This window comes from Myotis lucifugus, unplaced genomic scaffold, assembly GCF_000147115.1.
Source record: "Myotis lucifugus unplaced genomic scaffold, Myoluc2.0 scaffold_211, whole genome shotgun sequence".
Classification (NCBI taxonomy): Eukaryota; Metazoa; Chordata; class Mammalia; order Chiroptera; family Vespertilionidae; genus Myotis; species Myotis lucifugus.
In genome coordinates, this window is record NW_005871259.1 from 216,639 (window position 1) to 335,802 (window position 119,164).

Consider the following 119,164-nt stretch of genomic DNA (forward strand, 5'->3'; position numbering starts at 1 on the left):
ACATGTGGTCCCACGTTAGTTGTCTCAGTCAGACCCCAGCGGAGGCCCAGACAGCATGGCACGGAGCTTAGTCAACCCTGATCTCTGCTGCGCTGCCCACATCCCTAACTCACAGAATTGAGAGTAAAGAAAAAAGAGGTTGCTTTAAGACCCAACATTTTGGGGTGGTTTGTTACAAAGTACTTGATAACAGAAACCACTGGAAGGTGCTACTTGGAAAGGGTTCTGGCCATGTTTAAATATGCTAGAGAACCTTGAAGGGGGTCACATGGTGAGATTTTATTTATTTTGGGTAGAAGCAACCAAACTTTTAGTTGAGATGGAAACCAATTTACAGTTAAAGTGCTTTCTCTCTTCCTCCTTGCTCTGTGCTATTTTTGTCTGCCTACGTTTCCTTTCCTTCGTCTTCTGGGCAGAAAAGGTCCCACTACTCAATCCACATAGTTTTGGTGAGAATGCGTCTGACAAAAGAGAATAGAGCTTTATCTTAGCCTGGGCCCCATAGAAATTATAATTGGTGGTAATGGCTGACATGCCAGTAGTTTATTTGGATAATGATCCCATGGAACAGGAATGAGCAGCCAGGGGAATAATAAGGTAAAAAGGGAAAACCAACACAAGGAGGTGTTATCAAGGTGGACACCACTGCTATGGGGACTGTAGTTGTGTGCCTATAGATCAGTGGTTCTCAACCTTCCTAATGCCGCGACCCTTTAATACAGTTCCTCATGTTGTGGTGACCCCTAATTTCATTGTTACAAATTGAACATAATTAAAGCATAGTGATTAATCACAAAACAATATGTAATTATATATGTGTTTTCCGATGGTCTTAGGCGACCCCTGTGAAAGGGTCGTTCAACCCCCAAAGGGGTCGAGACCCACAGGTTGAGAACCGCTGCTATACATGGACGTGGGTAGCATTTATCCATTGGTTCATTGAGGTTTTGTTTGCAAGGCTGATGGAAATAGCCTGGGGACTGAGTGCTACAGTAGCGCTACAGTAGTGACTAGAACTTGAGGTGGCGACAAGAGGAGCTGCACTGATGCACCGTGGTGCCTGATGCAGGCAGGAAGCCCTCCTCCGGGCTCAGTACACCTCCACCCCCAGGGCACAGTGCTTGGGTCATGGGTGTGCACCAACCAAGCCAGGATGCTAGAGTTCTCTCCCAGCATTTCTATAACAGGACATTGTTCCTCAGATCTTTCTTCCAAAGCTGAATGGATGTCAGTCTGCATCTGCATCTGCACTTCCCCTCCTACATGGAGAAAACCTGCTTGCAGATGTGAGAGACAGAGAGTTCTGTGGTGTCAAATCTCAACTCCAGCCCTTGAGGTTCTAGAGCTTCCATGATTCCTATAGCTCCTCCTTTCATTCTATGACCTACTCCCATCCATCTAATAAATCCCCTAATTAAACCATCTCAACCTAATTTGAATTGGGTTTCTGCCAGTTGCAATTGAAATGTTCCTGGCAGTATAGAAACTGATGGGTAAAAGTGGAGTGTTATTTATCAATGGCCTTCTATCTCTGTCCTTGGTTCCAGGCCCAACTTTCATATCTTCACTTATTCGATATTTATATTTCGGTTTTCAAATTCAATGATACATCTAAACCTGCAATTGTCATCTCCTGTTTTTGTTGATTTTTGTCAGTGAGTCATTCTCCTACTCCCCAGGTTCGAAACCAGTGTTGCCTTGGACTCTATTCTCTTTTTCTTGCCATGAAGTCTTACTGATTCTTTCTTTGCAAGATGTTTCCAATTCATCTTTTTGTTGTTTTGTTGTTTTGGTGTGTGTGTCCCCTCTATGTTCTTCTGCTTCTAGGTCCTGTTCTAATCTAATTTGTCTTCATTTTTTACCACAATAATTCTGCTGAAAAAATTTTTGCCTGACTTTTTTCTGCTTAATAATTTTCAATGGGTCTCTATAGCCTGAGGAAAAGTCCAAACTCCTTTGACACACAGTACCTGCAAGATGAAGGCTCTACCTCAGTTTCCAGTGTTTTCTTTCACTCTGCTTCAAAATTAGCTCTTCATCCCATTAGCCATGGTCCCCGAACACAAATTCCCCATTCCTGTATCTCTGCCTTCATCCCACTTCACCTTCCCACTTGAAAGGCCACCCGCTCCTCTTCTCCTGCCCAAATCCTGGCTGATGAAACTCAGGTCCCTGTGCTGCTCCAGCCCATAGTGCTTTCTTTCTCCCTCTTCTTCCCTGCTGTCTGTGTTATGTGTTTAATACATTTATTGTCTTGAACTGTGGCATACACTTTGTTCTTGCCAGAGTTGCCCTTTATTCAGACTTTAATTTGTATGAAAACAGAACCCATGTCTCCTAATTTGGGTTTTCTATTCCTCCACTTCCACACACCCAACACTAGGCATAATAGGTGCTTAAGAAATTTTACTTTGTTATTTCTTTACTCTAAAATAAAAGGCTATGCTTTGTCTGAAGTCTGTTTTGTCATGTGATATCGGTATTGTGGATGATAAAGATGTGGGTGGAAAAATAGCTAAACACTCCTGAGTTTCTCTCTATACTTCCCTGCTGTACTAATAAATGTGCCCTGTTCTTCCCACCATTGCCTTTGCTTTTTAGGAACAATAGGCTATTTTCCTTTTTAGGAAATAATCTCACACTCTGACAAAAAGTTCTCTTGTTTATAAATCTCTCTTCCATTCACTCTTCTCCAAATGTAATTTTAGACAGGCAGATCTGTTTTTGAAGTTCAAAGAGAAAAGAATCAGCAGACTCAACGGCACATAACAAAAGACGATGCGTGGTATCCTTGTTTCTTTTTATTGGAAAGGAATCATTTCTATTCTAGCGCAAACAATGTATATTTTACATCATAAAGCAAGATATAATTTACATATTACATTTCTTACGAGATCTTTATACCCTAAATGTCATTCCCTTTTTTATTCGGTCACCTCTTCTGGTTCCATTTACCGTGCCACATACCCCATAAATCAGCACCTTGTTTCCAAGGGATTGGGGACACAGACAGAGAGTTTGTAAGTATTCATCTGTATCTGAGGATAATGATGGTGAGGAGCAGGGGTATGCCTTTGAACTCTGGCTCTGAGGCCCTCTCTTGACGCCTGGCTCAGGAGCCGGAAGGCTACTCCTCCAAATCACATATGAACTCCTACTTATGTCAAGTCAATAATAAATGAACAACACCGAGTGCTTATACCATGGGTATACTTCTTGATCAAGTGCTTAGATAATAGATGCTTGTGGTATGCATTCACCAACAATGCCAGTTCCTATGGCTGACCAGTACTGGTTCTTCCATGATATTCCCAGACATCTCTTGCTCGGGGAATATTGCAATAATGGGTAAAACTGCCCAGTTTCACCTCACATTAGGGTTATGGGTTCAGACTTGTCTGTTCACCACTGAAAATGGATGTCAAGATAGAAGCTTCAAGTGACTTTACATGACCCTCTGTCTCTTGGCTGCCTCTTCTAAGATTTCATCCCTCTTAGCAAATTTTTTTAAATGTATGATTTCTGTTCCCTGCACTGTAATCCAAATCCTCTTTCAGCCATTCTTCCCAAACCTCCAACTCCAAAAGTTTACCAATATCTTGGGTTGCACTGATTTCACAAAGAATGTTTTAATCTGTTAGGATGCACTGTTCCTTTGAAACTCAATAATCCACAGCAGCTAATGGGACAAAAGAATCCAGGGACTCTTTGGGAAGCAAGTAATATGTGTTGTTAGCCAGCTTATGTGAACCATTTGGTAAGAAATGTTTGAATAGTAGGTGAAAAGAAACACACACAGGAAATTGGTTGATGAGAGCAAAATGCATCAGATGGGCTTCCTTCTTGTTATAGAGAAAAGTACAGAATCAACATTCAAAATACATTTTCAGATTGGGGGATATTTGACTGAAAAAATAACACCATGAGCTCAATCTGGTAGGCCAAAGCAAGAAACAAATATGTTCTCAAAGTGCATCTTAAACCCCAATTCCTTGCCTGTCACTGAAAGTTGACATATTTGGCCAAAATCTATCTGGAGCTTTTAAATCACTGATAACTAAAGTTATTACAACCAAGCTGGCCAGGATGAAAATGTAAATTGAAAATGTGTTTGTTCTGTGTATCTTAGATTACTTTGGTCAAATGATGTGAATTCTGAGAGGTCTATAAATATAAACCTATTTCTCATTTCCAAATGCAAAATTATAAGCATTAAAAGCAAGGTAGCATTTCCTTGCTAGAAAACAAGGTACTGTATCCTTCCATTAGCCTTGAAAACTTTTATAGTCCCCTTCCTTTCATGGCTACAAAGTGCTGGAAATACAGAGAATATGGGAAAGAATGAAGGAGCAAATGAATAGGGCCTCACAACACCCCTGTGAGGTAGGTAAGTATTGTTAAACCCATTTTACAAAAAGGTAAACTGAGGTACCACTTGGTAATGGGGTTTGGTCAAGTCCACCTGACAAGTCACAAAAGCACAGCTGGAAACAAAGAGAAAGAAACAAAGAAAGGTCAGTCCTGGCTCCCAGCCCTAGCCACTAACCTTTATTTCAAAATATTAGAAAATAAAATAATTGCCTTTTTTGAAGTTTAGACAAACCTTTAAGTATTCCAATAAACATGTGTCTTTCAGATTCCTGTTGAGTAGAAAAAGGGCAGATGGCCAAATGGCTTTTTCTCCGCTCTCTAAGTGTAATTCCCATGATAGATCAGGACAGACCAGCATTCCACCAGAGCTCAGCCTCTAAACTCAAGGACATTCTTAAAGCTTCACATAGTTTCTCATTTATTTAAAGCCCTCCTGTGAAAACAAGACCTGTTCTCCAACAGCTGCTCTATAAGTTGCTCTGTGGACCTTAATGAGAATTTTGTGGAGAGCAAGAAAGGAAACAAAATCCCCAATAAAAAGTCTCATCACTGTAGAGAGAAGGACAGTGGTGATGGCGTGAAATTTGCTTTCTGTTGTGTTTGAGAAACTGCAAACTTGAGCTTGCAAGAATATTTTATATATATATATAAAATATATAAATATATACAGTATATATATAAGTGTGCATCTGATGACCCTTAAGGCACCAATGAGACATAGGCTATGCCTTTCACAACTCAGTCTTTGTTTTCCAAGAGAAATTTCTCTCCCTCATTCAAATGAAAAATAGTTTGTCTACCAAATAGTCCATGACAGCAAATCCTTCAAAAACAACAAACATCTTTAACTTAAGATGGCTGATTATTAAGATAGGGATGATGGTGATATCAGCTATAGCTTAGAGCTTAAATCTAGAGCTTAGGTCTAGAGCTTATTGCTTAGAATGAGCCAGGCACAGCCAATCAAACTGGAACTGACAGGCCAGCGACCAGATGTTGCACATGACTGTTTCTCTCCCCCCTACTCCCCAGTAGCTGATGGGAAAACCTTTCCATGACCAACAGAGATGGAGACAGGGAGAAAGAAAATCTTGTCTGGCACAGATTCTTTAGAAAGACTGGCTTTTCAGAGGTTCCTAGAGCTTCTGTGCAGAGAACTGGGAAGAAGGACGGGGCAAGGCACTGAGGTTTCAACTCATCGACGAGGAGACTATAGGCAATTATTCTGATATTTATATATAGATGGCTTCTTTGGCTATCATAGACTTTTTAAAACCCATATAATCATAGGGAGGGGTGGGGGGCTGAACCCAACGGAAGAAGCTCGGAGTATATGAAGCAAAGCATGGAAAGAAGGGAAAACAAAATGAACACACCCAGAAACAAGTGTTGCTGGTGTCCCAGAGGGAGGAGGAGTGTTTGGTAACTAATTTTCATTTGGCTCCTCTCCTGTGCTTCTCTGCCATGGTCCCAATAGTTTAGTTCTGTTTTTTTTTGGTTTGTTTATTTTTATTATTTTTTTTCCAGCAGATGAAGAAATGACAGAACAGGATAGGTGTCTTATGGTTTTTTTTTGGATTTCTTCTTAGGCCTGTTTAATTATTTTTTTCCTCAGTTGACTGTTGGCACCTGGTTCCTCTGTAAACTATATTCCTTGGCCTTCAGTCTCAGGTTGGCAATGCTGTTGGCCATGTTGATGCCCTGTGCAGGGCTATTGTTGGCACATGTGGCAGAATAAGTAGCCATGGCACTGTAGGGACAAAGGAGAGAGCAGGGAGAATAACAGGCATTAGTTTCACAAAGCTGTACGTCTGTGCCCCAGATGGGTGTGACTCTCAGAACGGGGGCAGGCAGGGGCAGGAGGGTTGGACGAGATGACCTCTGAGGTCCCTTACAGCCCCAGATGTCCATTAGTCTAAGGCACTTGGCGAAGGGTGGCAGTGCTTGAAAGGGCAGGGCAGAGCAGTGGAGAGTGGACCAAGGGATGGGGGAGAGAGGCATTCGCTGTGTTGGACTCAGTGAGTCATGATTTATTTCTGGGGTGAGAGAAGAAAGCTGCTTGTGCTGAATAACAGGTGTGTGACCAGCTATCCAATTGAAACCTGTTCAAAGCCCTCTTCCTGCCTACATCCCTGGCATATGGGAGCAACGAGAAAGAAACGGAGGCATTTGAAGAGAAAATTTTTGCCTTCCTCACTCTAGGACGCCGACGTTCACTCTAACACATTTTAGATGATCAATAGATACCATGCTAAATACTATTTTTGGAGAATCAGTTAAACAACCCAAGATAACTTTTGTGCCGTTCCCTGCACAAAAGCATTGCCCAATCAAGAGGGACCCATTGTGTTTGGCCTTGATTTGATAACTTTTCAAAAGGATTTGAATAGCTCCAGACACTGCTTTTGGGTCAGTCATTTTGGAGATGTTTAAATCTCCTAGATGAGCTAGCAAAGGCTTCAGTTTTAAGATTCCCAACCTGTTTCTCACTGTTCATATTCCTGAGAAAAACCTGAAGTTTTGTTTTTTGTTGTCAGAGATTGTAATTAAGACCTAGGAATACCACTGGGAAGAAATTTGTAATTGGTGGTTTTGTTACTTGTACCCATGAATTTCTTTTAAAGGAAAGAGTAATGATTTCTTTGACTTGGATGCAAATTATCCATTACTTTATATAAACAGTTAAAAGGGTACTCGTTTTAATGAAATGAAAATGTTTCTAGTTGTTTCTAAGATTAACAAAATCCCTTTCTACTGAGATAGACTTACAAATAGAAAGATGTGTACTGCATTCCAGTGCAATTTTGTCAGCCACACAGGAGTTTGTGGTTCTGGGGATCAAGTGATAGACCAGAAAGAGAGAAAACTAAAGCTACTTGCACAGATAGAGCGACTGTGTCATTAATACTTATTTGGGACACCGCATTGTCAAGGCTTATAGTCAAGATCCACAATAGCCTATTTCAGCTCAGATACTAGCAATTAACCCAGGAAGACTAGGTTGAAGAAATATAATTAGTCCCCGGTCACTAGGTCTTTCCAAAAATACACATCCTTAATGTAAAATCCTTATAGCACTGGGGTGTGTGTGTGTGTGTGTGTGTGTGTGTGTGTGTGTGTGCGCGCGATGGCAGAAGGAAGAAGATTTAGAAGGGTTATAAAAGATCCTTATGTTCTTGTATTTCATATTAGCCTGCTTTGCTCTTACTCATTTCTGGATTGATGATTTTAACCATCTTTACAAAATTAGGTTCTCCTATAGCTCCCTGGACTTTTCCTCTTAGCACTTATTTTAATTCCTCGACTGTAAGTTCCACAGATGAGACACCATATCTGCCTTGTTCACCTCTGTCTCCCCAGGTAGAGTTAACATCCTATCTACCACACATTTGGCATTCAAGAACGTATTTAATGAATAGATAAGTAAGACTAAACTGATTCCAGCTCAATGTCACTTTTCTCTGTCATCCTGCTGTGAGTAATGATTCTAAAAATATTTCACCAATATGCTTTTATTCTTAGGAACTTATTCCTCCCTGTTAATTTTGCTATCTTAATAGAATGTACAAAATCAGAAAGGACATGACAAAACAGGAGCTGGTGGTTGCATATCCTTAAATCCATAACAATATCTTTTAAGAGAAAAAACATGAACAAATATTAATACAGGTTAGACTAATAGAATAGACTCTCACTTCTACCACTGTCTACCAAAGGCAGAGGCAGAAAGAGTCCCAGTTAAAGGTTTCAATTAGGAGTGAGATAAGTGACCAGAACAACCCATTAAAATTGAACAAGTTTTTTTGTCTTTCCAGTATACCAAGAAATTTCATTTATTTTCCAACCCCACATACATATGATCATTTAATTTCTATATGAATTGCCTGCTTCCATTCAAGAACCTGCCAGAAATACATGTGCATCTATAAATTCTCTATTCAAGGGTGTTCAAGGATACACTGAAATCTAAGATTTCAAAGAAATCAAAGATCTACTAGTAAATTGGTAAGAAAAGAAACACTTGGATTGGGGACATGTACCTGAGTCATAGACCACAAAATCAATCAAACAGGCTTTCTCAACCAGGTTTTTGCAAGAGAAGAAAGCCCTGGAGATGGTACATAGAACCATTTTAAATGCATAGGAGAGGCGCTGGAATTGTGAGTTATCTGTGATATCCGTTAAGTACTGAGAATGGATTTGGATGGCTTCCTAAAACAGAAGACTAAAACTTCTTGAGAGAACACTTATAAAACTGAAATTGCTATAGTTGTGATTTCAATGTTATCTATTATAGAACCATGCTTGCTGTATTTTCTGCAGCCTTTACTAGTGTCATCTGATAGTCTAGTCTGAAGACTGACTGTGGTAACAGATGTCTTGGAAATACTGAGATTCTCTCACTAATGCAGGCCAGATATTTGTATCCCAAAGGAGGTGAATATTGATCCACTTTCCATCTCAATACCAAGTTAGTGTAAATTAGGGTTCGGTCTTGCACAGGAGACGGGATTTTCACTGAGATATTTCCCCTTAAATGGCAACCTGTTATTAGAGTTGAAAATAGCTTCCTGTCCGACTCTACTGTGGGCTGTTACAAGGACATCGCTGTACCAGTGAGGCCTCAAGCTAGTGGTTGATATTCATGAGTAAGTCTTGAACTTTCCTAGGAACAAAGCAAGTAATAGCATTTGCACTTGATAAGTGTTCAGGAAAGTTAGAAACTTTCAAAAATTGATCTAAAATAGGCCAGCATTGCATAGCCATAAGAAGTAAACTAAGAGTGAGTCTTAATTCAGAGCCTCTTAACAAATGTTTAGACCATCTAACTGTACAAATAGAGACTACAGTGAGGGTTTTGTGCACATACGGAAGGATTGTGAATCTGTGTTCCCTGAGTACTTGGACATGGGTTTAGATTCTCAACTTGAATTAAAAGTGCCATGTCGACAAGTAGGGAGCAGTCCTTTTACGTGCCAGTGAGGCCTCAAGACTTGTTACAAGTCAGAAAAGACAGAATTAGTGAGTGGGTACTCCCAGAGCAGTTTCGTCATGCTTTTAAAACGGCATTAGGAGATGGAGAGGACCCACTTGCAAAAATGACAACAGGTGCAAGAGAGCCTTGAGTGGCTGCCAGTCAGAATGTTCATGACCACCTGTTTTCCATGTCATCAAAACTTATAATGCTCTGTGTTAGGCAAAGAAAGAGAACCCTGGAATGTTTTCTCACAAGACAGACACCAAAGGCAATGAGCTGTTTTCAACTAAACTTACAGGACCATTGGAACCATGTAAAGCTTCTACTCCTTCCTATACAGGAGTAAGCTTCCTGGGACAAAAAGATGAGATGGAAGCAAAGTGACTTATAGAGAGTAAGCACATGGACCACACCAAGAGCCTGCTGACCAACACCCAGAGATCCTGCCCCTTGGTCTCGATTTATGAGTAAGAAACATGTACTTTTTCTAACATGATAATGCCGACATGACCCTGGGACTGGGGGTTCATGGAGGTTGGCTCAAGCAACATTTTATTTCGTTTCAATGAATGTCAAGTTTGTTATGTCCACGACCAAGAAACTAGGTTGATGAATAAAGTGCACTGAAGAATTAAAGATGAAAAGGAAATTCCCATATCCCATCTGTCAACTCAGCAAGTCTACCCTGAGGCTCACACAGAGTGGACCCATGAACGTGAACTTGAACATTTTCCATCTCCTTATTTGGAGATGCCTAACAGATGGTGCTCAGCCATACAATGCAGCATGCTAACCACCAGCAGGGACGGAGTTCTGTTTTCACTGGAGACAAATAATTTTTGATGACTTCAACCTACCCTGAGAGGTTATTGTGAGGAAAAATGTGTTACAATGGCTGCCAAACACCAAGAAGTCCGGGAGATACTATACATAATATGATTTTAAAGCCAGGAAACTGGCAGGCATCTGCCTCTCTACTTCCTCAGCAGCCAGAGTGTAAGTCCCATAAGTCACAAAACTATTGAGGACAGTAGGGTGGGGGTGGGGAGGGACAATAATAACTGACTTAGTTTTCAACTCTAACTTTGTTTTTCTGTTTGGCCCTTTTGGACAAATGATGACAAGCTGTTGAGAATTCCATCCCAAAGACAGATCCGTTAGCCCAAGACATCTATGTGCTTCCTGAGATCCTAGGGTTTCCCAGCTCAGGAGTTTTCCAAAGGCTGTGGAGCTGGAGGTTTGCCCCGACTCTGTCTGTAATGTGTAGAGGTTGGAGACTGTCTCTTAGGTTTGTTCATTTGTCAGTGTAAGAACACGGAGGTATACTTGCTTCATCTAAGAAAACTTAGTATGAGTTTTTCTAGGGAAGTTTATCTTAGGAAACTAAAGTTCCCTTTTGGAAGTGATCTTTTGTGATTTAAATAATCATTTCTAATTTCTGTTTTCAAAATCCAGAAGTTAATTTTTGAAATTCAGCTTTTTAAGTGAATACACTTGGACCCTATTTCATTGATAAGCCTTCAGTTTGCACTGTGTGCTCAGGGATCCTTCTGCCATTTTTAACTCTTTTTTCTACAGATGTGTTACATTGGAAGCCTTGCATCCCTCCTTTGTCTCAACAATTTGTGTACTTCCTTTTTGAAATGCACATTGCTTATCTACAGATTCCAAACGCCCCGGAGAAGTAGGTAATAGGAAAACTGTAACGAGCTCATCTTAGATGCAAGGTTACACGAGAGATAGATGATCCAACTGGCCTGAGAAGCACAGGATCCAGGACAAGAACATAGTTCTTCCGACCTCTGCCCCACTCCCTACGGTCATTTAAAGCCACACTATTCCAATTATGTCCCAAGTGTCAACAGTGTGGCATGACATGAATGCCTGTTAGCACTGCAGAAGCTGAGTCTGCATTGTAACACTGTGCCTGGCAATCCCTATACCCAGTCATTTTTGAGGAGCCCTGCTCTAGGCTACAGACTTTACAGACCCATTTTCTTGCAGCTCCGGTTGGTTTCCAATGGTATCCCCCACTTAAGGACCTCTCTGCTTTCATTTCTAGGACCGCAAGTCCCGCTTTCTTAAACTCTTATTTCCCACTTATACCCTACCCCCAGCAGCCACCCTCTTCCCCCTGACAAGTTACCTTTTCAGTGTCTTCCGTTAGAATCCGTTATGAAGTCCCTCGTGTAAACAACATCTTGGGAGGGACGAGGATCTATTTTTGAAAGTGTGAAAGGGAGACATGAGCCAAATGCGTTCAGCAGATGTCAGGCAGCACCGTGACCACGACCAAAGGAGGGGAGGAGGAGGAGGAGAAGGTTAGAGGAGAGAAACTGTGGACAAGGATAGCTGGCCTCCCTTTTACTTGTCATAGGTTCTCTTGGAAGCCCAGCCCTCCCTCTGGAAATGCCCTCCAGACCGATACTGCAGAGCCTGGCCACTCTCTAGCTCTTATAGAAAAAGGCATCTCTGGGGAAAGACTTCTCTACTATTCCATCTAAAACAGCAGCCCAAAGTCCAGGACTTGGTTAATTAGTGCTACCCAGAGGCAAAGCACTACAAGATAGGGAGTCTTAATAGCTCTGGTGCTGGTATGATTTTCACAAAGGAAAACAGTTCTGAGCTAAGCAGTGGGCGTGTGTGCCAAAAACAAGCTCTCTTCCTCGGGCTGCGGGTAGGTAAAGAAGACACCTACCGGGCTAGTAGTGTCCGCGTGAGGGAATGCTTTGCTCTTTCTGGTAACTCGATTGCCTGCCTGACATCACCACCTCTAGCACGCTCACGGGAATGAATGAGGTCATGACGTGCTAAAAATATAGTATGAACCATATGTCCCAGTTTGCCAGGGACAATCCCAGTTGAATGCCTGTTGTTCTGGTGTTATTATTAATAGCACGCCCCTTTCACTCTCAGAAGTGTCCCAGTTTGGACGATAAATTATACAGCTACTACTCTAGATATGGAAGACACCCAGAAATAAAATGTGTTGGCTATTTCCTATCCCATAATCCTGAACATATGCACACAGTTGCTTTGAGTCTTATTATTTTCCTGTCTTCTCTGTGGGAGTCAGCACACTGTCCTGTCTGACAAAACTGCCCTCTCGCTGTCCCTGGGTTACATGGCCAAGCCCCATCAGTCATCCCAAGGGGATGTCCACACACCTCGGTGTCTTGTTAGACCCTGAACCAAAGAGCATGTTTACATAGTTTCCCAGTCTTCCACTGTTACTATTTTCGATATCATGTCCGGTTTAATTTAAATGAAAATATGGCCACGTGTCCTACAATTTTGGACAGAAACGGGGATCATGCACACTGGGTCTAATTCTGCTTGCTGGAAGCTTAAGCTTGGGCGAATGTTTAGTTTCTGCTTTGGAACCAGAGCAAGGACAGAACTACCACACTAGAGCATTCCAAGGGTTGACCAAGAGAAATGCCTTTTAATCAACATCACATGGGAGATAACTAACTTGACATAATAGTACCAACAGAAAGAGCGAGTTAATTTTCCATAACACAAAAGGTCTATCATTTGCTTTGCTTTTCATCACTTGTTTTTTTTAATCATCCCTTAACAAAACTTCTATTTCAAAATGCAAAATCATAAAGTATTTTGTGTCTACTAAACATAGCAGAAAGATCTCCAAGAAACAGAATAGCTTTTTACCACTTTTAGAAATTAATCAAAAATAGAAACACTTCAGTCAATAGTGGGTCAAACAACATTATTATTGATTAAATTACTGCTTTAAAACATTGTTTTTTCTACTTATAGCTGGAGATTAACTTATTCTTCATACAGAATATGAACAATCAGAGTCTATAAATTTTAATGAATTATATTTTACAAACTCTGTAGCTAAGAGAGAAATGATATAAAAGTATACCATGAAACGAGTAAAAAGTACTAGGTTATATAATTTTAAGTGAAAAAAGCAGAATACAAAATACTATGTACACTAAGTCTACACTATATAAAATACTGAACTCTAATTGCAAAAGTAAACTAGTTATGTCAAGATGGTGGATTTATGAGTATTTTTTAATGTTCCAATATTTCTACATAATCTTTCAAATTAAAATAGAACATTTCCCAAAAAGGCACACATAAATTGTGTGTTAATAATTTCAGTTAGATGCCCATATATATAATATATATGATGCTGGCCCCGGGGTTTGAACTTCTGCTGAGGTCCGGTAACCTAACCCAGTATAAATTCAGGAAGGCTTTCATCCCCATTCCTGTAGGGGACTGCCCTCCGTCTCTCACTGGTAAGGACCACATAGAGCCATCTGGATTGCTTACAGCTGGTATGAAAAGTTCCTAGGAGGACCCAGGCAGAAAAGGGAGCAGGACTTCCTGGCTGTGACCAAATTCAAAACAGAAACCTTGAAACATCAAGCTTGGAACCACATCCATTTCCCAAGACATTTAATGAGCCTATGAGCTATCAATATTTATCAGAGAAACACAGCAGTCTTCCGGGTATTTAAAAATATTAAAGACTAGGTGATTTCACAATGGTCTTCAAAATGGGTCTTCAGTAAATTCTATGGGAGAGGAGTCTGAATTTTAAATGGGACCCAAAGATATGACTAATCTTTTGAAATCAACAAGGTGTACCATGTCTGAGAGCAAGAAGAGTTTCCAGTTTCCTATGGGGTGTGTGTGTGTGGGGTGGGGTGGGGGTGGGGGTGTTCTCTGTACTAAGACCAAAGTAATTCAGGCTAATTTCAACAATTCGGGGTGCGGGGTGTTCAAAAGAGATTTGCAAATGCATTTCTGGTGTTTCTTTCAAGAAACTGACTTGGAAGAGAAAGAACATTTAGGTGAGGCCTTTTGCTTTGATTAGAGTAATCAAAGTTTGAAACATATTTGGATTTCACAATGTGGCATTTTACATCAAGAGTTCAGCTTCCACTGGGGGATAATCTATAATTAATTTAAAGCATCTCCTTAACCCATTAGTGAACTTTAACAACAAAAAGGTAACCAAAGCACAATAAATGAATTTGGAAATAGTTCTTTCTCCACCGCAATCAGCCAGAGATAATCTTGATCTGGTTTCTAAGAGTACCCAGGTTTAGGTTCAAAGAAAGGCACTTATATGATGACAGTGTGTTAGGCACTTGTATTATATCTCAGCTTCCCTCTGGCATTAACCTATAATTCTGAACAGCATAACAAATGGAGGTTAAAGGCCTCTCCAAGACATTGAAATAGTACTCTGTTATTTGCTTCTTTAAAAATATTCACCTTTTTAATATAAAAGTTTAGTGTAAATTATACATTGCTTTTATACTTTAAAAACCCCACACAAACAAACTGACCCCCAAAGAACTTCAGATAGTAGATAAGATTTAGCAATTGAATAGGAAGGCATTTTGGACCATAAGGCATCCCCTACTAACAAAGAACTGTGACCATGAAACTGATCAAAATGATTTTGGATTTTCTTTCCTTCTCTCTCTGTGCCTCTCTCTTTCCTTCCTCCCTCCCTCCCTCCCTCCCTTCCTTCCTTCCTTCCTTCCTTCCTTCCTTCCTTCCTTCCTTCCTTCCTTCCTTCAATTCAAAATTAGTTTTACTGTGAATTACAGCCTTACAAGTTCAATTCTTACTTCAACATAGAAAAATAGATCTATCTTAAATTTGGAAATGGAGCAAAGTTTTGTTTCAGAACGGTTGCAAGGGGGACTCTGAGCATAGCTTAGTGATCTTTTCTTTTAGATTCTTCCCCATCTTTGAAACCTTTGCAAGAGTTCCTGAGTTCAAGAGGAGATTGCTGATGGCCTGCCCCTCTCTCTTCTGCCCCAAACCCTGCTCCTGGGGCAACTAGTAATCTGTGAAATCTGGGGATGTCAGCAAGTTGAGTGTCTCTGAAGAGGTTAACCCAGTAAGAAATGTCAGCCAGCTGCACAAGCAACTTTGAACGTGACGGAGCGCTGAGAAACATTGGAAGTAGAGCAAGGGAGAGTGGGCCAATCATTCACCTGTACGGAGAGGCCGTCCCCCAGGAGAAATAATCGGTGGGTCTTGGAGCAGGACGAGGTACGATGGGCTGCTCCACAGCAGTCACGTCTCCTGAGTAGGATTTGAGGAGGGAAGCGTTTTTATTGGCCAGCATGGCTCTCTCGTTCCTGCGGAATTTGGCTCTTCGGTTCTGAAACCACACCTGGAAGATGGTTGGGAGGAGAGGAGGGCATAGGAGGGGAAGGAAGAAAAAGAAGAGGAGGTTACACCAATGAAGTCCTGGTTGATTCTACTAGACTATGCCTTCCAAAGGAAGATGCAGGGGAGGTATGGACTTCTCCCGAGAACAATAGAAACATGCCGTAATCTTCCCGAGGTGAGCCATGTCACAGAGCTCTTAAGGGTGAAGACTTATAATGGGACCCTGAGGTACTTCCACTAATCAAGACTCCAGAAGTGAGAGCATGACTAACCCATGAGATAGCAAAATATGGTTATAATCCCTGTTGTAATTATAATGAAGAGAAAAAGGAAAATCTCATTAGACGTCTGCCAGAGACAATGATATTTTTTAAGTTCCTTCAAAACGTAAAAACTTCCTCGGCTTTCATAATGTATTGGCTACGTAAAGAAAATTCACCTTCCCCCAAAGTGGGCCCTGCAACACACTTTAAGAAGGAAATGGTTTATTTGGGAAATGCAGGGAACAGCAGTTGAAGAGTGAAGATATAGCAGAGAAGAACAGCCATGGAACAGTGTGTCCAGCCCCGTGGGACAGAAGGGACAAACCCAGGACACAGACTCCCACTGAGGGACACAGACTGCCACTGAGGGGTGAGGGAGCTGAAGATTCCTACACTGTCATTATTGATTATTAATGTTCCAGCGCCTCTGACATGCTGAACACAGGCAGGGCAGCTTCCTGAACTTCTAGAGAGAAACTTGTAAACGGAAATGAAGGTACTGAAGTTTGGAAGTTGAATGGAGTACATTCAATTGTAGGGTTAGAGGGAGGTGGCTGGTGCTGACAGCATCATAATCAACCCATCATTTATTAAGTGCTACCAGGGCTAGGAACTTATAGAAGCACATTGCATACATCGTTTCTAGTTATCATGACAATTCCATATATTAGGCCTCATTATTTCTATTTCAGAGTTGAGGAAATAGGTTCAATGAGATGAAGCCATCTGTCGAAGTTCACACAAATAATAAATGGCTGAATTTTTTAACTCAAGGACATCTGACTCATGATGACCCTACAACTCTCCGGATGGCCATGGGATTTTATTCATTCATTTACTCATTCAAGAGATCTTTATGGAGTGCCTGTTGTGTTGCAGACTCTGTGCTTAATGCTGGGAACAGAGATGAGGCTTCAGCAGCACACAGTCTATTAAAAGAAGGCAGACATGGAAATTTGAAATACTACAGAATAAGAGTTTTCGATGCAATTATAGAAATGCATGACAAGGTATGGGAGAAAGAAATTCTATGGTGTAGAGTGGAACATTTGCAAAACTCTAGGGAGCAACCTTCACAGAAACTACTGTGGGACGGGTGCCCGGTGGAAGGCCTGGGTGGAAGTCAAGGCAGAATCTGGACACATCGTTCCTGGCTCCGCAGACTCCTAGCTCTTGTGCTTCAATGTGCTCTTCACATTGCTAATAGAGCGATCATTTTAAATGCACATATAATTGTACTAATGCCCTGCTGTGTACCACCCACTGGTTCCCCATCACTTGAGGAATCAAATCAAAATGTCATAGCATAGAACAAAGACTGTTCGGGAATGACCTCTTTGTCCACCAATCTGACTGCACCTTACATAGCTTGGATCATATGCACTGGCCCCCTATTTTTCCAACTCCTTGCCCAGACTCAAGTCTATTGACATATTCAGTTATTTCCCACCTATGTCTATTCACACCCAATGCTCCCTCTGCCTGTGACATTCTTCCCCTTTGTCCAGGTGTCAAAAGACATCTTTCAAGATTCGACTTTCACATCACCTCCTTTGTGAAATGTCATGGAAAGTATATGACTTTAATGTCTTACAGAGTTGGATAAAATATTGGCTACAAAATGTTAAAGATCAGTCCTTGGATATTTATTTAATTTCTCTGATCCTTTGTCACTCAATCAAATGAGCATCATGATACCTACTCAGAGGGTCATTGTGACTGTTGGCACAGTTTCAGTGCTGAATATATGTGAATTCTCCTTTTTTTCCCTGGTAGATTTGATCATTCCTTCCTCTGTTCTATCATTAATTCTTTTGTTTTGTTGCTTTTTTAATCACGATTTTAAAAATATATATTTATTGATTTTTTAGAGGCAGGGAGGAAGGGAGAAGGAGAGAGAGAAACATTGATGTGAGAGCGGAACATTGATTACCTCCTACATGCCCCCTACTGGGAATCCAGCCTGCAACCTGGGCATGTGCCCTGACTGGGAATCAAACCAGCAATCTTTCGATGCATAGGATGATGCTCAACCAACTGAGCCACATAGCTAGGGCTTAATCCCTAATTCTTGACCATTTCTTTAGTATGGGGATTATCTTACGACATCATAACAGCATGGTATACACATCTGTTTTGTCTGCCCCCAGTTCGTGATATCCTGAAGGGAGGCCATTGTCTTAGTCATTCCCGGAAACCCAAGAACAGTTCCAAGAGCATAATAGGTGTTTGATAAATGTTTGAGGGGAGGAAAAAGTAGAAGAAAAAAAGATGAATTGTGCAAAGATGATAAGATATGGCTTCCATCCAAGAAAACTTCACAGTCTAGTGGGGGAAGTTGGCTCACATACAACTCAATATAATACATGTCATGTTGTGATACATGCTGTACTTATAAAGAAGACCAGAGTCAGAAGGGCGTGGTTCAGAGGGAAGGGGTAAGACTTCCTGGAGGAAGAATAAAGTCGTGGAGGGAGAATTCTGGCCTGCTGGCACAGGGAATGTTCACAGCTCCAAAAGCCATTAGAATATAGTCGGGTGAGAGAGGAAGAAGATAAGGTAGTTTCTACATAGAAGAAAGACATTTAATTATGGTTTTGATGGGGCAACAGAGCTCTCAACCCAAAAATTGTCTTTTCACTTTTCCCCCCTCCTATTTCCAGCATTGCTCTGACCAGGTTTCTTTATGTAAAATTGAGATCAGCACCATAAAAGGGGCACTTTCCGATACTGTGGGTTAAGCAGTCTTCACGGACGTGCTCTGAGAGGGGAGGACTGGGCTCACCTGCACTCTGGCTTCAGTGAGGTTCACCCGGCGGGCGAGGTCTTCTCGCACAAAAGCATCGGGGTAGTGGGTCCGCTCAAAGACACGCTCCAGAGCCTGCAGCTGGCTGCTGTTGAAGGTGGTCCGGTTCCTCCGCTGCTTTCTCTTTTTCTTTTCCTCTGAGTTCAGCTGATCATCTGGAATGGAAGACATTGATGATAAGAAGCGAAAGTCATGTTGAGGAGGGATGGGGTTCCCCCTTTATACTTCTTCTCTGTGTATCTACAGTGAGATATTGTTTCCTTTGCTCACTGCTTTACCAGGGTGCTGGAGCCAAATGCCACCCATAGGTGCTCATTAAAATCCTGTGCCCAGAACCCCAGCAGGTCTGATGCTTGGTTGCTGCTTTGAAATCTGAGACCAGACCTGAGCTGTCACAGGGATACTTCTTGCATGTTCCGTGAAGCCTGTTTGTCAAAGAGGCTAAAGGAAAATTTTACGGTTGTCCATGTTCTCTAGACTTCTCTAGAGCTGGGGGAGGAAGAGTACATGGCTTTGGACCTTATTTATATTAGACAATATTATGTTCATTCAGATAGTTTCACAACCAAGGAGACCAACTATCTCCTTGGTGTCTCTCCTCAACATACCCACCTAATCACACATGCAGTAAACTGATTAGAGAGGTTTCTGTTTTACCGTATGTTCTCCTAGAAACAGCCAGTGATTCCTAATTGCATTTGCTCAAGGCTCTGTGTCGTTGCTAAGGCCTCAGCCTAGAGCAGAACTAATGCTCACAGCACCGTCCACCTAAGCTGACAGTGGCCCAGGACTTGCCCTGTCACCCTGTGATAACTCAAGAACAGGGAACAGCATGAAAAGATCTCTTACAGTTTCACCCCCAAATTGAGGTCTAGGGTCTGAAGACCTTACGGTCCTTTGGAGAAACATGACCCCAAGTTTTCACTGTCCAATTCCCTCCTTGGTTTCCTCTGAGTTCCCCCAAAAGTATACTGGCAAGCTGATCACCCAGCCGTCTACAGTAGGCAGAGAGTCGTGTGCTCCTGTCTTGCCGCCACTGCTCAGCCCAGGAATGATGGATGTGTGTACTGAGTGGAAAACCAGCTGTGCTAACACCCCATCGAGCCGTCACCCGAGGCCCACGCCACTGCCAAGTCTGTGTAGCAGAGACCTACAGCATGAGCTGTTGAGGTCGAAGTCCCATGCCTGGCCTGATGAACTGGACATCCACATCCAAAAGCTCTCTGTCCCCAAAGAGATTGGCCCAAAGAGAATTATGAGGGTAAAAGAGGATGGAGAGAGAGGAGAGCTTGGCTACTTGCTTCACATTCCACAGGAAGGAGCTCTTAACTATTTTTCCAACATGTAAAGTCTCCTGATCTTCTCTGACCGTATGTATACAACACACTCAAGAAGACTACTAGCTCCAATTATCATGTCCTAATGACACCTACCTGAGCTCTAATATTATCCTTATTACAAATCTAGGGAATGTTCTAGATGTGGGTGCACATTCAAAGTGTAGCTCAAATCCAGGAGCTCCTCGCCCAGGTCTCTCAGTGCCTAACAACTGAAGCTTCTAAGTCCTTCTAATCAGAGACCACTTCCTCATGCAGGCTGCCTTATCAGCAATGCCCTTGGAACTTAGAAGAGAGAAGGCACATTTCTTAAAGTATCTAGATAAAGCTTGTTGGTTTGTTTTCAGGGAAATGTCAGACTTTTCTTTACACACTGTTCTGTAGAAAAAACAGCCACCTGTATGATCTCAACCACTTTCCTCCGGGTAGGAAGCCCTGGTAGTCATTCTCTCGACTTCATGGTTGGTCAGGCCCACCACCTCTCTGGTATTGTTTTTTAAAAAAATATATATTTTTATTGACTTTAGAGAGGAAGTGAGAGTGATAGAAACATCAATGAGAGAATCATTGATTGGCTGTCTCCTGCACACCCCCTACTGGGGATCAAGCCTGCAACCTGGGCATGTGCCCTGACCGGAAATCAAACCCATGACCTCTTGGTTCATAGATTGATACTCAACCACTGAGCCACACCGGCTGGGCGTCTGGTATTGTTGAACCTTGACCAGGAGCTCTGCTTCCAAGTCACCGCTGTGACACTCAATAGCAGATCAGTGGCATCTTGAGAATGGAACCAATTAAAGGGTCATGATTTCTGGGATCTCTCAAGGTCTGGAATACTCTAACCAACATCCCAGTTATACCGCTGTTTAGTTATGAGCAAAATTCATTTACGACAATGTCAACACTAGAATGCAAGCACCTAGGATCAAACAGCTGTGAGCAGTTGATTGCATTGCATTTGTATTCTTCTTCCTATTTGCATATATTGTGTCATTCCTAGTGTTCCCATTCTCTTTCCCAAATTCCTTTGTCTAAAGTTCTATATGTCCTATACTTCAAGTCTTTCTGGGTCATCCGGCCTTTACGACAACACCACAACCTGCATTTTATGTTCCCATAAAACAGAAGTCTGCAAAAAATCCTTAGCCTCCATACCTACCCCAGACGGAGACCAACCAGACCAGAGGCTATTTTTTTAATCATATAGAGGAAATCCTTTATTAAGTCAATGACATGATTTGTTTTCTTTCCTCAGAAAAAAAAATGCTTCTCTGATATAACCACAAAGTCTCAACCCTTTGTGCTGTTGTGTAAGCTTGTTTCTTCTTGGACTGCCAAACTGTGATCGCTAACAAGAGTATTTTATGTTTTGTTCTTAGTTCTACAACCTGCTACAGAATCCTTGGTAGTTCTTTGTCATCTTCCACTGTTCACTCAAATCCCACTGACTGTCCATCGTCAACCACCAGCTCCCCTGGCGTGGGAGCCAGGGAAATGGAGAATTAGAGTTTCTGACAGAGAGTAAATAGCTATGATGACCTGAGACCATTCCAGCAAAAGTTTCCCAGCGAACATTCTTGTTGTTTTTAACAAATGAAAACACCAGTCCAGATCATGTCGAAGGTGAGAAAAGACACACGAATGACAGGGGTCCAGGGAGTCTGGGTCTGGCCAATGTCCTTCGAAGTGCGTGGATAATAGAAAGAGACAGTGAGGGGGCAACAGGGACCGTTTGAGCGGCAGCCCTTGGCTCGTCTGTCTTTGCTCACCAATCACCAAGTGCGAGTCCCCATTTTCCCCCCATGGACGCGCAAGCACAGGGTCCAGCACAGTCTCTGCAGCAGTATGAGAGGAAATGTAAACACTGTAGAGGTTTAAGAATGAGGGCATTGGCTCAGCTGGTGTGGCTCGGTGGTTGAGTGTCGACCCAGCAATCAGGTCACTGGTTTGATTCCTGGTTATCAGGGCACATGCCTGGGTTGCCAGCTCGATCTCCAGTAGGGGGAGTGCAGGAGGCAGCCAATCGATTAGGTCCTCTCTCATCAGTGTTTCTGTCTTTCTATCCCTCTCCCTTCCCCTCTCTCTAAAAATCAATAAAAGCATATTAAAAAGAAAAGAAAATAAAGAATGGGGGCATTGGAAGGACCTGTAATAAGTTCATCAGTTTCTAGACTGAACATAAGGGAGAGAAAGCAATGTGTTTTTATCATTGCCGGAAGATCATCTTGCTTGTGCAAACAGCTACAGTGAAGGTTGATTTTGAAATATGTATTCAAGGATACTGACATCTAATCAGGAAGCATCTCATTCCTTGGAATTTGGAAGTGAGTGGGATTCACCGAGCTGCAGAATGACCAAAGGGGACATGGATGCATATTTACCAAAATCATAATGCTTCAAGGTGTTTACAGGTTTTATGGATGATTATGTATGTTATGGATGACAACTAATTGCAAGCATGAAGTTATCAACAAACTTTCAAATAAAAACAAGCCAAAATGACCTCATTAACTAGGTGCAATCATAAAATATTAGCACCAAATGAAACCGGAGAAATTGTCTAATTCAGCCCTAATATTTGACAGATGAGGTGAATAACACCTAGAAGAATAATGTGACTTGCCCCAAATAACAATACCAGCTGTGGCAGAGCCAGGACCCCTAATGCTACTCCATTCTCCAGAGCAGGGAACTTTAGGGATGTAAATAAAAAAACAACACTACTCTGGGAAAACTTTATGGGGAAGACAGGTTCTCCATCATCTATGATAATAAAAGCATAATATGCTAATTAGACCAGACAGCCGAACAACCTTCCGGACGACCTTCCAGATGACCTTCTGGACGAAGCCTGGGCTTCAAGGGCCAAGCCTTTCATGCATCGGGTCTCTAGTAGTTATATAAAGAGGGTCTAAGAAAGAGGGTCCATGTGCATCACATGATGTCATTCCGATCAGAATAGCCATTAAAAAATGCAACCATTCTCTTTCTTCCCCCATTGAAAACATAGGACACATCCGTAATACTTTCAACAACAAAGATACACTTAAAAAAAATAAAAGCCCTGACCCAACTAAAAATTAAAATTAAAGCTAAAAAATGCAACCATTCTCATCTAGAATAGCTACTTTGATCCAGATGTTCTTGAATTTTCCTTTTCAGTGGCCTCCATAGGTCCTTGCTTCATCAATTAAATATGTGCAAGGTTATTTCATCACAGTAGTACACCCCATCTTCTCCACACACCCACATTTGCACTTTTTTTCACTTTAGGACCCAGTTCAAAATCTGTTTGCTATGACACATCTGAATTCTTACCTCCTCTATAAAACTTCACTGATAAGTCCATTCTCTAAATTCATATATATTTATATATTAGTATAGAATCAAATACTTGGTTAAAATTATGGTTCAGTTCTTTGTAAATGTTTTGTCACCTCAGGTATTCCTATAGAAAAGAAATAGGGTGTCTAGCTAAGTTAAATGACAATAAAATGTGAAGGAGTTATGACAGTATTGTGGTATAGAAGCCGTTCCAGAAAATCAGAATCTTGGTGATTCATCTGAATGATTTCTGAATTCCAGTTATCCTTTTGAAACAATGCATAGCAAATAATTGGGCTAACATTATCTTTTCTCTGTGGATAGTTATACCTGGGGGATGGGGGACACCTCTTACCGTGTTTCTTTTTCAAATAGGTTAGTCATCAGATCTAGAGATGGGTGAAATTGTGGTGGTTCGGATCCCTTTGCAAATGCAGGAATTGGCCCTTCATTTTTATTCCTCAATAGAAAAGCAGTCCTCAGTCAAGGATGGATTGAAGCAAATAGGAACACACATAGAAAGAGTTATTTTTCAGTGGGTCGGGATGTTAGCATATGTGCCAAGCACTTCCCCAGGAAAGAAGCCCTAGGTCCCAGGTAGGATGCCCCTGGTGCATTCGATTACAAGTTCAAGAGAGCACTAGCTCTGACCTTGGTTCTAGCATGAAATTCACTCTGGACTCCACATGGGGCTGCCAGAGTCAGTGGAGAAGACGGTGGGAAGTGCCATCCTCAGGACTGAGGACCAGGCAGCAGGCCATGATTCCCTCCTCACAAAGGCCTTGCTCTCACCACCGGGCTTGGGTTCACTCCCCCAGACCCTGACCCTCTTCTGCTCTCTGTTGTGTGGGAGGAGCCTTGGAGGGTCCAAATTGGGATGCCCAGTGTAATTTCAAGGTACAGCAAAAACATATTTTAAGATTAAAATCCGAAGAGAAATGTGTTGTGTGTGCCCAAGTCCCATCAATTTGGGAAGCATTCTGATGCAAGAAGGTAAAATGCCAGCTTCAGTAGCAGAAACCAACAGCCACATCAAAGCCCATCTCCTGCCTTTTGGTTGAAAACATGACAGGCGAGCGGATCTAAAGAGCAGCCCGCTGATCATTTTATGGGCATGGAAGAATGTTTTCAAAGGACCTACATTGCACAACAACTACTTACTTTAATGGGATTTGTGTGGTTCAGGCCCTGTAACCTTAAGAAAATTGAAGGGAGGTATAATTGCAAAAGCCACTAAGAACTGTTTTAGCTTTTATTGCAAGGCCTATGAAAAGCAGCGCGATAGAGCTGCGGCATCCACTTGGCGTTTCTTTGGTTACACTGAGTTCCAGTTGCAATTAGGACAGCATCCTTTTAATATGGGCCCCGGTAAGTGGCACATGGGTCGCCAAACGGGGCTGACTGCTGCACTGTAGACCGAGGTTAGTGCATCACAATGACCAAAGCCAACATCAGCAGCACATCCATGCCTTCTCAACAGCATCGTCTACCCATGAGTCCTAGCATCTGTCAAAGGGGGGCAGGCCTCTGCCTATACGGATGCCTAGCTGTGCGGCTATTGTCACCCCAGGGGATATTATCACCTTATAGCTGCCAGACCCTGAATGTTACCTGGTAGTCTTTGATATGCATTTTTTTCTTCTTACTGTCAACTTGGCCTAGACATGGTTTATTTTTAGTCAAGTATTGGTCCTAAACCTTATAAAATAGCATTAAAACACCTTAAATGTAATTTGGGTAACATTTTCTTTGGAGAATAGCATGCTCTAAAAGTGTAAAATAACAGTATTTTAAATGGTTTTGACCAAAAAGATAAGTCAGTGGCTCCAGCTACTGATGTAGATACAGCTCACAGTTGAGCTCTCTCAGTATAGCCAGCCTTCCTCTAAAACAGGTAACACTGGAGAATGTGAGAGATAGCATATTGCAATTGGTACTGTGTTTGACTTTTTCACCTCACATTTCCTCCCACCTCTCTAGGACCAATAAGTTCCACAGAGCCAAAATGTTAACACAGTTCATATCACATTTTCCGCTTTAACTCTCTTAAGACATTTTTCTGAAAGGATTCAGAAACCTCCAGGACACCCAACCACATAAAACAAGCCTTTCCTGCAATCCTCTATTGGAGCCCTAACTTCCTTCTGGGGCTACATTGATCATTTCCCTCGTGCTGGCTTGTTCCATATGACTCTGAATCTATTTTAGACTGAGAGTACAAAGTTGATGTTTGTATTTAATCAAAGCTCTTAGCAATGCTCAGTAAATATAAACGAATAATCAGATATAAAATATTCATATATTGAGATTATTATTATAGGAGTTGAGTTACTGAACAGAATACCTTCCCTTTTTGATAATAATCAAATTCTGGCTTTAGACATGTAACCTACTCCCAATTTCTCAATAGATGAATCACTTATTGACACACTTTTCAATTCATTTCTGGAGGTCAAAAAAAGTGAAAAATGAGAATGTTCTAATCAGACCCAACTAAACTGTAATGGGGGGGGGGGGGGGCCAGGGCGCAGAGGAATAGAGCGGAAAGTTAACTGGTTTGGAAATCAGAAAACCTGTGTTTTCCTATAGACACTAGCTGTGTGCTCTTGGGTAAGATACTGCACTTCTCTGAGCCTCAGTTTTTGAAACAATAAAATGGAACTAGGGTCATTTGCAACTTCGATGAACACATAGCGGGCAGATAGTCTGACTCGTCATAGGCATTTGGTCAGATGTGCTGCAATTTCCCCTGGGACAGGGACTCGTCAACGTCCGTCGCTCCTTGTCTTTCTGTTCCCTCTGCTGGTGTTTAACTATTCACTAAGCTTTCTATCACAGCATAACTGGGGAGAAAGTACAACAACCTTTCAAATATGTTGAGATGACAGCTTGGATGGAGAGCATAATTGATATCTAGGGAGTTTGAACAATGAAAAAAAGCTTTAAAAATCAAGAACTGAAACATGGAAAATTGCACATGGAAATTATGCCTAGAAGTTTGTCTAAAAAGCCCCATTTGGGACACTTCTGCTGCTAGTCAATTCCTGGCTTTCTGACAAGCCAATTTTTTCTTTCTCAATTTAGGTTTTGAAAAGAAACATTCAGAAAGCATGCAGATCCTAGCACTCAAGAACAGGTAAGCAATTGGTGCCTTTAACAAGTAACCTCATGAGAAATAAGTTTTTTTTAAAAAAGGCAGGAAAGAGAAAGAAGGCCAAAGGCTAAAACCAGGCCATGAAAATTCAATGGTTTCCCTGCCTATTTGCATTGGGTTGACTGATTTGGTTGCCACATGTCTGAAAACACAAAAGGTGGGTCATATTACTCAATATTTGCTCAATGAGGGGTTTTTTCTAAATGTCGGAGTGCTTTAATAAATTCTAACGGGATACAAAGAAACCCAGGAAGGCAAAGTTCTGGGGAAAAGAGTGCCTTCTGACCGAGATTTTAAAACCTCTCTAAACTTGTCGTATTCCAGGTGTGTGGTCCCCTGGCAAGTGCCTGGGGTTTGACTAAGATTACAAACAGAGCTCTGGATGAGCCGTGCGTTGCTGCCTTCTTCTGGTAGCGGGTTCCCTTTGTAGTGAGGCTGTTGTCATTTCATAGGAGACATAACATCAATCTTGACATCAGCAGTAGAGATTGGTGTCTTCATGGGAGGTGACCGCCCTAAGCCATTTTGTTTTAATGATTCCTTTTTAAGTAATAAATGTTAATGTTCTAAAGACAAATCTGATAAAGAACAGATTTTTTAAACAAAAAAACCCACAAAACTGAAAGCAGATAGCAACAAAGGAGAATGTGCGTAATGAATGAGTAAGCTCAGCTTTTGGAAGGCCAGTGGTGACAGAACAGGACTCTCTTACTTGCCTATAAGGACAAGTATGAGGCATTTGACCACTTGAGAATGGAAGCATGACTTGTGCTTCCTTGTATGTCTTCATCTCAACGTAAAAGGACAAGATGCCTATAGCAGAGAAAGCCACAGGGAACAGAAAGTTAGCTTTTCATCACAGGAAGAGGTGGAGCCCAGGGAAATTCTGTATGGAGTAGATGAAGAGGGCTGGAGAGGAAATGAAAGCCCCTTCGATCTTCTACAGCAAACTAATGAGGACAGAAAAGTGCTAAAATGGTCAATGTAAGAAGCTTGGTAATTTGTAAATAATGTTTAAGTGACAGGAAATTGAAATTCTCTTTCAAGAATAAGAAAAGCCAAAGCGTCAACTGTGGTTGAAAGCCAGACATTTTTTTGAGGAATATACTACCCTGGAACATCTCTGGGTTTCAACTTCTGGTCTGTCAAATGGTTTGCTTTAAGAGAGAAAAGACACATGGTTTTAAAAGTGTAATGACGGGGTATAAGCATTTTCTTAAGTTTTGCTCTAAATTCTATTGTGAAACAAATGTGGAAAGAAGTTTGGATTGGCAATCAGGAGGCTCAGGTTCTCATTCAGAAGGATCACGGACCAAATCTGCAATGTTAGGCCACAGTGGCCTTACAGGCAAAAATTATAGGTTGGGCTAGGGCACTAAGATCTCTTTCAAATCCAGCATCTGGGTTTTTAGGATTGTTTTTATGTTTTCAGCAGAAGACTTTCAATAATTATTTGTTTAACAAAATGACTGAATCATGCCCTTCTGTTGCTATGTTTTTGGTTTTGCTTTGTTTTGTTTTTGTCTTTGTTCTAGAAAACCTTTGGCTAGAAAATATATCAGATGAGAACTGTACTCTAATTATACATGCCTGGAGAAAGCTTAAGTGACTGACCTATTCCCCTGTGCCCCAGAGCACTCTGCACAGATAAGTCTCCAAATTGAAATTAATATGAATCTTTATTTTAAATTAGTTTACCTAAAAGCACAATTGAGAGCAGGAGGAAACCAGAGAGGTTTCTAAGAGACAGATTTCCAAGAGAAAAGTTATTCTAACCTTTAAATTGACTAAATAGAAATAGAAATAACTGCTCTTTCTTTGCTTTCTTCTACCAGCCTTGATCTTCTTTTACTTTGTCTCTTTTTGCCAAACAACACACTGTAGGCCTCACCCTATCCACTGACTCATTATATTGATGGCTCCTTCTCCTGCCCCAACTCTCAGTTTACTGATCAGCTCTTCACAGGGACCTTCTCTGATCAACAACCAAAAGTATCCTTTCCCTCATTATTCTCCTTCCATCAGCGGAACCATCTGCTTTGTAACACGTGTGAATTGGTAATTATTGATATTGTCTCACACTACAATATGCATGTCATGAGGGCAGGAGCCTTTTCTGACTTGTTAATGGCGGTATCCAGCATCTAACATTAGTGGCTGGCCGCCTTCAGGTACCTTTCTGTGAATGGCGGAATAAACATGTTAACTGTGCTTGGTGAAATGCCTATTGCCCACACCAGGGGTCCTCAAACTTTTTAAACAGGGGGCCAGTTCACTGTCCCTCAGACCGTTGGAGAGCCGGACTATAGTTTAAAAAAAAAAACTATGAACAAATTCCTATGCACACTGCACATATCTTATTTTGAAGTAAAAAAACAAAACGGGAACAAATACAATATTTGTATTTGCATGTGGCCCGGGGGCTTGGTGAAAATGCCTATTGCCCACACCCTGCTCAATTCATGCTCAACCAAACCCGGCAGTCCTTTCAGGGATGCATTCCTGTAAATTCTTGGCACACAAGTGTCCCTGTTATAAAGACCAACTGCATTCTCTCTAAGGCATGTAAGTTCCAGAAGCATGTGTTACCCAGGTCTTTCATGCACCTTCCTTGTGCATGATTTTGCATCAGTAATTATCTCCCCAATGAAAAGGTAAGCCTGAGGGCAGGTGAGCAAAGTATGTGGAAGAGAACCCCATCATCTTAGTAGCACTCAGTACATCCTTGACTTGGATAATGATGACACATTTGGAATTACTGACCACGTAGAGATGACCCAGTACAGTTATTTCTGTTCCAAAAAAATATATGTTTAGCTTTAGGTTGTATCCTCTTCTATTAGTCATTTCAAATCACTGTGTCTTCTATCCCCTTTCACCAGCAAAGGAGCATGGGTAAAAATGCCTGGCTAATTCTTTCTCCAACATACAGGAACATTACTGCCTGTCAACCACACCTAAACCTAATTATATGGTGATTTCCTCTCCAGGGATATATGACTGTTTAAACTAGTAAGGAAGATGATGCACTAAAATCACATGAGAAAAAAAGTTTTTGGGCAAAACACCCCACAATCCATGTGGAATAATCTTATTCCACTGAATCATGTCCCCTGTTGCTGAACAGCCCTAAAGACCTCCTTGTTAGGTGGTTCTGTCTGCTTGGAGTGGAAACCTATGAGTAATCTATGTGTCACTGTGACTCATGTCATGACCACCACTTCCAACTCCCCATCATCTGCAAGCTGGCACGAAGAATTCATACTGCTCAACTCATAACAGGAAGAAGTCAGGATGGAGGAAAAGTTTGGTTAACTGTTCTAGTTAAATCTTCATTAAAAAGAAGATTTAATTAGAAAAGTTAACCAAAGCTAAGAACAATGACTTTTTAGTCACCACCTAAATCATTCTTTTCCTTGGCATCTGTTTCTATCATGCCTTCAATGTCAGTACAGGTGTTCTTCCTTCCACATTCTTGCATCTTTGTTCAGATGTCCACTACTTTAAATTGTTTCCAACTTTTAAAATTACTTTCAAAAAAGGACTCTGATGATAGTATATCAAACCAAGAGAAAGAACAAACTGGGACAAGCTAGTGTGTAATTCCACTATCCAACCATTCCCCAACCATCAATAGGACTTTCATTTGCCAGCCTTCTTCTCATTTCTTCTCTGTTCCTCTGTAACTCCAATTAAAATGACACAACATTTGATGGCATGGTTAACCTACTGGAAGTCAGCACCTTTAAAACAAAGTATCTTAGGAATACTCAGCGGTTCTCAACCTGTGGGTCGTGACCCCTTTGGGGGTCGAACGACCCTTTCACAGGGGTCGCCTAAGACCATCGGAAAACACATATATAATTACATATTGTTTTCGTGTTTAATCACTATGCTTTAATTATGTTCAATTTGTAACAATGAAATTGAGTGTCACCACAACATGAGGAACTGTATTAAAGGGTCGCGGCATTAGGAAGGTTGAGAACCACTGCTCTAGAAGATTTTATAAACTCAGAGACTCATAAGAATCGTCTATGGATTAGGTATATAGATGGAAGAAGATATTTTAGAAATCAAATTTTATAATAACAATGTTGCCATACATTGGTTAAAGTAAGTGTGTGTAGTGGTAACTGATTTGGACAAAAGTGGGGGCATAGTAAGCTGCAGTTTAAAAAATTTTATTTCACCAAAGAGGGAGTTACCTAGAAGGAAAGCTGCCCCCTTGTAACTATTCAGATGTATTTCAAAGACCCTTACTGGGTTCCTTCACTTTGTTCTATGTGGTTATTTCCATACTAAGGTTTTCTAGGGGTAGCGGTCAAACCACCCTTTATAGCATTATTAAACATCTTTCTCTACTACAGATCTATTAGTTTGGGGTAAATCTTCTTGGCTAGAGGATTATTATGATTTTATTTCCTGGAGACTTCCAGTTTTAGCACCATTTCCAGCTCTTCTCAAAGCCAACAGGGCACTAGCGTTGGTGGCCACAGAGCCTGGGTGCTCACCAACTGATGTGATGTCAGTATGGTTTACGTCTTGACTTGAGAAAACGCATTTTTTATATCAAAGATTATTTCTAATTAGTCATAGGCCACAGATCAGATTTACATAATAGTGATTTTATGCCCTTTCCTATGTTTTCAGCAATCCAGTGTTTATAAACCAGTGGATTAGAAGTCAGACAGCCTGGGTTCTCACTCTGTCTGGCCCTAAAAAGTCATGTGATTTTTTCTTTCTTTCCCAGTCATGTGATTTTAAGAATATAACTTTGCCAGTCTGGATTTCTATTTCTATGGCTGTCAAATTGGGCATGGTATTAAACTGTTTTTAGTATCTCTTTCTGATTTTCAATTATAAATTCCTCTTCAAATACTTACCAATTAATAAATCTGTGCACTCTTAAGAGGGATATAGTAAAAAATATAATAATCTATTTACTAATTATCTCTGATTTTGGAATATATCAATTTAACAGTGGATTAACTAGCTATTATATAATTTCATCGATGCACATGCATGGATGCTTATATTCTTTGAGATATTTTTAAAGAAAATGTTCAGATTTAGCAGGTGTTCAAACAATGGAGAAACATTGCATGGATGCTTATATTCTTTGAGATATTTTTAAAGAAAATGTTCAGATTTAGCAGGTGTTCAAACAATGGAGAAGAGAGGTCTGTGTGCGTGTGTGTGTGGGTGGGTGCGGATGTGTGTCTCTGTGGGTGTACGCGTAACTCAGCTCAGAGAATCCTGGGTTGAACTGTAACAATGCTATAAACATGAGAACCAGAAGCAGACCCGACTGCCCACAGTGGAAAAGACCAACCTGTGGCATTGGGAGACATTTCACTTGTTTGGGCTTTCTGTGTAGCCCACTAAAAGTGCTAGGACATATCATCGTTACCTAGTCTCATGCCAACTCTCTCTGGTAACTCACTTTGACATATCAGTTTCTAGGCAGGAACTCCCAGTCAAAAACCCATGTGATATCAGTGCCAGTTGGCCTCAGCTGTAAACAACAAAAAAAGAGAAGCATTTTAAAAAGATATTTCAGATGTTTAAAATTTAAATGAACTAAGGCAGAAAGTGTAATGTTCCAAGTGAAGCCAATCCCCAAGCGATGTTGGTTGGTACAAACAAGTACTCTATCAGTGGGGTCTTAAATTGCAGCATAATGCAGACATGGAGGAGGAAAAGTGGCAAAGAGAAGAAAAAAAAAGAAGCAGGACGTTAAAGATGAATCACTAAGAATGATCTTCATTTAAACTCTGAGAGTTCATACATCCCACTAGGACCCAAGTAATATGTGAGACTTTGGAACCATTGCAGTATATGTTTCAAAGTCCAGGGCAAAGCCACTAGGTAAGTTTTATGACTCCCTCTACAAAAGCAGCTTCTTGTCGGAGCTGGAAAAATAATGTTACCGAGGATCCAGTAACAACAGAATCTAGGCCTGTTTGTTAGATTCCAAGTTGCTGCCTCCTGCAAAAGGAGAGCATCCAGAAAAACAATTTATTTCCCAGAGCAAGAGAGAACGTCTAGTATTAAGGATTAGGAAAAGTTCGGTGTATATCTACTAGACACAGGCTGCAGATCTGTTGGGGCAAATCTGTCTGCCATTTGTTTCAACAAAGACATCACGAAGGTGAGTTTCTCCAAGATCATTCCTTCTGGGGGCTCTGGACAGGAGACAGGAAGATATATGCCACCATCTTTCCAAAGTCTCTCTTGCTTCTTGAGGTTCCTTTAAGGATATAGCACAGCGGAGAAGGCAAGTTAGCATCCAGTCCTATACAATGACTGCAGTGACCAATGGCCAATAAATCAGTTCCATCTTGTGTACCCTACTTAACCTTTGGACATGATGAATATGTGGACTGTGTTTTTTGTGGTTTCAAGCCAAAAGTTAACCACAGCCTACAGATTTTTGAACCTCGGGGAAAGAACTAGAAACCTATGTTCTCTACTTTTATTCTCAGGGCAGTTGAAGGGAACTGAATTCCATTAGCCAGAGACAATGTAATTGAGTTCATAACTTCTGAGGGTTGTGAGGTTGCATTTCTATGGTGCCTTTTTCCCAAGGTCATAAAACACCTCACATATGCTATTTCATTTATATTCCAAATGTCTATGGCATAAGGAAAAAGCACTCACTGCAATTTTAACCCAAAAAAGGTATTAATGATTTAATACGGATTAGCAAAACTAAGGAAAGCAACATTTATCTAATTCAATGTACAGGGAATTCAATGTTTAGTAACATTTTATTTTTAATTAAAATTTTATTTTACTTTTCCCAACTTCTCTATATCACATTAATTATTCTAATTAATTAATAACTGTAATTGTCCCAGGTGCTTGATTTATGTAATTTAGCGCATTGTTATACACGGCCATATTGTTGTCTTTGTTTTCTATATATTTCAGTCTTAATAGCTATCCAGAGGGAGAGACTGCATGTATCGGGAATGACACTAGGTAATAGACAGAGCCCTGAGACTGTCCCATCTCTGTCACTCACTGTCAGCAAACTCACATATCCTTCCTAAGCTCCAGTTTCTTTACTAACAAATGAATAAACAAACTCCTAAATGTCTTATAGCAGTGGTTCTCAACCTTCCTAATACCGTGATCCTTTAATACAGTTCCTCATGTTGTGCTGACCCCCAACCATAAAATTATTTTCGTTGCTACTTCATAACCATAATTTTGCTACTGTTATGAATCATAATGTAAATATCTGATATGCAGGATGTATTTTCATTGTTACAAATTGATCATAATTAAAGCATAGTGATTAATCACAAAAACAATATGTAATTATATATGTGTTTTCCGATGGTCTTAGGTGACCCCTGTGAAAGGGTCATTCGACCCACAGGTTGGCGACCCACAGGTTGAGAACCGCTGTCTTATAGGATTGTTATGAGGCACAAATAAGATGATTTTCTAAAAGCATTATGCATAGAAATAAGACATTATTAGATAATTATTATAGAATTTTATTATATAATCTAAATTATATGATTATACAGTGGCCCAGTGCATGGATTCATGAACATTGAAAGGAAGGTAATTAGAAGAAATATTTTAATATTGCTATTTGCCCTTTCTCTGAATGGAAGTGTCAGCACCGCCCCCTCACCTCACCATCCCGCCTACGGGGTGATCGATTGGGGCCGGGCCCCCTGCCTGGCTCCCTCAGCACCTGGGAGTTGGGTGGCAGGCCTGGTGCCCACGGCTCACCTGCTCCACCATCCCGCCGCAGCCCACTCTTGTCAGGGCCCATTGGGGCCTGCAGTGCCTCCACTACCGCCTGCTACCAGCACTGTGTCACCAAAGCCCGCCATGTTCCGTGCCACCCCCTGGTGGTCAGCGCACGTCATAGCGAGGAGTCAAACTCCTGGTTGAGACAATTTGCATATTAGGCTTTTATTATATAGGATAATTATCATATAATGCCATCACTCTGTGAAGGCAGAGGTAATATTTTGTACCTTTCTTGCATACTTTCCAGCTAACATGATGTTAGGTCGACATGATTTCCCAAGGAAGTACTTAATACATATTTCTTAATAAAACAGTTTCAGAGTATGTACTATTTGCCAGGAACCACTGTAGGCATTTATTTCATATTTCACTATCCTAAGAGGTCATGTTATTATCATGCCCATAATGCAGATGAAGAAACCAAGGCTGAGAGAGGTTGAGCAGCAGGACCAAAGGCGCACAACTAAAATGCGTGACTCCTGGTCAATTGGCTACAGAGGCCAAGTTCTGAAAAGCTTCACTCTACTTGCCTTTTATAGAACCAGAGATCCTGAGGAAATGCAGAGATCATGAAATTTCCTTCCTAAAACTATTAAAAAATGAAAGAACTCTTAAGAAGTGGATAGGGATTTGTGAGAGTGTGCTTGGTATAATTTTAATGCAGAAATTGAAATAGATAAATAGACCAACTTCTTGATATGATTGGGTTGAAATCATGTGATTTTCACGAGGAGTGTTTAGTTTGGAGAAATGCTTCTGAGCATTTGATTAGCAAAAAAATTGAGACTTGAACTTATAGCCTGCAAGCTATTTCTATTCTTCTCCTGATCAACTAGTTTTAAAAAACCCTCCCAGAATGGTGGGAGCATAAATCTGCTTATGCATGAGGCCAATGGGAACGAGATAACTGTGTAGATCTAGGACCCATCTGATACACTCAGCATCATCAATCACTGAGCTGCTACAGCCTCAGCTTTCTGGAATCCCCAAGTTGTTTAGAATATTTTACTATTGCCATTTATGGAAAAGCCACATTATACCGTCTTTAAGAGCTATAAAAATAAATAAAATTTGAGTGTTATCCTTCAGAGGGTGCTCATGTGACAAAACAGTAGGAAACATGAGAAAACAAATCAAAAGTTGATATCTTCTGACATGAACATGGGCAAGCACCTCAACGTAAAGAACTGGTTAGCTCCGTTCAGAAATTAAGTTGGGTAGTTCTCTTTTTAATCCTTTTGTGATGGAAATTACATTTGTTAGCAGAAACGTGAGTCTGTTTTACACACACACACAAACCAACTCCATGGGGGGAGTCTGACATATGTATAAATCTTGAACGAAACCAGCAAAGCATTTGGCCTGAGTAGAGATGGAAGAGTCAGACGCCCACAAATAAACTGACTTCATGCTCAGAGCTTATTATGAGCCTTTAAACCAGGGGTGGAGAATGTCCGGCCCTTGGGCCATGTAAGGCCCATGAAATCTTTTGATCTGGCACTGCCAGGGCATGAGGGGTGAGTTAATTAAGTGTTTGACTAAATATAGCAGGCTAATGTTTAACTTGATAATTTGGTATGACCTGTGAATGGTGTTATAAATATTCAAATGGTCCTTGGCAGAAAAAAGGGTTCCCTACCCCTACTTTAAACCATGGGATTCAAATTAAGTCCCAATGATGAATCAATTCAGATCTCCTGTCTTGTGTATCCTCTCTATTCCTATAACATATGTTTATTGAACACCTACTGGCTGGTGTATATAGAAGGTCAATGGCCTCCACCTTCCCAAGGAGTTCACCATTTAGTGAGAAAACCAGGTATATAAACAAGTCATTTCAGGAAAAAAAAAAAACGAGCTAGGTGAAATAATGGAGGGCACACACTCTAAAGGGTAGCACGAAGGAAGATCAATTGTATTTTAATACGTGAGAAAAAAGTTACAGAAAAGGAAGGCCTAATTGCACTGGATTTGGAAGGAAAAATATACATTTTGACCAGGGGAAAAAGACTGTTTGTAATGGATGGAGTAGAGAGATAGAAAGCAGAATTACTCGTTGCTCAGAGGGGATTTTCACCTCATTTATTCCTCACTGCAGCCCCACGAAGGAGCATGAGCTCATTTGAAAGGTCAGTGTCTCAAGAACACAGGGCAGGCAAGTGACACGATCTTGACCCTCCTGTGTTGTCACAGTCCAGTATTTGGGAGCGTTGAGAAAAGAAAGACCAAGCCATGGGGAAGGCAGGGCCAGGTGGTGAGGGTCCTCCAGCAACACGCACTTGGACTTCAACCTTTTCGCGCGGGGGAGTCAGGAAAGGCGTTTTTCAGCGGGAGAGTGGGCGACTGGAGCAGTTTTGCCTTTCAGATAGCATCCCGGTAATTGCATGGAGGTTGGTTTTGGCTGGGCATGAGACAAACGATGCTCTATAGATTCAGAAGGTCCATGCTAATAATGTGGCCCTGCCTGCTCCTTTCCATGGTCAGATGCTGGGGCTGCTCTGATTCTTAAACTTCCACCCTGATATTACTCTGTCCATCATCTCCCACTTTCTCCCCTGTCTGTTCCTCTTTTTAACTCTCCTGTTCATCAATCTATGAAGTCTGTGTGCATCCAAGTTACTAAAGATACAAAGTGCAAATTCAGAACATGAAAAAGTATGATTTTTTGAGTGTTTGGGGGACCTCTGAAGGACTTTCCAAATGGGCCAAATATACACCCGAGAAGTCCAGGCAGCCCTCTGTTGGGAACCTGCAGTAACTCAGCCCACCAAAGGCTCTCTCTGAACTTCCCAGGCTCCTAAGGAGCCTCACTTTAAACAACCTGATGCGTAAAAAAAAAGGCAAGTTTCCAAAAACATAATACCAGATAGGACCCAAAAAACTGAACTTAGGATATTTTTTAAATTGCTAACTCCACTGGGACATTTAACATATAATTACATATACAAAACTCCCAGAAATACGTTCATTTGTACTTTGAGGCAAAATGGTATTTCCCATCGTATTTCTGTGTCGCTCTGTTTCATTTTTAAAGGCAGTCATCCCAATCAAAATCCAAGCCAGCCTGCGCCCTTTGGAGCTCCCAGGAACCTTGTTTCTCTCCTGTTGGCCACTCTCCAGCCCCTTTCACTAAAACTTTCCCTTCCCTCTTGAAGTGGGCAGAACCCTCCTGACCCCCTTCCCCAATCTTATTGCTCATCATAGAGTTTTCTTCCCAATGATGAGGGCCCCCTTCTGGCGGTGTCCCTGGAGGAGCTGTGTGCAGACCAGAGCTCCAGGATGGAACAGAGAAAGAATTGAGACATTTAAAAACTCAAAGAATTGTCCAGGAATCAAACAATCACCTCTCTGAAAGAATTTTATAAAAGAATAAAAATTTAAAACACAGCTTTTTAAAAAACCTTCTTAATGTTTGATGGTGAAACAGGAAAGCTTTTTTCCACCAGAAAAGTTCTTTCTGTACTAAGTTTGGCAGCCAGACGGCCTGAGCATTTATCTCCTGCACAGAAAGTGCTCTGTCAGGCAGGCTGTGACTAACAATAAGCTGAAAAACACGCCACAGACTTCCACTGTATTTTATTTGGCACGGAGGAATTATTCCTCAGCACAAACTATTTGCAACTGGCATCGGTTAAACAAGAAATTACAACCTTTAAAAGGCCTATTTATCATTAGCTGCAAAAGTGCAGACTTCACCGTCAATTACTCTGACAAAGGATTATAGACCGTCAACACCGCACACAGGATAACAACAGTCTTGGCGGCCAGCAGGCCCCTCTGAAGGGAGGATTAGAAAGTTAACAGCCTGGAGCCCCTTCTCCAGAGACCCCCTCCATCCTTTCTCGCCCACCCCCTTCCCCGCTACAGGCCGACTCTTCCATCTCTAGTACTCTCTCTCTGTTACCTCGGCTAGCAGAGGCTGGTAGACCAGCAGGCTTTCAACAGAAAGTAGTCATTGTTGTGGATGTTGTTGCTTAAGAATCATTGGTCAAATCAAATCGGCAGCAATGTTGCCCCAATTCTGCTCTGAATGTGTTCTGTTGATAAAATGGAAATGACAAGATTGATCTCTGAAAGCTAAAGAAATAACACAGTGTTATTTCTCCCTGCTGCTTCATTTAGAGGCTAAATGGTCAGAAAAATTGTGATTTTTAATAAGCCAAAGGCCTCTACTGTGATTGTAAAACACCCACCCAAACCCTGAATGGTGCCTGTGTGTACTGGAAGAAGCCTTTTCTCATTTCACTGGGCATTTCACTGGGCATAACCCATCTTTAAATGATTGCATTTCTCAGGAATACAAAAACCGATACTCTGTTTCCCAGACATTAAAATAAAATTTTAAAAGTATTTTCAAGTGCTTATATAAGTGATAACGCGCACACACACACACACACACACACACACATTCTTATTCTGCTTTAACTTTTCAGAGAAGTATGAGGTCATTACCCATGTTACTGTCACCTTGTTGCCAGTTAAATTAGTTTAAATGGTCCTGGAGTTTCTCTCAGAGGCTTACTGATTAATATTATCAGTCTCTTCATTCAATGTTTTGGTTTTATTGGCTGTATTCATCTCATTATACAAACATCTTTCATGAGAATGAAATAAAATAACATAAATCTATGTACACCACTTACCCTAGTATACATGGTTCATAGTGTTCAATTATTGCCGATGATAACATTGACTGTAATGTTGATAAAGATGATGGGGGAATGTGTGTTACTTAAAGTCATGTTTTATAGAGGGTTTCTAATGATATGAAAGAACACTCGTGAATATACTAGTATATGTTCATATATATGAATGCAAGTTATACATATGGCATATTATGAACAATATTGAGCAAAAAAAAAGACTTGAAGGAAATGAATTGAAATGTTAAGTGTCCACCTCTGAGTGATGCAATGATGGGTTATTTCCCCTTATTGTTTTGTGGAGACTCTTCTCTAATTCTCTATGATGGGCTTGTCTTACATTATTCTGAGAAAAAAATAGAAAAGGTACAAGCGAGGAAAAAGCAAGATTATAATATTATACGTGTAAAGTGATTGTGGGTGTATAAACTGTTCACATCCAATATGGTAACCCGTCAAGGGAGACAATCATTTTCCATTTCCAATAAAGTAACCGAGGTTCAGAGAGGTTAAGTGATTGGAATGGAAATGTGTTAGGTGCAGGACGCAAACCAAGACACCGCTTATTTTACTTCTAGGCCTCTGTGCTTTTCCTTCGTGCTTGCCGCTTCCTGGACTGGTGTGTGTGTGTGTGTGTGTGTGTGTGTGTGAGATGTGTGTGAGAGAGAGAGAGGGGGGGGGGAGAGATTAATGCATGCTTAAGAAGTGGTTCTGTTCATACCTACCCTCTTCCTGGTTAATGTGTGTTTAAGAAGTGGGTCTATTCATATATGAGGCTCCTGATCTCCCCAAATCAGGGGATGTTCCTTCACACTGGGGCTGCTGGGTTCACAAAAACTAGCACCAGGGCTATCGCTGGTGGGTGACCTCCAGAAACTACAGGAGTTTGCATCGCTTTATTTAGCTCTATTAGGTTCAAAGAATGTGCCAGGCAGATTCTCAGTCCAAAAATAATCTCCTTTTATCGGTGCTCCAAATGCACTCACGGAGGAGTGAGCTGAGCTAAATGAAAGCCTTCGTGCCGCCAGGCGCAGGGACTTTTACGGAGTGGTGAACGTTTTCCCCTCTGTGAGAACTTTACTGTTTCCTTCCTCTGAGAGAGCGTGTGCTTAGATGCAAAGAAAGCGGCTCGGAGCAGATCTTCCAGAAGTCATTTTATTTGACAGAGACTCTCAGTTTAAGCCCCCGGTGTGGAACGTTTAAAATTTTTATAGGTTTTTCCTAGCTTTTTAGAGTAATTTGCATTTAACTAAAGAGATACTGATCTCTGGCGCAAATGCCAAAATGTGTTCTTTGCCCTCTTTTTCACTGGAAAATTTGGATTCATAGTTTGTCACTGGGTGAGGTAATTTTCCCTATAAAGTACTTCTAATAGCTCGACAAATCTTAACCATATGCCTTCTGGACCAGGAGCTACACCTTACGTTATCTTTTCCTGACTATTGCAACGCTGTGGTACATTCTCTCGGAGAGCTGCACACTAGGAAATAGGCAACGTAAGACATAAGAACTGGAGATTCAAAGCGGCCCCTTTGTCTCTAACATGTCACCGCCGGTCGTGGCTAATGATACATTTGCCATCCTTCCTGCCGTGTGGGAGGAACCCCCGCTGAATTTTCCAAATGCCATCGATGCAGTGAGCGTGTCTTACTGCCGGAGACCTAGGATTTCATGTCTCTCCCTCCTTTGCTCCTGCCCGCCTTGCGCCTGGATAAGGGACCAGTGCAGGTGTGAGGTGTCGGTCCTCTCTGTCTCTCTTTCGGACTGGATTTTGGACGCCACTACAGAGGCAGGAACCCAAGCGCCCAAGTCTAGCGGCAAGCGTGTGTATATTTTATTTCCCCACACTAAGCACCTAGAACAGTGGTTCTCAACCTTCCTAATGCCGCAACACTTTAATACAGTTTCTCATGTTGTGGTGACCCCCAATTTCATTGTTACAAATTGAACATAATTAAAGCATAGTGATTAATCACAAAAACAATATGTAATTATATATGTTTTCCGATGGTCTTAGGTGACCCCTGTGAAAGGGTCGCTTGACCCCCAAAGGGGTCGCGACCCACAGGTTGAGAACCGCTGACCTAGAAGGTCCCAGAAAAATCCTCCTAAGTGGCTCTAAGCTGTGTTTCTACTTCAATGGAGGTTCCTACAAAGGTCCCAGAGAACAGAGCCTACGAAAAGTACCTCAGAAAAAAAGAGTGAAAAGAGAAGATGGGGTCAGGATAGTTGGGGGGAAAGATGTTGTCCCTACCTTTTATAGATTTCTTGTTGGCTGGGAAATGTAAGTGACTGGGAGTTGGTCTGTCCATGTGAAAAGAACTCATGTGCAGCTGGCAGAATAGGGGGGCTTTTGGTCCTGACTCTGAGGAGGAAAATACTCGCCTCTAACGGTGTCTGAGAATCTCATATGTGTACATTGTCCCAGCGTGAGAGAATGACCTCTCCCCCCAAGGACATGTGAACAGACAGAGGACACTAGCATCAAGTATATTCCATAAAGGTTTTGCTTTAAAAAAGGGAGGGGAGAACAAATGACGGTAGAACTTACACAGCATCTTCATTTGAGTGGTGACAACCATAATGCAGGTGTGGGAAAGCCGTTGGTGGGAAGTGATGGCATAAAACAGGAGCTCGCGTCCTACACACAGTTGTGCAACTAGTGAGCCGGTCTTATGCAAATCACCTTAGTTTACTCATTTGCAAAGAAGAGGTTCCGAAGGACACCCTCTCTAGCCACTTCCAGCTCTAATTGTCCAACGGGCGCACCTATCACACCGAGCCATTCTAAGGTCAGAGTTTAGAATCAGACCTCTGGAGACATCCCCGTGGGTGAACTGGACCCTTCCATTGCAATTTCTTACAACTGTACGCAGGGTCAGAGTGTCTCAGTAGCTCCCCCAATCATGGGATTTTTGGGTTCTGCCCGTTTCCCAATTTATTGCATGAAGAGACTGAATGATAAATTAGAAGAACTGATGCCTTTAGCTACCTCTTAGTTCCTACAGTCATTGTTATTCTAACAGCAAAAAATTCTTAGATGCTATCACACTTTAATTGGTATCTATAGAAACGCTTCAAGTACAGCTGTTACTCATTAGACTCCAATACTACGGGAAAAGGGGAAACATGAGTAAACTTTTATTTACAGTCAGCTTTCATAGTAGAAGTCCCTGAATCAATAAAAAGATGTGCTTGGTACTAAAAGCAAAAAATAAAAATAAAAAATAAATGCTTTCTTAATACAGTGGTAAAGATGGTGGGCACATTTCCCAGATTGTAAGTACCATTCCAGTTTTCTTATTTTCCTCATAAGTATGCTCACCCTTCTTAGCCCACGTGACTGAGTTTTGAATAACAAAATGCAGTTACACAGGGACCAGGCCTCTCCTAATTGGGCATGTGTACTATACAGGCACATAAGCATACACACGCATTCCTGTACATTAAAGATAATTTCCACCTGCAAAAGAAGCAGCTGTCCTGTGAGACAGTGCACTCTCTAGCTGTGAAAATCTCAAAGCAAGCCTGTATTCCGCCTGCCAGGAACACCGGAGGAGGAATTCCAGATCCCAGAAAAGGTTTGATGCCATCACTTAGAAGCTCTCTTTCAACTCTGAATCCAGCGATGGTGTGCGTTACCGTTTTTCCTCCCTAAATTCATTTAAAAGATTGACTCGACATTTCTACTGTGTTTCAGGTGTTGGCAGGCACTTTAACGAACACAAGAGAGAAACCGAACGACACGTTAGAAGGTTTGCGGTGCTGACATTTGGATACATTTGCACCTGGGATGTTGGACGCGCTTGCACCTGGAAACCAAAGTCTATGGTAATAAAATCCTTCGTGGCAGCGACCGTTCTCCGAGAAAACTGCACAGGCTTTGGAAAACTAAAACTCGGTTTGCCTCATGGAACCTCTGTGTGGTGAACAGTCCTGTTCCCAGGTTTCACAGGCAGAACACATGAAAATTAGCGATCAAGTATTTTGTAAATAAGATGGAATTATTGCTCCCAACCATTTGACATTAGGGACAAGAACCCACCTGAGTTTTATACTCTGTAGACTCATCACTTAGTTCAGTGATGGCGAACCTATGACACGCGAGTCAGAGGTGACACGCGAACTCATTTTTTGGGTTGGTTTTTCTTTGTTAAATGGCATTTAAATATATAAAATAAATATCAAAAATATAAGTCTTTGTTTTACTATGGTTGCAAATACCAAAAAATTTCTGTATGTGACACGGCACCAGAGTTAAGTGAGGGTTTTTCAAAATGCTGACACGCCGAGCTCAAAAGGTTCGCCATCACTGACTTAGTTACTGACGCCGGCCTTCCTCCAGGAAGATCCGATTTCTGAGAGAAACGATTTCCCTTGATCCCTTGTCTCATCTCAACACTTAGTTCAATTTAAGACTTGAGTTCCTCGCCATTTTTATTTCATCCCCAAGAAACAGCAAGGAATAAATTGCCTTGTCAACCCCACTGCTCATCCTACATCATACTGTGCTTAGGATCGGACTTCTTCTTCCTAAAAGTTTTCCCTTTAAGAGCCTGGCTGAGCAGGTTTTACCGGGCAACACGAAATTTCAAAACTGTTTACGATGGTGAATGTGGAGTTTAGTTGAGGGTAGGAGATAGGGGAAGAGGTGATTGCAGCCCAGCAAGAAAGTCCCCTGTTGTTCTTTCCCAGGCCCCTTCCCAGGGAAGGCAGTTCTGCCGTATTGAATATCCTGTTTCCTGAAAGCCAGCCTCCGAGATCAGTATGCTCAGGAAATTACATCATCGCAGAACTCACTCACACTGACCCTAGGTGCACCCATATTCCAGCATTTGCCCTCTAACCCCATCTCCTTAATCACATTTGCATGCTGTCTCCACTCTTTTTAGTTATATTTAGAACCTTTCTACAGCATATTCTATTTTGCAAGTCATTTATCAATGCTAATTCATCTCTTCTCACCTTTTTATTCCTTTGGGGTAGAGCCCTATGATTAGTAATAATAACAAAACCCTGGTATTTGGCTTTTCTATAGCTTCTGTCTCCTGAGAACGCTACAGATATTAACAGCACATAGTGGTGTCCCAGCACGGCTTAGGTCACAGAAGGAGTGGGGAAGAAGGCAGTGACTCGCCCAAGTAGGGTAAATGAAAGGTTGGGTTGGACCTGAATCAGGATGCCGGTGTTAATACCCCTGTCTACTCTGGAGAAGTTCCAGGGTTGCTTAATGATGAAAAGCAATAAGGCTGTCAAAATTCGCCCTGAATATATATGGGATTAGGCCAGCTCCTACAATTCTCCAAGGTGCCTTGGGGTCAAGGGCTTTCGGCAGAAGGTAAGCCTTTTTGATGATATAAAAATTCCAATAGCCCCAGATGCAGAAAATGCAAGATTGGTAGGGGTGTGTGTGTGGGGGGGGGACAGGAAGGGGGGGGAGAAATCAATCCATGAAGGTTTTCTATTACACCCATTTCAATCCTCAATACTTGTAGATTGTAATTTGTTATCTCGAGAGAAAAAAAAGATTCTACAACTAAGACAAATCTGACTCTTATAATGCTAATGGCCTGATAAAAAACAGCTTCAATTTTTCATCAAACAGTTGTAATACAGCAACTTAATCATAAGGAAAGGTTATGATGGTTATGAAAATGTAAGGTTATGCTTAATAACAGTGTAAGGATATCCTTTAACTGCATTCTAGAAAAACAGCTACACTCTGACATATAATTCAATAGTGAAGCAAGGAAGGATTACCGACAGGTTCACGAACTCCATGTATAGAAATTTTTAAGGCTCTTCTTTTGAGTGAAACCTTTCAAATTAAGAATTTAATCAAAAATAAGAAATAGATTCTTAATCCATAAGGATTAATGTTAGTTATTAGGAAGAACTTCCTGATCTTGAACGATCGTTCATATAAATGCATACTCTTTCCTGGAAATGTGAACCTGAGTAGATCCTACTCCCATGTGGACTGCCAAGATAAAAATAACTCCTGCATCATATACTTTGTTCCTCTGTCATGGTATCACTTTCCACTTGATATTATATTTATTAGTGTGTATATCTAATTTAGAGTCTAGGTTCTAGACCCATCAGTCAAGTTCAAGTTTCTTAAAGGACAGGGAACTTTGTACCCTTCAGAGTACTTAACACAGAACCATGCATATTGAGTAAATGTTGCAATAAAGCAGCCTTGCGTGCCCCTCACCCCCAACAGAAGGTGCCAGAGTCTCCAAAACTTACTGTTGGAATTCTGATTGCCACCCAGAGAACAAGGGTTATAGTTTTCCCACTTTACATTAACCCCTTGGGATTATGTTTGTCACTCAAACAAAAGTAGGGGAGGAAAAAGAGGGGAAGAGAGGAGGAGGAGGAAATAGAGGGGGAAGAAGAGACACGGGGAGAAAGGAGAGGAAAAGAATGGAACAGAGGAAAACATCACGATTCAATATTCCTGAAATAAAAACAAATGCATACAAAAGAAGGAAAAGAAGGAAAGGAAGAAGGGAGAGAGGAAGGGAGGGAGGGAAGGAAGGATGGATGGAAGGAAGGAAGGAAGGAAGGAAGGAAGGAAGGAAGGAAGGAAGGAAGGAAGGGAGGGAGGGAGGGAGGGAGGGAGGGAGGGAGGGAGGAAATTTCTTCTCAATGATGCCAGAATCCACTTGAGTAACTCTATAAAAACTAGTTGGTTCTCAGGACTTAGTTAAGTTTGGCCTGATTAAATCCATCAGCAGTCTCTAAAAGACATTACATTATATATCATTCCTAGATTGGTTAATAAACATTTTTTACCCAGGTTTTGCTTGCTGGCTGGCACCCAACCCATCTACTTTATTTCATTTATTCATTCAACAAATACTTTTTGAGCACTGACTTTCCAGATTTGTGATTGACACTAGAAAGACAGTGCTCAACAAAACACATCTTACCCTATTCTCTCTACAGTCACCTGAACCCCCAGTTAGTGTTATCATCCATCCCCAAATGGACTTGTCAAGCAAGTCCCTATTCTTTCTTTTATAAAAATATTTGTATTGATTTTGAGAGAGAGAGAGAGGGAGAGAAACATCAATGTGAGAGCATAATATTGATCAGCTGCTTAACCTAGTCATATGCTCTGACCAGGAATAGAACTGGCAACCCTTTGGTGCACGGGTCGACACCCAACCAACTGAGCCACACTGGCCAGAGCAAGCAAGCACCTTTTCATTATCTTCTGTTGCCTAAACAAAACCATCAGTACCGTCTCCCTGACACCCAGCCTTTTCTAATGGACAATTCTGATCCACTCACGCATCCTTCGTTCTGATGCTGATGGCAGTGCCTACATCTAGCCAACCTTCCATCTTGCTAAATAGTTTCTAAAATTTTATTCCATTCATACTCTTCCCAGAATCACACTTCCAGGACCTCTTTGGAACATGATCCAGGTGGCCCATATCTAATCTTGACCCAATAAAAACATTTGAATATTTAAAGTCCAATATATATTATAATTACTCTTATCACATAAATTCTTATATATAAGGAGTGGTGAGGAAGTCAAGTTTTGCCAAATGTATATCTCTCACATTTTCACATTTAAACACTAGGCTACTAATGGTAACTCCTGATTGTGTTTTGGATGTTTGACTATAAATCAAAGCTAAGACCCAGCCCACCTTTCTCATCCACACCACACACTTGAACTGTTCTTAGTGGCAAAATTGACTATGAGAATAATTCCCCTTCCCCAATCTATTCGCTATTCAGCTCAGAGTTCATGGCTTCCTTTGGCGTGGCAACTTCATCCTTTGTAACTCTTCTTTATCTTGCCCTGATCATGACTCTATTCTGGAACCCATAATACCTTGCTGATTTAGGGTTCACATGCCTGCTTCTTCTAAACTTTGAGCTCCTAGCGGGCAGGGACCAGACCTTATATGACAGTATTTCTAGTGCCTAGAACACTAGGTTCTCTGCAAATGTTGAATTAATGGAAGGGATGAGAGGAGGAAGAATGAAATACTAACCAAAAATGGCTAGCAGGAGCTAGAGATCTCCTGATAGCTCTTGAATTTTCCAAGTGAAGTATTGTCCGGAATCTGGTGAGAAAGGTGTTTCACTCTGGTGATGAATGCCAACATGGTCTTTCTCAGCCAAATGTAACCACAGCTTCCCCTTTTTGAATCTCTCTCTCTCTCTCTCTCTCTCTCTCTCTCTCTCTCTCTCTCTCACACACACACACACACACACACACACACACACACACAGTATTAAATATGATCACTTTGCTCTCCAGCTCTCCACATGCTTCCTCTTTTGCTAGGACAGGATCTAACCTCAGTGCCCCAAGCTCCCCACGCCTCACCCCATATCGCCACCTGGTGTCTAAAAGCAAGAAAAATACCTAATAAGTGAAAATTATTTTTTTTTATTTTTTAAAATTTTCAATTATAGTTGACATACAATATTTTATTCATTTCAGGTGTACCACATAGTGATTAGACATTTCTATACTTTATGAAGTGATCAATAAGTCTAGTACCCACCTGGCACTGTACATATTACAATATTGACTATGTTCCCTATGCTGTACTGTACATCCCCATGACTATTTTATAACTGCCAATTCATACTTCTTAATCCCCTCACCTGATTAAAACAATAAATATCAGAACCCTGGAATCATATACTGAAAGTTTTAATTATATCAGTCTGCAGTATCTTTTAGCCTCGGATAGCCAGGAATAGCATCATTCATTCATTCTGCTCGTTAATGAGCTCCTCCTGTGTTCTAAGAGCTTTAGACTTACCCTAAATTAATATCAATCCAATCAAAGTACCTTAAAATTTTTTGTCTACATATATATATAGTAAATATATATTTTCATTAGGCTTTTGAGATAACAGAAAATAGTAAAGGTTCCCTTTACTGTTTCTGAGAAGCTAAGGAATCTGAGATTTGGTTACCAATGGACTAGGGGGAAAGTCTCCTGATGGATTCAGTACAACTTCAAGTAAAATATTCCTGGAGAGAAAAAAAAGCTTTCAAATGACTACATTTATCTCAGATTATAATTCATCTGATTTTAAATGTGCACTGATGATAATTTCATTGTCACACAACTAAGAACCCAAAGATGCAAAGCTAAAGAATAATATGGATTTTGCTTGAACTTGAGTCACCACAAAATCATCAGAATAGTTTGAATAATAAAATCAGAAATTATACAGTGAAGTTATAGGAGGCAAAACAAAACAATAACACCTCAATCAGAGATTCCCAATCAATAGTCCTCAAAACAAAGAGAGTTTTCAGGGTTCTAAAATAAAATGGGTGGGGGGGGGAGAAAAAGTACAACACAATGAGGTTTTCATAAGTTAAACGCACCCATTGGCTTAATTTGAGATTACAGTCATTATATTATCTTGGTGTTCTACTGTCCTTTCTTTTATGAAACAATACAGTCAGAAAATGGTAGGAGGTTTCTTCAAATGAACTTACTTGGCTAAATAAATAAGGGTACCGGATTTTTTAAAAAAATAAAATTTTACTAGCAAATACATTTTTAAAGTCTGGATAACCCTGAGCAAGACTCTGACATTCATGTTGAAGAGCTAAAGTTGGAAACCTTTGAAACATACCTGACTTTATATTATCTTGAATATCACATTTAAAAATCCAATTGCTCTTTCAAATGGATCAGTGAAATCAAAGCAATTTTTAAGAAAAATAGAAAAAAAAACCAGACACCTTAAATTTGCCACAAGTATAGCCTGATACCAGAGATATCTACCAGCACCAGGTAACATAACATTTTTCTGGCCCACATTTTACTTTGACTTTTATTGTTTCCTTTAATTCTTAGTTTATACTGCTCTCTGGATCCAAAGTCAATAGGGGCTTGTAGGTTTTTATCTCCCAAGATCTCTAGGTTCATAAATTTAATACCAATAATTATAATTAATTTTTAGAGAGGTATCGCAATGCATCTAGAGGTCATTCTACAAATCAATGCCTGTAGAGCCTAGATGCTTTGGCTACTAAAGCAAAGAGTAAGCAACGTGTTGCTTCTCAAACAATATATACTTCAGCTTGAAGCAAAATCTATTTCTGTCTCGCCCCTTCTCTTTTTCCCCTCTTTGTTTTTTCCCCATTCTCTCACCACAAAGCTTTCTGGATTGAGTAGAAGTATTTGGTCACTTGCTCTTTGACCCCAGAGTCTCCTGAGACTATATATTCATTTTAAGAATGAGTCCCTTTAGTTACCTAAAGTGTCCTCAGACTAAATCGTTTCCAGATGCTTACAAATATTTCAAGGACACAGCCACACAGTTTTTATGGCTGAGTGATAAAGGACTCCACGGTGTCTGGTCCATTGTAAAAAAAAAAAAGGATCAAGTACTTATTAAAAAATAACTTCCATTTGGTATTTGCTATATGCCAGGCCCAGTGCCAACCATGCTGGATACATTATCTCATTGAACGCTCACGACAACCCTAGGTGGGCGGTGGTGTGACCTTCATTTCTGAGAGAAGGAGGGTGAGGCTTTCCACGGGACAAGCAAGTGAGGGAAGGGGCGGCTATGCCAAGTCTGAATTCTTAGTCCCTGGTTTCTGCTGCTGTCTCAGAGCAAAACTCTTCTACTGTTGGCTTAGAACAGCCAAGAAAGGAAAGAACTCACCCGAGTCATGGGGTAACCCTGGGCATCCAAAGAAATTTCCTTTGAGAGACGAGGGAGGGAAGTCTGTAGTCTCACCCAGTACCTCCAAAGGACTCACTCGTCGAATGTGACTTCCACAGATGGGAAATATCCGACGCCAAACTTTTCCCATTACTTAAAACCAGCTTTCGCATTTGGCATTTCAAATTTGCCTATTTAGCGCTTGTACTGCTCCTTACACTATTCTAAATGATTGAGGTGACCTTTAAAAAAAAGGAAACACCCTCCGTGTCATAGAAATTTTTTGTGTAGCTCTGTGTTACTCTGAGAAGAAGCTACTGTAAATAAGAAAACTTACATGGCTTGCACTGGGGGTGGGGATGGGGAAAGGTCCAACCAATTCCTGATTTTTCTGACTAATGGAGAGAAGCAAGCCATAACCGTTCACAAGGTACTCAAGCAGTGTTAGTTCCATTCCCCCAAACACAAGGTAGTCAGAAAGCCTTCTGTATCTATGCTTGGGAAATATTCTACAGTTTCCCTGTTTCCATGTAGCCAGGAGACAGACATTTCTCACGTGCTTCAGCTGGGCTTACTTTCCAGGGGAGTCCCTCTGATAATGAAGTGAAGGGACTCGAGTGTGCGAGTTAGAGATACAGATTTTAAAAGAATCCACCATGTGGGAACTCCATGTGCAGGCAATTAAGGGGTGACTGTTTGTCCTGGACATGTCTCCCCGGAGTGGACTGAGCGAGCCACCGCCGCCGCCGCCGTCCCCTACCGATGTTAAATGTCATCTACCCATGCCACCTCTTCCTCTGTTCTCATCACACAGCTACCCCCCTCAGGCTAGAATCTGAATGAGTGTCAGACATCGCTGACCTTGGAAAGTTATATTTTCTTTAGTCCCCTCCCCAAGGCACCACAAAACTCTCAGACATTTGACCTTGCTGAAAACCATGGGATTGTTTGAATGAGAAATTCTCTTGCCCACTTCTCTTCCTTCCCCTTCTGCTCCCTCTACCTCCTCCCCCCCCCCGCCCCCCACCAGTCCCCCACTATGGCCCTTTTTAAAGAAAAGCTGGTTATAAAACACAGAGCAGCCTGCTTTCGCCCTCCTGGTCCTCTAAGCCAGCGTTTTTTCCAAGTTGCCATTCTCCACTCACCATACCATATTTTTAAAAAATGCCTGGAACACAAACAGCAACTTGTTTTTTGTACCCTTGACTGAAAATCGACCGGGTATTTTTTTTCTTTTTTGAATACGTCATGTTGTTTCAAATCATTTTTAAGTGGGTTTAACACTGGTGAAAGGTGCCAGATTGACAGCCTGGAGGCGGAGGTCCGTGTTTTTAACTGTAACCGAGTGAAGCAGCTCCGGCCAAGGAAACTCACAGGCCTCCCCTCCTGCTTGGAAGGGCTCTTCTGGGATTGAGCAGGTACATTTGACATTTGCTTGCTTACTGTTTGTATTGTTATTAACTCACACTGTTCTGATTTGTAAAAAAAAAAAAAAAAAAAAGAGAGAGAGAGAGAGAGAAAAAAAAGTTCAGGTCTTGTTCAAATGCGGCCTCTTCCCTGAAGCTTTTACTCGTGTATTCCTGCTCAGTATGAAAACTCCACCCTCCAAATCCCTACTATTTTATTAGCCTCTTGTAGAGTTTTACAGTTGTGGTGATCAGGCCTCAAACCATACACATCCATTTTCCATACTGTGCCCCCTCCAGCCTCCATGGTTAAAAAAAGATCACCATTCCACTCTACAGACAGTAACAGAGGCCCAGCGTGGTGCACGTAGGCAGACATGCAGGCCGAAAGCAAATCTATGATTTTCTGATTCCACATTCTTTTATTCTCCACCCATGAAAGCAAGTATTTTCTAAACTTCCTCATCTGGTCCAAGCACTGTAATTCCCCAATCCCCTTCCCTCTACAGGTCTTGCAGGCCACCTTCACAGCTCCCCAGGCCTGGAGTCTGCCTACTGAGGGCTGCTGAGCTGTGCCCTAGTCCACTGCTGGTCCAGATATGAATCACCCTTGCACAGGACTTCCCAAGCCCGAGCCGACCATGACCGGCCTTACCCACCACCCCTCAGTCCCTGGCATCAGGACATGTGCTGGGCTGGTGGTTCCAGCCACAGTCAGTGTAAGCTGGTTTATCCTGACCCAATTTCCTCTGCTCTGTTTTTCAGATTCTTCACGAAGACTTTAGAAGAAGCTCAGAAGAAGAGGTAAGCCTAATACAACCTCAAGTAAAGTTCTGTGGTAGAGCCAATATTTCAGGAGAAAATGCCGATTAAATTCCCTGTGCTAAGAAATTAAGACGCTGATTGTCTCCGAGTTGGCGTCTGGAAGTCAGGGGACTGTCATCTTGTTCCAAGATTCATTTTCTATGAAGTCCAATTTTTCCTGTCGAATACTGAAACTTTCTGCATGATCTGCATAATCAATTGCATAATTATACGCTTATGCTGACTCTAACCTATCATTTGCCAAATTACTTGAAATATCATGAAAAATGTTGGAGTATTTAGAATGCTGAGAAAGATGAGCTAGGAAGGAATTTCTTAACGCTCATGGTGCTGCAGGCGTCAAGAATTGGGGGTTCGAAATCTTCTTTAAAAGCAAGAGGTATCTATTCAGAGTTTCTTCTGATAGTTTTCCAACTAGTGGTTTCTAACAGGTTAGGAATTCTTGCAGAAGCCTGGAATCAAAAGTTCCATCTGTAAGGAAGTACAGGGAAGGGCCAAGCCCCTATGAGATAACATGCCCTAGAAGCAGGGGTGCAGAATGAAAGACGGGAGGGATTGGGGGTCGCTGTTACAATTTTGAGCTGGTTCCACCCGGTACCTTGAGGTACCGTTGAATGACTGGTTTGGAGGGTCGATGATGTCAGGATTGAACATGATAAAATTACACTGATGGTGAGCTATGTGGGGGCTGGTATTCATCTCCCCAATTCGGTGATTGGCTCTTTTGGCAAGAGCCCGTACTTCACAATGTTTGGCACATGCTGATCACAATATTTGTTAATCCAATGGCCGGTGTAGGTAAAATGTTCTGATTTCAGCTCATGAGGTATGCTGACTGTTTCATTGTTCGGAGAGAAGATCCTTGAGCTGTGTCCCGAAGACACACATATGGGGAGGCACTGTGACCTAGGAAATACCCAAATCACTTTTCGAGGCCTTTCCGTTACCCGTGTCAAGTCTGCACAGAGCTGAATTGTAGTCGTTAGCAAAGCTGCCTTCCGATGTTTTGCTAAATTACAAAGAGGCCACTTTTGCAGAACTTAAAACAGAACCCTTCCTTTCTGGGCAAATTATAGGCAGTACCTGAATTACAGGCTCTATCTTTTCAAATAACAAACTCAAGACAGAATTGCTTCCATTTCACACCCTACTACATCCACCCGACTCCTCCTTTGGCAGCTGCTTCTAGGGACCCAGCCAGGGAACAGCTGCAAGTTTGAGCGAAAACCTGGGTGCTGAAACAAAGAAAAGATGAGGCTAGGAAAGTAAGTGTCCGGGGTCAGTCCTCCAGGCACCTCCCAGTGCAGTGGGCTCCTGTCCACTGCTGTCACGCTGAGAATATAAGCCTAGCTCCTCACTGTGACCTACATGGTCCCCATCACCTGACCTCTCCATATCTCTCTGAACTCATCTCCCAAACTGCCATCCCTTGTAACCTTCCAGTCACACAGACCTTCTTTCCTGGACATATCAAGTTTGTTCCTGCCTCAGGGCCTTTGCACGTGCTGTTCATGCTGCTGCCTGAGAGGCTCTTCACCCTGATCTCCTTTTCATTCCTATCCCTGCTCAAATAAGCCCATTTCATTTCTTTTATGGAACTCGTCATTATTTACAATAGAATTATTTACTTAGTTGCTTGTATGTTTTCTTGTTTATGGCCTCTCTGTCCCAGGAGAATGTATGGTTTATGAGAAAAAGCAGTTTGTGTTTTTCACAGAAGCGCAGGACTCAGTCTGTATTTGTCAGACAGATGAGCCAATGGGTGAGAGAAAGGGAATGGAATATGAGTCTGTCCTGCAGTCATAACAGACGTAAAACAAAGTTTCCAACTGTGTTTTATCAGCAAATCCCAGAAAATGGGGCCTTCGGATGCCCAGGACTTATTGAATGTTCGTCCCAATGATGACAAGTCAGTACATTGTTTTCCATTCAGCTATTGTTCTAAGTGTTTATCTTCCTCCCTGGGACCTCTAGGAAGAGGGCTGAGTGGGATGCTCAAGGCACCAAAACTTTATTGGCATCTTTAAGAAACCATGCAACATGATCATGATACAAAGGGAGACGTGAGAGCATATGGGAGGAGGGGTGGCTTCGGACATTGGTGGCCCTGGATGGGTGTTGAAGAAGGTTACCCAGAGATTAAGTTCATCTAGTTCTAAATTTTTCCCAGCACAGGTCCTATACCAGTGATGGCGAACCTTTTGAGCTCGGCGTGTCAGCATTTTGAAAAACCCTAACTTAACTCTGGTGCCGTGTCACATATAGAAATTTTTTGATCTTTGCAACCATAGTAAAACAAAGACTTATATTTTTGATATTTATTTTATATATTTTAAATGCCATTTAACAAAGAAAAATCAACCAAAAAAATGAGTTTGCGTGTCACCTCTGACACGCGTGTCATAGGTTCGCCATCACTGTCCTATACCAATAAAGAGGAAAAGACATCCCTCACGATTGAGCCGCTTCTAGGATTCAACACTCTGGCTGCTTCCATTGTCACGAGAGTTCTTCTGTATCATATGTTGACTTGTCTTTTGGAGGCGTCCTGGGAACCTAATCACCACTTATAACATTGCATTTGGAAAAATTAATTTCCAGACAACCAAATCAGACTATCTGGTTGAATCTTCAACCGACTTGTCAAAAATATGTTGCTGTTTTTCCAATTTCATAGGACTATTGAGTAGGGCGCGGGGTGACATGTTCAAGGCCAGAGCCATAATCAGCATTAACTGCTGATCTTCAGGAAAGCTTTCTGGCTTACCTAGTTTCTGCTCTAGGACTACCTTCCAACTCACTCTTTCATTCAAGTTCACTGAGCCCCATAATTAACCTCAATTTTGCCGCTTAGCCGTCACTGAAGTACCCAGTGCCATCAGGGCTTTTCTTGGCAAAGGTATAATTTTCTGAAGGATTATTTGCATTCTTTTCATTTGCAATCCCAATACTACAGTTGCAGGAGTTCCGTGTTCCACGGAATAAGCATCACAGAAAGGCCATTTAACTCAATCACCTCCTTCCAGTTTTCTAGCCACTAGAGCAGTGATGGCGAACCTTTTGAGCTCGGCGTGTCAGCATTTTGAAAAACCCTAACTTAACTCTGGTGCCGTGTCACATATAGAAATTTTTTGATCTTTGCAACCATAGTAAAACAAAGACTTCTATTTTTGATATTTATTTTATATATTTAAATGCCATTTAACAAAGAAAAATCAACCAAAAAAATGAGCTCACGTGTCACCTCTGACACGCGTGTCATAGGTTCGCCATCACTGCACTAGAGGTTAAATGAGAGGATAATGGAATATGGGGTAACAGCGTAGTGAAGACAACTTCTAGTCTTGTCAGGAATAACTTTGAGGCTTCAGGCAAGTTGCTAAGCCTCCTCTGAATCTCAAAGCCCAATTTGTAAATGGGGCAGAGGGCATAGTACCCACCACTGAGCATTACTGTGAACATTTAAAGAACGTAGGTAGTATAAATCACCCAGCACAGTACCTGGTCAGGACAGGTGCTCCATACATCGGAATTTCTTTCTTTTGCTCTTTCCCCATTGGAAGACCCAAGGGCACTAGATAAGTAGGGTCATCTCTGAGCTTCAGGGCCAAACACAAAAAAAATATATAGAAACCAATATCGGTTCCCTTTGCTAACCCAGAAACCTCCTTTGTTATCTGATATCATTTAGACATTCTTCTGGGTTAACAGGAATAGAACCACACGTTCACAGTCACATTACAGAAGTCAAAACCACATGGGGAATGATCTTTCTCTGGATTCATTATGCTTAGTACTCAGAACACTGTATTAAAACTAGGAAGCCCTGCTGTCTTTGATAACTGTTGCCCCACCATCACCAACCACCAAGGCCAGCATCTGCAGGGATGTTATGACACTTGGTGAATTACTTCTGATGTACTCAATTTTGCAACAACAGGATTTGCGGGAGCATAACCCACAAAGCTCCCCTGGGTACGCTGCCAGTGCGCTCCACGAATGATGAAATACAAAATAAACAACAGCTAGCTGGGAATTTTGCAGTTGTAATTCCACCAAGGGGGTTCCCATGATGTCATAAACCACCCAAGCAAAGATCACGTCACAGAAGGATCCCAGGAGGCCCTGGAGGCCCGTAACTGCCGTGGTCTCTGCCACAGACGTGGCCCCAGGGCAGCCTTTCCCCATGGGTTTGGCGCCTCTCCTCTCTGTGAGGGCCCTCCTTTCTCGTTCTCCCCCTCGGGGCTTTCCAAAATCACCGTCTCCCTGCTTCCTTAAATGAAGTTCCATTCTAATTAGTAACATGGTCTGTTATTGAAGAGGCCCAAGCACTCTTTGGACAGCAATCTAGGAATTGCATGTACTTCATCCAAAGAAACACACACCAAAGCCTGATATTTAATAGAAAATCCATTTAGGACAAAAACCCTGGAACATACCTTAAAAGGAGATATTTTCGGTGGAACGTTCGTGTGAGCCAAACCTAGTACCCCTCTCATGGAATAAATGTGCCTTTAAACATGGCCAACTTGGAAAGGTTAGGTTGAGGTTTCAAATACAACCTTCCCGTAGTCAGTGTCTGAACAGGGGGGAAATGAAAACTTGGCTTTCTCAGATCACATAGAAGAGAAATCAACCAAATTGCGGACATATAAGAAAAAATGCTTTATCAGCCATCAGAAAGGAAGGAAGGACTCTGTTTAAAAAGATGACACCAAATACTGAACTTTAACTTCCTAAATATGGCGCACTTTCATCTGAAAGCTTACTTAAAACTAAAGGTCAATTGCAAATATTCGTACCTGTGTGATGATTGCCCCTTCATTGATGCGTGCTTTTTCTTCTAGAATAAGGGCTGAGATCATGATTACCTAAAATTAGCCATAGGGTTTTTACAGTCCCCAATCATTGCCTCCATCCTCTTTTCTTTGTTTTATGTGAAAAACTTAAAACAGGGCCCGGCACCTAGTAAGTGCTTTGTGCAGGCTCTGGTTTTATCTCCCACGGGTTTGTTCCCTCATTCATTTATCCAACAACTGCTTATTGAGCTGTCCGCAATATTAAAAGCACCAGGATCAGTGCTCTGAAGTATCAAATGTCTGCCTCTTTGCCCTTGTCTTCACAACCTTATGTATCTGGTGGAAGAGAAAAGACGAACACTTGTGGGGGTTGACAATGGACCGCAGGAGGCACAGTGGAGGGCATGAGGAAATACATCCTTCAGTACCAATTACTATGTGAGAACATGGTCTAAGAGAATGTTTTCAAACTTTTCAGCATGTAAAAATCATCTGGGATATTTTAAATGCACGTGGTTTAGGAGATTCCGATTCACTGGGTATGGGCCGGGCCCTGGAATTTGCAGGGGAACTAGGCATCACACTGTAAGATATATAAGATCAGATTGTAGGCACATCAGAGAAAGAGTCAGCTGATCTGTCATTTCTTTTATCCATTGTTTCTCAATAGTTAGAAATGAACCATATGTGGGAGAGACATAGAGAGAAATAAAGGCCAAGGAAAAGTTTTCCTAGATGAGGAAGGACTCTATGCTCTCTAATGAAGAGTCTATACCCCCAATTTAGAAACTTTACAGAATCCCCTAAAACACAGACAGCATTTTTAGCAAGCATACGCTTTCCCATACGTCAGACTTCATCTTCCCAACAGAGCTGTGCTCCTGGTTTCTAATATCCACTGACTTTCTCTTGCATAAGGCACATGAAACACATGGTAAACTGCTTCTCTAGACACAGGCACTCTAGACACAGGCACACTAGTTGTGCAATAAACCGGTGTCTAACTGCTCCACCCACGGTGATCCATTTCCTTCACATGTACCACAAGTGTTAGGCATGCTGACGTATTACCGAAGAACACCGGGGAGATTTAATTGTTAATTGCTTGACAAAATAATAATAAAGAGTCCTAGATGCTTCATGATATAGAAATGCAGTCTGTATGTCTCCCAGGTTTATCAGATTTCAAAGCCATCCATATGAAAGCAGGTCACATGTCAGACTGAGGACAGAATGTTTATCTTACTCAACTGGTTAGGAAATCTAAGTTGGCAAAACAATGGCAACTCTATGTATAATCACAGTTAACATGGTGAGTATTATTCATATACAAAAATTTAAGTAAACCACACAAAAATCTCAGAGGAGTGGTCAGACAGTGCTATGTTAGAGACATTCTACTCATGGAGGAAATTGAACATGGTTGGTCTCCTGGAAACTTGCTGGCTGTGGTAGGTGTGGGATAAGAAGTCTTGACACCTGGTGTCCTAAGCACAGGCCATATATCCTCCACTAAATTCAGTGACTAAATTGGGGGAGGGCATTTATCTTCAGTCACTACAAAGTCCATGGTGATGGGTAAAGCAAATGGAAATATGAAAGGTTGGTGCCATCTCAAAGTTTAAAAAGACGTGCATCACTTTCATGCTCAAGAGGGGAAGGGGGACCTGAAAGAGAGGACCATGGCCAGGAACTCCTGGGCCAGACTCCTGGCTCTGCCGGGCACTTCTGTGTGGCCTTATGAGCGTCACTAAAAATTCACAAGGCATCAGTTTCTAACTGTAGATCAAAAATGGATGTCTACCGAGTCACTCAGTGGGTGACATGCTATAAGAGTGTGAGTTTTGGAGTAGGGGAATATTTCCAATTTTAGTGACATTAAGTGGCATTAAACATTGGTTGGGAAACCACATTGAATATGTATCTGAGCCTGGAATAACTGATTCTTGTCAGAGATGTTGTGGCAGTGGGGGCAGGAAAGGGGAAAGCATCTAGATGATGCCTTCAATGGGAGCAAAAGTAGAGTATTGAGGTCTTTGTTTACATTATCTCATTATTCCAAACAACAGATTTGTCTAAAGTCAACCAGCAAGTACAGTATCCCCCTCCCCCCTTATCCACAGGGGATATGTCCCAAGACCCCCAGTGAATGCCTGAAACCATGGATAGTTCTGAACCCTATATAAACCATGTTTTCCCCTACACATACCTTCCTTTTCACTTAAAGGAAGCACTTCCTAGCTTCTGGTTGGCATGTCCAAATAGCCAGCATCACTACTCCTGTGCTTGTGGGCCATTAGTAAGTAAAATAAGGGAGACTTGAACACCAGTGCTGCAATACCAAGGCAGTGGATCTGACCACTTGTAAAGCTGCTAGGTGACTAACAGTAACATCAACAGTGTGGATGGATGCTGGGTAAAGGGATGATCACATCCCAGGGGCATAGAGCACAACCAGTGAGATGTCATCCCACTACTCAGAATGGCATGCGATTTAAAATATATGTGAATCATTTATTTCTGGAATTTTCCATTTAACATTTTTGGACCACAGTTGACCATGGTGAACTGAAACTAAAAAGTGAGACAGTAGATAAGGGGGTCTACTGTGTATTGTGCAACCATAAATTCACACGGGATTCTCTGAATAGAAAGTGCAGTGCTTTGAAACTCCTGATGTCCTTAAATCTAAAGATTCTTGCCTTATGAGGTCTGGGTATATATTTATTAAATTGTATTCTTGGGTTTTGATCTTTATATGATAATTTAGAAAAATCTTCATTTGGTTCCTGTGGTAGAATAACATACACAAATTCAGTCCTTTATTTCTCAAATATTTTCACAGATGCACTATCTTTTTGGCCTCCTCCATTCCCATGAGGAAGCTAGACAGAGCAGTGACATGCCCACTTTATAACCAACAATATGAGCAAGAGGCATAAAAAGAGATTGTGTAGCACGGCCATGTGTTGTGAAGTGGCAGGCTGGTCTCCCTCTTCTTAACTCTGTATTGTTTCACTGGACTATAAGGCATCTCATAGAACTGAGCTGACGTCCAAGATGGTGGGATATAATGAAAAGAGTTACAGTGGGGTCAGGAAAGAAAGATGCAAGTCACCTATCGGCCACAGACTTCTTATCTGTCAAGAATCCTGCCATCTCTGCTGGCTTCTTAGAATTGGCCTTTTAAAATGTAATCACGTATGTAGATGTCCTTAGCGTTTGTGAAGCAATTTCATATTTAATCTCACTTTGTCTTTCCTATTATAATTATTAACCCTTTCAGACAAAGTAATGCATCAATTTATTAAAACAAATCAGGGGAGAGAATGAAAGAAACCAGCAGTGAGCATATGAATTCAGCTAAAATGATTGTCCTTAAAGGCCTACCCAAACACCACTGAAATTTCCTGGCTGTTCAAGGTAGCCCGGAATCTCCAAACCAAAACAAAACAAACAAAAACAAAAAAACAAACAGCACAGACAACAGACATTCTCACCACCTTAGAAAAGAAGAATGTTGGAGTGAAGAGAAAGGAAAAGAAGACATAAATGTAAATAGCACTCCATATATTGTGAGTTAAAATAACCAAACCCGGGGAAATCTCCTTCCCCGAGGGACGCTGAGAACAGACCCGGAGCAGTCAAACTCGAAGGGAGATAATTCTTTCTCTCGCCAGAAGGGAGTCAGCCTTTAAAATGTGTCTAGCAAAACTGCAGATTTCAGCTTTTGTGATTAATGCACTAAATTACGTTTTATTTCTAAAATGTGTTGAGGATTCACCCCATGGTCTTTCCTCGAACTTGAGGATTAGAGCGCCGAACGGCACATCTGGGTATAGGCAAAGAGCTCACTGGGTGGTTCTTTTTTCTTCCCTTAGAAACAGGCAGTGAGGGGACCAGCAGGAATTTTGATTAGGCAAGTGTGGTTTTTTAATCCTCAAAAATGATGATTACGCTCTCTGTTCCCCCTTTCTCAAGAGGAGAAAGATGAATTATTACAACATCTAATTCATCATTTAAAATTTCTTTCTACATGATTTCATACCACTTGTTAATACTCTTCCCTAAAGAAAATATTTGCATTCATCAGGCAGATGTTTTAACCTCAACTAATAACAAATTATATTTTCTCCATAATTATCATGTTACCTAAAGGCTAGGGTACTATAGACTTTCGTATCTAGATAAATGCATTGTCTTTGATTTTTATAAATGCTCCTTCCTCTGTGAAAGCGTACTTCTGCATCCTGGCATCTGTTCCTGTCCTACCTGATCATCATTCTACCAGGAACAGAGAAAAAACATGCCATTACATGTTTGAGTATTTTCTTAATTTGGGGGAAACACAACCTTTGAAAATGGGATTAAAAATTCCCCCCATCAATTAAAGAAAAATCAGGAATCGAGAGTGTTAATAAGAAAAATTGGTAAAAATCAAAAGGAAATATTTTAGCACCAAACTATTAACTGTGTCTCCCACAGTTGAAATATAGATGGCATTATTTTCCTACTTAAACTTTTAAATGTGAAATAATACAATTCCTAAAATGAGTAGTACTGCACTTGGATATTACTTTTATATTCAAAAAATTACTTGCAGATCGAGATTGCAAAAACAGCACAACCAGACTATACCAAAAAATTCTCTGTTTATTTGCTAACTGCAGCTTTGCTATATGCACTGTGGAACATGCCCCCCCCAATAAAAGTCTCTAACCTTAAGAATTTCTCAAGATAAATTCATAATCATAAATATTTAGAAAATAACTAAGCAATATTTGTTGAGGTGTTGAATATTTCTACAGAAAGCACCGAGAAAGGAGTTTGCTTGGTCTGAGATGAAGTAGTCAAGGAGGGTGTCACACAGAAGTGTGTTGGGAACAGGTCTCAGGGGTAAGTTTGAAAAAGGGACAAGGAGCCAGGCCATTTCTTATCAGAAGTCAGAGAAGCGGAAAGGAGACTAGAGCCTCAAGAGCATATTGGGGCAAATGGGGACATAGTCAGATCTGCACATGTGTGACGGACAGGTTACGAGGGCAGGGATGGAAACATAAAGGGCGATTTAAAAAAAAAAGAACAGGACAAATAATTTGGTCTTGCTGTAGAAAAGAATGAAAGCAGTTGTGAGTTCTAAAGAAGGGGAGACCCATGGATTTTTAAGAGTATGCAAAAGAACACACCATCATTGATCATCCGTTCATTCAGCAAATATTCTTTGAGGACCTATTATATCTGCTCGGTTTGCCACCTGCACACAGAGGAGGACTAGCATGGATGCAGGGAGTTAGGAGGCTGGTACAGCAGTGCAGGTGAGCTATCGTGGAGGCTTGGAAAGAAGATGGATTCAAGTGATTTCAGAAAGTAAACTTGGGATCAGGGGATGGCTGGGTCAGAGGTGTAAAGGAAGGAGCCAAGAATGGAATTTCTAAGTTTTGCGCCCACATGATGTGGTGCAGGAAGATGGGGAAAGCTATAAGAGGATCAGATTGGGGAAAGGGAGCTCATTTGGTGGCATGTTTTCTTGTTTTTGAGGTCTAAGCACTTTTATGTTTAAATGGAAATGTCCCCTAGGTAGGTAGCTGCTATATGAATCTGTAATTCTAAGGGGACCATGAAGCTATAACCTGGGAGTCGTCAATATAGGGATGGTTATTGAAATGGGTGGCCTCAAGGAGGCAAAGGGTATGAAGGGGGAAGGGGAGGAAAGAAGGCCTAGAACTTAGGCCAGATTGGAAAGGGGGTCCACTGAAGATAGGAGCTCATTCTATCACTAGGTGAGCATGTATGGAGCACAGACAACAGGTTGGCTGTTGTCCAAATGATATATGACTGCTGTAATTCAGACAAGGATTTAGGGAAATAGCACTGGTAAAAATGGATAGAAAAGCCACAATGTACCTAGTTATTTAATGCCCCCTCCCAATCTGGACTAATGGTGATATATATGTCAATGCCCAGATATAAAGGTTTTGATTCAACATCTATTTCCTTTAGTACTTCCCACTTCATATATTTGTGTGTTACCTGGAAAACAAATTGAACGGTAACCAAGTCCCCAAACCTCAATTCCCAAGAAGTTGCTAACCAGGCTATTGTAAAATAAATTACCAGAGCAGAAAACTACATGAAAAGACCTGATACATGACATGTCATTGAGCTCAACAGCTGTCTCCTTTTCTGAGGACTCTGCAAAAACAGTCTTTAGGGGGCTTCTGTGGCCTCCAGGCACCAATTTCTCTGCAACAAAGAGGTCTTGGACAACCAATGGGGGCACAGAAAATGCAAAGAAGAGGACAGTAGACAAGGACAGGAGGCTCGGGCACCGAGTCCCCTACCACCTGCCAGGCCCTACCCAATGCTACCAAATCCTTTGCAGACTAGCATGAATTTGTGTGGGTAAATATAATGGAAACTTGAGAAAATGTGGTTCTCTCTGTACATCTGAAATGCTGGCTAGGCCTTTCACTTTGCCCATAGTCAAGCTGATTAAACTTAACATATCCTGGCTCCAACTTTGATTGACGTGGGCCCCTTAGCCTTGAAGTTGTATATCTGAATCCCCTTTGAAAACATTTGGCCTCCCCATATGTATTTAGAGTACTGGGAGAGTGCCCGTCTGTTTTTATGCTTATTTATAACTACACCACCTTCCAGCACTGTGCGTCCTCTAAAATATAATGACATGACTAATGATGAGAAATTAAGTGACTGGGGTGAGTGTTTTTACTCCCAGACAAATGGTTGTGGGAAGGCAATTTCCTTTACCGTCCTGGCCTTGTGCTTCTGTTTCTAGTGAGCACCCAAGCTCAGATTATCTGGGGAGGTCTGTAGTAACCACCACCTACACTAAGAAGACAAAATTTTCATCCTGCCGCTTTGCAGCTCCCAGCGATGCTTTGTCTTGTTGGCCTCCCATGTCAAGGAGTGGTAAGAAGAGAAGTAGAACGTTTCAAGATTTACAGAGAGGGATTAAGAATTTTAGTCTCTTATGTCCTTTGGGACTTTTGAAACTCTTTCCCCAAAAGGGAGGATCAGTGGAGGCCAAGAGTAAGATTTGGGATTTGCAAATGGCTTTGGTACATCCCACCTGTCACACCCAAGACTTGAGGCAGCCTATTGTTCTTCCTTTGAGGGAAAGAGGGTTACCCTAACCCCAGGGTTCATCTCTAGGGCGGCTGGTGTTCTGCCTTATCTGAGATTCCTGGTACTGTGAGGGTTTCTGTGGAAGTGTGGCAGCACCTCACTAATACAGTGGGGCCTTGACTTACGAGTTTAATTCATTCCGAGACCGAGCTCGTTAAGGAGCTCGTTAACTCAAATTACTCTATCAACTCAATGCAAAAAATCAGAGGAGAGACAGCTGGTATCTCAAAAAACTCGTTAGTCGGGACACTCGTAAGTCAAGGCCCCACTGTACTGCAGCTCTCCATCTCTCAAATCTGTCCCACTTTCTTTAAATACTGGGAGTTCGTATGCACAAATGTCTACCTCCCTCCTCAGGGACAAACCCTCTCCTTCCCCAGGGAACCCAGGCACCAGGCCTAGCACCCACCAAACCCAGGTGGTCTACTGCACTCCCCTCCTGCCCCTTCCAGCTCACCCTGGACTCCTGACACCCTCATTCCAAAGAGAAAGGCAGACTGCCTGCCAGCTATCGCCATGTCTCTGTAGCTTCTATTAATGCTGGAGTGTCTTCACGATATTATTTCCTATCATTAGCTACTTGTGTAGAGGGGTCTTCCAGCATGCCTCTCTTTCCTGCAGGAGGCCAAGGGCTTTTGATGGTAGGGGAGGTCCCAGCCTGGCCTGAGAGAAATTCGCCCCCTTTAGGTGGGAGAAGGCAAGGAGAGGTGTGCCTAGCCAGGTTCCTGGTACATCCCACCCACCCACAGCTATGCCCCAGTGCCCTTGGAACTGGGAGGCCAAGGGCAGAGGTGGGCTAGGGCTGCTTGCATCTTTTCCTGCCCAGCATGGAGATCATTAAAATCTAAGATATTATGGGCTGTGTTTTAAAAGTTAAATTCACTAAAATACTGAATTAATTTCCCCTCACCCTTTTTTACTCCCTTCCCACTCCCTCTCCCCAAAAGGTGAGATTCAAAGATGCCTGCTGTTCAGGCCCCAGCGATATCTATTCGCGCCTAGGAATTGCCATGTAGTCTCCCTGTGCTGCCAGCCCTTAAGAAAATTTCCAACCACTCGCAAACAAGTCCAGGAAAGGAGACACAATAGGAACCAGAGAACCTGTCCTTGCCCTTTCTCATAACTCGGATTCGAATGAATACACATTTTTACAAATTGATTTCTCATTTGGAGCTGGGTCTGGGGAAATCACTGTTGGTAAAAGTAAGCCCCACAGTTCTTGGGAATTACAGCTCCCTCGTTACTTGGTGTAGAAAAGGGGCCGGGGCATCCCGTAGCCAGGGCTGCATTTTGGGCATAACTGAGACCTTTAAGGAGTCCTATATGTGAGAACTTCAGGAACAACAGAATCCTTCAGAGTCCGCGTGTCCTCAGAGTCTTCTGAGAAGTCACATGTGTGTGCGATTGATTTGTTCTGACATGTTTTCTTTCTTTTCTTTCATAAAATTTCCTTCACCGACCACCCTTTGTGTGTTGTTCCCCTCCCGTCCCCATGGAGTGGCCATCGTCCCTGTAATCAGCTTCCCAGATATCTTTTTCATCAAGAAAAGTGGTTCCAGGACAAGTGAGTCGTGGTGATTTTTTTAAGTCTTAAACCTAAAATCGATAGATAGCCCGCCATTCTCTGTAAGACTACTTCCGCGGGGCTGCCTTCCGAGATTAGACAAATGACACCAAGGATCGACTAAGATTAAGACCATTGTGGAGACTTCTTACTCAAAGACTTCTACACATGGAAAACAAACGCTGACCCCCCCCCCAACACTATGACTGTCCCTCCTCAGATGTCTCCTCAATGCGTCTCCGTATTGATTGGTTTAATAAGAAACAGCCTATGTAGAGAAAAGGAGGCCGTGGCACTTGGTGGATATTATTCTTGTTGTTTGAGACTGTTTTTAATTGGGTGTTGTTAGCTTGCTCACTGAGCGATTCGATTTTACAAGAATCCAAATTCTAATAATGCTGTCGAATGCATCCTCTTAGTATTATTGAAAAAGGAGATAAAGGACATCTACGCGGTGGGATTCGGGCCCCTGCATTAAACTAAACCGCAGAATTCTCGACAGAGAGCCCAGTGATTGCAAGGACAGCGTGTGTGCTCAGGTGAGTGTTTGGATACCAAAAGGCCGCAAGGAGTTGTCCCCCTATGAAATAGTTCCTGTGAATGCCTGCTCTCAGGCTCAGAGGAATACTCCGAGGATCCTGTTATGTGGATTTAGGAATCGCTTGGAGGATGCTGGCCCCCCTGTTTCACTTTTTCTTCCGGGGAGATTCTTTCCCAAAACACTCTTCTACTACTTGCAAAAAAAAAAGAAAGAAAGGAAGGAAAAAAGCAGAACTCAAGCCTTGTCTCCTTCCCTTCTAAAAATTGTACCGCCTAAAGTTTTTGCTGACTCCTCTCCAAAAGGGTAAAAAAGAAATACGTATTTTGCGAACCGTGCTAGCGGGTGGCAGGCAGGGACCCTGGCGCGCTCGGGCGCGCGCCGCGCAGACTTGCAGCATCCCGGTACCCGCGGCACCCGCTGGCCTCTGTGATGGAGATTTTCCGGGAGTTGGGGTGTCAACTTTTGGTGGGGTTCCCTGCTGCAGGAGGGGAGGAATTTGTAAAAGAAACAATGTCTTTTAAAGTATGAATCCAATTCGTTTGGAGGTCCTCCTGGTTGGAAACCTACTGGTGCCATTTAAATATGAAAAAGCATCCAGGAGGTGGCTGCCAGCGGGAGCGGTTAGGAACTCGGAGCCAGTGGGGTAGGAAGAGATGTTTCTGAAGTTGCTGGGGGGCGTTTCGCGTGGAGTGGGGTGGCGTGGGGTGGGGGGTGGTGGTACCTTGTTGGTTTGGAGATGATTTATTTGCTCGGGTTGTAAAATCGAAAATGAGGCCCTGGGAAGATCAAGAAACTGCAGGGCCCCTTGTGACCTAGTGCTGCCCGCCTGACGCCGCTGCGCTCAGGTCACTGCGCTCTGACCTGAGCGCGCCCGGAAGGCTGGAGTCGCCGAGCCGCGGGGCGAGCTTCGGGCGCCTGGACTGCGGGAGAGGCGCTCCAGAGTCTTGGAAAGGGCCTCAGCGGAGAAATGAACGTGGAGGCCGTGACTGTTTCTTAGTGTTGGGCGATCTGGAGCAGGGAGCATCGGCAGCCTGGCGCCTCGGACTTTGTGCCCCACCTTCCCGACACTGCAAACTCCAAGCGGTGCTTGGCTCTAAAGCGGTGCAAGTCACCAGACTGTCCGTTTCCCCAAAATTAATGTAAGAGACGGAGGCCATCCAGCCCCTGCCCCTGCGTGTAAGATGAACAGGATTCACCACCTCTTCTCTGAACTTGACTTTGGACTTTAGGGACTCAGTCACCCTCCCTCCCCGTGATCCTGGATTTCACTACCTCCTCTATAGATAATTTTTTCCCCAGGCTACCCTTAAGACGATGTATTTTTTCTTGACTCCCCATTGAGTGGAGATAATTGAGGCCCAAATTCAGAGTGCCACACCGGCTCTAGGTCCCAGGACGGTGCCCCATAAGAAAACTTCTTGCACCGCAGAAGTCTGTAAACGCCGAGACTCCGGGGAAATGGATATTCTGATGCAATTCCAACTGCAGTGCGCCTGGGGAATGTTCAAACTCCCTAGGAGTTTATCTCGCGAGGAATAGTTGGCGGAGGTGGGCCCCCCGGTGTGTGGCGGAGGGATTGGGGGAGCGATTCCTCTGCGCCGCGTTTACACCTCTCCCTTTGTGACAAATCAATTTCCCGGGCCTCTGTGCTGTATTTGCATCCGCCCTGGCCGGGCCCCAGCTGCGTCCGGCGCACACTTAGCACCGGCCTGTGCGTGTGTGCGTGTGCGCGCGCGTGTCTAATTGACTTTCCGTCTACCTTTTTATGACTACATGTGTTTCCAACAAAAGGTCTTATTAGGACAATCTGGTTTCACTAATTTAGAGGCTGGGAACGTGGAAGGCAGGGGTTTTTTTTTTTTTTAAGAGTTTGCAGAAGTTCAGATTAAGAAATGACAGCGGGATGCACAGTCCTCCTAGGAGTAGTCTGCCTGTTTTATGACCTGTTCCTCTTTCCTTTTCCCTGACCGCCCCTGATCTAACACCACCACCCCCCTTCACACTCCACACTCCCCCACTCGCCACTGCATTCCTAACAGTGTTAAAGAACCGTTTCTTTAAACCCTTCAGGTATTGGAACCTAGAAGTTTTAGAAATTTACAGGCTGGGAGAATCCGTAGTGGAGGGAAGAAAGGGGAGTGAATCTCAACCAACAGGGAAACAGAATTTCAGGGGATGGGTGTGCAGGAGGTCAGCAGAAGCCCTCACTGTGGACAGGATACTTAGCAGCTCTTTGCCAAGGCTGGCCCAGGTTGTAATTCAGCATTTTGCAACATGAATGATCTAAAATTGCAAACGTAAATGGAGTCTGTTTTACTAATTTCAGCCCTAAAGAAAATTTAGGGATGACCTGTTTCCATGTCGCTGGAAGAATAAAAGGTGTCTCGGGAGGTTCCCCATCCCTCCGAAGCCACTCTGCAGTGGCCTCCCAGCAGGCTGCAAGAAGCGCCTGACTCTCGGTGAGGCCTCTGGCCCTGGCGGCTCGGAGCCCAGCTCTAGTCCTCTGCCTGGAGACTCCCCTGGTCTCTGATTCACTGTCTCCAGCCGACTGGAGACCCAGCCAGTGCCAGCTGCCAGGTAGCCCACAACAGCCTCCTGGGCAACTCCTGAGGGAGGCCGAGAACCGAGGGCAAGGGTCCTCCTGGACACTTGCCATCGCCCAGCTTACCAGACCCTTCATTCCAGAGATGAGGCAGGAGGACGAGGGAACTTTATTTCTAAGAGCAACAACTATTTGTTAGAATAGGCCTTTCGCCATCTCTGGAAAACCAGGCCTGCGGTGTGTGTGTGTGTGTGTGTGTGTGTGTGTGTGTGTGTATCCAGCTACTTTCCCAGCCCCAGGTGAAGGTGATTTTGTCCCCATCACCTCAGCTCTGCTTTCTGCGACCTCCTTTCGTAACTCTATGGACCATCCTTCCTCAACGTCCTCTCCCTGGCTGGCCTCCGAACCTCCCTCCGTTTCCTTTGCGGGTCCACTCCCCACTGGGCCTTGTTACTCCATTCTCTGAGATGTGCACACTTATCAAGCAGGCAGGTGACTGCAGTTCTCATCCCTTTCCCTCCGACACACAGTCCCCAACGGAGCCCACTGCTCTTTGCCGGTCCTCATGCCCGCAGCAGATGCCCTGTGGGCAGCAAAGCCTGGGCAGCGGGAGGCCTGGATCCCAGGAGCTGTCCTGGGGTCGCCTTCCTCCACCTCAGGCACAGCCTTCGCCTGGGCTTGAGGGCGCTTCCCAGGCAGCCTCCTGGGCCCAGCCTCGCTCTGTAGCTCCCTGTGCCCACCGCTGCCGGGCTGGGCCCTGAGCTTGCTGTGGCCAGGAGCCTTGGGCCTGCTTTTCAAGCCTTCCGCTCACACTTCGGGCTGGACACACCCGCCCCACCCTCTTCTAAGCAGCGCTTTCTTCACCGCTCTGTTTCTGTTGTGGGTCCAGCCTCCTGGGCTCCGAATGGTGATAACTTTTGGAACAGAGCATTAGCCATGGGGGAACAGGGGCAGAATGGCTGAAGCGGGGCAGTAGGTACATGGACATTCGGAAGACTGTTCTCCCTGTTCTTCGTGCGATTAAATTTTCCCAGTAAGACCTTAAAAAAGAATATTATTTCACAGTGCATTTTCTTGGAGCGAAAAGTGTCTATGCAAACAATTAACACTACCCGTGCGTGCCACAAGAGCAGTCCCCAGCACCAGTACCTGCTGACGAGGAATCCCCTGCCTCTGTGCCTAGCCCTTGGGGACACCTGGTCTTCATTCCTCAGAGTTGGCCATCTTTCCCTAGGGCCAGGCCAGGCCAGACCAGACGCCCGTGGCCCTCTGCCTCTGCAAGTACCTAGGTCCCAATTCCATTTTGGCTAAAATACACTGCGGGGAGCCCACGCCTGGACCGAGGAAGAGTGCGAGGGCAGGCTTCCTGTGGCCGGCTCTACCCCCTTGGGGGCTCCCACTGCTTTGCCCAGGCCTTGCTTCCAGCTGTTTCTGGGTCTGGTTACTTTGTCTGTTTTCTCAAAGTCTGACATTGGCTATGTTTTTTGAAAGTCACAGAACGCCTGGTTCCACAAGTTCCAAATCTGACGGCAAAATAGCAGTTGGCAAATAGTGACACGGAAAGGGATCAGCCCTCATTTTAAAACTTCCAGCCAAGTTTAGGCTCTTGCAGACCTCAAGGGGGAAATCTCCAGTCCCATGTCACCTGGGATGAGCGCGGTGTCAGGTCTGTTACAGACTCGGGACATGCGGACACACTGGGAGTCACGCTTTAGGGCTTGGTTAATAACACCCGGCGACATTCCTGGGGGCGCTCCTACCGGTCCGGGAGGATGGGGAAGGGAGACCGCGCTGGAGTTTTCTGGAGGTTTTGACGCCAATAGGGAGAACCCCTCCACAGTGACACCGGGCTCCACACGGGAACCCAGCTTGCCCCGCGCATCTCGTGCGGGATCTTGCGGGGCAGGAGCTGGGTTTCACACCAGAGGAGCCATCAGGCGTTTGACTCTGCCAGGGTCTCCCGCCCATTTGCAGGTAGAGGGGGCCCAGGGCAGCTCAGGAGGCCGTCCGGGCTCCAGCGCAGCCCACCCTGCAGGCCAGGCCTCCCGAGCCCGCCACCCCGGCCACCGGCGGCGCCCAGTCCGGCTCCCTCTGCCCCTGCTGCCCCCTCGCCCGCACACACCGCTGGAAGAAGCCCTCCTGCCCCTCCCCGCCGCGTCTCTAACCGCTGCCTCCCCAACAGGGCGGGCTCCCCGGGTCTGCACCCCTCTAAGCCCCTTCCCAGCCCTGCCGCCTGCCAGCGGGGAGATCGCGCCGCCTGGCTCGCCGGGGACGCAGGGACGGCGCAGGCGGCCTCAGCGACACTCGCGCGGGCAGTGCCCTGACCCCGACCAACCGACCGACCGCGGGGCCTCGGGGTCTCTCTCCGGCGTCTGCCCTGGCGACGCCTGCGGAGGAGCCCTCCTCTCCTCATTCCGCTTCCCATCTGGGACCGGCCCTTCCTCCGGCCACTGCCGCCGCCTCGCCTGGTCCCCGACTCCCTCCCCTGGGCCGCCCCGCTCGGCCCCCCGCCCTCGGTCCCGGACACCCGGGCCGCCCCGGGGCAGGCGCCCCGCACTCACTGTCCTGCTGCGGGGGTGTCGCTGCCGCTGGTGAGCCCCGGCGACTCCAGCAGGCTCCGGCCCGCCTCGCCCACGCTCTCGTCCGCCTGCGCCGCCACCATGTCCCCGGCCTCCTCCAGGTCTAGCAGGTGACTGACGGAGAAGTTCTTTTTCGCCTGCAGGGTGTCGAGGTTGCCCGGGCTGTCCAAGCGGCCGCCCAGCGCCGGTTGCCGCTCCAGAACGTGCCCGTAGCTGGAGGTCATGGTCTCCCCCTCGGATCCCACCCACCCCCCTCTTCCCGCTCGAATCAACACCAAACGCTGTGGGCGCGAGGGGGGAGAGGAGCCGAGTGGGGAAGAGAGAGGGGGAGTGGAGAGAGAGAGAGAGAGAGAGAGAGAGAGAGAGAGAGAGAGAGAGAGAGAGAAGGAGGGGAAGAACAGGAAAAAAAAAAGTGGAAAGAGGGCGGGGGACCCCTGGTGCAGAGCAGAGCGCTCTCCCACAGCAGCTCTGACAGCCCCGGCTGCCTTCCCGAGGCCAAGTCCGGCGCGGTCCAAAGAGATAACCCACACCAAAAAGTAGAGTCCAAAAGTCACCCCGCGTTCAAGTCAGGAGAAAAGAATTCCTTCCACCTCTCTCTCCAAAAGCGTCCACACGCACACACTAAAAATAATAGTAAGGGGGAGAGGAGAGAGGGGAAGCCAGCAGGGCGGGGGAGTTAGGCAAACACCAGAAGAGAGGAGAAGGGGTGGGAGAGAAGAATCAAAGTGGGTGTTTTTTTTTTTTTAAGGTGAAAAAAGTTATTCCCAGGCAAGAGTTCAAGCACCAACAGAAGAAGGCTTGTTCCAGCTTTAAAACATCTTCAAGAAAGCGCGTTCCCCCTCTCGGCACTCCTGTGGATTCTCAGGAGTGACTAGAGTTTCAGGAGGAGAGGGTGATGTCTTGCAGATGTACTGGAGAGCAGGATTCTCACTTTACTTTTCGTTAGGAGGAGGGAAAAAAAAAAAGGGCTTCAGGAGTCCGAAGGAGGGTGGTGGTGGGTTTCCCCCCTCTCTCTTCTCTCTCTCTCTCCCCCTCTTCTTGCCCAGCTCCTTTTCCTTCTCAGTTGGATCAAGAAGCTCTCTGGCACTTCAAAAGGCACAAACTGGCATGCAGAGGACGCTTTGTAGGGAATACAAGAAAATTGGAGACCCCTGGGAGGGCAGATCTCCACTTAATAGGAGCCTGTAATTACGTGGCAAAGCCTTTGTGCGGTGCCTGACGATTTACAGACCCCCTTTCTCCATCACAATCTCCTTCTTCCTCCTTTTCCCTCGGACCAAGAAACAGTCTGATGGAGAAAAACCCCTTTGCCAACATCTGAGCCAGAGAGAAAGAGAGAGGGAGGGAGCGAGAGAGGGAGAGAGGGAGGGGGAAGGGAGGAGGGAGGGCAGAGAAAGCAAGCGAGCCCCTTTGGATTTTTTCAAGTAAAGGTCTAATTATCATTCCCCTGCAATAGTATCACAGGGAGAACAGACAAACTGAAACCCACAGTCACTTCAAACGGGAAGATTATTTTGCTTCGGCGCGTTAACTCCTCCGGATTCGTTTAAGATCCTGTTGGGGGGAAATCTCATTTGCATGTTTTGATAACAGCTGCAGGAAAACTTGTCCGAGAAAATCCACAATGATTTCAATCAAATTTTCTCCTCTCCCTGCCTTTAAAAAAAAATTTTTTTTTAACGTTTCCTGCTGTTCTAACAGTTTTTGCGGTGGGGGTGGAGGAGCGCCTCAGAGGGAACGCGGGAGAGAGCAAAGCCTAGGAGGGCTGCGTTTGGCCCTGCGGAGACAACCTAGGAAACAATGTAATAAAGTCACAGGAGCGATCATCATGGGAGTCTCCCACGCCTCTTCCGCGGACTGGGGCAGATTGGGGGCGATCTGAAGGCGCCGAATCGATTCGAGGCTCTCCGCGCCGCTAGGATTCCCACCCCCACCCCCGCCGGGGCGGTAGGAAATTTACATATTTATTTAGCTGGAAGAAAGGACTCTAGGAGTCTATCACACATGCTCCCCGTCTCCTAGCCCCCCCCCACCCCCCGCCCCCGAGTCTGCCCAATTTCGTAACCTTGTTGGTGCGGCCAAGGTCGCTTCCCCAGGCAGGGACGCTCTACCGAGAGGGTCGCGCTGCCCAGATGCGGAGCCGGCTGGGCGCTCCACGGCGGAGGCTCCTGCGCTCTGCAGGGTCCGGCCCAGTGCCTCGCGGCTTGGGGGAGGGGAGGGGAGGGCAGGGGGCCCCACCTAAGTTGACAGATAACGCTCTGTCGTCTGTCTGCTGAGCCCTAACTTGACAGAGGACAGGGAGGTGCTGAGCGATTTTTTCATGACCTGTTGGAATTTGGTAACAGCTTTAATAGTCTCATTAGAAATGAGTTACTATATGACGAGTAAGTAAAATATTAAGTGCTTATTTGTGGCGTTTTATGTTCTTTAAACACACACACACACACACACACACACACACACACACACACACACACACCATCTCCCTTGATTACTAGGTGTGTGTTTTTTTTCTTCTTTCTTTCTTTTTCTCCTATAGCCGAGTCTCGACTGAAGAGAAAGGGTCCTAGTGTGTGTAAATGGTTTCTGGGCTCCAAACGACCGTAGTTAGCCCAGAACTTCCAGCCCTGATCTGGGAAAAGAACATTTGATGCCATCAAAGGGCTGCAGATTGAAACCAGATGTGCACGCCTCGGTTCTTTCCATGCATTTAATTAAGGAGCCGGGATGGAGGAGACTTTTTCATCATTAGTCAACCCACTTCCCCCTCCTCTTTCCATCCCTCGGCCTCCCACGGACCGCTAGCACCCCGACCGAGAGACCAGAGCCCCGCCAGCGCCTCGCGAGAGCACCACGCAGCGCCCGCGCCCGCCGCTCCGTCTCCCCAGCGGTCAGGGGCTCCGGGCAGTAAAACATCTGTCCCTCCGCGGGGCCCTGCGAGCGGGATGCCGGTGGGAGGGCGGACGCGCGCCGGGTGGGCCCGCGCCCGTGGGAGTGTTGGGGGGGGGGGCGCTTCCGCGGGGATTTCCACCACGGAGCCTCCATCAAGCGTCACACGTGTCGGTGCCACCGGCTCCAAGTGAGGTGACTTAATCGCACGGAGAGGTTTTCGCCAGGCGTCCTGCTGGGTGAGCCTGGGCGGAAGGCCGGCGGGCCGCGCTTCCCTTCCCTCCGTGCGCGCGAGGCACTGGTGGTTTCGTCCCCAGAACCGGAGCAGGCCCTCGCCAGTCTCCCCTTCTCCACCCTTCTCCACATAGTCGTATTGCAAACGTTTCTTTTCGTCCCTAACACCGACTGAGCTGCCTTTTGTGACAAAGGTCTGGGTAAGGGGCCAGGGGCTTCTGACACCCGGGTGTGCCGCTTCCTCTGCAGACCAACGACCTTCCCAGTTGGGGGAGATGGCCCTTCAGAGGAAGTTGCCTGGTCCCGGGTCCGCCGTCTGCCGGGTTGGTGACGGGGAGGTGGCGCCCCTGAATTCAGGCCTGAGACGCAGGGTTGCAGACAGAAGCGGACATCACCACTGAGATTGCGCTGCGTTCGTTCTGCAGAGGAATCAGGCGCCCCCTGAGCACCGTCCACTGGGCACTCGTGTGACCATACCAACTGATCTCACCAACACCACCTAGGATGCTAGCGGTTTCGACACCAACACCAGACCCAGCTGCCTAACAGTTGTCGCCCAGATATGTACATATCTATACGTGATTATAAATTGCTACGCACAGTATTTTCCCCAAACTTCTATCAGAAGAAAGCGCAAATACCGGTGACTGTGTGGACCTGGTCCAGTCTGGGGGCCCCTTTGAAGGAATGGGGGTGGCCTTTGAGGACTGCGGGAGGGAGAGGGGCAGGGTGTTCTCCAAACCCAGAAGCTGGGATCTGGGGGCACACTCCCAGGGCGTCCAGGGAAAGGGAAGAACCGGTATTGGGACAGGCTCTCCAGGCAGACAGCAGGGCCCCTCTCGCCGGCAGTCCCTGAGCACTTTTTATTTGGGGGTGGGGGGGGGAGTTGGGGGAATCCTGCGGAGGCCACAGGAGCGCAGAAGGTTTGCAGGGATCTTAACCCCTCCAGAAGGTGTCTCCTTCCCAGGGTGTCCCGTAGGCCTCAACTGCAGGGACAGAGCCCCAACATCCTCCAGCTCCCGCGGAGATCACCAAAGGGAGTCGGTGAGGCAGGGTGGTTGGGGGATATACGCTGGGAGGCTCCCCAAGAAAGCAGAAAGCTCCAGGCATAGACCCTGCAGGATTGTGTTTTTCCCCCCTCTCTCCTTTCTTTTTCAATTAACAATTACTAGTGGATTGAATCCACATTCTGATTATGTTTTCATACAACATTTGTAATTTTTTGAGATTCTGGATTGTAATAGGGAGATTCACCCAGTAAATAGCAAAAGGTGAAAGGTTTGGGTTCCTGCTGCCAGCTGGCCTGAGGGGGGAGGCTCTCTCCACGCCCTGGAGCCAGTGCTTTAGGTCCAGAGCGCCTTCTCGCCTTCTCGGGGCACCAGCATTTCCCTGCCCAGGCCCTGCGCCTGCCTTCGTGCCGGAGGGGTGGAGGGAGAGGAAGTTTGGTGAACCAAAGTTCTCTGGCTCAGGTTGCATGAACCAGGAGGGCCAAGCACCTCTAGAATTTGAGAGGGACCATCTGGCAGAAAGATGTCAGGAGAGAAGAAGCTGTGCCTGGGGCCAAGCTTATCTCCCTGCAGGCCTGGCCTGGGAACTTGGAAGGCCCCAGAGATCCCTGGCCTGTTTCGTTCCTTAATCACTACTTTGTGACTTCCCCAGGGGCCTTCCTTTAAGAAAGAGATGGAAGGAGAGCATTTCTAACTCAGAATCTCTGGACACGTGTAGCTCTTCCCTTGGCATTTGCTTTGACTTCCATCCATCAGTCAGTACTTATTAAAAATGTGAAGCTCTGGGTGATGTCACTAGCTAGAATCCTTTTCCTTACGATCCTTCCCGCATCTGCCAGTGGCTGTCCAACTCTTACCCTCTTTAAATTAACTCCTGTTTTTGGATTTCTCCTCAAGTGAGTGGGAACAAAGCTGGGACCAAGGAAGGAAACTTACCAAGAGATCAGACCAAGGAAGGAAGGTTTGGTTCCCTGCCACGGGCCCTTGGGTAGTCCTCTTCATCGTCAGGTTCCGTATTGGTTACTGTCCAGGGTTTCCCTGGCACTGGAAACTGGTAGAATTCTGCCCCCATCTGGCTAGCAGAACGCCCCCCACCCCAAGCAGTTTCCCCTCTGAGGTGGAAGCCAGGAGTTCTACTCTCACACGTTAATAAGCTGCCATGACTATCACATGTGATAGGTCATAGATTCCATGACACATAACAAGACACTACCACCCTCGTGCACATAACATGCTGTGGGGCAGGAACACTTTTCCACTCATGGTTGACCATCTAGTGTATACATTTCATTAACGATAAAATGGGATTCTGCAGGGTTCCCCTAGTTTAATGTTTTTGAGGGCACTTTATGCCAGACTTGAAAGGAAACTCTCCTTTGCCCTCTGCTTGTGGTTCTTGTCATCATAAGCGGCATTTTAGGAACGTTCCTCCTATGCATGGGTGAATGCTCTTCGCCCACCCCATCTCCATCTAATGGTCCTATTGAATTATTTTGATATTTTGCAATAATCAAATGAAATAGGACTAAAACCACATTTCCAAGCAGTGAGCTGGTAATGCGTACATGATGTAACAGGCTGAGAGGCCCACCAGGCTGGGACCTAGTGGTGTTCACTGGGACTTTCTGCTCTTCTATCCACTGGGCGCTAGCTTTGTATCCATCACCAAGCCAGCTTTAGCTAAAGACATCGGTAACCTGTATATTGGCAAATGCGATGAATATCCTCCCACCTTATTTTACTAAACGCCTCTGTTGTGATTGGCACCACTGAGCACTCTCTTTTTGAAATTTCATCTGGTCCTCTATTTCTCTTATCACTTCTCCTTGGTCTTCACTCTCTGAGCCTTTCCCTCGGCTCACTCCTTAAATATTGATATTCTCCTGTGTTCTGTCCTTCATCCTCACTCTCTTTTCCAATAAACTAGTTGTTAGACGATCTCATGCATTTTCATGGTTAATTACCATCTGTGTCAATGAGTCTAAAACCTAAATCGCCTTGAGCAAACTGGGCAAGTTACTTACTTCTTTAAGTCTCCATTTGCTCATCTTTCCAATAAGGCTACGCATGGCCCCTACCATGTACATTTGTGAGAATGAAATGAGAATGCGTGCAAGTCATTTAACACAGTGCTTAGCACATGGTAAGGCCTGAGAGACAGTGAGGAGGAAGACAGCTATCTTCTTGCTGGACACGCACATTCATTGAGGAACTTGGAACTCAATGTGTCCCAAACTGAACGCACCTGCTCTCCCATGCTCCTCCCTGTCCCACAGTAGGAAACCTAGGCATTAGTCCGTCTTCCTCTCTCTCTGACACTACCTCCAGCTCATCTAAAGTAATCACTAAGGTTTGCCTATTTTATCTAGTCAGCATAACCTATAATTAAAAAGTCAACAAGTGCTTGTCAAATTGGAACCGAGGATTCAGTAACACTGGAGCAAAGGAATAGGCAAAACTCCATGTGAGTGTGTACCAGTAGCTGTGGTATTAGAGTATGCTCATAACATTTAGTAATCAGGTTGCCCTCAGGACATTTGTATGTGCAGGTGACATACCTCTTTGTCCCAAGGAACTCAAGCCTGGCTCAGCAGGCAGGCTCAGAGGGATCACACATGGCTGTTTGGAGAATAAGAAAGAAAACAAAAGTAAAATGCTTTACCTTAGTCAATATGCAACAAATGTTAATTCCCTTCCTCTGCTATTCCCTTACACTCAGGTCACAGGTTCCTCTGGGCTCCACAGAAAAACAGGCGGCTAAATTCTTGCTAAAAAAAATCCTTTAGAGTGGACATATGCATGGGACTAAGAAGTTTAAAACTGGGAATGGCAACCCAGAGCTGCCAGGGGGAAGCACTGTTGACCCTTCAGTCCTGTGCAGGGAGAGCTCAAGTCTGGGGGGTTTTGTATCACAGTCTGAGAATTGGAGAACCTGCATGCTCACTGGATTCTTGGCCCTACGTAAGGTATCTGAGCCAAGGTCGTGAGCTGGCTCCCTGCCTCTGTGAGCTCCCCAACTTTTGGACCCGAGAGCTCTGTTTCTGGGCTGACCAAAAGTGGGATGGGATTTTAAGATTAGGTACAACATGCTTTGGGCCTGGGTAAGTTGGCCAATTTGAAGTCCATAAGGTGCTTCAGCTAACTTTAATGCTCATTTTTTTTTTTTTGCAAACCCAGTGGGTGGGCCATGTAGAATATAGGCAAGACTGTCTAGAAGAGCAGTTGCAGCTATCATTACTTCTAGTATCACGTTTTTCTGCCATTATTCTCTCACTTTTCATCACTATAGATAAGGATGAATTTATGTAATGGCATTTAGAACCCTGATTTTTTTTTAAGAAGTCTGAAATAATGTATTATTTCAACACATTGCAGATCATGCACCTATTACTTTAACACTTGGTTAAGTCACTGTTCACCTCTTTTATGCAATATATACCTTGGCTTGTCATGAATCTGGTGTCCAGCTCCGTATATAAAGCACCAGAGCCACCTTTCCCCAACATACAGGCTTAAAAAACAACAACAAAAACCCTCCTTTTCCCACTCACTGCTTTAGCCTTTCTACTTTCTGCGTTTGTTTTTCTTTTGAGCATCTTCTTTAAACCGGAAGTCTGAATTATTTCCTTCATACAATTTTTAAAATATGTTTTTATTGATTTTAAAGAGAAAGGGAAAGAGATAGAAAGATAGAAACATTGATCAGCTGCCTCCTGCATGCCCTCTACTGGGGATTGAGCCTGAAACCTGGGCATGTGCCCTGACTTGGAATTGAACCAATGACCTCTTGGTTCATGCATGGATTGACACTCAACTACTGAGCCACACAAGATAAAAGGATAAGAAGAATATCATAATGTGAATAAAAATAAGTCAGAGGTTTTGACAACCTGCAAAACCAAAATGGAAGTTCGTGACATATCAAGGAGGAGAATCCACAAGAAATACTGCAGGCTCCCTGTTAGGAAATCCAGAAAGCCACAGCCTAGGAATGCAAGTAAAATTAGATGTAAACTGAGCCTTACTAAGACTGAGTTCAGTCCCAGATTGAATTGAACTGATTTGCCTCACTGTTGTCTTCACGAGGCTGAATCCTCGCTGCAAGAATATAGCATTCAGGGTCACTATAATTTTCATACAAAATATCCAGCATTTGAGTTTTAAGAACCCATCCATATGAAGAAACAAGACCAAGAGAAGCAATGCACCACAGAAATAGGTGGCCCAGATATGGGAGGTAGCAGACATGGACTTAAAAGTAACAATAATTAATATAATCAAAGTAATACATGATAAGATGAGAACTTCACTGTTGAAACTATGAGAACCAAATGGAATTTCTAGAACTGAAAAAATATAACAACAGAACTTAAGAAAATAGTAGATGGCTTTAATTGGATATTTGGCATAGCTCAGGAGAGGATTGGTGAGCTTGAAAATAGATCAGAAGAAAGTGTCCAGACTGAAGCACAGAGGGGAAAAAAATAACGGGAAGTGAAGAGGATTCTAGGAAGACGGAGAAGTAGGAAGCACCAGGAAACTGTCTCCTTACCTAGACAACAATTGCACTGGCAGAATCTGTCTAATGTCATTAATTTAAAACTCTGGAGTCTATTGAAGGCTTGAAACTTCCAGGGAAAGGCTTGGACAGTAAATTGAGGTTAATTTTGGTCAATTTCACTCTTAGCACAGTAGCAGCTACCCATCCTCCACCTTCAGCCCTGTGGCAGGCAGCTGTGCACATGTTTCTGGAGCAAATACAAACAGCTCCTGGGAGCCGGAGTGGGGAAAAAAAGGACCCTAACCTCTAACCATCAGGGATCTGTGCTCTAACTGCTGATTGTTGTTTCTGACGACAGATGTGCAGCCCAAGAGGAGGGTAGGAATGGTTGTTACACTTCCCCCATTGCTGCAAGCTCCTCCCCTTAAGTTGAAGTGGATTTAAATGGCCAGTACCCTACCAGCCCCTTCATTTTAATCTTTTTTCCATTTTTTTTTGGAAAGCCATTAAAAAGTAGAACATTCAAAAGCAACTGCATATATGGTGAAAATTAGAAAGTGCCCATGCATGCCCAGGGAAAGGTGTGGGCTCAGAAAAGACCTGAGAAGATCCTAAGTTTATACCTCAGGCTGATTCTTGGACAAGAGATAGTCCATAACAATGAAAACTAGCCAACAGTGGGAAAGGGAGAGAATCTGATTTCCAGAGTTACCACATTATTATATACAAATGTCCAGTTTTCAATAACAAAAAAATATATATACAAGGCATACAAAGAAAGGGAAGTATGGCCCATCCAGAATGAAAAAAAATAAATAGACAAAGATGTTTAAAAACTGCCTTGAAAGTGCTCAAAGAACTTAAGATGAGGAGAAGTCAAGAGAAAAATCTGTGAACAAAATGGAAATATCAATAAAGAGATAGAAAAGATAAAAAGAAACTCTGGGGGAAGATCAAGGGGGGGGGCCGGGGGGGACACATATGTAATACTCTTTGTAATACCTTAAGCCAGTGGTCGGCAAACTCATTAGTCAACAGAGCCAAATATCAACAGTACTTCTTCAAAATAGACTCACCCAGGCCGAAAACCGACTTCTGTGCATGGGCCACGAAGTTTCAATCGCACTGTACGCGCACCCGCACATGGTATTTTATGGAAGAGCCACACTCAAGGGGCCAAAGAGCCGCATGTGGCTCGGGAGCTGCAGTTTGCCGACCACGGCCTTAAGCAATAAAACAAAATTTTTTAAAAAAGAAACTCTGGAGCTGAAAAGTACAATAATTAAAATGAAAAATGCACTTTGAGCAGGCAGAAGAAAGAACCAGCAGGCAGAAGAAAGAACCAGCAAATTTGAATAAATGACAATGGAAATGATCAAGTGTGAGGAACAGAAAGAAGACTAAGTGACCTGCAAAACACTATCAGGCAGACCATTTTTTGCACTGGAGAGTCCCAGAAGAAAAAGAGTAAGGGGCAGAGAGACTATTTGAAGAAATAATGGCCAAAGAAACAAAAAACTCCCAAATCTGATAAAAGACACGAATATAAATGTACACGGCAGTCAATAAACTCCAAGATGAGCTCAAAAATACCTACAACATTATAATCAAACTTTCAAAAGCCAAAGATATAGAGAATCTTGAAAGCAGCAAGAGGGAAGAGACTCATCACATCCAAGGAATCTTCAATAAGACTGTCAGCAGATTTTTTTTCATCAGAAACTTTATAGGACAGAAGGCAGTGGGCTGATAGAGTTTAATGGCTGAAAGAAAAATAAACTGCCATAAAAAACTTTGAAGGAATAACGTTCCTTCAAGAGTGAGGACGAAATTAAGATATTTCCAGGTAAATAAACGCTGAGGGAGCTTTTGATCACTAGAAATGACCTGTAAGAAATGTTTAAAGGAATCCTGCAGGGTGAAATGAAATTAGACGATAACTTGAAGCTGTAAGAAGAAATAAAGATCTCATCAAGTTACATAACCTTGGAGCTGTAAAAATAGTAATAATAGGATTATCATTTGATTAGTATGTTTTAATTTGTTTAAAATTTATTTTAGAGAGAAAGAGAGAAACATCAATTTGTTGTTCCACTTATGTATGCATTCTTTGGTTATTTCTTGTATGTGCCCTGCCCGGGGATCTAATCCACAACCTTGGCATTTTGTGATGACAATCTAACCCACTGAGCTACCTGGCCAGGGTTTGATTACTTGCCAAACACCATGCTAAGTGTTTTATATCCGTTATCTCATTTCATCTTCACAGTAACTCCAGATAAGGAAACCAAGGTTAAGCAATTTCATAAGGGAGGTCACCCAGCCTTGATTAGAATCTGGTTCCCTCTGACCATAACACATGTGCTCTTCACTACCTTGCTAAATATGTTGGTATGCATCAGTGGTTTAAAGAAACACCAACTCAATGGTCTGAAACTATACATGTAAGCTTTAGTATAAATTTAGCCCCAAGAATGTGTTTCCCTTCCTTTAGCCTCTACTTTACCTTCACTTGACCTTCTTAAGTCACCCTACATTATAGGGGCACTTTAAAAACTAGAAATATCATGAGGAAGAAAAGAACATCGGTCCCTTTGCTTACCTCACCAAGGGTCCATATCCAAAAATAGGGTCTGTCATTAAATGTTTGGGACCCTGTCTTTGCTTCCTTCTCCTGGGGCTGAAGACTTACTATTTTCCTTGGTAGAACTATGGAAAAGAAAGAATCATCACATATATGTTTAGATATCCTATAAATCAGAGGATGCTTGAATGTAGATTATTTTTTCTCTTTACCTTTCCATCCACCCCTTTTTTTGGGGGGAAAGGTGCCAGCTTTTTTTTGCTGTGAAAGATCCTTTGCCAAGTCACAATGATATGCATATTGTCATCAACATGTTCCTCATCTGCCAGGAGCCAGACTCCTGTTCTTAAACCTAAGGAAGGCTTGTTATCATGACTCTGCCTTTGGATTGTGTTGGTGAAAATGTGTTCCTTCTGGAGATAACAGCTTTAGTTGCAAAATGAATTTGTACTTACACAGGTTGAAGAATTTTAGCAACCCTGCTGCAGCAAGAAGACAAATAAAAACCTTGAACCTATTACGCATGAGAACAAAGGGAGCTTTATTTAAGAGCAAATAAAAAGTACAAATAGCTAGTTAGTCAGCACCTGAAGGGAAGATTCCAGCATTTTTTTGCCTATATTATTTTTATTAGGATTTGAGATTAAATATCAAGTAGAATTCAACACAATGGCCCTTGTTAGGATTGATTTTTCTATATGTGCAGATTCTAACTATTCACCTCTTCACTCAGATCTTCACTTCTCAACAAGATGTCTCTCTTCATTATACTTTTCAAGTCTGTTATCTCAAATACTAACCAGCAAAAGGTCCACTTTTAAAACAATCCCTCAGATCTTTCTGCATTAGATGCTCATTCATTCACTTATGTACTCACTCAACATGTGTTGAGTGCCCACTAACCCTGAGGATTTTTTTTTAAAAAAAGGTCTGAGCACAGTATGTTCACTGTCTAAGAGGGGAGATAAACATTGATATTTAGAAAATGATTTGTGTGCAGAGCTTACTATTAAACACTATATTTTTCAAATTTAAAAAAAAGTATTTTCTTTGATTTCTAAAATTGATATATTCCCCTAGCCCTTCATCCATCAGGGCCAAAATAAAAGTTTAAATTCAATAATTAATGGTATCTCAGCTTCCCAGGGTTTGAACGGTCTTTCAAAGAGAACTCATGTTTTTGAGGAAGTCGATGCTCAATATTTCCACTTGTCTCCACCCTGCTGGCTTTCCTCTAGGATAGCATGTGAGTATATCAGGGAGGGGTTTCAAGTCTCAAAGAGTAGACTTGGGCAGAGAGAGACTTAAGTCCACAAGTAAGATCCACGATCTTATATCTTTTGAGCTTAGTTGCCTCCATATCTCAGGCAGAAGTTAATTAACTTGTTAATGAATGTGTAACAATAATTAACAGAAGATCAATAAGTCTTAGACAGTCAAAGAATAGTCTTTTTGTTTCTGTGATTGGTTGAATAAAGAGGAGTCGAACTGGTTGTGGTTATCAGAGTCAGGTGCCATTTATTGCTATAGTAGAAGCCCGTTGCACGAAGATTCGCACAATAGGCCTTTCTTCCCCTGGCTGCTGGCACCGGTTTTCCTCTGGCACCCGGGACCCAGGCCTTTGGTCTGGCCACAGTGGAGAAGCCAAGCCTCTTCAGTCTTCAGTCTTCAGTCTTTACTCCAGCCGGAGCCTTCAGTCTTCGCTCCCCACCTACGTATGCAAATTAATCGCCATCTTTGTTGGGTTAATTTGCATAGTCGCTCTGATTGGCTGGTAGGCGTAGCAGAGTGACACCAATTTGCATGTTTCTCTTTTATTAGTTTAGATTGTAAGCCAAAAAGAAAGTCACAAAACTAAAACAGATCTTTTCAGACAATAAAGTTAGAAATTACCTTTAAATAAATATGAAAATAAAGTAAAGCTAATGCAAAACATTTTAAATTTGTAAAAATATATGAACCTAAGTATAATTAAAACTAGAATTACAAAATATTTAGAAAATTGTATAGATTTTGGAGAAATAAGGCAGGTTGAGTAGGCAAACCCAAAACCAAGGAAAAGGAATCCCTAGAGTCAGAAAGGAGACCCTGAAGAAGTCCCATGGCCTGGCCGGTGTGGCTCAGTGGTTGAGTGTCAACCTATGAATCAGGAGATCACTGTTCGATACCTGGTCAGGGCACATGCCCAGGTTTCAGCTCGATCCCCAGTGGGGGGCATGCAGGAGGCAGACAATCAATGATTCTCTCTCATCATTGATGTTTCTATCTCTTTTCCTCTCCCTTCCTCTTAGAAATCAATAAAAATATATTTAAAAAATAACTTCCAATGATTTTTGTTTTTTTAAATATTCTCCCTGCCTTAAATTTTCTTAATTTCACTAGAGGTGGGCTTGTTTTATGCACCTACTAAGGATTTTATATGTTCCTTTTTAATTCTAGAAAATTCTTAGTTGCTATCTCTACCACAGTTGTCTTTCCCCCACTCTCTCTGTGCCCTCTTTCTTAAATTTGTTTGAAATGTGTATAGGAATTTGTGATTGCATCCTTTATGTTTTCTAACTTCTCTGTCATATATTTTCTCTTAATCTCTCTGTGTTCTGTTTTGAATGGCTTCCTCAGATTTATGTTCCAATTTATTCTCTCTTCAGCAGGATCTGATGTATTTTTCAACCCATCTATAGAGTTACGACTGTCTATAGGAATTGATTCTTTTTAACTGTCTCCTATTCTTTCCTAATGATTCCTATAACCTTTTATTTTTAAAATACTTTAAACATATTTATTTAATATCTTTCAGATTGCTTTTTCTTTTTTAACTGTAAATGATTTTTTAATTTTTCAATTACAGTTGACATAGAATATTATATTAGTTTCAGGTATACACCCCAGTGATTAAACATTATATACTGTACTAAGTGATCTCCTGATAAAACTAATACCATCTGACATTATATATAGTTACTAAGATATTATTGACTATATTCCCTATGCTGTTCTTTACATCTCAGTGACTGTTCTGTAACTACCAATCTGTACTTCTTAATCTCTTTATCTTTTTCACCCATCCCTCAAACCCCTCCCATCTGACAACCATCAAAATGTTCTCTGTGTCTATGAGTCTGCTTTTGTTCTGCTTGTTCATTTATTTTGGTTTTTTAGATTCCATGTATAAGTGATATCATATGGCATTTGTCTTCCTCTATATGACTTGGCACAATACCCTCTAAGTCCATCCATATTACAGATGACAAGATTTCATTCTTCTTTATGGCCACGTCATATTCCATTGTATATATGCACCATTTCTTCTTACCCATTTATCTATTGACAGACACTTAGGTTGCTTCCATATCTTGTCTATTGTAAATAATGTTGCAATGAACACATGGATGTATATGTCTTTTCCATTTAGTGTTTTGGGTTTCTTCAGATAAATACCAAGAAGTAGAATTGCTGGATCCTTCTTTGTCTCTTGTTATATAGTCTTTGTTTTACAGTCTATTTTTTGTCTGGCATAAATATTGTTATCCCAGCTTTTTGTTTGTTTGTTTCCATTTTCATGAAATATGTTTTTCCATCCCTTTACTTTCAGTCTGTGTGTGCCTTTCACTCTGAAGTTAGTTTCTTGTAAACAGCATATATAAGGGTCATGTGTTGTGTTTTGTTATCCATTCAACCTTTATATGTTGTTTGATTGGAGCATTTAATCCATTTGCATTTAAAGTAATTGGTAGTAGATATGTATTTATTGTCATTTTATTATAAATATTTTTTATCTTTTTTTTTCTTCTCTTAAAGAAGCCTTTAACATTTTTTAAAATATATTTTATTGATTTTTCACAGAGAGGAAGGGAGAGGGATAGAGAGTTAGAAACATTGATGAGAGAGAAACATCGATCAGCTGCCTCCTGCACAGCCCCAACTGGGGATGCGCCCACAACCAAGGTACATGCCCTTGACCAGAATCGAACCTGGGACCTTTCAGTCCATAGGCCGATGCTCTATCCACTGAGCCAAACCGGTTAGGCAACATTTCTTAAAATATCGGTTTGGTGATATGAACTCCTTTAGCTTGTTTTTGTCTAGGAAGCTCTTTATCTGTTTTGATTCTAAATGATAACTTTTCTGGGTAGAGTAATCGGTTGTAGGTCCCCCCGACCCCCTGCCAACAATGCATAAGCCTTAGAATGATTTAAGTTCACATTCTTATTTTTCATGACATTATTCTTTAAATCTTTGGTCAAGTTTGATTTTTAATTACACCAGTTTACTGATTATTTTTATAGTTACTCATAAAAGGGTCACAAGCACTGAAAATAAATAAACCAACTTGAGGGAAAGTCACTGGATCTAGTGGATTCCCACTCTCTAATCTTGAGTTTGCTAAATTAAGTTAAATTAATTTTATATGGTACAAATTTGCAGTTCACCACTAATTAATATAAATAGAATGTATAATTTTGAAACCACTAGGAAAAAATTAAGAAAATTCAATAAAGTCAGTAGAAAGGAAAATACAAGAAAGTGTAGAGGAGCATAGTAAATATAAAACACAAACCCAAGTACATCAGTGCTCACATTACAAACAGATTAGACTCATCATTAAAAGTCAGAATTGGTCTTACAATATTTAAAGGAAAATTTCAGTGATATGATACCAAGAATAAACACAAAAATATTACACCAATATGATAAATAAATCCTGGGGATGTAGTGTATAGCCTGGTGATTATAGTTTACAATTCTGTGTTTTATATTTGAAAGTTGCTTAGAGAATTGATCTTAAAAGTTCTCATCACCAGAAAAAATTGCTGGGAGAGGTCAGTGGGGGAAAAGGGAGACATGTTATCCTTTCAACAATAAAGAATTAAAATAGAACAAAAAAGGAAAAATTATAACTAGTTTGATGATGGGTATTAACTAAATTTATTATGTTAATCATTTCACAATATATACAATATATCAAATCATTATGTTGTATGCCTAAAACTTATACATTGTTATGTCAATTATATCTCAATTTTTAAAAAGTAAATTATACTTAAAGACTGAAAAATGAAGAGGATGGAAATATTAATAAAGGAAGAGATTAAGTGAACTCTGATTAGCCATATGATAGAATACCACACAGAAGTTAAAAACAAATGAGCTCTCCATATCCATATGTATAAATATATCAATCAATTCATAGGTCCATTGGCATAGTTCTTAAAAATACACTGGACATAAAAGATACAGAAGTATTCATCAGTGTGGTAGTATGTATGTACTTTAAAAACATATAAAACAATACTGCATATTAGTCATGAATTTGTAGATTTGTAAGATTTAAAAGTGTAGAATTGACTGATTCACATCAAATTCATAATAGAGGTTGCCTTATGGAAGGAGGGAAAAATTATCATGGAACAAAAAAACAAAGATAACTTCAACTTTAAATATTTTATTTTTTGCCATGAAGTAAAAAGTTAAGAATAATAAATACACTAATAAAGTAGCAATAACAATAATAGGTATACTTAAAGAACACATTCTGTGTGCCTAATATAAATATATATATGTAATATATGCAATATTATAATTTATATATGTTAATAAATTTATAATAGTTTATATGGATCTCAACCTCGATGCAACCAAAGCTGTATCCAAAACAAGTTTATAGATTTAAATATATTTATCACTAAGACAGTAAGAATCAATTGCCTATAAGAAGCTAGAAAAGCAAAATCTAGCATAGCTAAGGAATACAGAAGAAAAGAACTTCCAAAATAAAAGCAAAACTTAATAATTTAGAACAGAGACTTAATAAATAAATCCAGGAATTATTGTTTTTGCAGAATAGAAAACAAAGATAAAACTTACTACCTCTATATAGGAAAAGGTAACCATCAAAAGGAGTTATAATTATTGATAGAAAAATGTAAAATAATTATAAAAGAACACATCCAACAAGTCTATGTTAATGACTAAAATATAAATAGGCAAGGTTTCAGGAAAATAAAGATAAGATATATTGCTCCTAGAAGAGGTAGAAATATTTACTCGATCAAAATTCATGGAAAATTCAAAGAAATTTATTAAATAACTGTCCCTTCAAAAGACACTAGAGCTAAGTAATTTTATGGGTGCATCCATCCAAACATTTAGGAACGTGTAATTCTAGGCTATTTGAATTGTTCCAGAACATAGAGAAGGAAGGAATGTTTTATATATATATATATCTCACAACCCCAATAACCAAATTTTACAGAGACAACACAAAAACCAATATACTCACCAATTTCCTAACAAAAATACTAACTAGATCACCTAAAATATTTATTCAAAGACTAAGCTACAATGACAAAATAGGATTTGTTCCAGGAAGAAATGAGTGCTTTGATATTAGGATATATATTACCATTATTCATGAAAGAAAAAGCATCAAAAGAGAAACTCAAGAGGTATTTAATAAAATTCAGGACCTATTCTCAATCGAACTTTTAAAAATAGGATTAGAGAGTGATTTTTTTTAACATGTAAGATGCATAGCTTAAAATAATTGAACAATATCATGCCTCATGATGTAACCCTCCAGAAATTCCCATTAAAGTCTGGAACAGTGAAACAAGCCTATGATCGCAAAGATTGTGTAAGACTGTTCAGGAAATGCCAGCAACACAATTAAATAAGAAAACTATGTAATGGCTCAAAAATATTGGAAAAGAGAAAGCAAATTTATCAAATGTTATAAAATAATATAATTTTCCACCTGAATAGCCTGAGAAACTCAACAGAAAAAAAAGCTGTTAGAACTAATGAGTTCAATAATGTAGCCAGTTGCAAATTAAATATTAGAAGTTCCACAGTTTTCCTATATTTCAAATATAGTCAGAATATTTAGTGTTTAAATAAAATACACCATTCATAATGGTAATAAAATGTCAAATACCCAAGGATAAAATGAAAAAGAACTCCATAGGGCTCACAAAAAGGCAAACTGTAAAGCACCATTGAAGGAAATTAGAGTCTTGCTTTGATGTGTAGAAACATAGCTCGTCCCCAGGTAAAAATACTCAATAGGATAAAAATGTCAAGTATACCTAAATTAACCATAAATTTAATGGAGTTCCAACACAAATTACTTTTTTTTTCTTTGCAATTTGCCAAAATTGTTTCAGAGTTCAGCTAGATTAGAACAACAAAGGTACAAGAAGAATTCAGTTTTCAAATGGGTATTCTGGCAGACTGTATCAGAAGCACTTAAAAAATTGTATGCTTTGACATAATAATTCAGCTTTGAGGACTATCTCCCTGACACATAATTGGACAGGAGCACAATGATCTACATACTATATCCATTTGTTGTAGAATATCCATAACAACATTTCTAATAATGCAAGTGTGTGAAAAAAATAATGGGGTAATGATCAATGCAGCTATTAAAATAATAAAGTCACTGGCATACACTAGTTTGGAAAATGTTCACCATGTAGGTGCTTTGTGAAAAATTAGGCAAAAATAAAATTTATAAACTATGTTTTCATATAGAAATGAGACTAGAAGAATGCAGACAAAATACTGAATCGTCATCTGTAAGTGCTGGAATGTTTAGTGATACTGTCTTAGTTTTTGATTGGTGTTGTTTATGTCTTCCAAAATTCTGCTGCTCTAAGAATTTAGGTCCTGTCAGTTTCCTTCCTTGATACAAGCACTTGCATCAACCCTCTCTCCACTGAGGAGACCTGCAGTTTCTTAGCCGGTGGATAATACCTCTCTACTCTGCCAAGAACGTGGATTTCCTAAAATGAAAAAAATGATCATATTTGTCTCTTTAAACATTATGCTGTGGTTCCTTATTGTCTAGGAGAGAGGGGATAAACACCCTCATATATTGATGGCACGTCCATTCACTGGGCTAACCTCCCCTCCCACCCTCCTCTCCACATTTGAGGACTCTGCCATGTGCCTGTCTATGGTGATCATCCCACCTACTTTATTTAAGATGCTCATTCTTCAGGTGTCAGTTTCAAAGTCACCTCTCACAAGAGCATTTCCTGACCTTTAAAGAATATTTCTGCCCCCCTCATCTCCCTTTCTCTAGTTTATATCGTAGTCCTTGCTTTTCTCTTTATAGGCATTAATAATTTGTAGTTACCTGATAAATGTATTTACAGAGTACTTGCAAAATCTGCCTCTATCACTATAGTCTCCAAGCAAGTGTGGACTGAACGTGTCTCATTCACTATTCTGAGGAATTTGTTTAATAAATGAATACATGAATATGCCCTTGTTCCAAATTCAGCCAGCTTCAGCTCTCTGAATGTATTCAGCCATTTCATTCTCTGCCTTCCTATGTTCAGTTTCCTGTCTGGAGCATTCTCTGGAAAGTCTGGTGACTATCTGGTCATGTTTCATGACTCAGCTCAAGCACTGCTTCCTCTAGAAAGGTTGGTGGAGTTGAACACTCTTTGGGCCCTGCTGGAGCATAGTTCACCCTCTTATACTAGGATCTGTCACATTCTATTGCTTTTATTAGTTTCCATGAATATGTCCCCTTCTAGAATGTAAGCTCCTACTGGGAAGGGATTGGTTCTTGCTCCCTTGCTCATCTCTAGTTCCCAGCATTTAGCAGAACACATGGTTGGCCTTCAGCAATCAGTGAGAGCTGGTTGGATAACTGAACAAATGAGTTTCTCCTAAATGCTTCATAGCATTTGTAACCGATAACTTCATTTGATTCCAAATGATTCCTATTAAAAATCACCACAGGATTATTTAATCTATAGTAGGAAGAAAAGACAAAAGCGTTCCAGAGGAAATTTTGAAAGACAATCCATTTCTCTGTAATCAATAGGATTTTTTTTGTGTGTGTGTGCACCATTCCCAGAGGTACTGCAATACTGGGTCAATGTGTGGAGTGGACGAAGCAAGCTCCTATTCCATCTCCCTGCCCCCAAAATCCATCTATAATAATAAAAGGGTAATATGCTAATTAAACCAGACATCATTCCGGATGTCATTATGGATGAAGCCGGGGCCAGAAGGAAGCCCGGCTCCCAGGTGCCAACGGGAAGCTGGTGCCAGCAGCTGGGGTAAGGAAGGCCTACTCTTGCACGAATTTTTGTGCATCCGGCCTCTAGTTTAATATATTGTCCTCAGATAGAGGACGTATTAGATATTAAACTGATAAGAACAGTTGCTTCACTTTTGATCTTAACCAAAAGGCTGAGAAGTGATCATCAATAGGATTTTTAAAAACAATACCAGGTATCACATGGTCCTTGAGTAATACCACCAATAATTATAACAAGAAATATCAGTTGAAGGAAAGGTTAAAATCATTGACCAGCCTCAGCCAAGCACTCTACTGGATTGCAGCTGCATGGCCCGTTGAAAGGATTTAAATTGGTCGCTGTCTGGAATTCCCAAATCTTTGGTTTATATTTCATTTTTTAAAAACTGCACTTTCAATCTCTGCTCACCACCTCCAAACTGAAGGCAGTCTTTTTTTTAATTTTTATCTTTAATGTTGAAAGTATCACATATGTCTCCCCCATTGACCTCTTCTAGGCCACTCCCACCCCCTGCCCCTGGAGGCAGTCTTGACCCCTATGGGATCAAGACTCAGAAAACTGGCTGTACCCCAGTGGGCCTTGCTCTTCTGGTTTGGGGATCATCATTGTGCTTTCTGCCTCCAGCCCGCAGTCCTCACATGGTTACGCACAGACAACCTCTGGCGCACAGATGAGCATAAAACAACCATCGCTGCAGGTGCAGAAATGCTTTTATAATGAATTACAGCCTCCTTACTGGGACCCAGGAGAGACCTGCTGTGTTTGTCACTTTTTAGTTATTAGGCCACGTCTGCAGGCACCCACGATTTCTATTCCATGCTTACCCTCATCTGGAACAGAAAGCAAGTGCTGTAGCAGCTGTGTGTATATTTGTTTTCTTTGGGGCAGAATATAGAGGCCAAGGAAACCACAAAACAGACTGAATCGCAGTTCTTCCTTCTCTTACATAAGGATACAGAAGCAGGTGCGCAGTGCTTGTTTGTTCTGGATGTATAATAAGGGCTCTGAGCTTTCATGTTAATAAGTTGTATGCAGCCTCTCATTAGTGTCATATGTACAGTCCGAGTGCTGTCTTAGCTCAGCGATTGGACTGCTTTACGTAAGAGACACACCTCATGGTCTCTCTGCCCTATACGCCCGATTCATACCAGCATCACTCTCCTTACTCTCACATTTGAGGACACACAATGTGAAGAGTCACAGCCACATGGACGGGTGAGGTCTTTGTTTGACTGAAACCCTCATTCCAAACATACTAAAGCCTAAGGAGCCCAAAGGGGCAAACCTTTTGAAGGATCATTTCACTGAAGAAAGAATTCTAATTCGTAGATCTTTTCTTTCATCACATTCAATATCCACTTTCCCTCTACTTTCTTCTTGCCTCTGAAGTCTTAGTAATTCCTATCCTTGCTCCTCTGTAAGTAAGGCGTTCCCCCACCCTCCTTGGTTTTTTTCATGATTTTTTTCCCTGCGTCTTTGATTTTTTTTATAGCTTGATATATGTGTTGCTGTCGTTTGGGGGATTTTATTCTGCTTGGGGTTCTCTGAGCTTTCTGAATTTTTGTTTGATGTCTATCATTAACTTTAGGAAATTCTGAATCATCATTGCTTCATTTATTTCTTCTGTTCTTTTTTCTATCCCTGTTGTCATATATTACTCCTTTTGTAGTTCTTGAATACTCTGTTGTCTTTTGTCATTCTTTTTCTCTTTGCATTTCAGTTTTAGAAGTTTATATTTCTTCTAGCTCATGAACAGTTTCCTTGGTTGTGTCCAGTCTATTGAAGAGCCCATCAAAGGCATTCTTCATTCCTCATACAGTGTTTTTGATTTCTAGCATTTCCTTTGGATTCTTTCTTAGAATTCCCATCTCCCTGCTGGTATCATCCATCTGCTCTTGCCTGTTGCCCACCTTTTTCATTAGAGCTCTTAGCATATGAATTACAGTTGTTTTAAAATTTCAGTCTGATAATTTCAGCATCTTTGCCATATCTGACTCTGGTTGTATTGCTTGCTCTGTCTCTTGAAACTGACTTTTTTGCCTTTTAGTATACCTTATAGTTTTTTCTTATTGAAAGCTTGACATGATGTACTGGGTAAGAGTAGGCCTTTTGTGTGAGGCTTTATGTTTATCTTCCTAGGAGTTGGGCTATGTTTACTGTTTGTTGTAGCTCAGGTGTCAGAAGCTAACATTTCCTCTGGTGTTCTTGTGTTTGCCTCCTCTGTTGTATTTGGGTTTCCCTAGAGATCTCTTCTTAAGTAAAGTCTGAGGCCTGCAGTTCTTTCAATTATATTTCCTGGTTATAATACCAGAGCCCTAGTGATGTGATGGTGAGGTGGAGAGAGGGAAAGGGTTCTATGGTCCTGCGATTAGGTCTCAATCTTTTAGTGAGCCTGTGTCCCCGGGGCTGTGGCTTTCATGAGTGCCTCTTAGTCAACTCCTCCCCTCCCCCACCTGCTTAGGTGAGTCTTTATGAGAGAAATACCAAAGAGTTTGCAGCCATGTTTTAATAACTCCATACTTATTAAATGTGTTGTGAGAATAAAATGATTAAGATACACTAGCTATACTAGTATGTTATGGTACGAACTTCACTTAGAAAGACTTGTGCTAGAATTAGGTTTCCAATGTTCAGAGGTTGTGCAAAGAACACCTCGATTCATTCATTCATTCCAAAAATACTGACAATACTGTGGTGAAAAGACAAGATCCTAGACCTCATGATTCAGGACACTGGTATACTTCTGAAGAAATCACATCAGATTGATAATGATTTGATATGTTTAGTTCCATGCTAGAAACATGGGTCTAGCTTACCACAACCACGAGAACATGTTACGTGAGTTATATAAGATCCAGAAAATCTACAGAAGGAGGAAAAAATGGAGGTGACAGAGGTTGAGTGCTGAACAACATTTTTGGAGAACACAAACTATCAAAACTTATAAATTCAAATGTCATATAAAAGACCAGATCTGGGGCCAAAGCAAGAAAATGAAAACAAGGATCAGTAGCAAGTTATCGCTGGACTTAAACAAGAATGGGGTTGATAGAAAAGCAAAATGAAGTTTCTATAAAATTTCTTTGTGTTCATTAAATGTGTATGATGGATGTGTCTGTCTTGAAGAATAAAAGTAGGGTGTTATAGTAAGTACAACTACTGACATATAAATACTTTTTTAAAGAGGCATAGTAGAGGAAATTTACTTGAAAGGCATATCATTGTCAAAGAATTGCTAACTAGAATATACCAAGAACTCCTAAAGATTTTTTAAAAATCAAACAACCCAGCCCTAACTGGTTTGGCTCAGTGGATAGAGTATCGGCCTGCAGACTGAAGGGTCCCAGGTTCGATTCCAGTTGAGGGCATGTACCTTGGTTGCGGGCACATCCCCAGTGGGGAGTGTGCAGGAGGCAGCTGATCAATGTTCCTCTCTCATCGATGTTTCTAACTCTCTATCCCTCTCCCTTCCTCTCTGTAAAAAATCAATAAAATATATTTTTAATAAAATAATAATAAAATCATCTATTATTAAAAGATCCCCCCATGAATAGACTAAATTTGGTGGTTATAATGATGAAACTAGATACATATACCAATTTGTATAAATGACAAAAACAATGAGGAACTGTAAAATGTAGACATGAATGTGAACAACATTATACCATTTGGTTCAAGTTTTAAAATGTGCAAACTACGTAATGATTTTCAATACGTCCACATATAATAAAGTATGAAAAAACAACAGAAGACACAAACCGATTTCAGATTCTTCTGAGGAGAGAGTAGAGGAAATTGAATTCCGGAGTAGTTCCATTGTGGACTTTTAATGTATCTATGTCTTCTTTCTCATAAAAATTAGATCTAAAGCAAATATGACAAGAAGCTAATGTTTGTAAAATGTAATGGTGACAGTACCATTTTCTATGTACTATTGGAAATATTTAATAATCATTTTTTTCAAATATTAGGAACACAAACTACATGGAATATTAACATTGAATTCCTCTTTGCGGGACAGTTGGGGAAAGCAATTTGTTCAGATCTGGCTGAGGGACATGCGTCTGTCTTTGTCCAGTTTGGGACATATTCTCCTTTAGTAGACTTTTCCTTTATCCACTGAAGGTTTTGTCCTGTACCTATGATTTCAATATTTACTTCCATACATCAGGACTTTAATATTAATTATAGAAAATTCTCAGTTTCTCCACTTTAAATATTTCAAAGTTCATATAGGAAGTGCTTGGTTGGTTTGTTTGCATTAAACCAACTATATAAGCAGATTTACTTACCTGGCAATAGGCACCTTTTGAAAAATACCTACTATAAGTGTTTCCCTCATTTGAGTGTTCAACTTTACTCTCTTCTATGTTGTGGTGATAGATGGCTTTAAAAATTTTTTAAACTTTTTGTTGGGAAAAGAACAGCTATCAGTTTGGGTAAGATTTGCAAAAAGACTCATTCATTGTTCAGAAATTAAGGACTTCATGATATTTCATTTCTAAAACTGTTTGAACATCTGGTTCCTACAGTTAAGCAGCATGCTGGCATAGAAGTGTTGCTTCATCCCGTAACCATGTGGACTATGGAAGAATATACAGGAATATATGGAAGCAGCCCCCTGCAGAGTATGATGAAGAGGTCCTACCCTAGCCTGAGCTTTTATAATGATTTTGCAAAGGGTGGGTTGTTAGCTAAGAGTAGAGTTTGCAGCAATTTAAATGCCAAATCAAATGTCCCAGTATTAAAGCCAGTTCATCCTTACCCTGTCTTCCTCCTAACACTCACAATCGTAACAATCATTTTGGAAATTGCTTCTAAATAAGATTTTGCTCGAGTTACTACTAAAGTTTAATTTCTTCTTCTTGGTGACATCACATGCACATCAAGCAAGCACTCATGTTCCTGAATAAGCCCGAAGCTTTGGCTGGGGCAACCTGAGCCTTGCTTTCTGCCAGGCTCACTGGAATGCACAGCTCACAATGGTTTCCAGATATATCAGTTCCCTTCCTGTCTAGGACATTGCATTGCCACATGACCTTTGCCAAGTCACTTCTTTCTGCTCTCCCATAACATAAGGTTGTAATTATGATGATCTCCCTCATAGAAATGTGATGAGAAGCTATTCATAACAAAGACTGTAAAAATCGCAAACATGATGGGAGAGGCAGATATGAAATGTATGAAAAAGCTCTAAATTGAATATTCATTTCCTCCCTGGCTCAGTGTGTCCTTAAACTTTATTTGGAAGGACAACAGCAGTGAGAGTGCCTCATTAGGTCCTCCTGTTAATGCCATCCATGTAATATATATTTTTTTAGCCCTGAATATGGCCTTCATTTTCAGACAAATGAACTTTGTCTGAAAGTGTGCGTGTGTGTGTGTGTGTGTGTGTGCAAGATATCTTTTCATTGTTCTCTCATCAGCCACATGCTCGCTCTTTTTTCTTTCCCAGGAGAACTGTGGTCAACTGTGGTCATTTAGTTGGTTTTAAATTGGCAATGCATCGTGTTCAGTGCCAGACACATGACATGTTCTAGTAGCCCTCAGGACCTGGGTCTGGGATCATATTTCCCTCCATCCCCAATCTATGTTCCAAACACTTGTGAGCGCGCTGCAGGGCAGGAGGCGGAAAGAGGTGAGACCAGGCCAGGCTGGCATCCACTCTGTGGGATTTAGGGATAGAGTCATACTTCAAAGTAGTGCGCGGGAGTGATTGACAACACACCAGGGCTGCTCATGGTAGGCGAAAGGGCAACAGAACACAAATCAGCTGCCTTGGTACATTTTTTCAAGTTTCTGTTTATCTTCCATCTGTAGACTCTTTAAGCTGCCTTCATATTTGGATGTGGACATTGAAGTATTGCTGACCAGTGCCAGAGTCACAGGGATATCCCGCTGTGCTTTTGATCTTCCCATATGATTAGATTTCCTGGATCATCCTGTTCCAGTGTGCGCGCACATATGTGCACACGGGAATCTTCTGGCACATCTCCCAGGTGCGTTAGTGCTGGGACAAAGGGCCTATTGGTGCTCTCAGAATGCAATATTGATCACTTTGGTTGGCTTAGAGCCAGACCGAAGATGGCTGCCAAGTCCATAGGCTTTTCTCATTGCAAAGTGATTGACAGTGCTTCCTGAAAAGCAGAGTAAATTTTTTAAAAATATATATTTTATTGATTTTTCACAGAGAGGAAGGGAGAGGGATAGAGAGCTAGAAACATCTATCAGCCGCCTCCTGCACACCTCCTACTGGGGATGTGCCTGCAACCAAGGTACATGCCCTTGACCGGAATCGAACCTGGGACCTCTCAGTCTGCAGGCCGATGCTCTATCCACTGAGCCAAACCGGTCAGGGCCAGAGTAAATTTTTAGATGCCTTGAAAAAAGTTGTTTCTAAATGGAACTTTGTATTTTGCCAACTGTGGACAGTGCTTGGAATTTGGCTCTTGTCTTTCAACCCTTATGATCTGTGGTACATTCTATATTTAGTTACATTATACTTTCCAATATTCAGTGGAGTTTCCCCCCCTCCTCCCATGGTTTTTCACAATTTACTGTCTAGTACTGGGCTTAGGCAAATCCATAATTTTAGCTTCAAACTTAATGATTGTTCAAAGGTCAAATTCACCAGGATGAGGGGGAAGAAATGTCCTCCTAAGGCTTCAAAGTATACCTTTTGTGTACAGGATTATGAAAATTACAAATTCAATTAATTCAGAAAAGACCTTGATGCCAATGTTTGACCTTTAAAATGATACAAATCACCAGTGACCACTAGAATAGAATAAAAAAAAAGTTTGACTATCTTCAGGATGACTTCCTTCAATCAAGAACATGGCTGCAAATTTCCAACCCATTCATTGCAAGCTTCTCCATTACCCAAAGAAAAATACACCAGAATTTTATTTTCTCCTCCCCCACCCCAAATACTGTATCCAAAATTTGGCCTACGCAGGCGATAAACCAGAGTGTCCTCTCATTTCTGGAGTTCCATTGTTTTCAGCCCCACCACCTTCCACACACCAAAAATGTGTTGACTGCCTGCTCTCTCCTCTCAGAAGAAGGTGCATTTGAATAATCACAAAATGCCTCAGTTCAAATTTATTTCATGTATAAACCTTTCCTGTCTTCTAGAGAAATCTTTTTTTTTAACAAAGAGGTTATACGGTAGGAACACTCAGAGTAGACTTCAGATATCATGGCATCTATAAGAGAGAATGGCTGAGGAGAGAGCTTTGAGTCCCATCATGATTTTTATTCCAATAGTGACACCCTGTCCCTTACTACTATGGGGTTTTCTGCTGTGTCAGGGGGCGAATCGGCTGTTTTCATTAGCTTTCTTTCATTGGACTCCTGAGAGATGCCACAGAGCAGGTCCTTAATCCAGGCTGAACAGAACTTCATCTGAATTCCAGACATTCCAGTTGTAATGGAAAGAGCTTCAGAACCAGGTAGCGTGGGTAAGCTTCCCCGTCCCGTCTCTGACCAGCCGTGTGATTCTGTGGAGGGTAGCTCACCTCTTCAAACCTTCAGTTGCCCTTGTATGGAGCAAGGATAATGGTACTTAGTTTACGGGGTTATTATATGGAGGTTAAGCGACATAACGGGCGTGAAAGGCCTGGCACAGTATTTGACAGAGCCGATTTCTTTAATATAGTAAAGAGTGGTGTGTTCTTGAACGTGAGTAGTCTCTATCAAGCTCCGTGGAGCTCACTTCGTCATGACAATTTATGAAATCTAAAAGCTCAAGCGGTGATATTTTTAAGCAACTATTTTCCATGGTTATGATATCACCAGTGTCAAGTGGAAACTTGTGATGACAGCACAGCTGTGAGCTCTTTGGGTGTCATATCCCTGGGAAGTAGGGCGATGTGACAGTCCCGGAGAAAACTGCCACGTTCGGCCTTCTTTAGGTTCACTTAGATTCTCAAATTCCCAGACAGGGCTGATTGAATCTCTTTCATTTACTCTGAATAACACACCTCCAGTCCTTTCTTTGAAAGCAGACATATTATAAATAAATGTGTAGTATGATTATCCACTCTATATTTCTATCATGTAGAAGTGGATCTTTTTTTGAGGTTAATGATAGTCTGTTTTGAAACTCATGTTTCAAACTCTCTGAGCAAGAGGCTTAATAACAAAGAAATTTGAAATTAAAGTGAAAAATGAGAGGGGTTCAATGACAAGTCCAGGACAGCCCGTTGATTCAATAGAACGATGCTTTTTTCCCCCCAGAATAGTAACAGCAGCCTTGAAAGTCTAGACATTAATATTTTGACCCAAGGAAGCTCCTTCCTCTCCACACCCTTGAGGGAACACAGTGTTTTGCCACAATTTCTCTGCAATGTGCCTGGCACTGTCTGTTAATCCTACACATCTTGATGTCATCCAGGGACACTAAAAGCAGGTTGTAATTAGGAAGAGGGCTCAGGTTAATATAGGCAGCACTACGGTGAACAGACCATCAGAGCCCAGTCAAGGATTAAGTAGGTTTGCAATTCAAAACCCGGATTTATGGCCTTTCTCCCTCCAATTTTGAAATCTCATGTTTGAGTTCTCATCTCAGACAATCACTTCTCAGCATTTATGATATTAAGACTCCGTGCCTGTAAAACACAGGACAATGATTTTTTTGTTTTTCTTTCCCTACGAAAGTCTTGTAGAGAAACACGGCAAATGGGAAAAAAAAGGGAAAGCCATCATTCTGAGTTCATCCTCAGACTCTCTACTTTATTAGGCACGGCTTTGCGTTGAGGTGGTTGTTCGACTATAAAACCTTCAAATCCACATGGTTGAGACAAAACTTCCTGTCTTCCTCATTAAACAGTATTCATTGCTCAGCTAACTCTTTGCCAAGAAGAGTTGAACAGTTGAGATTTTGAAAATATTCTGGTCTTGTAGAAAACTCATAATGGTACAGTCTACTGACCCCACCACATGCAATTGTGGGGAATTTTGCGTTGAAGACTCCATGCCTCCTCCCTCCCATATTTCAATCACCACATTAGCAGCTTCCTTTACTGCGTGAAGGTTTGTGTTCACCAACGCCAGACCAATGACCTGTTAGACTGACAGTGGCACCAAGAGTGCCTCTCTTCATTTGTAAATATATATTGCATGTCCCACGTATACCTTGTGCTGTGCGTGGAGCCCTGAGGAATACAAAACTAAGTAGAGAACATGGCTCTGCTCCAAGGAGCTTGCCTAAGAGAAAGCAGGATAGTTTCCCTCCAGGAAACAGAACTTAGAAGTCAGAAGTGACCGTCTATCCCCCAGCATACCGTCTACTCCTGTGGTCCTAACCTGGAGTAATATTTACAGAACAGTTTTAACAAGTCCTCAATGTTTTCAAATGAGAGGATGTAGCATAAAGTTCTGGATTTATGACTTCTCTTAAAAAATGAGGAGTTGTGGCAACACAGATTCTTCCTTCCCACATGGCAATCATGGGATAGAGAGCACAGTTTTTCACAGTCCCCATCAAAAATATGTCAGACACACACACACACACACACACACACACACACACACACACACCCCAGAGGATAGAGTAGTTCACATGTGAACGATGGAAGTTTGGAAAAGGCACAAAAGGAGGTGAAGCAATAAAAAGAAAATTAATAGATTTTTCACAAGTTCAAACAAAGGGCTAATCTGCAAAGACATAAGCCAGATAGGTTTCTGAAAGAAAATAGTAATATGACTAATTTTTTTTCACAAAACTGCTAAAGGAAAAAATAAAGCAAGAATAGATAACGATCAGGACTTTTAAAACATTTATAAAAGATGAACAGAATTATGAAACAGTATTTCATACAACTTTTAATAACAGTAAAAAAGGAATAATTTCCTAGCAAAATAAAATTACCAAAGACAACACAGGAAAACAGTAGTGGATTAATTATCACAGGCGAGATTGTCCAATGATTAAATATTTACCATTAAAACAGTACCAGAAACAGATGAACTCATAACTATTTTTACCTAACTATTTAAAAATAGGTAATTCCAATGTTGGTTTTACTCTTCCAGGTGTAGAAAAAGATGGAAAATTCCTCCAACTTGTATTTCAAAAGCCTGCATGGCTTTCATATTAAAATCTAACAAAAATAGTGCACAAGAGGGAAAGTAAAGGCCCATTTCACCTACAGATAATGTTGCAAAAAAGTCCTTATAAAATAGAAGCAAATAGAATCTTGCGATAAATGAAAAGAATAAACAGTTATTTTATACGTACAGTTTATATGGCATCTTATCATTGTTTTATAAATTGGACTATATATAGGTATCTATGAATATATATATTTGTATGCAGAGGGATGTGACTATACAGGAAATGTATAGTAAGTTATTAGCACGGTATGGCAGAGCTCATCATTGTGTCTCCCTTGTTTCTCCTAGTTTCTTCCTCGTGTCTCCCAGTATTTCCCAACTATCTCTGCAGTTAGGTTGGGGCCATGTGACAAGTTCTGGCCAATGGACTGTGAGTAAAATGGGGAACTTAAGAAATAACGTGCCTTCCTCATCTCTCTATTCCCTGCCTTGGAAAGCTAGGAAGAGACATGTTCCAGATGTCATTGCTATGACTTTGAGGAAGACTGCCAATCCACATTAAACATTGCATGAGGGAAATGAAACTTGTTTTGTTAAGCCTTTGAGATTTGGGCCTTTTTCTCTTATGGAAACTACATTATCCTAATCCAGAGATTAATATTTTGAAATGAGGTATTGCTGAAATTAAAAACCTAAATTATATGCCTTGTATTCATGTGAAGCAGGCAGTGATAAAATTGACATCAGAGGAAAGAAAGGATGAAATTGTTGTTATTCAATGGCGGGGAGAGAGACCACCACTTGTGGTAACTTGGGCATTAGGCCAGACCACATGCATAGCAGAAGAGATTAGAAAAGATAACAGTTACAAATAAATATTGGCTATTGCTGATTGCTTCTATCAAAATATTATAAGGAAGTAATAAACTCAGGAAAAAAATGGTCAATATGCAAGCAGAATTTTTTTAATGACAGAAAAAAATAGAAATTTGGGATCATACAGGGCTGGAAAAACTGTTTATCAATCTCAGAAAGTATGAGATAATAACAACAAAAGAAAATATAAGAGTAAATGTCCCATCTAACCTTCTTGTTGGCAAAAGTGATCACATTGTGATCTCTCACCTTGAAGCCTGAAAGCCTCCAGGTGACTACATTAAGTTAAGAAAGACAAGTGTAGCCCTAACCGGCTTGGCTCAGTGGATAGAGCGTCGGCCTGCGGACTGAAGAGTCCCAGGTTCGATTCCGGTCAAGGGCATGTACCTTGGTTGCAAGCACATCCCCAGTAGGGGGTGTACAGGAGGCAACTGATCGATGTTTCTCTCTCATCGATGTTTCTAACTCTCTATCCCTCTCCCTTCCTCTCTGTAAAAAATTAATAAAATATATTTTTTTAAAAAGACAAGTGTAGAGATAAGAAAGCAACGATATAAAGCAGACTTGAACACTATGCTTCAAAATGATTTCGGGATGGCACTGAGTACGTAGATGAGAAGCCTACTCCTTTTTTTATTCAGTGTTAAGCCTACCAAGCTTTCAAGGAACTACATTGCCAAACAAACTAGTGGCTTAGACTAGTGTGGGACTTTGTTCACGACATGGAGACATCTACATCCCGTCAAAATGGATTACCATCCCATGGAAACAACCAAGAAACAAGAGAAAAATACATAGAAAAATGTTTTTCACATCAGACACAGGGCAATGAATGATCCTTGAGAGATGGGAGACAATCAAGATGAGCCTTATAGGTATACAGTTATTCAAGTTTACAGGCCAGAGAAAGTTTCTGGTCAAGGCACAGAAGGGGGAATTTAGAAGCGCGGCAGGTCTCCCTGAGTTGAGGAGACCGAGCGAGGAACGGGGCATTGCAACATGGCTAGACTTCGCAGCCAGAGTCCCAGAGAGAAGAGAGCTGCACAGAGAGAAAGTGCTAGACATCTGCAGAGTGCTCTTCCTGACTATTCAGCTAAATATTGATCCACACATGCATGGACTGAAATACCCAAGCCTGAGGAAGAGACCACCTGAAAAGATTAGAGGCAATAAATAACCCCACCAGCCAGCACGGGAAACCTCATAACACATGGAGTTGCATCCATGGTCCTGTTGTATTTCTTTGAACAAAAGGGAGAATAATGCAGCAAATTTTTCCAAGGGTTTAAAGAAAACACAGAAACAAAGGAAATGATTCCAAGAGTAACATCGCAATTTTTAGTCATCAGATGCTGATTAAATAGTCATTCATGATCCATTGGGCCCTCACTGTTGCCTTATTAAGGATTCTAGCTAGTGTGAGAATGACTGACACTCTAGACCAGCGGTTCTCAACCTGTGGGTCAGGACCCCTTTGGGGGTTGAACGACCCTTTCACAGGGGTCGCCTAAGACCATTGGAAAACACATATATAATTACATATTGTTTTTGTGATTAATCACTATGCTTCAATTATCTTCAATTTGTAATAATGAAAATACATCCTGCATATCAGATATTTACATGACGATTCATAACAGTAGCAACATTACAGTTATGAAGTAGCAACGAAAATAATTTTATGGTTGGGGGTCACCACAACATGACGAACTGTATTAAAGGGTCGCAGCATTAGGAAGGTTGAGAACTGCTGCTCTAGACCATGGCAGTATGGAGGAAACTGCCCGGCTCTTGGGGAGCCTGTTACTTGGAGATGAGGAATGCCAAGGGCTCCCCGCAAAGAGTATGGATCTGATCCAGCTCCAGGGTCACTGAAATGGGGACCTGAGCAGCGGGAGGTGGGAAGGGTGCGTCCTTCTCCTGCTCTGTGGGCCTCTACCGCGGTTGTCCAGACCGCCGCCCAGGGCTAACTCCGGGCGTCAGATCTGCATCCTGTTGCCCAAGAAGCCGCAGGTAGCATCTTACATAACTGAGCGGAGGGACATCTCTTGGCGAATTTCCAGGTCGCATCCTCCTGCTCCGGCTCAAGGATGAGAACCGACCCTGCTGACTTATTTTCAGACTGTGTGAGTGGGAATGGAATCGAAAACGTTTCTGATTTCCAAGTGCTAAAACTGGATTTGATGCACACATAGACATTCAGCGTTAGTATCAGGGAAAGCCCAGGACTTGGTATTTCAGGTTTGCAATGGCACCTTCTCCTTTCAAAGGTGACTTCTCTGGTCTCTACTATAAGCATTGCCATGCCTCACCCTGGCCACAGAAATTCCCTCTATACAGGATGGTGAATATCACAGATTTTGTCTCCTTTCGACACCTGGCAGCCAGGAAAACAAACAGTTAAAGTGAGCCAGACGGTAAGTTGGTTCCTGCTGAGCCATGGAAGGATAATAATATATATCTTTACCTAGATGTAGAGACGCATAGACATACAAAAGCCTCTAGCCGCCGTGTGTTGCTTCCAAAAGCCAAGTCCATGTTTTTCTGGGAGACATTTAAGGAATATCTTGGTCTCAAAGATGCCTCATGCTCCCCTGTTAGTTATGCCTTGCTTTCCCCTGGCAAGCTAGTTCAGTGCCGGCATCATTTTAGGGCAGCGGTTCTCAAGCTTCCTAATGCCGCGACCCTTTAATACAGTTCCTCGTGTTGTGGTGACCCCCAACCATAAAATTATTTTCGTTGCTACTTCATAACTGTAATGTTGCTACTGTTATGAATCGTCATGTAAATATCTGATATGCAGGATGTATTTTCATTGTTACAAATTGAGCATAATTAAAGCATAGTGATTAATCACAAAGACGATATGTAATTATATATGTGTTTTCCGATGGTCTTAGGTGACCCCTGTGAAAGGGTCATTCGACCCCCAATGGGGTCACGACCCACAGGTTGAGAACCACTGTTTTAGGGAAAGAAAAGAACAAAGCACCAAAGGGTTTCTCTGCCCGCCTCTTTCCTTATGCTTCTGCATCTCCATGTCCCACCTGTGCGAAGTTGATTCCCTCCAGAACCCGGGCCAGCCTCAGTCTTCATTCTAAGGGCTCCCTCCCTTCTGCCCAGCGGCTCCCCACCATCGACAAAGGCTGTGTTCAAGCCCTCTGCCCTTCCTTCGTGCGCTTGTTTGTTTTTTCCCTGCCTGAGGTTGGGCTAACTGTGGGGCTTTCCACAGAAGAGGCAGGAGTTTGGATAAGCCAGCAGTTTAAGCAGGTTTTATGACCAGCCAGCGTAATAAAATGCATTCAGGGGTCACCTGAGGAACTTTAATCAGCACCAGGGGTCACTGGATAGCACTTCTAGACAGGAGAGGCAGAAACGAGGAACAGGGATTCGTGGACAAGGCAGAAGAGCTGAGGGAGGGACCTGGGATCACCGGTCGCCAAGTTATCAGAAATAACGTTTGAGAGAAAAAAAAAAAATCAGTGTGTTTTGCAATCAGAAATGGCAAAAGGAGCCACTACAGCCCAGTGGGAACTAGAGATCTGCTGCAAGTTTAGATGAGGATTTTACCCAAAGACTTAAATGTTTCCCCCTTGTGCAGCTTTGCACGAAAGTTTGGCCTTATGATTGGTCTCAAGATGGATATCAGATATCTCACCCTGAAGGGAGAAACATTCCCACCAAATCCTCCCCCGAAAGGAGAGAGAAAAAAAAAAATTCTGCATCCAATAATCAGAGCTTGGGCAGACAAATTGGCACCACTGTTCTTTTTTTCCCCCCTCTTCAGCCTCACTTTTATTTTCTGTTAGAAATAAGACTGCAGACTTGAGTCACAATTCACAAATATTTGGTAGTATTATGTTGCAAGGAGCTGGGGGTGGGGGGGAGCGGGTAGAACCCAGAAGGTAATTCTTAAAAGCTTTGCCTTCACTCACGCAAACAAACTTTATGCTTCTCAATAAATCTCCTGTTTTGTAAGTGGCCATTAAAATAACAGATCATTTGATTAAATTTTTGTTTCCTTTTCACAACAGTCATTTGGAGTTTTGGGGGACCTCCAAATGTGGCCTTGGCCATGATGTCATTAGCATTTTATTAATGCATTCAAAAGGTTAAAAGCTCTTACTTTTTATAGGGCTTTTAAAAGCAAACATTTGATTGTCTCTTGCATAAACTGACTCTGAACCCATTAAAATGTGACAACAACTTCAGAACTGACCCTGTTTAAGGGTAAAAAAAAAATTGATCAAGGATTTGCCACATTTTTAATTGCTTTGAATGATACGGAAACTGAACAGAGGCCAATATTTGGGAATGGAAAGAATTAAATCCAGGCCAACACCTTTTGATATAATAATGATATTTTTTAAATTAGGGGTTTTTCTCCCCCTTTTAGAGTTGAATGATTCTTTATGGCACAAAAATAGTTTATAGTTTGAAAGGTTTATTTTTTTCCCTCTCTAGTTCAGTCACAATGTAGCCAGTTTGTCATTAAAAATAAGATGGAAATTTTAAAAATATATGTTTCAGGTGCCCTAGGCTGAAAAAAAATATTTTAGGGTGGCCAATTTGCCTTTGTTGTTTATTTGGCTGGAAAAGCATGTGTGGCTGTGTAGATTTGGAATGATGTTATCAAACTTTTAATTTTAAATTTGGTAGTTTGGGGAATTATGTAATAAATCCACTATAAAATACTAAAACCAGTGTTTTTTTGGGTCTATGTAGCCATTTATTGTTATTTTCTATTTTGTCTCATTCTCATCTTACATATTTTTAAGTTGGAGTTACCCCAGCGAATAACATTTTGCGTACAAAAGAGAAAATTCCTGCTCCCCCAACTTCTACTGAAAATAAAACTGTACATGTTCCATTCCAATTTTTTCCGATTCTTAAAAATCATTGATCAGAAAGAGTCTTCTATTTAACTTGATTGTTTTACTCTTTTTGTGTGTGTGTGTGTGACTGGTTGCATTTCTCACTCTAGTACATTTGTTTTATTCAGAGCACATCAGATCTTTTTTTTTTTTTAATCCCTCACAAATGAACTACTGAAAAACCACTTTCCTTAGCCTTCTTTCTTTCCTTTTTTTTTTTTTTTTTTTGGTATTTTTCAAGTGTTTCTTTTTTAATTGTGTCTGTATTCGGAGGCATATGGGGCGGGGGGGGCTACATAACTAGTAGGAGCCGATCAGCAGATAAGCTTGCATAACACACACTTAATTACACAAGCAAGTCTTTCTGGAGAAAGTCTTCTGACAATTACCTCCCGAAATAAATATACCTTGGTGACTGTCAATAGTAATAAAACCTGCACAATCGTTTCTTAAAGCTTTTATTGTTTGCCTGTAATTAGCATGCTGATGTGATTAAAGCTGCGTTTGACTCTTGATAAACCCCAGACGCCTATAGATAACATTTCCAGCAGTTCAAAGCTGCTTTCATTAGAAGCGATATTTATCTGATTTGTAACCAATCAATTGGAAATAAAACTTTCCTGGGGCATGCCGTTAAAACAGCCAGCAGCAGCCCTGGCTTCCCCAAGCCCCGCTTCTCATCTATGTCCTTGAATGAGATGGATTCCATATGGTTAGGCGCGGGAGACCCGGCAGGGATTGAAAAGGTAGAGAATGCAGCTCTGTGGAGAGTCCCTCCAGACCTAGTGCCTTATTTCTTCTCGCTGCTATTCGAAGGCACGGTAACTGCTGTAACCAATTTTCTTGAAAAATACACTTTCGTGTGGCGGCAGAAAAGCCTGCAGAACTGGAGGTTGTTAAGGGCATATTTGGGATGTTTACTCTGCGTCCATATTTTTAAGTTATGTCTGATTCTTTTATCAGACCCTTCTCATTCTGACTTTAACTTTGTCCTCTTTGCTCTCCCCTAAATTATCTGGCCCTCTTTTTCCATACTCTTCTCACCTTCTGCCTCCTTTCTTTCTCCCTTCCTTTTCTTCTGTTTTTTGTTGTTGTTGTTGTTGTTATTGTTTTTGTGTGTTTTCTATAATATTTGGTTTGCGATCACTTTAAACTTCCTTGTTCAAAATTACAGAGCTCTAAATTTTGAAGTTTTGACAAACAGACAAACAGAGATCTTCAAAAGGTTATCTGACCCAGCAAATAGATTGAGGACGTTCTAAACGTCCCTAAGCGATAGAGACGCTAGCAGTACCTCCACATTACCTTGGTGACTTTGCGGCCTACGTCTCAATTTCTGTACAATTCCACCTTTGCACAAATCTACTTATTCTTGTTTTCAATATTAGGAAGAATAAAGAAAGAACAAAAGAAAGATTAAGCCAGCCTACCTTCAGAATCTGTATGTACTAATTCAAAGCACTTTTTCCTTCTTATCCTCCATACTCCCCAAACATTTCGTATTTTTAGAAACCAAATAGAGAAAATAAAAGATTTTCTATAATGGAACCAGTGTTGACATGTAGACCTTTATGGATTTCCAGCCATGGCTCGTTAAAATCTGTCTTTAGCTAGATGGCAAACATGTGCATAAAATGCTATAGAAATGCCATGCTTTTAAAGTGGAGTTTGAAAGTGAGTGTACATAAACAAAATACTTTATTGCTATGAAAACGGAAACGTGAAATCTATATCTGTGAATCCATTTCCACTAATCTGGACGTGTTCGAAGGCTCTTGATTTTTATTTAATTATATGGTATCCCAGTGCCCAGATCAAGTGTTTTCTTAAACACTGTAATTTGCAACTTTAAAATCTTACATAATTCCAACCTTATTTAAGCACATATATGTCTTTGCACAGGCCATTCAAGCATGTCCTCTTGGAAGCACTGATTCTTTCTAATCTTAAAACGACCTCAGTTACGGCATTTAATATCTTGGATATGAATGCCATTTCATGTACGTATCACCTAGAGGCAGTTGCATTTAAAAATTGGAGAGATAGGAAAGGGGGAATTTTTCCTGTAAAATGAACAACTAAGAAGATAGCAAGATTGGATCTGACAAGTGTGTCTCTATTGGTCTCGGGTTTATGAATATGCCTTATAGCAGGGGAATTTCTGGAGAATGCCAGGCTCAGGGAAAAGGTCTGTGGTATGCTGTGTGCCCTTTGAAAGAAGCTTTTTATCAGAATTTAAACATTTTCCTTTCCATTTACTTTAGAAAATATTTTAGACATCATTAAAAGTCCATTTTAAATAAGTTAACTGTAAAGTGGTCTTTACTTTAAATGCATTCTCTCATTTCTCCATTTCCTAATTAATTCACATTAAGGTAAGTCTGTTGGCAAATATGTTATGCTACCAAAACACAAAATATTTATTCTTATCATCTTGATTTTGGATCCACTAATTTAAGATTATTAATCAAGTGTTTGTTGGATAAAATTTTCATTTCTTTTGAAAAAAATATTGTCTATTTTTGAAACTAAAGTTGGAATTTTTTTGCACATAAATTATCTCATATTTTGGCAACCATATGATCACTAAAAAAACAGAGGTTCAGAGCCTTCAGAACTTGAGCAGTGCCTTTAAAATATACTCTGCACATAACTGAAACCACAGTGATAATATTTCAAGTAATAGAAAAAAATGGTTTGCAGATTTACAAAGAGAAATCATGTACTTCTGCAAAGTTTTATTCTCTTAGGACTTGTCTGGCTTATGGACAAGTAAGATCAAGATAATATCACATCAGGCCTGGCCGGGTGGCTCAGTTGGTTGGAACATCATCCCATACACCAATAGGTTTTGGGTTCAATCCCCAGTCAGGATGATCAATGTTTCTCTTTCTCTCTCTCTCTCTCTCTCTCTCTCTCTCTCTCTCTCTCTCTCTCTTCCCCACCCCTCCCCACCCTCTCCCTCTCCTTTTCCCACCTTCCTCCTTGCCCCTTTCCTCTCTCTAAAATCAATAAACATATCCTCAGGTGAGGATTTTTTTTAAAAAGATAATATCACATCAAACAACTAAATGTAGGAAATGTTGCTTAACTGAATTTTTTAAAAGAAATTGGTGCACGAGTATGGGTTTGTATGTGTGTGTGTTTATGTGTTCGTGTACAAAAAGGACACATAGGCGACCATGGCACGGTGATTCCGCTGTTTGTTTTGTGTATCTTCCCTATAATTTACTTCTCTTGAATTACCTGTCAAATATATAACTTCTTAACTTTTTTTTTGGTAGGAAAAACACACTTATCTAGCCATTGACTGTAGCTACACAATGACAACTATCAGAATGAAAACTAAATTGTTACCCTTTATAATGCCAAAGATCTGAGTGTCTGAAAAATCATCGAGGCTCTGGTCTAATGGTTTCAGTGTTTACCCAAGTATTTGGCAGCATGTAGACAGGGCTACAGGCTCTGTTCCCTCTCTGCTGAGGGGCCTTGTCACCTGTAGATGCAGGATATTTCAAAAGTACTCAGCAGAGCAACTGCAGAAGTGATTGAAATGACATTCTCCAGGCTGCATACTTTGGGAGGGGAAGGTTTGACCATTTTTTTCTTGCAGGTAGTCAAGCCAAGTCATTCTAACTCATCTCTCTCACCTTATACCTCAGGTGATTTCCTCCCACGTCAGTCTTGGCACTCGAGTGTGTTAATTCCTTTCTTTTTGTTTCCTGAAATTAACATGACTGTTTGAAAATTTTCTGTAGACAATGGAGATTTCAATTTGGTGCATAAATCTTATGCACGTCATCACAAATGGCTGTGTTTCTATGTCTCTTTGAAAATAAACAACAAACAAACAAAAAACTCCTGACCAAAAAAAAAAAGAAAAACACTTCTTATTTCAAGTTCTACCTGAAAACAGAGTGGGCCTCATGCTTCACAGGCAAGTCTTTCAAAGAAGTAGAATGCCTATCAACTTGGACAGGAACAAAGAGAGTTCTATTTCTACTGTCCCATTAGTCTAGCAGGCTAATTCAAGTTTAAGCAACTCTTAATTTGTCAAATGGATGGAGTTTACTTTTTTTTTTACATTCCTGATCTGAAGCACATTTATGAGTGTGTTCTGATGTCAAGTGTTTTTTCCAAAGTCCGATCCCACATTGGTAGAAATGATAGCACCAGCTAAACACACGCCAACTCCGCAAACGAAAAGAATGAGGACGAAGATGCGCCCAGCAGAGTGTTTCAGTTTATATTCTGTGTGTTCATGATGCTCTTTAGAATTTACTTCACCTCTATATTAAACTTGTTTGCTTAAATTTAGATTAAAAACAACCACCATCAACACAGACAGTGGGGTGGTGAGGGCCTGTGGGCTGGAGGGGATCGAAGGGGGTGAGGTGGGGGGGGGGGGAAGGAGCATATGAAATACTTTCAACAATAAAGATTTTTTAAAAATAAAATAAATACAATAAACACAACCATCTTCTTTTCTGGTCTATTGGTGGCTTGATGGACAGTGTGATTTCATTTTTCATTTTCCCACCACTTGAACTATATTGTGACAAAGCCAGTTAAAAAAAAGTGGACCAATACAATGTAATGGAATCCTATAAAGAAATGAGTATAGTAACCACTACTCTTTGGGTCTCAATAAAACTAGTTCTTAAAAACAACTTGGAAGGTTCTTGGAAGGAAGAATTTTGTCCTCCACACAAAATGGTGGTGTTGAGCGAGTCTGCTCCCCGGGGCAGCTTTGGGGAGCTGCAGACTTGCACAGAGAAGCGGTCATGGGCAGCAGGCGTTTGCATTCGCCGGCGTGTCTCTGTGACCCTCCCTGAGCCTGCTCTTTGGAGGCTGCGGGAAGGCCCGATGGAGGTAGACAGAGTCGGCTCCAGGGACGCGCCTGCGGTTTGCTTGGGTCTTGGCAATTTTTTGCAGAGTCACTGCAGAGCCCAGAAGAAAGAACACTTAAAAAAAAAAAAAAGAAGTTTTAAAAGAAACGAAAAGGAAAAGAGGGAGAGGGAGAAGAAAGAACAGGCACTCTCAGCTCCAATGGAAGCGATGCCAAGAAACAACTAACTGAAAACAGACCGAACCAAGACGAGAAATGAGGAAAGAATAAAATGGTTTGGAGTCAGGCAGACAAATGCATGAGAAAAAAATGCACATGGCTTCAGAGCCGGACTTGGCATCCAGCTCAGAAATGTGTGTGCGCAGTTTTTCATTTTTATTTCTGGGAGAATACTTTGCAATTTCTTCTTACTGAAAAGGATGAGTTCTTTTCCTTCTTTGACAATAGTGGAGAGACCACCCCCCTCTCTCTGTAAAAACGCTACCTCCTCTAACTCAGTGCAGTGTAAAGATGTTTTCTTGTGCTGAATGGCTAGATCATTTCCTACTGTCTCGAACCAGATACAGGACTAAAACCCCAATGTCTGGGCCTCCTGTTTTTTCAACCAGTTTTCTAACACCCTCCTATGAGGAGACGGAGGATCATTGGCTTGTTTCAAAAGAAGGCAGGGTGTAACTCGGGCCAGTTTTCATTCTGCATTACCTGACGAGTCTACGCAGCCCTGGGCCTGAGGCCTGCCAGTATTTGGTTTATTAGATTTAATCCACTGATGGCTTGTGTGCTAATGAATGTCTGAAATGCTCGTCTATGAGTATGAATTTTTAATGCTGTGCTCATGGCCTCTGCTGTACTTTCCTGCTTATAAAGGGAAGCTTAACACATTCAAATCATCCGTGGAACTATATGAGGTGGTGAGGAGGGGACACCTGGAGAGAAAATGGACCACTGTGATGCTAATTTCCTTCTCACCTTTGACCAGGAGGGGTAATTATACATAATTTGTAGAAACAGTTCTCCTGGAAGGAGGAAACCTAAGGGAAACACGAAAGTTTGTTTAATCTAAATTGAATACCTTTTGGATAAGAAATACAAATGTGGTTGGAACTGGATTCTTCCTCTGTGTCCTGCGATCAAAGCACTGGGGCTTCTGACTGCCCTGAAAGCCAGGGCCGCAGTGTGGACATTCTTATGTGGACCTCACTCTGCAAGGCTAGCCTTGATGAGGCAAGACCCTCTGAACAGCTGCCAGGGACTTTTGTGTCCGGCCATGACAGATGTGTTCTAAAGGCACTGATCATAAAGTAGTGGCCTGGTGCACAAATTTGTGCCCATTGAAAGGAAATTAATTAGAAGAAATATTTTAATATCTCTATTCACCCTTTCTCTTTAATAGAAGTGTCAATCAAATTCACGATTGACAATGACAGATGGAAACTCATGCGTGTGATTGGCGCCAGCGAGAGCTTTATATGTATCGTGCATGCACAAGTCAACTTAGCCTTTTATAGATATAGAATAAACTTGCTTAATTAGACCTGCTTTCTGATGTAGCTAAACCTTTTCCAGCCCACTGAAACACCCCAACTTCTCTTTCAGGTAATTGTCAGTAACACAGCAGTAAACATCAACATGAAGCAGATTATTGTAGATCATGCAGGGAGAACAAAGGGTAAAATATTTAACTGCAGCTGTGTTTGACTATATCTGCGCAGTGAGAAAACCCGAAGTCATTTTCAAGGTCCATTTCTTACTTCTTTTCAGTCGTGTCAAGTTTCTAAGCTTTCTAAATCTCCATTTTCTGGCTAATGAAAAGAAAATGGGATTCCACCAAGTCTCCTGTCTACCTACTCCAGGACTCCTGTGAGGATCAAATGAAATGAGACACGGGAAAATGCTTCACAGACATTTAGTTACAGTGTAAAATGTCTCCACCTGGCTATAAAGCAAGTCGTGTTCCTGGGCTGAAAAAACTCCAAGGAGGCTAGTTGCTAAGGAGAAGAAGCCGAGCATTGCTACATGATGTCATTACCCGGATGATCACTTAGCATATTAGTCTTTTATATATATAGATAACCAAAAGAACAGCATTTGAGCATCTATTTTCTGTGCTTCTCCCCTTGCCACTCCACTCTCTTACTTCCCCACCCTTGCCACCAACCTTAATTAAATTGGGTAGTAATAGATACTCTGGAGAGGTGTGTAGGTAGCCCCCATCCCTAGGGTGGCCAACATTGTTGTCCTAAGAACATCTGAGAACAGCCTGCAAGTTACTGTGCCTCTGAGAGAAGTCTCTTGATATACACGTTCTATCTTATGTGCCCCCATTTCCAAGGGATCGTTAAGATGCAGAAAGTGCTCAATATGTTAAAGAAACCAACAAATAACAACAAAAACACACACTCAAAAATCCTCAACACTCAACAAAGGTTAGTTCTTTCTTCTCCTCTAAAAATAAAAGAAAACAACAATTTTTGAAGTGAACCCTTTTGTTGAAAACCATTCCAAAGTCTAGCTGTCTTCCCTCTTTAGTAACAGATCTCCTTGTTCTAACCTGACAGGTTACTGTGGTTTTAGAAGTTAAAGGAGGCTGATGGGGAATGTCTCTAGTGCTGAATATGCTTTGTAATCGGCCTTTAGGACCAAATAATCACAGGCAGTTTTCTTGTGCTGCAATAATCACAATCTTAATACCTTTGTGGGGTGAGAGTGATTTCATTATTTCACTTATTCCACATCTGTTGGGGTCCAGCCCCAGCAGGTCCAGGGGTCCCCAAAGGTGTGGACGGAATAGGTGAAGAAGGAAGGACATGGAGGTAGCATTCAGTTGATCAGCATAGTTGGGTTCTCTAGCCAAGTTCTGGTCAGGATCTCCAGCCAGGTTCTAGGTTCTAGCCAGTTGCTGGGGTCCAACCCCAACGGGTCCAGGGATCCCCAAAGGTGTGGACGGAGTCGGCGAAGAATGAATGACATGGAAACTGGGTTCAGTTCATCAGCATAGCGAGGTTCTCCCTCCAGGATCTCCAGCGAAGTTCTGGCTAGGATCTCCAGCGAAGTTCTGGTCAGGATGGCTATTCCTCTTTTACAAATGAGGGGATTGAAGCTCAAAATGGTAAAAATGTTACCCACCACACCAGTGGTGGAGATGAGATTCAAACCCAGTTCTATTTGGCTCTAAATCTCAACCTTGTAACCACTTGCATCCTGCTTTGTGCTGTTAGACCAAGTAGGACAGCATTTCCGCAGAGCATCCCTGCAGACAATGCTGCCCAACACTTGGATGACAGGAATTCACTTTTCCATCTCGGTAACGCGTTCCATTGTTTGAGAGTTCTGTGTTTTCTACGTTTCTCTACTTGATCATCATTGTGAAGCCAAGAGGGACATTTAAACAACGGTCTGAAAAAGAAGTGTGTTGTAACAGGGGGGAGAGAAGAGAAGGAGCTGCTGTATTCCTGATGGGTCCCCTGGCCGTTCTCCAGTTTCTGGTACTCTTCCCCAGGGTCACTGAGTGTTATTTTCCATTTGTTGGAGCATTTTCATGACCAAAATTTTGGAACTTTGCTTGCTACACGTGGCTATTAAGAATCTGATATGTGGCCCTGGCCAGGTGGCTCAGTTGATTGACGTGTTGTCCCGTGCACCAAAAAGTTGGGCGTTTGATTCTTGGTCAGTGCACATACCTAGGTTGTGGGTTCGATCCCTGGTCGGGGCACATGTGGGAGGCAGTTGATGTTTCTCTCTCTCAAATCAATGAAAACATATCCTCAGGTGAAGATAAAAAAAAAGAACTTGATATGAGGCTAGTCCAAATTGAGATGTACTCTAAGTGCAAAATATACACTGGATTTCCAAAGCTTCATATATTAAAAAAAAAAGGATATTAAATTCCTTGTTAATTGATTACATGTTGAAATGATAATATTTTGGATATGAGTTAAATACATTGTTAAAATTATTTTGACTTGTTTTTAAATATGTGGCTACTAGAAAATTTTCAATTATACATATCCATATGTAATTTGCAGCTTGTGTTATATTTCTATAGGAAAGCATTGTTCTGTGTGTGCCCTCAATAATGGACTGTACCAGATGTTTAACATGTAGTAAATCCACTCCTTGCCCCATACAGTCTCAGAGATGAGAAAAGCAAGCGCTTCTTTACCTTCCACCCTACAAGGTCCTTTGTAGGCTCAGAGAGATCATTGAGTCCTTGGCACGTGGCAGGTGCTAGAGTGAATATCCTTTAATCATCCTCGTTTAAAATTGGAGGGAATTATTCCTTTATTTACTCCAGAAATATTGCTCTTTGTGTTACAGGGGAATGTGTGGCCCTATTCCTTGAAAACCATGAAGTTAGCATGGGAGAAATTCAGGCTTTTGTCCCAGTTTTGCTGGGTGTGGGTAGTGGGTAGGGAGAGAGGGGGAGAGTGGGTAGGACAGGCGGAGAGCTCTGCGAGGCAGACTCTAGGTCAGCGGTTCTCAACCTGTGGGTCGCGACCCCTTTGGCAGTCGAAGGACCCTTTCACAGGGGTCGCCTAAGACCATCCTGCACATCAGATATTTACATTACGATTCATAACAGTAGCAACATTACAGTTATGAAGTAGCAATGAAAATAATTTTATGGTTGGGTCACAACATGAGGAACTGTATTTAAAGGGCCAGAAGGTTGAGAACCACTGCTCTAGGTCGAAGGGTGCTCTCAGACTACCCTGCGTGTCCATGATGAACACAAAGCTCTTTCCGAAGCCTGAGTTCTCCATCCGAACACAACAGAAGAGTATCCAGAGTCACTGACCCTGTTGAAGACCTGAGTCCGCTTTGACAACTGTTCCCCGAGAAAGCAAATGGCCTGCCCACCCCCGCCCTTCCACTCCCCAAACACCTAGACCTGTTTGTTCAGGTCACAGAGAGGAGCTACAGCTGATTTCCATCTTGAAGGAAGGAATTGTTCCTGCCCATCGGCCTGCCTGCCTCCCGCCCGCCCGCCTGGGATTGCAGCTGAGCCATATTTAGCCTCTAAAGCTAGATGTTTTAGTGCCTGGCTTTTTTTAACTGGCATATGTTAAGAGCTTTGAATTAACAGGTGCATAAAAACTGTCAAAAAACACTTAAATCTCAAGACAGACTGTCAGTTGTATTAAAAAATATGGTGTTACATAACCATGCACTCTCAACACGTCCAGCGTGTTACCGCTTGGAAAGCCTTTTCTCCTTCCTAGCAACCCAGCAATGTTAATCCATCCCATGTAACAAAAGGCCGTGGTCCCTTCACCTCTCGATGGAGGATATGGGTTGGATGTGTGTGCGTGCACGCGCGTCTAGGGGGCGTGGGGGAGGATGAAAATCAAGGAGGGGAAAGTTTTCTTTTCTGCAACGGAATCTTCTTTCATTTTCCAAGATCCCCATTTGTAAACTAAGCTAATTGAGGGGAAAAAGAACTCCCAGAGCTCTGGGAGGCACACTTGAAATTGTTCCTTTAAGGAAAACAAACAATTTATCATGTAATAAGGTGACGTTTCAATTAAAATTAGCAGAGGATGGCAGAGAGAGGGAAACTGCGTCGTTTAGAGCTTTGTGAATTACAACTATTTCAAGCAAACGTATAAAAGACACTACTTGGTTAAAATCAGTTAAAGCAGAGGATAAATAATGTCTGCCTTCATGATATTCACAGTCACTGTATTATATTTTTAAAGGCAATAGTTAGGCATTAGTAACTCTAAAATGGGGATGAAAGAACCGACCATTTCTGAGTGAAGTACTCTCTTGCACATAATATGCATCATAAAAGCATCTTAACTTAATCAAATAAGTTTAATATGGTCTTGCTTGCATTTTATAGAGTGATGTCTTGGCTTCAGCATTGGGTCCTAATCTACCAAAGAGCTGGATGACCATGGCCAACTCAGTTACTTTTTGGAAGCACCATTTATTTTTTAAATTCTAATGTGGTAGTGGATGGGGGTGGGATGGGAGAGAAAGCCTTCTTAATATTTACTTTGGTTCTGAAACGAGTAAAAGGCTATGATTTATGAAATTCTACCTGGTATAAAGGTGTCCCTTCATGATGTCCCCAGGTAACTGCTAGAGCCACGAGACTGAAATGATGAGGCGGGTGTTTGCTTGCTTTTTGGTTTTTCCTCTATCCTGACATTTAGATTGCTTTTGGTTTTTGCTTTCTCATGTTCACGTGCATTCCAGAGGGCTCTTCTAGGTCAGGTTTCTCAGGAAATAGGCCCTGAGATGGAGATGTGTGCACAAAATTTTATTGGGAATATGTTTAAGGACAACTGTACAAGGTCAGGGAAGCCAGGACTGGGCAGAGAGGGACTGGTTGTGATGCAGTTGCAACAAAGGACTCAGCCAGTCCCCGGGCGAGTTCTGGCTCCTCGTTCTTCCCAACTGAGGCAAGGGGGCCAGTGCTTTGCACCCCAATGATTAGTCCTTGGTTGCAGACTGTCTTTGCCAAGGTCAGCCTCTTGAGCCTAGGGCAGTGGTTCTCAACCTGTGGGTCGCAACCCCTTTGGGGTCGAACGACCCTTTCACAGGGGTCGCCTAAGACCATCGGAAAACACATATATAATTACATATTGTCTTTGTGATTAATCACTATGCTTTAATTATGTTCAATTTGTAACAATGAAAATACATCCTGCATATCAGATATTTACATTACGATTAATAACAGTAGCAAAACTACAGTTATGAAGTAGTAACGAAAATAATTTTATGGTTGGGGGTCACCACAACATGAGGAACTGTATTAAAGGGTCGGGGCATTAGGAAGGTTGAGAACCACTGCCCTAAAAGGAGAGGATGCTGCCAGCCGTAGACCCCGAGCCTGGCCTCCTAGTGAACCGGTCACCACACACATACGTAGCAGCACCGTCTTGTCTCCACTAACCTCACACAGTGAGTCACATGGAGATCCACATTAGAAAAACAAAAAACAACATGAAAAAAGACCCCAAAGCAAAACCACTTTCCTAATCAGTGACACATTTACCAAAAGTTTAAATATTTGTCACAGATGGCAGAAATTATTCTGAGGTCTAAACAGAGACAGACGATTTGACCTGGCATCACAAATTGACTTGCTGGAGGTCTTCCATGTGCTGAAATTTATTATGCTGCACATTTTCATGCTCTTGCTATTTGGCATTATGACTTTAAAATATTAATATATTTGTTCATAATAAGAATCAAATGTTTGCAAAGCCCCTGAAGTGCCTGCGAGGTCGCGCAGACCTGCTCTAGCTCCACCGACTCTGTGTTGGAGGCCCGGGTACTGCCTTCTGTTTATGCTAAATAGCTT

General features: G+C 42.1%; 1 protein-coding gene and 2 pseudogenes across 1 annotated transcript; all 3 read right to left on the bottom strand.

Annotated features, from left to right (window-relative positions):
* Positions 1 to 2,783: 2,783 nt before the first annotated feature.
* On the bottom strand, positions 2,784 to 71,266 carry PRRX1 (paired related homeobox 1). Its single transcript, XM_006097753.3, is given in 5 exon segments — positions 2,784 to 6,121; positions 15,346 to 15,527; positions 18,575 to 18,750; positions 70,897 to 70,909; positions 70,911 to 71,266. Coding segments are annotated over 5 exon segments (738 nt in total). The 5' UTR covers positions 71,139 to 71,266; the 3' UTR covers positions 2,784 to 5,982.
* A 19,715-nt stretch (positions 71,267 to 90,981) lies between these two features.
* LOC111827740 lies at positions 90,982 to 91,099 on the bottom strand (annotated as a pseudogene).
* A 131-nt stretch (positions 91,100 to 91,230) lies between these two features.
* On the bottom strand, positions 91,231 to 91,351 carry LOC111827737 (annotated as a pseudogene).
* Between the last annotated feature and the right edge of the window lie 27,813 nt (positions 91,352 to 119,164).